The 144,179-nt window shown below is 44.1% G+C and overlaps 2 protein-coding genes across 3 annotated transcripts; both read left to right on the top strand.

Moving 5' to 3' along the window:
- Nucleotides 1-51,396: 51,396 nt before the first annotated feature.
- On the top strand, nucleotides 51,397-82,292 carry ncaph (non-SMC condensin I complex, subunit H). 2 transcript variants are annotated; one of them, XM_084309087.1, is made up of 18 exons: nucleotides 51,397-51,470; nucleotides 52,423-52,643; nucleotides 52,768-52,858; nucleotides 53,036-53,128; nucleotides 53,379-53,496; nucleotides 54,539-54,675; nucleotides 60,841-61,030; nucleotides 61,488-61,570; nucleotides 64,661-64,866; nucleotides 67,292-67,437; nucleotides 72,698-72,804; nucleotides 74,116-74,241; nucleotides 75,740-75,847; nucleotides 76,062-76,199; nucleotides 77,604-77,714; nucleotides 78,215-78,291; nucleotides 79,990-80,065; nucleotides 80,810-82,292. In XM_084309087.1, exons 2-18 carry the CDS (start codon nucleotides 52,429-52,431, stop codon nucleotides 80,867-80,869), a joined length of 2,082 nt encoding a protein of 693 aa, XP_084165213.1. In that variant the 5' UTR covers nucleotides 51,397-51,470; nucleotides 52,423-52,428; the 3' UTR covers nucleotides 80,870-82,292. The 2 variants fall into 2 exon arrangements, with proteins under 2 accessions (XP_084165213.1, XP_084165212.1); XM_084309086.1 differs by having other exon boundaries at nucleotides 51,449-51,582.
- A 5,601-nt stretch (nucleotides 82,293-87,893) lies between these two features.
- Nucleotides 87,894-127,452, top strand: vamp8 (vesicle-associated membrane protein 8 (endobrevin)). Its single transcript, XM_084307455.1, has 3 exons — nucleotides 87,894-88,083; nucleotides 112,363-112,524; nucleotides 125,490-127,452. Exons 1-3 carry the CDS (start codon nucleotides 88,069-88,071, stop codon nucleotides 125,694-125,696), a joined length of 384 nt encoding a protein of 127 aa, XP_084163581.1. The 5' UTR covers nucleotides 87,894-88,068; the 3' UTR covers nucleotides 125,697-127,452.
- The last annotated feature ends 16,727 nt before the right edge of the window (nucleotides 127,453-144,179 follow it).

Genomic DNA, 144,179 nt, shown 5'->3' with positions numbered 1-144,179 from the left:
AAGAAGTGTTCTGGGGATCGGTTCTGGGGACTGAAGGGACAAAGGGGGGGGCTAACGCAGTGGGCAAGATGGGCACCTCCCGTCGAAGATGGGGGGACACATGGTGAGGTCGGGACCAGCGCCTCCCGTCCAGGCATGGGGACATGCTTCTACGGGGACTGGAGGTGTGGCGTGGTGGTTGCTGTATTGGCAAAATGTGACTTTTGGCAATACGGTGAGGAGACTATGGCGTGGGCATGGAAGGGGGGCTGAGCGATGGACACTAGGACTCAATGTTATGGAAGAGACAATGTCATTTTTTTTGGGGGAGGGATGTTCTATGTTTAGTTCTGACGATCAACTTCTCCTTTCCCTGATGAGAGTCGCGGTTTCCGGCCGGAACTGTGGCTCATTTGGTAAGCGGTGGAGGTTGGGGGGATTTGTCTGTCAGGTTAGGATTATAAATTGGGGTGTTTTTTGATGTTTTATTATTACTCTTGTTTTGAGCGGTTTTGTGTTTATTGTGGGAACGGTAGTCAGCCTTTGTTGGTCCGTTAGGGGTCCAGTGAATGAAGTAAGCGTTCTTGTTTAGTTAGACATTTAAAATGTATTAGGTTTCTTGTTTAGATTAGGCATTTAAACTTTTATTATGTAAATATGGTTTCTCGTTTAGTTAGACGTTCACATTTTCTTGGTTATATGATTTGGGTGGGACTAGGGATAGCCCCAAATGGGGGAATGTTGGGGAAAATGTGTATATGAACTGAACTAGTTTAATATGGGTCAACTAAGCAGTACTGAAAGACGGTCTGGCTGATGTTCTTAAAACAACTTTGCAGATAGACATTTCGGTACATCACGTCGTGTGCTTTAATCTGGTACATCATATCTTAATCTTTTCTCTCTTTCACACACATACATATACACACATCTCACTAATCTTTTCTCTTTTTAATCTTTTCTCTCTTTCACACACATACATATACACACATCTCACTAATCTTTTCTCTCTTTAATCTTTTCTCTCTTTCACACACATACATATACACACATCTCACTAATCTTTTCTCTCTTTAATCTTTTCTCTCTTTCACACACATACATATACACACATCTCACTAATCTTTTCTCTCTTTAATCTTTTCTCTCTTTCACACACATACATATACACACATCTCACTAATCTTTTCTCTCTTTAATCTTTTCTCTCTTTCACACACATACATATACACACATCTCACTAATCTTTTCTCTCTTTAATCTTTTCTCTCTTTCACACACATACATATACACACATCTCACTCAATCGCATCTCTCTTCGATGTTAAATCTATGTGTCATTTTAATGTACGTCATGTCATATCTGATATAATGTGTCACGTCATCTTATCTGTCATGGGGGGGGGCAGGGCTGAGAAGGTATTTATGGGACAAGCAGAGGGATTGAGGAGTTAGAGTGTTTTTCTTCAACTGTGGTGACCGTCTGCTGATCCATAGCTTCTGCTGTTAAAACTTTCTTTCATTAAACAAATTGCCTGTTGAAATTGGAAATATCGTCTCCTGCTGTGTTAAACAACCATCAGCCACAACAGTAGCCTAGTAGTAACGTGAGCTCGCGCGCAGTGTATGTAGCCTAGTAGTAACGTGAGCTCGCGCTACAGTGTATGTAGCCTAGTAGTAACGTGAGCTCGCGCTACAGTGTATGTAGCCTAGTAGCTAACGTGAGCTCGCACGCAGTGTATGTAGCCTAGTAGTAACGTGAGCTCGCGCTACAGTGTATGTAGCCTAGTAGCTAACGTGAGCTTGCGCTACACTCACTGAAACACAGACTAAACAGCACTCATTTATATCAGCGGCACGCATTACTTATAAATAATAAAATATATGTGTTGCACAATTACCCAATAGTATGATCTCCAATTACCTGAGGAGAAGATGCAACAGTTGCTCACGGCGTGGTGCAGGCTCTGTCTGTAACGCGCTTCAATTCAAATTTCAAACCGGGATCCCCCACAATGCAACGCATCAGTGTTGCCAGATTGATTGATTGAAAACTTTGTTAACAGATTGTAGAATGGGTACAATACAGTACAGCTCAATACATACAATTGTTAAGGGCATGCAGACCAGAGAAAGACTTTCATCTTGTTTACATCAGGGTCCCCCATTTTCAATTCATCATAACATGACATGTGACATACAGATAGACACTTCTATACATTTATGACATACCAGATTTGCAAATACAGTAGGGCCTACTGTTTGTGATACAAAAAGAGTCTAGAAAAGAGAGTATATATTTGACGTAGAACCGTACATTATAGGTGGGGTGGGGGGGGGGGTGGGTGGGGGACACTGTACAACTGCACAAGCACAACTGTACATTGGAATATTGACAAAACCATGTTTGATACTTTACTGTACATTGGAGGGGGTTGGGTTAGGACATTTACAGGGGCCAGTTTCGAATTGCAGTCTCCCGTAGGTGTTCTTTGAGAGTGGTTTTGAAAGTGGGTAGTGATTCACATTCCTTTACATCTTTGGGTAGGGCGTTCCACATTGATGTGGCATAATTGCGAAACGTGACCTTTGGGAAGTATTTTGACATGTACACATACCTTGGTCGTGTATGTATCTTGTAGACAGGCCCATTGCAAGTTGCTGTACTCTGTCGTCTACTCTAAGCCATCCTAGGTTGTCACGTGGGCAGGGGCGAGGTGGGTTCTAAGAGTAAGGTCAAGCAGTAGTGTTACGAAGGATCAGATTAAACCGAATATATATATTTATTATGGATATATATTGAATAGTATTTGTATGTCGTTTGATATCCCTTGTATATTCCTTGTACATATACACGGAATATCCCTTTAGCCTACTATAGCCCATAATAGTTCATTCTCTTATTGGACAAAAGGACCAGGCGCCAGGGGACCAGCCCCTGGCGTCAAGTTCAAAGGTACCGACGAGACATGTCCGTACTAGCCCCGGCTCCGCTCAGGGATACGGCTACCGAAATGAGAGTGGCACTATTTGTTCACCGTGCATATAAATATGGCGCAAGTAAATGTAGAAATCCCTTAGTCCATTACCCTTCTTCCAACTTAGTAACAGAACGTGAAGCCTCACCCACGATACGACGTGCGGTGAAGTATGGCCTGTTTGGCCTTAGAATAGCATTGAGACCTCGTGCGAATTAATAACTGAATTGTCAGAGTTTGGCACTGTACCGTCGAGTGCGACGTATTTCTATTAAGTAATAATAGTCTATCGTGTATGGTGCATCGTGCGGTTAGAGTTCTAAAGTGACCAGCATCTCCAACGCTTCCTCGTGTTATCTAGAGTTTTATCCAGGCTGGGCCGACCACATGGCGCTTTCATCCGAGGAGATCTAGGCGAGGACCGAGGGACGTGTACACTGGATTACCTACCCGACGACTGCTGAGCCCTATGCGGCTGGAATATATATTTGCTTTGGTACTGTGATTTGTGGAGCGGATAATCGCCGACGCCTGTGAGTGTTGGATTTACCCCCGAGAGGAGTCAAGTTGAGTCGGCGCTCAGAGAGACTGAGGTCGCCTAGCTTCTTCTTCATTGTGGAGCTACAGCCTACAAGAGAACCAAGGTGTATTCATCTGCGGATCAAGAGTCTACTGCACTGTCTTCTGTACTTGAAGTCTCCCTAGATATCGTTGACCAGACGGTCTACTACCGACGGCTCTCCTACCCCCCCTACCGGCTTACAACCGGGAGGACCCCTTCCAGAATATCCCGCTATATCATTAAGTGTACCATAGATCTAATTCCCTAAGAGCCAGGTTGTATACTTGCTTCCTGCGTAACCAGAGATTGGACATTCAGTGTTGATTTGCCTACGAGTACTCATTTGCCTTACAAGTGCATTCAAATGATAAATGTAAGATAAATATTCTATGTACCTTTTGCTCCATTAAATATTTGATTATTACCTTTGACTGGAACCGATTTCATTGTGGAAAGTGTTCATCATATTTAGATATCGTGTACTGTATGGCCAGTAGTTAAAGTACATAAAGCGGTAGTGGTTTAATGATACCATACTTATCAATACAGTCAGGGAATTGTACCCCTCAGTTACAATTGGTCCTTCGAGCCGGAGGGTAATTAGTGTAATATTAATATAGTGGTATTAATATTGAAATGGCCTATGATGAACACTCCACGAAACGGTCCTCCTAAAGTAGAACGCCCGCAGCGTAGACGGCAGCCACCTCAGTACTTAGAGGATTACGCTGCCAGTATACTACCTAGCCTTCTACAAACGGTAAACGCGGTAAAAGTAGAAAGTAAAATTATGTCCGACCCTATCAACCAGGATACCCCGACCACAGAGGCCCTAGTGGGTTCTAATGTAACTGACCAAGCTCACGGTGGGGACCAGGAGGGAACTGACACGACTTTACCCCCCGCCAAGACCGAAGAAGTAGTCCCCGGAGAGCTCCGGGAGGAAGACAACCCTCCAGAGATGGAACTCTGCACGGAACAAGATGAGGAGAGCGCCGAGGAGATAGAGCTCCAGGACTCCCCGCAGGAGAACGCATCCCCAACGAGTACTGCCAGGAGCGGATCACCTCAACCAGCGTCTTCCCCCAGCGAGGCGGACAAGATGCTGGCACAGGCGTTCCTCGCCAGCCTAGCAGCCTCCACAGAGCGCGATCGGCTCCAAGCACAGACGCTTAGTGAGCGCGAACATTCTTCCATGGAAAGAGAACGCATTCAAGCGCAGCAACGGAGCGACGAAGAGCGTATACGTCTGGAGATGAGACGCCTTCAGACGGAAGAGAATATGGCAAGAGACCGGGCCGACACCCAGCGTGCCGCTGCCGGTGCCCAAAGAGAAGCAGATCTCACCAAGCGCGAAGCCGAGTGCGACAGACTACAAGCGCAGCTAATGGAGCAGCTGATCGCCAGGGCAACACCCCCTCCCTCCACAAGGGGTTCCAGGGCCTCGTCAAGACACGGGTCAAGGGCACCCTCCCCTAACCGATCAAGCGACCCTGAACTCGACCACCAGAGAGAGCCTATACCCCCCTCCGAACCCCTTCCCCGACCGGTCCCAGTGAGACCCAGCTACAAGGAAGGAACGGCGTACACCGCGGAGAGGCTAAATAGACGACTACAGGATCTAGATGACCTGACAGAGGAAGAAGAGGGAGAGGAGGAGAGTCAAGCCCGACAGCAGCACAGTACTCCACAGGACCAGGAGGTCCAGTACAGCCCAGGCTATACCCCCGCGGCTCTGCGCTACAGACCCCCGACTCTATTCACGGGTGAGCATGACGCACGACCAGTCCCGAGGAATAGCACCTGGACCAGCGGGCCATGGTACCCTGCCGGTACCAGCCCACCGAGAGGCGTAAGAGGAGACTCGCCTAGGAGGCCTCTCTTCCAACGCTCACCGATGTGCCAGCCATCCACGGCGTCATACATTGGCACACCGACGTTTCCAGACTTCACCCATGAGAACCGAGCACAGTACACGGAGCTACGGATGTGCTTAGAGACAATGATGGTGGATGTAGCTGATGAACGCCACAAGTATGCTATCCTATTGAAGCACCTGAAAGTGCCCAGAGCGCACAACATAGCGCTAGCTTATGCCACCTCTACGACCCCATACACCGCGGCTCTAGCAGCACTAGACCAAAGATATGGACGTATATGGGATTACGTAATACAAGAGATAAGGCATATTGACCGCCTACCCCCAGCAACAGACAATCGCTCACTAGACGACCTGTCTATCAAAGTACAATCCCTGGTAGGGATGCTGGGGGCGCAACGAGAAAAGGGTATGCACGAACTATACGCAAACTCGAATGTCGAGAGGATTTTAGAGAAGCTGCCGCCCGCCCGACAGGAGCGCTTCAGGCGGCAAAGAGACCACCGTGATCCTAACGGTCCCGAGCCATCCCTCCTAGACCTAGCCGACTTCCTGGCGAGAGAAGTCAGCAGCCTACGGTTGGATACGTTCGTGCGGAGCACACCAAGCTCCAGAGAGGGACCTAGGAGAGCAAACGATGGCCGAAGATTGGTGACTGTCATGCACCAATCAGAATCAGTACCGAGCAGCAAGAACCACAGTACCCCCTCGATGAAAGAGAAGTGGAAGATGGTGTGCCCGTACTGCGAAAAGGAACACTGGTTGTCACAATGTGACCTGTTCAAGAAGATGACCGCTGAAGAAGTGAGTCACTGGATAAAGTCCAACAGGCGCTGTTACCGATGTGCGCGCAGTCACATGGCAGCCGAGTGCCGCCTAAAGAAGAGGTGTAGTCGGTGTGACGGAGCCCACCTAGATGTCCTACACGACAGTAACAGAAGAAAGCCTGCACCATCCAGCAGCACAAAGGCAAGTGTTATGTACATTGACCCCGCTAGCAGCGGGGGCGCCCAGGTGCTCTTAAAGGTGGTCCGCGTAACACTGAGTTACCAAGATAAGGTCATGGACACTTACGCTGTCCTTGATGACGGGTCAGAGAAGACCCTTCTCCTCGCGTCCGCTGCGGCCCAGCTGGGGCTGCGGGGGAGCGAAAACCAGATGACGATTCGGACAATAAGAAGAGATCTAAAGACGATAAAGGGCGAGAATGTCTCCTTCACTATCGCAGCAAGCGGGCAGCCAGAGAGACGGTATAGGATTACTAATGCTTTCACCAGCCAAGAAATAGGACTATCGCAGTACACCTACCCCATCGCCAAGCTGATGGATAAATATGTGCACCTGCGTCAACTACCTATCCCGCTCATAGACGGTGCCACCCCGACCCTGCTGATAGGCTCCGACCATGCAGACCTCATAGTCCCGATAGACCGGGTCCATACAGGACCCAGAGGTTGTCCTGCAGCAGTCGAGACCCGCCTAGGATGGACATTACAAGGCCCCCTCGCCAAGTCTCTTAACCGAACAGCAGCCACTAGCTGCCTCCACTCCAGAGTGACAGAAGAAGACACCACTCTCCTGCAGCATGTCGAGAGGCTATGGACACTAGAGACAATGCCCTTTAAGAACGAAAAGAAAGACATTCGTTCTAAGGAAGATATTTACACTATAGCCCTCCTCGAGCAAGGGACAAAGAGAGTCACAGTCAACGGAGTGATGAGATACGCAACTCCACTCCTGAGGCGAGAGGGAATGCCCACCTTTCACGCCACAAAAGAAGCGACGGAGCGGTATCTATTGAACACAGAGCGGCGCCTAGCCAAAGACCCCGCTCAAGAGACTGTGTACCGCGCTGAGATTAACAAGCTAATCACAGCGGGACACATAAAGAAAATTGACATTAAAGAGGCCGATCAGACGACCGAATCATGGTACGTACCGCACCACAAGGTCCACCACAACGGCAAGGATCGTATTGTGTTTAACTGCAGCTACCAGATCGGATCACAAAATCTGAATAAAGAGCTCTTGCCCGGCCCAACACTCGGCCCCTCTCTACTAGGCGTGCTACTACGCTTCCGCCAGGACAAGGTGGCTATCAGCGGCGACATCAAAGGGATGTTCCTGCAGGTGAGACTAGTGGAGGAGGACAAGCCCCTACTGCGGTTCCTATGGAGAGAGAGGATCGGAGATGAGCACCCAGCCATCTATCAATGGGAAGTCCTCCCTTTCGGAACCACATGCAGCCCATGCTGTGCTACGTTTGCACTACAAAAACACGTCGCAGAGGACCCAGCAGCAGATGAAGAGGTCCGACAAAGTGTGACAAATAGTTTCTACGTGGACAACTGTTTACAAAGCGTCTCGACGCCAGAAGAAGCCGAGGCTCTTCTACTCAAGCTCCGCGCCTCCCTGATCAAAGGCGGCTTTGATCTCAGGCAGTGGGCCAGCAGCGACCCGCAAGTATTGCGCAGCCTCTCCCCCGAGGACAAGGCAGCGAGCAGCGAGACCTGGATGGCGACCATCCCAGGAGAAGCCCAAGAAATGACACTAGGACTAGTCTGGTGCTTCAAAACAGACTCGCTCCATTATAGACACAAACCCCTGACCAAGGAGCAGGGAAGGTCGACGGCAATACCGACCACCAGACGGAGTGTATACAGAACACTCGCCAGACAATATGACCCGTTGGGATGTATTCTACCTTACACCACCAGGGCAAAGATGATTGTAAGAGCGCTATGGGACAAGGACCAGGGCTGGGACAATCCCATACCCGAACACCTTGCATCCACATGGAGAGAGTGGGAGACGGAACTCCGCTCACTCCCAGGTGTTAACATACGCCGCAGCTACTTCCCACCCACAGTGAGGCCAGAGACATGCAAGATGGACCTGCACGTATTCAGCGACGCCTCCGAAGTAGCCTACGGTTCGGTGGCCTACTTGCGTGCCCGAGAGGAGGGAGGAGAAATACATACTGCTTTCATCCTGGCTCGCTCAAGAAACCCCCACGAAAGCAACAATCTATCCCGCGTCTAGAGCTCTGCGCAGCCCTAGCAGGAGCGCAGCTCGCCACGTTAATCCAACGTGAACTCACCATCCCGGTGCAAAGAACAATCTTGTGGTCAGACTCCACGACAGTACTCACATGGATCCGGTCTGATTCGTGCAGATACAAGGTCTTCGTGGGAGTCAGAGTCACCGAGATTCAAGAGTTAACAGAAGTAGCGAGCTGGAGGTATGTGGACACCAAACACAACCCAGCTGACGTCATCACCCGGGGAATGTCCCTGGATGACCTCACCCGTCACAACCTCTACAGTGACGGACCAGAGTTTCTCAAGCTCCCCGAAGAAGAGTGGCCTACACCCACCCCACGGGAGGCGAGTAAAGAGGAGGCCGAAAACAAGAAACCTATGTTCTGTGGATTGAACACACTCGTCTCCACAGACCCCGACATAGACGATTGCCTCACCCTACAGAGTGCGCAGCTAAAGACATTTCTGTGGCACCACCCAGAGGTTCAGCCCACGACTGACATTTCAGCAGCTGACTACGAAGAAGCAGAACTTCTTCTACTACAACGAGCCCAGAGAGACTCGTTCCCCGATGAGCTAGACTGTCTACAGGGAGCAAAGCCCGTCCCATCAGACAGCAGACTGCTCCACCTAGCCCCCGAGAGCGACGCCCATAGTCTCATCAGAGTGGGTGGTCGTCTGCGGAGAGCCCCAGACTTACCGGATGACATCAAGTACCCGCACCACAAGGTCCACCACAACGGCAAGGATCGTATTGTGTTTAACTGCAGCTACCAGATCGGATCACAAAATCTGAATAAAGAGCTCTTGCCCGGCCCAACACTCGGCCCCTCTCTACTAGGCGTGCTACTACGCTTCCGCCAGGACAAGGTGGCTATCAGCGGCGACATCAAAGGGATGTTCCTGCAGGTGAGACTAGTGGAGGAGGACAAGCCCCTACTGCGGTTCCTATGGAGAGAGAGGATCGGAGATGAGCACCCAGCCATCTATCAATGGGAAGTCCTCCCTTTCGGAACCACATGCAGCCCATGCTGTGCTACGTTTGCACTACAAAAACACGTCGCAGAGGACCCAGCAGCAGATGAAGAGGTCCGACAAAGTGTGACAAATAGTTTCTACGTGGACAACTGTTTACAAAGCGTCTCGACGCCAGAAGAAGCCGAGGCTCTTCTACTCAAGCTCCGCGCCTCCCTGATCAAAGGCGGCTTTGATCTCAGGCAGTGGGCCAGCAGCGACCCGCAAGTATTGTGCAGCCTCTCCCCCGAGGACAAGGCAGCGAGCAGCGAGACCTGGATGGCGACCATCCCAGGAGAAGCCCAAGAAATGACACTAGGACTAGTCTGGTGCTTCAAAACAGACTCGCTCCATTATAGACACAAACCCCTGACCAAGGAGCAGGGAAGGTCGACGGCAATACCGACCACCAGACGGAGTGTATACAGAACACTCGCCAGACAATATGACCCGTTGGGATGTATTCTACCTTACACCACCAGGGCAAAGATGATTGTAAGAGCGCTATGGGACAAGGACCAGGGCTGGGACGATCCCATACCCGAACACCTTGCATCCACATGGAGAGAGTGGGAGACGGAACTCCGCTCACTCCCAGGTGTTAACATACGCCGCAGCTACTTCCCACCCACAGTGAGGCCAGAGACATGCAAGATGGACCTGCACGTATTCAGCGACGCCTCCGAAGTAGCCTACGGTTCGGTGGCCTACTTGCGTGCCCGAGAGGAGGGAGGAGAAATACATACTGCTTTCATCCTGGCTCGCTCAAGAAACCCCCACGAAAGCAACAATCTATCCCGCGTCTAGAGCTCTGCGCAGCCCTAGCAGGAGCGCAGCTCGCCACGTTAATCCAACGTGAACTCACCATCCCGGTGCAAAGAACAATCTTGTGGTCAGACTCCACGACAGTACTCACATGGATCCGGTCTGATTCGTGCAGATACAAGGTCTTCGTGGGAGTCAGAGTCACCGAGATTCAAGAGTTAACAGAAGTAGCGAGCTGGAGGTATGTGGACACCAAACACAACCCAGCTGACGTCATCACCCGGGGAATGTCCCTGGATGACCTCACCCGTCACAACCTCTACAGTGACGGACCAGAGTTTCTCAAGCTCCCCGAAGAAGAGTGGCCTACACCCACCCCACGGGAGGCGAGTAAAGAGGAGGCCGAAAACAAGAAACCTATGTTCTGTGGATTGAACACACTCGTCTCCACAGACCCCGACATAGACGATTGCCTCACCCTACAGAGTGCGCAGCTAAAGACATTTCTGTGGCACCACCCAGAGGTTCAGCCCACGACTGACATTTCAGCAGCTGACTACGAAGAAGCAGAACTTCTTCTACTACAACGAGCCCAGAGAGACTCGTTCCCCGATGAGCTAGACTGTCTACAGGGAGCAAAGCCCGTCCCATCAGACAGCAGACTGCTCCACCTAGCCCCCGAGAGCGACGCCCATAGTCTCATCAGAGTGGGTGGTCGTCTGCGGAGAGCCCCAGACTTACCGGATGACATCAAGTACCCGATAGTCTTGAACAGCCGACACAAGGTCACAGAGCTGATCATAAAGAAATACGACGAGGATGTGCACCACGCAGGGGCAGAGAGAGTCTTCGCGGAGATCAGACGTCGTTATTGGATACTGCAAGGGAGAGAAGCAGTGCGGCGCTTCCAGCGAACCTGTCTAGACTGTCGTAAGTGGCGAGCCCAGCCCAGTATACCCCGGATGGCTGACCTACCTCCCTGTCGCCTCCGACTCGGCGACAAGCCTTTTCACTCCACCGGTATGGACTGTTTCGGCCCGCTGTATATAAAGAAAGGAAGAGGAACCGAGAAGCGGTGGGGTATTGTATTAAAATGCATGACCACCAGAGCGATACATATCGAACTCCTTCCAACCATGAGCACAGACTCATTCCTTATGGCCTTCCGAAGATTCACATCACGGAAAGGAAAACCGTCTACATTATTGTCTGATCACGGGACAAACTTCAAAGGTGGAGAAAGAGAGCTGAGAGAGAGCTTCCAAGCTATGGGCCCAGAACTTAAGACCCACCTCGCTCCATCCCAGATTGACTTCCAGTTTAATCCCCCGAACGCACCTCACTTCGGTGGAACTTGGGAACGAGAAGTACGTTCTATAAAGACAGCCCTGTACGCCGTGCTTGGGGCCCAGACCGTGGCGGAAGAAGTCTTAATGACAGTCCTCACGGAGATCGAGGGAGTATTGAACTCAAAGCCCCTCGGTTACGTCTCAAGTGATGTAGCAGATGTCGACCCAGTCACCCCCAACACACTCTTGATGGGGCGGCTGGACCCCGCGCTACCCCAGACAATGTACAGGCCTGAAGAAGCGAACGGCCGAAGAATGTGGAGGTACAGTCAAGTATTGGCTGACAAGTTTTGGAACAGCTTCCTACTCCACTACCTACCGTCTCTACAGACCCGCCAGAAATGGGTGAAAGAGAGAGACAATTTGACAGAAGGAACAGTCGTCATGATTATCGACCAGTCACTACCCCGAGCTATGTGGCCGACTGGCCGCGTAAGCAAAGTGATCACCGGTGCCGATGGAAAGGTCCTACACCCGACCCGTGGCGAGGCTAATAGAACTGCCAAGGCTCCCTGATACTATCGATGACGACCATGACCCCATGACTTTGTGAACTGACTGACCCTCACAGCAGACATTGAGTAGTGGACAGTGCGGTTAATCTGTCTCTGCTTAGCTAATTAGGTGGGACTAATTAGGGGGCGGCTGTTACGAAGGATCAGATTAAACCGAATATATATATTTATTATGGATATATATTGAATAGTATTTGTATGTCGTTTGATATCCCTTGTATATTCCTTGTACATATACACGGAATATCCCTTTAGCCTACTATAGCCCATAATAGTTCATTCTCTTATTGGACAAAAGGACCAGGCGCCAGGGGACCAGCCCCTGGCGTCAAGTTCAAAGGTACCGACGAGACATGTCCGTACTAGCCCCGGCTCCGCTCAGGGATACGGCTACCGAAATGAGAGTGGCACTATTTGTTCACCGTGCATATAAATATGGCGCAAGTAAATGTAGAAATCCCTTAGTCCATTACCCTTCTTCCAACTTAGTAACAGAACGTGAAGCCTCACCCACGATACGACGTGCGGTGAAGTATGGCCTGTTTGGCCTTAGAATAGCATTGAGACCTCGTGCGAATTAATAACTGAATTGTCAGAGTTTGGCACTGTACCGTCGAGTGCGACGTATTTCTATTAAGTAATAATAGTCTATCATGTATGGTGCATCGTGCGGTTAGAGTTCTAAAGTGACCAGCATCTCCAACGCTTCCTCGTGTTATCTAGAGTCTTATCCAGGCTGGGCCGACCACATGGCGCTTTCATCCGAGGAGATCTAGGCGAGGACCGAGGGACGTGTACACTGGATTACCTACCCGACGACTGCTGAGCCCTATGCGGCTGGAATATATATTTGCTTTGGTACTGTGATTTGTGGAGCGGATAATCGCCGACGCCTGTGAGTGTTGGATTTACCCCCGAGAGGAGTCAAGTTGAGTCGGCGCTCAGAGAGACTGAGGTCGCCTAGCTTCTTCTTCATTGTGGAGCTACAGCCTACAAGAGAACCAAGGTGTATTCATCTGCGGATCAAGAGTCTACTGCACTGTCTTCTGTACTTGAAGTCTCCCTAGATATCGTTGACCAGACGGTCTACTACCGACGGCTCTCCTACCCCCCCTACCGGCTTACAACCGGGAGGACCCCTTCCAGAATATCCCGCTATATCATTAAGTGTACCATAGATCTAATTCCCTAAGAGCCAGGTTGTATACTTGCTTCCTGCGTAACCAGAGATTGGACATTCAGTGTTGATTTGCCTACGAGTACTCATTTGCCTTACAAGTGCATTCAAATGATAAATGTAAGATAAATATTCTATGTACCTTTTGCTCCATTAAATATTTGATTATTACCTTTGACTGGAACCGATTTCATTGTGGAAAGTGTTCATCATATTTAGATATCGTGTACTGTATGGCCAGTAGTTAAAGTACATAAAGCGGTAGTGGTTTAATGATACCATACTTATCAATACAGTCAGGGAATTGTACCCCTCAGTTACAAGTAGTCTGACCAGTGTGTTTTGTTATGTTTGTGTAGCAGGGTGGATTCCCTACTTTATGAGAGTAGATCGATGTACACACTGTCACCAGCGGTAGGGGGGAACGCAGCAGATCTGAGTCCAACTGAATCCCCGACTTTAGTGCAGGAGTGGAGCTTTAGCAGAGGGTCACAGCCTCTTCACCCTGCTCCCCTCTGGGAGAAGGCTGAGGATCCCAAAGGCTGTGAAAGCTCGACACAGACTGAGCTTCTTCCCCTCAGCCGCCAGGCTGATCAATGCCTCAGGTCCCCCCCCCCCCCCCCCCCCCCTCTGCCCCCAAGTGACACTGGCACAATGACACTGACTGCACTGCACTAGTCCGTACTGGATCCCTGCACTCTTCACTTTATATATATATATATGTATTTATTGATTAATCCCCCACTGCACTGTTTCGTTTCTTGTCTGTGTTGGTGTTGTTTTCTGTGAAAAAAGAAAGGAAATGCATTCACTGTATTGCTGCAACAATTACCAATGTGTTTTACACAAATGGCTAAATAAAGGAATCTGAATCTGAATCTGAATCTGGGGCCTAGAGGGGCCTGAATCTGAGGCTGAATAGTGTTGAAGGCACTAGAAAAGTCAAAGAATGTTACCCTCACTGAGCTGCCCGGCTTCTCCAGATGTAGATAGGCCTTGTGGACCATGTAGATTATGGCATCCTCCACACCGATGTTCTGCTGATATGCAAACTGCAGCTTGTGCTAAGCTATAGGCTAGCTGGTATGCAAACTGCAGCTTGTGCTAAGCTAGGCTAGCTGGTCCCTACTGCTTCCAGTCCTTGTGCTAAGCTAGGTAGGCTAGCTGGTCCCTACTGCTTCCAGCCCTTGTGCTAAGCTAGGCTAGCTGCTCCCTACTGCTTCCAGCCCTTGTGCTAAGCTAGGCTAGCTGCTCCCTACTGCTTCCAGTCCTTGTGCTAAGCTAGGATAGCTGGTCCCTACTGCTTCCAGCCCTTGTGCTAAGCTAGGCTAGCTGCTCCCTACTGCTTCCAGTCCTTGTGCTAAGCTAGGCTAGCTGCTCCCTACTGCTTCCAGTCCTTGTGCTAAGCTAGGTAGGCTAGCTGGTCCCTACTGCTTCCAGCCCTTGTGCTAAGCTAGGTAGGCTAGCTGGTCCCTACTGAATTGAATTGAAAACCTTTATTTATCCCAGAGGGGAGATTAAGATGTCATTTACAGCATAAGCAGCGTAACAGCAATTTAAAAACAGAAATTAAAAAACAGTTTATACATAACATACATGTGTTAAAAACAAGACGGACAAGTACACAGGGATAGAAATAGCTAAAATAGGACTAAAAATAGCTAAAAAGTGGTGAAAAAGAAACAAGTCCAATCATGAATGTGTTGTTAAATAATTAAATTAATTTGTTACAGTCCACAACCCAGCTCGTCCAGTTCACAGCAGTTGGCCCATCCTGGCCCTGCTTGGTTGTGGAGCCTGATTGCCACCGGCACAAAGGACTGCCCAAAGCGCTTTGTGGTATGTCGGGGGGGGGATGAGTCTGTGGCTAAACGTGGACCGCGTTGCGGTCAGCTCATCATAGAGGGGGTGGCAGGGGTTCTCAAGGATAGGCTGCAGCTTCCTCCTCGTCCTCCCCTCTGCCACCACCTGCAGACGGTCCAGGTCCGCTCCCACCACAGAGCTTGCTTTTTTTTTACCAGTTTGTTTATTTTGTCTGTGTTGGTGTTGCCCCCCCAGCATACCACAGCGAAAAAGAGGGCACCCGCCACCACAGACTGGTAGAACATCTGCAGCAGTTTGCTGCAGACATTAAAAGACCTGAGCCCTCTCAGGAAGAACAGTCTGCTCTGTCCCTTCCTGTAGAGGGCCTCTGTGTTGTCCTTCCAGTCCAGTTTGTTGTTCATGAGAACACCCAGGAATTTGTAATTCGCCTCCCTTTCCACCTCCTCCCCCTGGATGATGATGGGAGTTGAGGGCTTCCTCTTGCTCCGCCGATGGTCCACCACCATCTCATTCGTCTTGCTGATGTTGAGCTGTAGGTGGTTTTCCTTGCTCCACTCTGTGAATCTCTCCACCACAGCTCTGTACTCCTCCTCGTTGTCGTTGGTGATGTATCCAACGATGGAGGAGTCATCAGAAAACTTTTGGAGATGGCAGTTCCCGGAGCTGAAGCGGAAGTCTGAGGTGTACAGGGTGAATAAAAAGGGTGCCAATATAGTTCCCTGGGGGGCTCCAGTGTTGCAGATCAGCACGTCGGAGTGGCACCCCTGCAGTTTGACAGACTGTGGTCTGCCAGTGAGGTAGTTGAAGATCCAGGCCACCAAGTCGTCCTCCACCCCCATCACTGACAGCTTCTCAGCCAGTAGTGGAGGCTGAATAGTGTTGAAGGCACTGGAAAAGTCAAAGAATGTTACCCTCACTGACCTGCCCGGCTTGTCCAGATGTAGATAGGCCTTGTGGACCATGTAGATTATGGCATCCTCCACGCCGATGTTCTGCTGATATGCAAACTGCAGCTTGTGCTAAGCTAGGCTAGCTGGTATGCAAACTGCAACTTGTGCTAAGCTAGGCTAGCTGGTCCCTACTGCTTCCAGCCCTTGTGCTAAGCTAGGCTAGCTGGTCCCTACTGCTTCCAGCCCTTGTGCTAAGCTAGGCTAGCTGCTCCCTACTGCTTCCATTCCTTGTGCTAAGCTAGGCTAGCTGCTCCCTACTGCTTCCAGTCCTTGTGCTAAGCTAGGCTAGTTGCTCCCTACTGCTTCCAGTCCTTGTGCTAAGCTAGGTAGGCTAGCTGGTCCCTACTGCTTCCAGCACTTGTGCTAAGCTATAGGCTAGCTGCTCCTTACTTCTAGCATTCCTTGTGCTAAGCTAGGCTAGTTGCTCCCTACTGCTTCCAGTCCTTGTGCTAAGCTAGGCTAGCTGCTCCCTACTGCTTCCAGCCCTTGTGCTAAGCTAGGCTAGCTGCTCCCTACTGCTTCCAGTCCTTGTGCTAAGCTAGGCTAGTTGCTCCCTACTGCTTCCAGTCCTTGTGCTAAGCTAGGCTAGCTGGTCCCTACTGCTTCCAGCCCTCATGCTAAGCTAGGCTAGCTGCTCCCTACTGCTTCCAGCCCTTGTGCTAAGCTAGGCTAGCTGCTCCCTACTGCTTCCAGCCCTTGTGCTAAGCTAGGCTAGCTGGTCCCTACTGCATCCAGCTCTTGTGCTAAGCTAGGCTAGCTGCTTCCTACTGCTTCCAGTCCTTGTGCTAAGCTAGGCTAGTTGCTCCCTACTGCTTCCAGTCCTTGTGCTAAGCTAGGTAGGCTAGCTGGTCCCTACTGCTTCCAGCCCTTGTGCTAAGCTATAGGCTAGCTGCTCCTTACTGCTTCCAGTCCTTGTGCTAAGCTAGGTAGGCTAGCTGGTCCATACTGCTTCCAGCCCTTGTGCTAAGCTATAGGCTAGCTGCTCCTTACTGCTTCCAGTCCTTGTGCTAAGCTAGGTAGGCTAGCTGGTCCCTACTGCTTACAGCCCTTGTGCTAAGCTAGGCTAGCTGCTCCCTACTGCTTCCATTCCTTGTGCTAAGCTAGGCTAGTTGCTCCCTACTGCTTCCAGTCCTTGTGCTAAGCTAGGCTAGCTGGTCCCTACTGCTTCCAGCCCTTGTGCTAAGCTAGGCTAGCTGCTCCCTACTGCTTCCAGTCCTTGTGCTAAGCTAGGCTAGTTGCTCCCTACTGCTTCCAGTCCTTGTGCTAAGCTAGGCTAGCTGGTCCCTACTGCTTCCAGCCCTCATGCTAAGCTAGGCTACCTGCTCCCTACTGCTTCCAGCCCTTGTGCTAAGCTAGGCTAGCTGCTCCCTACTGCTTCCAGCCCTTGTGCTAAGCTAGGCTAGCTGGTCCCTACTGCATCCAGCTCTTGTGCTAAGCTAGGCTAGCTGCTTCCTACTGCTTCCAGTCCTTGTGCTAAGCTAGGCTAGTTGCTCCCTACTGCTTCCAGTCCTTGTGCTAAGCTAGGTAGGCTAGCTGGTCCCTACTGCTTCCAGCCCTTGTGCTAAGCTATAGGCTAGCTGCTCCTTACTGCTTCCAGTCCTTGTGCTAAGCTAGGTAGGCTAGCTGGTCCCTACTGCTTCCAGCCCTTGTGCTAAGCTATATGCTAGCTGCTCCTTACTGCTTCCAGTCCTTGTGCTAAGCTAGGTAGGCTAGCTGGTCCCTACTGCTTCCAGCCCTTGTGCTAAGCTAGGCTAGCTGCTCCCTACTGCTTCCATTCCTTGTGCTAAGCTAGGCTAGTTGCTCCCTACTGCTTCCAGTCCTTGTGCTAAGCTAGGCTAGCTGGTCCCTACTGCTTCCAGCCCTTGTGCTAAGCTAGGCTAGCTGCTCCCTACTGCTTCCAGTCCTTGTGCTAAGCTAGGCTAGTTGCTCCCTACTGCTTCCAGTCCTTGTGCTAAGCTAGGCTAGCTGGTCCCTACTGCATCCAGCTCTTGTGCTAAGCTAGGCTAGCTGCTTCCTACTGCTTCCAGTCCTTGTGCTAAGCTAGGCTAGTTGCTCCCTACTGCTTCCAGTCCTTGTGCTAAGCTAGGTAGGCTAGCTGGTCCCTACTGTTTCCAGCCCTTGTGCTAAGCTATAGGCTAGCTGCTCCTTACTGCTTCCAGTTCTTGTGCTAAGCTTGGTAGGCTAGCTGGTCCCTACTGTTTCCAGCCCTTGTGCTAAGCTAGGCTAGCTGCTCCCTACTGCTTCCATTCCTTGTGCTAAGCTAGGCTAATTGCTCCCTACTGCTTCCAGTCCTTGTGCTAAGCTAGGCTAGCTGGTCCCTACTGCTTCCAGCCCTTGTGCTAAGCTAGGCTAGCTGCTCCCTACTGCTTCCAGTCCTTGTGCTAACCTAGGCTAGTTACTCCCTACTGCTTCCAGTCCTTGTGCTAAGCTAGGCTAGCTGGTCCCTACTGCGTCCAGCCCTTATGCTAAGCTAGGCTAGCTGCTCCCTACTGCTTCCAGCCCTTGTGCTAAGCTAGGCTAGCTGCTCCCTACTGCTTCCAGTCCTTGTGCTAAGCTAGGCTGGCTAGCTGGTCCCTGCTGCTTCCAGTCATTGTGCTAAGCTAGGCTAGCTGCTCCCTACTGCTTCCAATCCTTGTGCTAAGCTAGGCTAGTTACTCCCTACTGCTTCCAGTCCTTATGCTAAGCTAGGCTAGCTGGTCCCTACTGCTTCCAGCCCTTGTGCTAAGCTAGGCTAGCTAATAATTTAGGAAAAACCTGTGAAATAACAGTGTTTCACTGCTGAACTTTGAGTTCTGTCACTTAATTGAAGGGGTTTGATTGTAATAATAATGGGAAAACCTGTAAAATAACAGTGTTTCACTGCTGAACTTTAAGTTCTGTCACTTAATTGAAGGTATTTCATCGTAAATGTAGGAAAAACCTGTGAAATAACAGTGTTTCACTGCTGAACTTTAAGTTCTGTCACTTTATTGAAGGAGTTTGATCGTAATAATTTAGGAAAAAACTGTCAAATAACAGTGTTTCACTGCTGAACTTTAAGTTCTGTCACTTAATTGAAGGTGTTTCATCTTAAATGTAGGAAAAACCTGTGAAATAACAGTGTTTCACTGCTGAACTTTGAGTTCTGTCACTTAATTGAAGGAGTTTGATTGTAATAATTATGGGAAAACCTGTAAAATAACAGTGTTTCACTGCTGAACTTAAGTTATGTCACTTAATTGAAGGTGTTTCATCATAAATGTAGGAAAAACCTGCCAAATAACAGCGTTTCACTGCTGAACGAGGTTCTGTCACTTAATTGAAGGAGTTTGATTGTAATAATTATGGGGAAACCTGTAAAATAACAGTGTTTCACTGCTGAACATAAGTTATGTCACTTAATTGAAGGTGTTTCATCATAAATGTAGGAAAAACCTGTGAAATAACAGTGTTTCACTGCTGAACTTTAAGTTCTGTCACTTAATTGAAGGAGTTTGATCGTAATAATTTAGGAAAATACTGTCAAATGACAGTATTTCACTGCTGAACTTTAAGTTCTGTCACTTAATTGAAGGTGTTTCATCTTAAATGTAGGAAAAACCTGTGAAATAACAGTGTTTCACTGCTGAACTTTGAGTTCTGTCACTTAATTGAAGGGGTTTGATTGTAATAATAATGGGGAAACCTGTGAAGAAACAGTGTTTCACTGCTGAACTTTAAGTTCTGTCACTTTATTGACAGAGTTTGATTGTAATAATTATGGGAAACCTTGTAAGATAACAGTGTTTCACTGATGAACTTTTAGTTATGTCACTTAATTGAAGGTGTTTCATCATAAATGTAGGAAAAACCTGTGAAATAACAGTGTTTCACTGCTGAACTTTAAGTTCTGTCACTTAATTGAAGGAGTTTGATTGTAATCATTTTGGAAAAACCTGTAGAATAACAGTGTTTCACTGCTGAACGAAGTTCTGTCACTTAATTGAATGAGTTTGATTGTAATAATTATGGGGAAACCTGTAAAATAACAGTGTTTCACTGCTGAACTTAAGTTATGTCACTTAATTGAAGGTGTTTCATCGTAAATGTAGGAAAAACCTGTGAAATAACAGTGTTTCACTGCTGAACTTTAAGTTCTGTCACTTAATTGAAGGAGTTTGATTGTAATCATTTTGGAAAAACCTGTAGAATAACAGTGTTTCACTGCTGAACGAAGTTCTGTCACTTAATTGAATGAGTTTGATTGTAATAATTATGGGGAAACCTGTAAAATAACAGTGTTTCACTGCTGAACTTAAGTTATGTCACTTAATTGAAGGTGTTTCATCGTAAATGTAGGAAAAACCTGTGAAATAACAGTGTTTCACTGCTGAACTTTAAGTTCTGTCACTTAATTGAAGGAGTTTGATCGTAATAATTTAGGAAAATACTGTCAAATGACAGTATTTCACTGCTGAACTTTAAGTTCTGTCACTTAATTGAAGGTGTTTCATCATAAATGTAGGAAAAACCTGTCAAATAACAGCGTTTCACTGCTGAACGAAGTTCTGTCACTTAATTGAATGAGTTTGATTGTAATAATTATGGGGAAACCTGTAAAATAACAGTGTTTCACTGCTGAACTTAAGTTATGTCACTTAATTGAAGGTGTTTCATCGTAAATGTAGGAAAAACCTGTGAAATAACAGTGTTTCACTGCTGAACTTTAAGTTCTGTCACTTAATTGAAGGAGTTTGATCGTAATAATTTAGGAAAATACTGTCAAATGACAGTATTTCACTGCTGAACTTTAAGTTCTGTCACTTAATTGAAGGTGTTTCATCATAAATGTAGGAAAAACCTGCCAAATAACAGCGTTTCACTGCTGAATGAAGTTCTGTCACTTAATTGAAGGAGTTTGATTGTAATAATTATGGGGAAACCTGAAAATAACAGTGTTTCACTGCTGAACTTTAAGTTCTGTCACTTAATTGAAGGTGTTTCATCTTAAATGTAGGAAAAACCTGTGAAATAACAGTGTTTCACTGCTGAACTTTGAGTTCTGTCACTTAATTGAAGGGGTTTGATTGTAATAATAATGGGGAAACCTGTGAAGAAACAGTGTTTCACTGCTGAACTTTAAGTTCTGTCACTTTATTGACGGAGTTTGATTGTAATAATTATGGGAAACCTTGTAAGATAACAGTGTTTCACTGATGAACTTTTAGTTATGTCACTTAATTGAAGGTGTTTCATCATAAATGTAGGAAAAACCTGTGAAATAACAGTGTTTCACTGCTGAACTTTAAGTTCTGTCACTTAATTGAACGAGTTTGATTGTAATCATTTTGGAAAAACCTGTAGAATAACAGTGTTTCACTGCTGAACGAAGTTCTGTCACTTAATTGAATGAGTTTGATTGTAATAATTATGGGGAAACCTGTAAAATAACAGTGTTTCACTGCTGAACTTAAGTTATGTCACTTAATTGAAGGTGTTTCATCGTAAATGTAGGAAAAACCTGTGAAATAACAGTGTTTCACTGCTGAACTTTAAGTTCTGTCACTTAATTGAAGGAGTTTGATTGTAATCATTTTGGAAAAACCTGTAGAATAACAGTGTTTCACTGCTGAACGAAGTTCTGTCACTTAATTGAATGAGTTTGATTGTAATAATTATGGGAAAACCTGTGAAATAACAGTGTTTCACTGCTGAACTTTAAGTTCTGTCACTTAATTGAAGGAGTTTGATCGTAATAATTTAGGAAAATACTGTCAAATGACAGTATTTCACTGCTGAACTTTAAGTTCTGTCACTTAATTGAAGGTGTTTCATCATAAATGTAGGAAAAACCTGCCAAATAACAGCGTTTCACTGCTGAACTTTGAGTTCTGTCACTTAATTGAAGGGGTTTGATTGTAATAATAATGGGGAAACCTGTGAAGAAACAGTGTTTCACTGCTGAACTTTAAGTTCTGTCACTTTATTGACGGAGTTTGATTGTAATAATTATGGGAAACCTTGTAAGATAACAGTGTTTCACTGATGAACTTTTAGTTATGTCACTTAATTGAAGGTGTTTCATCATAAATGTAGGAAAAACCTGTGAAATAACAGTGTTTCACTGCTGAACTTTAAGTTCTGTCACTTAATTGAAGGAGTTTGATTGTAATCATTTTGGAAAAACCTGTAGAATAACAGTGTTTCACTGCTGAACGAAGTTCTGTCACTTAATTGAATGAGTTTGATTGTAATAATTATGGGGAAACCTGTAAAATAACAGTGTTTCACTGCTGAACTTAAGTTATGTCACTTAATTGAAGGTGTTTCATCGTAAATGTAGGAAAAACCTGTGAAATAACAGTGTTTCACTGCTGAACTTTAAGTTCTGTCACTTAATTGAAGGAGTTTGATTGTAATCATTTTGGAAAAACCTGTAGAATAACAGTGTTTCACTGCTGAACGAAGTTCTGTCACTTAATTGAATGAGTTTGATTGTAATAATTATGGGGAAACCTGTAAAATAACAGTGTTTCACTGCTGAACTTAAGTTATGTCACTTAATTGAAGGTGTTTCATCGTAAATGTAGGAAAAACCTGTGAAATAACAGTGTTTCACTGCTGAACTTTAAGTTCTGTCACTTAATTGAAGGAGTTTGATCGTAATAATTTAGGAAAATACTGTCAAATGACAGTATTTCACTGCTGAACTTTAAGTTCTGTCACTTAATTGAAGGTGTTTCATCATAAATGTAGGAAAAACCTGCCAAATAACAGCGTTTCACTGCTGAACGAAGTTCTGTCACTTAATTGAATGAGTTTGATTGTAATAATTATGGGGAAACCTGTAAAATAACAGTGTTTCACTGCTGAACTTAAGTTATGTCACTTAATTGAAGGTGTTTCATCGTAAATGTAGGAAAAACCTGTGAAATAACAGTGTTTCACTGCTGAACTTTAAGTTCTGTCACTTAATTGAAGGAGTTTGATCGTAATAATTTAGGAAAATACTGTCAAATGACGGTATTTCACTGCTGAACTTTAAGTTCTGTCACTTAATTGAAGGTGTTTCATCATAAATGTAGGAAAAACCTGCCAAATAACAGCGTTTCACTGCTGAATGAAGTTCTGTCACTTAATTGAAGGAGTTTGATTGTAATAATTATGGGGAAACCTGTAAAATAACAGTGTTTCACTGCTGAACTTAAGTTATGTCACTTAATTGAAGGTGTTTCATCGTAAATGTAGGAAAAACCTGTGAAATAACAGTGTTTCACTGCTGAACTTTAAGTTCTGTCACTTAATTGAAGGAGTTTGATCGTAATAATTTAGGAAAATACTGTCAAATGACAGTATTTCACTGCTGAACTTTTAGTTATGTCACTTAATTGAAGGTGTTGCATCATAAATGTAGGAAAAACCTGCCAAATAACAGCGTTTCACTGCTGAACGAAGTTCTGTCACTTAATTGAAGGAGTTTGATTGTAATAATTATGGGGAAACATGTAAAATAACAGTGTTTCACTGCTGAACTTAAGTTATGTCACTTAATTGAAGGTGTTTCATCGTAAATGTAGGAAAAACCTGTGAAATAACAGTGTTTCACTGCTGAACTTTAAGTTCTGTCACTTAATTGAAGGAGTTTGATCGTAATAATTTAGGAAAATACTGTCAAATGACAGTATTTCACTGCTGAACTTTTAGTTATGTCACTTAATTGAAGGTGTTTCATCATAAATGTAGGAAAAACCTGCCAAATAACAGCGTTTCACTGCTGAACGAAGTTCTGTCACTTAATTGAAGGAGTTTGATTGTAATAATTATGGGGAAACCTGTAAAATAACAGTGTTTCACTGCTGAACTTAAGTTATGTCACTTAATTGAAGGTGTTTCATCGTTAATGTAGGAAAAACCTGTGAAATAACAGTGTTTCACTGCTGAACTTTAAGTTCTGTCACTTAATTGAAGGAGTTTGATCGTAATAATTTAGGAAAATACTGTCAAATGACAGTATTTCACTGCTGAACTTTTAGTTATGTCACTTAATTGAAGGTGTTTCATCATAAATGTAGGAAAAACCTGTGAAATAACAGTGTTTCACTGCTGAACTTTAAGTTATGTCACTTTATTGAAGGAGTTTGATCGTATTTTTTTTAAATACTGAAAGTTGCCTTATTTTCACATTCAGTAAAATGATGAGTATCTTATGTGTTTTTACATACAATTCAATGTAATTTAACATTCAACACAATTAAGCAAATACATGTATTTAAAAATAATTACCTGTAGAATAACTGAAGGTTTTTACTGTTTTTTAATTATATTATTCTCTTTTTTAACATTATTTAACATTACATTTAAAGTTTAACAGCAAAAAAACAGAAAGTTGCCTTATTTTCACATACAGTAAAATGATGTATATTCTAGGTGTTTTACATGTAATTTAACATTCAAGACAATTAAGCAATGGAATAATCCTGTAAAAAAAGATAATTTCTTATTAAATCAATCTACAGATTACAACCTTTATTTAATGGTTAATATTTGTATTAAAGGTTATTTACTGTATTTTTATGGAATTTCCTGTATTTTTATGGGATTTACACTTAAAGTAGAAAAACAAAAGTAATCTGTAAAATAATACATTGAAAGTCCCGTAAAAATAAAAAAAATTTTAAGAGTGTACTGTGTGTACTGTAAACTACTAGCTTGCTAAGCTAGTAGCTAGCTACAAGTTAGCTTGCCTTCACAGTCCAAGATGGCACGTTCACGTCAACTACAACTACACTAGTCTTCAACTGAGATTAAAAAAATATATATATCATCCAAGTAAACGATGCAGTGCACAACAATAAGTGAACAAGTGAATAAATATCTTAAAATATGAATGATTATATTAGGCAAATTAATGTTCTTCAGGCAAATTGCACACATGAGATGATGGAACACAACTTTGACTAGAACACTGAAGCCAGTCCAGCTGCAGTTCCGCAGGTATTTTTGCCAGGCAGACTCTGATTGGATTTCAAAGGCTGCCAATCATTCATCCTCCGTGTATTATTGGATTGTCAAGGCTGTCAATCATTCAATCCTCCATTCAATGGCAAGAGTTTAACTGCACAGACCGTGCTTAGATGAAGTTAATAGCCTATTTTGATTGGCTATTATTTATTATTTATTTAACATTGGGTCAACCTGTGAAGTTATTCTGCACGAATATTACTGCAGTCATTACTGCAGTGCAGGCCTGCTCAGAGCTGTCAATTTTGGCCATTTTTGAAGAAAAAAAAATTCACTTAAATTTTTTTTTACAGAGGAAAACTTTTCTAATAAAAAAAATTAAAATAATAATAATTAAAAAAGAATATATATATATATATATATATATATATATATATATATATATATATGTAAATTAATAATAATTATGAATTATGAGTGAATTTGTGTTTCACGTGTTGTCATAGAGAAACCTCCACTGCTCTGTGCTGAACATTGAACAGCTACTTGAATCTTCCTCCATCCAGAGTCAATCAATTGATTGATTGATTGATTGATTGAAAACTTTATTAACAGATTGCAGGATGGGTACAGTACAGTACAGCTCAATATATACAATTGTTAAGGGGATGCAGACCAGAGAAAGACTTTTGTCTTGTTTACATCAGGGTCCCCCATTTTCAATTCATCATAACATATATGACACACACGACATACAGATAGACAGTACTGCTACATCTATACATTTATGACATACCAGATGTGCTAATACAGTACTGTTTGTGATACAAAAAGAGTCCAGAAAAGAGAGTATATACATTTGACGTAGAAACTGTACATTGGAGGAGGTTGGGTAGGTGGGGTGGGGTTGGGTGGGCTGGGGCGGGGGGGGGGGGGGACTGTACATTGGAGGTGGTTGGGTGGGTGGGGTGGGTGGGGTTGGGTAGGGGGTGGGTGCGGGACAATGTACACTGTACATTGGAATATTGACAAAGCCATACTTGGTAATTTACTGTACATTGGAGGGGGTTGGGTTAGGACATTTGCAGGGGCCAGTTTCTAATTGCAGCCTCCCGTAGGTGTTCTTTGAGAGTGTTTTTGAAAGTGGGTAGTGATTCACATTCCTTTACAGCTTTGGGTAGGGCGTTCCACATTGATGTGGCATAATTGCGAAACGTGTTTAGTCACTTGTTTGAGCCGAATCTGGGTTTAACATGATTTGTGGAGCTCCCTCTGGTGTTGTGATCGTGGTATTCACTGACCTTTGGGAAGTATTTTGACATATACATGGGTACCTCATGGGTACCTCAACACAGTCAGTACTTGTCCATAAAGGCAATTTCTAGAGGGCATACAAGTAACAAGAAGGTTATTGTCTCACTTATTGACACTTTCTCTGTAATACTGATGACCGCAACAATTTCCTCGCGCCGATAATACGATTATTATAATTATATGAATAATTATATTTATTATTTAATCAAAGATAACAAGCGATGATTGACTGTCAGAACCAAAAGACCAGGACCTGTCGTGTTACTTTGCACGGTAACAAATACGTGAGTCCTCTGCTTTGGTTGTAAGTATCTTTATTAGCTTAGCCTCGCTACGTTACACGGGTGTCCATCTTAGGTTCCTCTCGAACTCCCCCTCACCCCCAGTACGGTGGCCCGTACACTCGCGTATAGCGCACCACATTAACATAACACCACATCTCCCTTTCTAGAATCAATGGGTAGACTGCCATTGATTCCCCAGACCTTAGAGGATTATTCTGCCTCTATATCTAAAAGGTCTGTTCCGATCTGAACTGATCTAAACAATTTCTTTAACGCCAATAAACATAGGCTATATTAAACATAGCAATTGCTTTCTTTCGAACATTATATCTAAACGAATATATATATATAAACATGAAAACAATGTCTAGCTTAACCATACTCTCTTTCATTCTATCGCATGAATGTCACTTTTCTTTACTCTCTCTCTACTGTCTCTTACAAGTCCAACCTAGTTGGTTTCACCACACATCTCCCAGACCTGGTTCTGGGAGTAGCTGGTGGTTCCAGGACCTCCTGCTCCGTAGGTTCTGCTGCACTCTGCTCCGGTGAGGGCTCCATGGGGACGAGATGGCGACGGTTTCGCCTTAATGTTCCATGGGGTCCATCTATGATGTACGAACGTGGAGTGGGGTGACTGCTGACCACAACTCCAGTTGCACTTTGATCTGTGACCCACACCTCCTTTCCTGGAGTGAGCCTGTCGAGACTTCGCGTACGATGACGCCGGTTGTAGCTTTGTGCATCTCTCATTCTCCTCTCCTCTTCCTTCTGAACCACCGCCTTACTGTCAGGAAGAGTAGGGACCAGTAGAGCAGGAAGCGTTGGCACCGTTGTGCGGAGTCTCCTCCCCATAAGAAGCTGGGCTGGACTGTATCCGTTATGCAACGGGGTGGCTCTGTATGCCAGCAGAGCACGGTATGGGTCGGCTGCCTTTTTCAGGAGGCCTTTTATCGTCTTGACAGCACGTTCTGCCTCCCCATTACTCTGGGGATATCTCGGGCTGCTTGTGACATGGCGAAACCCATATGATGTCGCAAACGCTGCAAAGGCCATTCCGGAGAATTGCGGCCCGTTATCCGTCACCAGTTCCTCCGGGATACCATGGCGTGCGAAGATTGACTTCAGGTGGTGGATGACGTCTGTTGATTTTGTGGGAGTCAGCAGAGCGATCTCCACGTACCTTGATGCATAATCCACGACCAGCAGGTAAGTCTTGCTCTCCAGCATGAACAGGTCTGCTCCCAACTTCTGCCACGGTTGCCCCGGGTATTGAGATGGCATCAGGGGCTCCCTTTGGTTCTCTCTCTCTTTGCTGCATGTTCGGCAGTTGAGGACCAGCTCATTCAGCTGCTGGCTGAGCCCGGGCCACCATACAGACTGCCGTGCTCGCTCCCTGCACTTTACCACCCCCTGGTGGCCTTCATGCAGCCTGGCAAGCACGTCGTTTCTCATTGTTGAAGGGATTACAAGCCTGCTTCCCCTCAGCAACAGTCCATCCTCTACTGTGAGTGACGCCTGTTCCGCCCAGTACAGCCTGAGAGCCGGTTCACTGTTGTGTGGTGGCCATCCCTCTGCACACCGCTGCTTCACCTGTGCACACACACTGTCCCCCTCCAACTGCTCTCTCAGCTCGTCCAGGTAGGCAGTGCTCGCTGGCAGGTTCTCTATTACCATGTCCACATAGATATTTGTATTCTCAAATAACTCCTCCTCCTCTGGTGTCTCTCTCCTCTTCACAGGAGCACGTGAGAGCGTATCATCAGTCCACAGGCTCTTCCCTGGCACATGTGCAATGGAATAGGAATAGCGCATCAGGCGCATCCGGAAGCGCAGAATCCGTGGAGGGAGATCATCCAACGCCTGAGACCCCAGGAGACTCAGGAGAGGCTTGTGGTCCGTCTCCAGCTGGAAGTGTCTGCCGATGAGAAAATGTCTAAACCTCTCGCAAGCCCAGGTCAAGCCCAGGGCCTCCTTCTCAACCTGTGCGTATCTCTGCTCAGTCTGTGTGAGAGACCGCGACACATAGGCTACTGGTCTCCACACTCCATCCCATTCTTGGAGAAGCACACTCCCCAAGCCGTACGACGACGCATCCGCTGAGACCTTGCACTCCCTGTGGTTATCGTACATGGCCAACACTGGTGGAGATATTTGTGCATCTTTTAAATCTTGAAAGGCTCTGGCATGCTCGATGCCCCACAGCCAGCAGTTCTTCTTTGACAGAAGGTCTCGCAGGGGCTTGTCTCTCTCCGCCAGCCGCGGGATAAACTTCCCCAGCTGGTTTACCATGCCGAGAAAGCTTCTCAGCTCACTGACATTTGTCGGCTCCTCCATCCTCCTCACGGCATCCGTCTTACTCTGGTCGGGGTTAATGCCACTGCTGGAGATCACATGGCCTAGAAAGGTCACCTCTTCTTTTGACAGGTCGTACTTGCCTGTGTTCAGGGTGATTCCTGCTTTCTCGATCCTCCCCAGCACGACATGCAGACGAGCGTCATGCTCCTCCTGTGATCGGCCCCACACCAGCACATCATCCATGTGGCAGACGACACCCTCCAGCCCCTCTGTGACCTCAGTCACCATTCTGTTTTGGAAGTGTTCTGGGGCGGAGGCGATACCGAAGGGTAGGCGATTGAAGTGGTAACGACCAAACGGCGTGATGAAAGTTGTATACTTTGACGACTCCTCAGTCTGGGGTATTTGCCAAAATCCCATGTTCGCGTCTAACTTGCTGAATATCCTGGCTCCGGCCAGCATTCCCAGTGTTTCCTCGACTGTTGGCAGGGTGTATTTCTCCCGGCACACTGACTCATTGAGATTTGTGAGATCGACACATATGCGTACCTCCTCTGTCTTCTTCTTAGGGACTACTACCATGCCAGCGCACCAGTCGGTTGGCTCCTCGATCCGGCTGATCACTCCGAGACCACTGCATATCTTCGGGTAGGTCGTCTTGAGCGTCTCCATCGTGATACTGTCTAGACGTGCCACAAGCTCCATCTTGCTGATAGCAGGTCTCCCCAGCAACGCTGAGTGTAGGTGTCGAGCGACGTACACATCCTCCAACACCTCTCTCTCTCCTCTCCTCAGCAACAGCTTGGCGACGCCCACAACATCTAGTGGACTCCTCCCAGGTCCCATCAGTGGTTTTGTTGCTTTCTGCAGGGTAGGTGGATCCTTGTGTCTGTATATCTCTCTGAATACAGTGTGAGGCATCACAGTAACATCAGCGCCAGTGTCTATTTTGAACGGCACACGTCTGCCATTGATGTCTATGTCGACCATCCATGGCTCCCCATCAGTTGTGATGCTGCCCAAGAACATGTGCTCCTCCTCCCCATCACAGGAGCAGGAATAGTCTTCTTCAACCTCATGTACATTTTTGGAAGATTTACACACACGTTTATAATGGCCCATCTTCCCACATGAATGGCACTTCACCTCGTTAGCAGGGCAATCGCGCTGTGGGTGGAGCTGAGAACTGCCACATTTATGACACTGGACACTTCTCCCCCTCGAGTACTGGGTACTGAGTGGTTTGGCTGGGTAGCTGTTAGCCTGTTGGGGGCTGTTCTTAGCATAATTCTTGCTACTGCTCTTAAACACCCTGTCCACCGATTTAATGTCACTTGCCTCTGTCCTGGCATCCCCTCGCAGAGAGGATTGCTGTCGTTTCACCTCCTAACTCTGCCTCGCCATGTTCAATGCCCTCTCCAAGGTTAAGTCTGGGTCCAGCTGCATGCGTTCTGACAGCCGCTTATCCATCAGACCGACGACAAGCCTGTCACGTATAAGTTCATTATGTAACACTCCGTATGTACAATGCTCCGCCAGCGCATACAATGATGTCACAAAGGAGTCGACTGTTTCACATTCTCCCTGTTTGCGCATGTTAAACTTGGCTCGTTCATATATCACGTTCTTCTTGACCACGAAGAAACCTTGCAATCCATCCCGCACTCCTTGGTACGTACGTCGTAGATCAACAGCCAGATTCAATCCACGTAAAATATCATCCGCCTCATCGCCCATACAATATATTAGCGTGTTGACTTGATTATCTTCAGAGCTAGCATTTAGGTTACTTGCCAGGCGAAATCTTTCGAACCTGCGTATCCACTTGGCCCACTCTTGCGGCTTTGAGAAGTCGAAGGACTCGGGAGGCTGGATGCTAAACGTAGCACTTGAAACCGCTGCCGCTACCGGAGCTACAGCGTTATTAGCCAGCTGATCCACCATCTTTTTTTTCCTCCTTCTGCTTTTCTTCGTCATCAACGAGTCTCAAATGGCACTTTAACGTCCGACCGAACTCATACACAACTCTAGCAGGACTTCTGACACCATGTCGTGTTACTTTGCACGGTAACAAATACGTGAGTCCTCTGCTTTGGTTGTAAGTATCTTTATTAGCTTAGCCTCGCTACGTTACACGGGTGTCCATCTTAGGTTCCTCTCGAACTCCCCCTCACCCCCAGTACGGTGGCCCGTACACTCGCGTATAGCGCACCACATTAACATAACACCACAGGACTCCTGGTCCATTGGAACTAGCTAGGGCAGAGGTGTGTAAAACCTTTAAAAGGGTTAACAACACACACAAGGCTCCTGGCTCCCGGATGTACATGTCAAAATACTTCCCAAATACTTCACAACACCAGAGGAAGCTCAACAAATCATGTTAAACCCAGATTCGGCTCAAACAAGGGACTAAACACGTTTCGCAATTATGCCACATCAATGTGGAACGCCCTACCCAAAGCTGTAAAGGAATGTGAATCCCTATCCACATTCAAAACCGCTCTAAAAGAGCACCTACGGAGGAGGAGGCTGCAATTCGAAACTGGCCACCGTAAATGTCCAAACCCCCCCACCCCCTCCTAATAGACAGTCTCCTCCCCACCGTATGTATATATTCTCTCCCCACCGTATGTATATTTCTCTCCCACCCACCCACCCCCTCCTAATGTACAGTCTCCTCCCCATCATATGTATACTCTCTGTCAGGATCTATGGGTAACAGTACTGTATATTTGCATATCATATATGTCACAAAGGTAAAAGTACTATACCTGTATGTCATGTATGTCCCTATGCCATAAATAATGTCATGATGTCATATATGTTGAGTATGTCATAAATGTCACTATGAAATGAAAATGGGGGACCCTGATGTAAACAAGACAAACGTCTTTCTCTGGTCTGCATCCCCTTATCAATTGTGTGTATTGAGCCGTACTGTATTGTACCCATTCTGCAATGGTCAATAAAGTTTTCATTCATTCATTCATTCATTCATTCATTCATTCATTCATTCATTCAGTACTCAGGGCGTGTGCAGACGAAAAGAGGCGTGGTCAAACAAAAAACAAATAAACGTCATGACGTACCCTTTGTTACGTAAACCGTTCAATAGTATGCAGCTGCAGCACGTCAGACCGCAGCGCTTACAAGCCCCGCGCTTACAAGCCCCGCACATAGCGACCCCTCGCTTCCATTGGCTGATTTTGGTCACGTGATTTGGGTCCCACCCAATGGCTGAGGTCCCCCGCGCTTAGATACCCCTCGCTTCCATTGGCTGATTTGGGTCACGTTGCACTGCGGGATTGATTGATTGATTGATTGAAAACTTTATTAACAGATTGCCGTATGATTTGGGTCACGTTGCACTGCGGGATTGATTGATTGATTCATTCATTCATTGATTGATTGATTGAAAACTTTATTAACAGATTGCCGAATGGGTACACGTGACCACCACAGGCCCTGATTGATTGATTGAAAACTTTATTAACAGATTGTAGAATGGGTACACGTGACCTGACCGATTGATTGATTGATTGATTGATTGATTGAAAACTTTATTAACAGATTGCAGAATGGGTACAGTGACCGATTGATTGATTGATTGATTGATTGATTGAAAACTTTATTAACAGATTGTATAATGGGTACAGTGACCGATTGATTGATTTATTGATTGATTTATTGATTGATTGATTGATTGATTGAAAACGTTATTAACAGATTGCAGAATGCAGTACAGCTCAATACACACAATTGTTAAGGGGATGCAGACCATGCAGTACTGTTACATTTGTGACATACAGTAAATATATACAAGGGGGAGGGAACTGTACATTTATGATGAATTGAAAATGGGGGACCCTGATGTAAACAAGACGGAAGTCTTTCTCTGGTCTGCATCCCCTTAACAATTGTGTGTATTGAGCTGTACTGCAGATATATTTCAATTGCCTTACTTATTTACATAAGTATTATAGGCCTACAGCAGTATTGTACAGACAGTCTGTGTGAAGTCTGTGTGGTTATCCAGCTGCACAAAGGCAGAGCAAGAGGCTCTACAGAGGGTGGTGAAGGCGGCAGGCAGGATTGTCGGGACTCCTCTATCAAACATCACCTCCGTCTTCACCTCCCGCTGCCTCCACCGCTCCAAGTGTATCATCAAGGACCAGTCTCACCCAGCACATCACCTCTTTCAGCTCCTTCCCCCAGGGAGGAGATACCGGTCCATACATGCCAAGAGTTCAAGATTTAAGAACAGCTTTTTCCCCCAAGCAGTCAGACTGTTAAACGCTCATTGACTGTCCCCTCACGTGCACCATGCACTTACCTGGACTTGATAATCACTGTTACCACTCATCATGCACTTTATTTAAAATATTCTGTTATGTACAGTGTTATATGTGTTATGTGTTTCATGTATGTATATATTGTACTACGGTCTGTGGGAGCTCCCCTGAAATTTCACTCACGGTCATATAAGAGTTTTAATGTAGAAGGTTTTATTAATGAAATGTTGGGTATAAACTGGGAGGAGGTATGTTGTGAGGATGACCCAGAGGTTGCACTGGACTTATTTATGTCAGAAACAAATCAGCCCCATGGATAGATAGTAGCTTTTAATGAATTTTAATGAATGAGAGAGACATACTGTAGCCAAAAAAGCATCAGTGTGTTCCAGTTCTGCAGATGACAGACAAAAGTACCGTTCCTTACGTAATCAAGTCACAAAGTTAAATAAGGTGAGAAAAAGGGAATATTTTAAACCATGGTTATATGATGTGAGAAATGATGGTAAAAATCTATGGAATGTTTTAAATCAAATTATGGGTAGAAAATCCAATGTCTGTACACCTTTTGTTGAGTCATATGGAATTGTCCTAACCAAACCATGTGATATTGCCAACCAATCCATTTTAATGATTTTTATGCAAGTAAGATATCTCAGCTCAGGCAGGGAATGCACATCTCAAACAATACAAAATCAAATGACATAATTAAGAATATTATAATGAAAGATAAAGGGTGTACATTTGATTTTCAACAGGTTGAGGTTAGTGATATTGAAAGGTTACTCCAGGCTCTACCTGACAGCAAGTTAGCTGGCACAGACAACTTGGATAGTAAATTATTGAGAATTACTGCTACGATCATAGCAAGTCCAGTGTCATATTATTAATAGATGTATACAAGTGGGACTATGTCCAAAGAGATGGAAGGAGGCTAAGGTTACTCCTTTACCCAAAGACTCCAAATCAGTTTTTAATGAGGGCAACTCCAGACCTAATATAGAAAAGATAGAAAGGCTGACAAAGAGAAGAGTGGAGCAGAAGCTGGAGAAAGAAAAAGATGGAAATATTTGAGCATTCTCAGTTTTTTAGAGCCACACTTGCAAGACAGGGAGACCAGCAGCAATTTCAGGGAGATGGAGAGCCAGCAGACTGTGGACTCCTTGCTTGCCTCCATCATATATGTCAGAGGTAATAATTGACTTTAGGGCCTGATCACTTCAGTGCAAGCAGGGAGTAGGAGATGAAGGTTGTTGTGGAATATTCCAATGAGCCAAACAGTGAAGCTGTAGGAATTCAGATCGAGTCAATTTGTATAAAAATATAGAACATAGTTTATTTCTGTTTCCATGCCCACAGAAAAGTGCTCAGTTCATCATCAGAGACCAGAATGTCATATCTCCTCAACCTTGGCTGTTGTTTATAAGAACGCCGTCAGACTGTAACCTAGTGTCTTTGCCTATAGTATACTAGTTGATCATATATTAACTAGTCAAAAGCTGTACAGAGATTTAACACAGATGGACATAGATAACATTTCCAGTCACAAGGTTTTTATTGTTAAACATTCTCACGGCCGTGTTACTATTGGCTCAAAGGGAAGCGTCTTATACTCTGTGTGGCACTGCCACTCGGGACAATAATACGGTCCGGTCGTGGAGTCACTCCACAAGTCTCCAATACAGCGCTTGCAGAACCGATGGTCGCACTTCAATGTGATCGGGTCGCGATATGTAGACTTACACAAAGGACACGCCGCCGCAGGGGTGTTGAAAGATGCGCCCATTTTGTTTATAAACTTTATATCTGTTAGTGTTCTTCTTCACTTAGTTTCACGTAATGTTTTGGTTGCACAAATCACGTGACCCAAATCAGCCAATGGAAGCGAGCGGCCGGAGGACCTCAGCCATTTGTGAGGTTTCTGTCCTTGCTCACTCACTCGTTCTGTTCCTTTAAACCACCTCGCTCTGTTTTCATTTGTTTCTGTTAATCATTCAATTCCCCCATTCACACGCTTCTTCCCAGTGACGTCGTCAGAGACGTCGTTGATTGGTTCTCTCCCGTCCGCACGCTTTTCAATCACATTCCCCAGCTGTCACTGCTTGTCAATCAATCAATCCCGTATTATTTATACCCCGTTTCTCCACTCTAGTTTTGTTGGATCGTTTTGATATTTCTCTGTTTGCATTCTCCGTTCCTGCTGCTGCTGCTGTTTGCTCTCTGTGCTTTACCTCCAGGATATTCCAAGAAGCCTTCCTCTTGGACACCTTTTCCCCGTGGCAACGCGCTCGCTCCGCTGCTGTTCCAGCACTCATTACGCACTACGTCTGGGTGAGTTTTTTACTGACTGTCTTGATCAGATTCCGTTTTCGTGTGTTTCTATAACACTGAAGATTACCACCTTTTTTATCAGACAGTCACTCACCCAGCGATCGCCTTTTTGTTGTTCTCACTGGGATAATATTTTTGGGACTTTACATCTCCCACTGTGTGTAGTTCACACCGAAGATATTATTTCACATTGGATTGTTTTTTGGACTTCACTCTCAGTGTCTATTTTTGCACCGAAGATATTCACTTGGGATTGTGTTTTGGAACAGTGCTCACTGTGTGTATTTACACGAAGATATTCACTTGGGATTGTGTTTTGGAACTTTGCTCACTGTGTGTATTTACACAAAGATTAGTTCACTTGGATAACTTTTGTATTTGGGTACAAGTCACCTCTCCTGTTCTCCTGCTCGTTCCACCTGCACCCTTGTTGACTCGCTCCCTCTCTCTCTCTCTCGGTCCCGCAACACTTCGGAGATTCTGCCGAGAGAAGTCTGCAGAGCGGCTCAGACGTCAGCATCTGCTACCCCCTACTACCACCACGGGAGAAGCTGCAGAGCAGCAGAACATTTTCCCCCTTGCTTGTGTACCTGTCTTGTTTGACTTGCCTATTCTGTGCTCATTAATTAGTCTCAATAAACAAGCCCTTGTTTTTGGCAACTCTGAATTCCTACTCTCTTGTGTCGTGCGTTTGGGGTCGGTGTCAAACCACAACATTACGATCCAACCAAAATGACGACCCCAGCCGACACAGAGAGGGTCAGAACCGCACTTGCTAATCAAGTCGAGTTGACCAGGGATCACAGTCTCCAATTAGAGCGGGCTGCGGCTGCGGTGCAGAGTCTCAGGGATCAGGTCCTGCCTATGCAAGGGTCAATGGCCGCTATGGCGGGACAACAGTCCGACATTCTCGCTCAGCTTCACTCGCTGGGCGACACCGTTAATGCTTTTCATCTCTCACAACCTTCAGGAGCATTCCCCGCAGCCCCAGCAGATCCCGCACCTCGGGAACCCCGTCTCTCCGTCCCACGGCTGTTCGACGGCAATCCCGAGGAGTGTGCCACATTCATCATGCAATGTGAGTTGGTTTTCCGTCATCAACCAAGCCGGTTTTCTGCTCGTGGGTCCCAAGTGGCTTATATGACGAACTTGCTTTCAGGCCATGCTGCCCAGTGGGTCACTTCCTCCTGGGCAATGGAAGCAGATTTTGTGTTTTCCTATCCAGACTTCGTGGCGGAGCTCCGCAGAGTGTTCCACCATCCAGCCCGAGGTCTGGACCCTGGAGCCCGGTTGGGGACTTTCCGACAGGGGAGCGGCAGGGTGACGGACTATGTCTTGGAATTTCGACTGGCGGCGGTGGAGAGTGGATGGAACGAACCTGCTCTTCGCCTAACCTTCTTGAGGGGGCTCAGTGACGCAGTCCGGGACCAGCTCGCTACCCGGGAGTTGCCCGACTCCCTCCAGGATCTGTTTAGCCTCGTCATCCGTATTGACGGACGCCTCCTGGAGAGAAGGCGCGAGAGGACCCGACTGTTACCTCCTGAAGCACCCCGGATCCCCCGGACGCATGACGTCACTCCTGGACGTCCTGTCCTCAACACTACTGGTGGTAGCAGGCCCCCCCGTTCGGTTCGCGAGGAGGAACCCATGCAGCTGGGACGCTCTCATCTGAGCCAGGCGGAGCGTGAGGCAAGGCTCAGGTCCGGTCTCTGCCTCTACTGCGGAGGTGCGGGACACCGAATCGCCGACTGCCCCACCCGGCCAAAAGATCAGGCTCACCGAGACCCCGGGAGATCCTGGTGAGCCGTTTTTCCCATTCCCAGCGCCGCGCACCACCTGACCATCTGATGAGCGTCACCCTGGCCTGGGGGGACCAACGTGCCACGGTGGAGGCCCTCATCGACTCTGGGGCAGACGAGAATTTCCTCGACTTCGAGTTCGCCACCCGAGCCAACATTCCACTTGAGGACCTTGTGAGGCCCTTGGAGATCTTTTCGTTGGACCAACACCGCCTGGCCGACATCTCTCAACGCACCGGCCCAGTCGTGCTGACCATCGCTGGGAACCACGTCGAGAGAATCCAGTTCCTCATCACCCAATCCCCCCTTGTCCCGGTGGTCCTGGGTAGGCCCTGGCTCGCGCTGCACGAGCCCCACATCGCCTGGTCCTCCGGTACCATCAGGGGCTGGAGCTCCTCCTGTCACGCCCTGTGTCTGCAGGCGGCGTCCTGTCCCCCGCCCCGGAGGCCCGCTGGTGAGTTGCCTCCGGACCTCTCGTCCATACCTCCCGAGTACCACGACCTCTTGGAGGTTTTCAGTAAGACCAGGGCTCAGGCCCTTCCACCTCACCGCCCCTATGACTGCGCCATCGACCTCCGCCAAGGGGCTCCCCTTCCCGGCAGCCGCCTCTACAGTCTGACTGTCCCGGAGAAGAAGGCGATGGATCTCTACATCTCTGAGTCATTGGAAGCAGGACTCATTCGGCCTTCCTCCTCCCCGGTGGCGGCCGGGTTCTTCTTTGTTGGTAAGAAGGATGGGGACCTGCGACCCTGCATCGACTATCGTCAGCTCAACGAGATCACCATCAAGAACAAATACCCTCTACCTCTCATGAGCTCCACCTTCGAGCCACTGACCCAGGCCTCGTTCTTCACCAAGCTGGACCTCCGGAGTGCCTACCATCTTGTCCGTATCCGTGAGGGCGATGAATGGAAGACCGCCTTCAAGACCCCCAGGGGCCACTACGAGTACCTTGTAATGCCGTTCGGCCTCACCAACGCCCCGGCGGTATTCCAGGCACTCATGAACGACGTCCTTCGTGACATGCTGGAGGTGTTCGTGGTGGTGTACCTGGACGACATTCTCATCTTTTCCAGGACCCTCGAGGAACACATCCAGCATGTCCGCCGTGTGCTGGAGCGCCTCCTCCACAATCGGCTCTTCGTCAAGGTGGAGAAGTGCCGTTTCCACTCCAACTCCGTCGACTACCTGGGCTTCATCGTTGAGAAGGGCTTGACCCGAGCGGATCCTCGCAAGATCCAGGCTGTGGAGGATTGGCCAGAACCCACCACTCGGAAGGAGTTACAGAGTTTCCTCGGGTTCGCCAACTTCTACCGAAGGTTCATCCGGAACTACAGTCAAGTGGCGGAGCCACTTACCAAGCTGACCTCCCCCGCTCTGCCGTTCGACTGGTCCCCAGCGGCATGCGCTGCGTTCCGCTCCCTCAAGAGAAGGTTCACTTCCGCCCCTATCCTGCTCCACTCTGACCCCAAGAGACAGTTCATCGTGGAGGTGGACGCCTCGGATTCTGGCCTGGGCGCTGTCCTATCCCAACGTTCTCTTTCAGACCAGAAGGTGCATCCTTGCGCCTTCTACTCGCATCGCTTCCTCCCTGCCGAGAGGAACTACGACACCGGCAATCGGGAGCTGCTGGCGGTCGTGGCTGCGCTGGAGGAGTGGCGTCATTGGCTAGAGGGTGCCGAGGAGCCTTTTACCATCTGGACGGACCACAAGAACCTGACGTTCATCCGCGCTTCCAGGCGCCTCAACGGTCGGCAGGCGAGATGGGCCAGTTTCCTCAGTCGGTTCGACTTCTCGCTGACCTTCCGCCCCGGTTCCCGCAACACGAAGGCCGACTCCCTGTCCCGGATGCACTCCAAGGGGGCTCCACCCTCTGAGGACCCTACTCCCATCCTCCCGGAGGCCCGAGTGGTTGGAGCCATCACCTTGGGCATCGAGGGTGTGGTAAGGCGTGCCCTACGCTTCCAACGTGCTCCTAGCAACGTCCCTAGGAGTCGTCTCTTCGTCCCCGACTCTGTCCGGTCCCAGGTACTGCTGTGGGGCCATACCAGCCGGTTCGCCTGCCACCCTGGCGTCCATCGCACGTTCTCCTTCCTGGCTCGTTGTTTCTGGTGGCCCACCATGCGGAACGACGTCAAGGAGTTCGTATTGGCCTGCACGGTCTGTGCCCGCAGCAAGGCCTCTCACCAGGCACCCTCCGGGCTCTTGCAGCCACTTCCCGTTCCGAGCCGTCCGTGGTCACATGTGGCGCTGGACTTCGTCACTGGTCTGCCCTCCTCCCAGGGGAACACCTGCCTTCTGACCGTGGTGGATCGATTCAGCAAGGGGGTTCACCTCGTGGCCCTCTCCAAGCTTCCCTCGGCGGCCGAGACGGCGGACCTCCTGATGCACCACGTGTTCCGCCTTCATGGGTTTCCCCAGGACATCGTCTCTGACCGGGGGCCCCAGTTCACCTCCCAGGTATGGCGGGCCTTTTGCAAGGGATTGGGGGCAACGGTCAGTCTTTCCTCTGGTTATCATCCCCAGACTAACGGGCAGACGGAGAGGATGAACCAGAGCGTGGAGTCTGCTCTTCGGTGTGTGGCAGCCGAGAGACCAGCATCCTGGAGCCGTTTCCTTCCCTGGGTTGAATACTCCATCAATTCAATGGTCAGTTCCGCCACCGGCCTCTCCCCCTTTGAGGTCTCCCTGGGCTACCAGCCCCCTCTTTTCCCCGCACAGGAGACGGAAGTGGCAGTTCCCTCCGTGCAGGTCCACCTCGACCGCTGCCGACGAGTTTGGGAGATCACCAGGACCGCGCTGCTCCGGACATCTGAGCGCGCCTGTCGTGGTGCCGACCGGCGCCGGGTTCCTGCGCCGACTTACCGCCCTGGGCAGAGGGTGTGGCTCTCCGCAAAGGACCTCCCGCTACGGTCCTCGGCCAAGAAGCTCAACCCCCGTTTCGTCGGACCTTTCGAGGTCCTGAAGGTACTCAGTCCGGCGGCCCTGCGCCTGAAACTTCCTGCATCCATGCACATCCACCCCGTGTTCCATGTCTCCCGGGTTAAGCCCGTCTCCCTCAGTCCCCTTATGCCTCCAGCTCCTGATCCGCCGCCTCCCGTGTTGGTGGATGGTCACCCCCAGTGGCAGGTCCGCCGGTTGATGGGCGTTCGTCGGCGGGGCCGGGGGTTCCAATACCTGGTGGACTGGGAGGGTTACGGCCCTGAGGAGCGTAGCTGGGTCTCCCGGCAGCTCATCGTGGATCCCGGCTTGATCACTAGGGCCAACTTTCTTTAGGCAACTAAACTGGCTTCCGGTCAATAAAAGGGTAATTCACATCAAATTAGGTCTCACACACAAGATAGTTCAAAATACAGGTCCGAAATATCTATCTAATTATTTTAATCGATTCCGTGACAATCATTCATACTCTACTAGAAGGAGCAGAACGGATTTTATTCTGCCAAGATTTAACTCCCTAATGGGCACAAATACATTTTTATATTCTGCAGCACTGGAGTGGAACAAGCTTCCAGTGGCCCTGAAAAACATCGAAGAGGGGGGAAGTTTTAGACGTGCCACAAAGAAATGGCTAGCCAGTGAAGCATAGAATAGCCATAGGAAGGAGAGGGTAGGAAGTGCTTTTTTTTGTATGGGGTTGCTATTATGTTTTATTCTGTTTTTTATTATGATGATCTTTGTTTTATTATGATGCTCTATGTTTTATTATGATGCTCTATGTTTTATTATGATGCTCTATGTTTTTATTATGATGCTCTGTTTTAGTATGTTTTATTATGATGCTCTATGTTTTATGATGTCTGTCCATGTCCAAAATCAGGGACCATGATGGAAATAAGTGCTTGCACTTTCTCATGTTTTTATCCCTTGGATGCTGTCTTTTACTCCACAATAAAAATCAATCAATCAATCAATCACTGACTTCCATCGTGCCCATCCTGACGAGCCGGGTCGGCCTGGTCGCCGGGTGGCTCCCGTGGAGGGGGGGGTACTGTGAGGTTTCTGTCCTTGCTCACTCACTCGTTCTGTTCCTTTAAACCACCTCGCTCTGTTTTCATTTGTTTCTGTTAATCATTCAATTCCCCCATTCACACGCTTCTTCCCAGTGACGTCGTCAGAGACGTTGTTGATTGGTTCTCTCCCGTCCGCACGCTTTTCAATCACATTCCCCAGCTGTCACTGCTTGTCAATCAATCAATCCCGTATTATTTATACCCCGTTTCTCCACTCTAGTTTTGTTGGATCGTTTTGATATTTCTCTGTTTGCATTCTCCGTTCCTGCTGCTGCTGCTGTTTGCTCTCTGTGCTTTACCTCCAGGATATTCCAAGAAGCCTTCCTCTTGGACACCTTTTCCCCGTGGCAACGCGCTCGCTCCGCTGCTGTTCCAGCACTCATTACGCACTACGTCTGGGTGAGTTTTTTACTGACTGTCTTGATCAGATTCCGTTTTCGTGTGTTTCTATAACACTGAAGATTACCACCTTTTTTATCAGACAGTCACTCACCCAGCGATCGCCTTTTTGTTGTTCTCACTGGGATAATATTTTTGGGACTTTACATCTCCCACTGTGTGTAGTTCACACCGAAGATATTATTTCACATTGGATTGTTTTTTGGACTTCACTCTCAGTGTCTATTTTTGCACCGAAGATATTCACTTGGGATTGTGTTTTGGAACAGTGCTCACTGTGTGTATTTACACGAAGATATTCACTTGGGATTGTGTTTTGGAACTTTGCTCACTGTGTGTATTTACACGAAGATTAGTTCACTTGGATAACTTTTGTATTTGGGTACAAGTCACCTCTCCTGTTCTCCTGCTCGTTCCACCTGCACCCTTGTTGACTCGCTCCCTCTCTCTCTCTCTCGGTCCCGCAACACTTCGGAGATTCTGCCGAGAGAAGTCTGCAGAGCGGCTCAGACGTCAGCATCTGCTACCCCCTACTACCACCACGGGAGAAGCTGCAGAGCAGCAGAACATTTTCCCCCTTGCTTGTGTACCTGTCTTGTTTGACTTGCCTATTCTGTGCTCATTAATTAGTCTCAATAAACAAGCCCTTGTTTTTGGCAACTCTGAATTCCTACTCTCTTGTGTCGTGCGTTTGGGGTCGGTGTCAAACCACAACACCATTGGGTCCCCAAATCACGTGACCCAAATCAGCCAATGGAAGCGAGGGGTATCTAAGCGCGGGGGACCTCAGCCATTGGGTGGGACCCAAATCACGTGACCAAAATCAGCCAATGGAAGCGAGGGGTCGCTATGTGCGGGGCTTTTAAGTGCGGGGCTTGTAAGCGCTGCGGTCTGACGGAGATGCATCTAGCTGCAGTACCACGTCTCCCGGCGGGCTGAGGATCCGGCGGGCTGAGGATCCGGCGGGCTGAGGACGCTCGCTTCCATTGGCTGATTTGGGTCACGTGACCGTCCCACCCAATGGCTGAATTGGAGTGTTGCACTGCGGGCATTGGCTGATTTGGGTCACGTTGCACTGCGGGATTGATTGATTGATTGATTGAAAACTTTATTAACAGATTGCAGAATGGGTACACGTATCCATCAAGGGCCAGTGGGATTCACAGTCTGGGAATATTCTATTAACGTTTGAATTAAGAATTACGACGAGGATAGTTTAAATCTGACCTGGATTCTCAAAAAATGAGGGAAATTAAATAGCAGAAAGAGTCAAATGATAAAATCAGACTCCTGGTGGTGGAGGGGGGCGGCTACGACGCGCTGACGAAGAGCGGGCTTCCGGTCACCGCACGTCTCGTCCTCTACAGGGGGGGAGGGGGGTGGATACTGGGGGGGAGGGGGGTGTACGCATTAAACCCATGTCGATTCGCCATATGATTGGCTTATTAAACTGTTCTTAGGCTTTTATGTAGCCTATTAGTAAGATTAAGAATACATCATGTGTTGTGTTTATTTTTACCTTTCCGTTTATAAAATAAAAGTTTTGCCATACGCCCCGTTTTTGTAATCATCAATGTATGTATCAATATCTGGAATGACTCCTATTTCCTATTAGTTGGCTATTTATATATTATATGGTTATTGTAAGGAAGTTATTGTATCTTATTTCTCAGGCTACACACATTGATATTGCAGAACCACGTCTCCGGCGGGCTGAGGATACGGCGGGCTGAGGGAGGACATTGATATTGCAGAACCACGTCTCCGGCGGGCTGAGGATCCGGCGGGCTGAGGATCCGGCGGGCTGAGGATCCGGCGGGCTGAGGACGCTCGCTTCCATTGGTTCCATTGATTGAAAACTTTATTAACAGATTGCAGAATGGGTACACGTGACCGCCACAGGCCCTGATTGATTGATTGAAAACTTTATTAACAGATTGTAGAATGGGTACAGTGTCCGATTGATTGATTGATTGATTGTTTGATTGATTGATTGATTGATTGAAAACTTTATTAACAGATTGCAGAATGGGTACAGTGACGTCACAGGCCTGGATTGATTGATTGATTGATTGATTGATTGATTGATTGATTGATTGATTGATTGATTGAAAACTTTATTAACAGATTGCAGAATGGGTACAGTGACGTCAAGCACATCAAATGCAGCACTGAAATCTAAAAACACAGCTCCCACTATCATGGAGTTATCAATAGCTCTGAGCCAGTCGTCAGTCATCTGAACTAGAGCAGTCGATGTGGAGTGACCAGTTCTGTATGCATGTTGAGACTCTGTAGCCAGACTGTTAAACTGAAAATATTCTTGGATTTGTGCAAAAACACACTTTTCCATGATTTTGCTTAAAACTGGTAAAATGCTTATAGGTCTGGAGTTGCCCTCATTAAAAAATTATTTGGAGTCTTTGGGTAAAGGAGTAACCTTAGCCTCCTTCCATCTCTTTGGACATAGTCCCACTTGTATACATCTATTAATAATATGACACACTGGACTTAAAAGCTGTTCTTAAATCTTGAACTCTTGGCATGTATGGCCGGTATCTCCTCCCTGGGGGAAGGAGCTGAAAGAGGTGATGTGCTGGGTGAGACTGGTCCTTGATGATACACTTGGAGCGGTGGAGGCAGCGGGAGGTGAAGACGGAGGTGATGTTTGGTAGAGGAGTCCCGACGATCCTGCCTGCCGCCTTCACCGCCCTCTGTAGAGCCTCTTGCTCTGCCTTTGTGCAGCTGGAGAACCACACAGACACACCGTAGGTCAGCACACTCTCTATAGTTACTGTCTGTACAATACTGCTGTAGGCCTATAATACTTATGTAAATAAGTAAGGCAATTGAAATATATCTGCAGTACAGCTCAATACACACAATTGTTAAGGGGATGCAGACCAGAGAAAGACTTCCATTTTCAATTCATCATAAATGTACAGTTCCCTCCCCCTTGTATATATTTACTGTATGTCACAAATGTAACAGTACTGCATGGTCTGCATCCCCTTAACAATTGTGTGTATTGCGCTGTACTGCATTCTGCAATCTGTTAATAAAGTTTTCAATCAATCAATCAATCAATCCGGGCCTGTGACGTCACTGTACCCATTCTGCAATCTGTTAATAAAGTTTTCAATCAATCAATCAATCAATCAATCAATCAATCAATCAATCCAGGCCTGTGACGTCACTGTACCCATTCTGCAATCTGTTAATAAAGTTTTCAATCAATCAATCAATCAATCAATCAATCAATCAATCAAACAATCAATCAATCAATCGGTCACTGTACCCATTCTACAATCTGTTAATAAAGTTTTCAATCAATCAATCAGGGCCTGTGGCGGTCACGTGTACCCATTCTGCAATCTGTTAATAAAGTTTTCAATCAATGGAACCAATGGAAGCGAGCGTCCTCAGCCCGCCGGATCCTCAGCCCGCCGGAGACGTGGTTCTGCAATAGTCCTCAGCCCGCCGTATCCTCAGCCCGCCGGATCCTCAGCCCGCCGGATCCTCAGCCCGCCGGAGACGTGGTTCTGCAATATCAATGTCCTCCCTCAGCCCGCCGTATCCTCAGCCCGCTGGAGACGTGGTTCTGCAATATCAATGTGTGTAGCCTGAGAAATAAGATACAATAACTTCCTTACAATAACCATATAATATATAAATAGCCAACTAATAGGAAATAGGAGTCATTCCAGATATTGATACATACATTGATGAATACAAAAACGGGGCGTATGGCAAAACTTTTATTTTATAAACGGAAAGGTAAAAATAAACACAACACATGATGTATTCTTAATCTTACTAATAGGCTACATAAAAGCCTAAGAACAGTTTAATAAGCCAATCATATGGCGAATCGACATGGGTTTAATGCGTACACCCCCCTCCCCCCCAGTATCCACCCCCCTCCCCCCCTGTAGAGGACGAGACGTGCGGTGACCGGAAGCCCGCTCTTCGTCAGCGCGTCGTAAAGGCTTGTTCAAGATGGGATAGGCGGACGCAGATCTGCGCAGTTTTTAACTTTTTACTACGGCCTCGCCAAGCGCGTTGCATGACGGTTAGAATGTTGTCCGATTTGCTCTGAAAATGTGACGAGGCGAGGCGCGGAACTCCCGCGGGAGCGAGCCGCGCGCAGCATTCAGAGCGAGGCTCCACAGTACCTAGCCGGCTGCTCCCGGCTGGGAAGCGACTTGCTACGGTCGCGCAAAGCGCCTATTGGCTCAGAAAAGTTGTCAGTCACCAGCCATGTGACAGCCAGGGAGTTATGAGACGTTAGATTGATTGAAAACTTTATTATGTTATGCGTTATCAACTTATCATCATATCATCATGATAAACTTCAAGCTGTCAGACACACACACACACACATACAGCAGTGTGTTGTGTGTGCGTGCGGCCAGGAGCGCGCAACAAGATGGTATACATTATGGTATATGAATAGTATATTCCACTGTAGCAGTATATGGTGTGCTGTACATTTGAATCTGATCTAATTTTGCACACGGCCATCGCATTATAATGAGCTGGACAGGTGTGTAATGTGTGTGTGGTGACGTGAAAGCGTATCTGCCGCGCGAGACTAGGCGAGGGGCTCTCGTGAAATCGGCAGTGTCCGCCCTCTTAACTCCTCCCCCGGCTTCACTCGGCTACTCTCGTCTACTAGTCGAGGCAAACCGAAATCCATCTTGAACAAGCCGCCCCCCTCCGAGATGCTTCCAGCTGCAGCCGTTCAGACCAGCGCTTACAAGCCCCGCACATACAAGCCCCGCACATAGCAACCCCTCGCTTCCATTGGCTGATTTTGGTGACGTGATTTGGGTCCCACCCAATGGCTGAGGTTCTGCAGACGCCTCTCTGATTGGTTGGGCTCCATTTCTGCAGCCCCCTCTTTGATTGGTTGAGCGAAGCCCCTCTCTGATTGGTTTAGCTCGCCATGCGGTAAAATGCGGATGTAATGTTATCATCTCAAGAAGATACAAATAAATATACTACCAGATTCGCGTTTATAACGTTATTTCGCGTGACTTCGCGGTTTATTCATAACGTTATGCACATTTCACAACACAGCCAGCTGTCAGAAACTGTACATTGTAACGTTATATGTTTATTCACGTAACGTTATTTCACGTGACGCGTTCAACTTGTTTACACTCCCCACTTACTGAAACTGTACCATGACGCACTCCCCACTTAACCCAGTTAATGCCTTAACTAGACAGTTAACAATATAACATTTAGATTAATTAACCCAGTTAATGCCTTAACTAGACAGTTAACAATATAACATTTAGATTAATTAACCCAGTTAATGCCTTAACTAGACAGTTAACAATATAACATTTAGATTAACACAGTTAATGCCTAACTAGACAGTTAACAATATAACATTTAGATAGAGAGGCTGGTGGTCAAGTCAAGAGTTTTATTTGTCACAAGTTGTTTATTTGCATACACGTTTATGGGACAGTTTTCTACACCTGACTGAACGGTCTGGGGACAAATGATTAAGGTGGGGTTACAATGATATCAAGGATGAATATGAAAAAGGGGATCTGATCTGATGGTACTTGTACTTTATAATGTGTTATATATGTATGTACATGGATTTTATGTCCGGATGGTATATCTATGGAATGGTCACTGTCTCTATCACACTCTCATATGCGCATGTTTAGCCGCATACAAGTATCTAGGATACACATATTCGTATGTGTACATAATAGGTTTACACACACTCATATGCACAAGGCTAAGTTATACATGTCAGGGGCACACATACATGCACATACTCACTTATAGGAAATAGGCATACACACACCTACATATACACATAGTTGAGGTATAGGCTCTCACTGACACATATGGGGGATATACATGTACATAGGAGACACACACATACGTAGCTGAGACGCACATATATATGCACACCTGAGATATACACTCACATAGGGGGCGGAGGCACACATGGATACGAGACACACACAAGAGATAGGAGTACAGTCGCATACCTGGAAGATGCACACACACACACATGTGAGGCATGTACACATGCTTACGTGATACACGTACCCACATACATATGTTGGAGACACACATGCATGCATGCTATCATGCACACCTACATGTGTCTGGGACGCTTTCTCTCACATGCAATATGGAGAAGGGTGGCATCCCGATAGAGGATGCAGCACATACCTGCTCGCAGGTAGATCGGTCTACATGCAAAGTATATATATCAGGGATGTATACGCACAATGTATAGTATAGTATTTTTCTTTTTTTCGTAAGTCTTTTTTATTTTCCATGTCAGTTGTTAATGTATTTGTATGAGTCCTTTACATGTTTTGTATGTTCTTACAAAAAAGAAAAAGGCAAATCTTGGAAGTTGCATATGGTGATGTGGAAAGAGATGTTTTGAATATTGGAGAGATTTGTGCAAAAAATATCAAAAAAAAAAAAAAAAAATGAAATGCGGGTGGTCGTGCCCGCAAAGATGTGCATAATACAATAGTAATAACATATAATAGAATCCAATAGAACGACATTGTGCAATAAAACAAGTAAACAGAGTAGGGCATATCGGTATATGTACATAAGTTATTTACAGAGCATGGTAGGACATGCTAGGTCCTGTGGTAGTGCAATATTAGCTACGGATGAGGCACTGGGTCTTTATGTACATGCTATATTGGTGGTCAATGTCACTTCGGATTGCTACGACACATCTCTACTGCTTGTGACAGGCTGTGGTGCGTTCCAGACTTTACTCCTGTTGGGAAACTATAGCGATGGTCTGTGCTCACCACACTTTTCTTCGGCCTCCCCGCAGCGAGCCGTCGTCGACCCCCGAGCTTCATTTTACGACGGGCAACAGAGGTGGGTTGAGCCGCTATACTTGGCCCAGCACGGTTAGCGACTCGCCTGAGTGCGTGTGCACGTTTTGATGCATGGCTGATACCAGAGCGGCCGAAGGTGTGTAGCGCTGACAGCAGCTTGGAGGGATTCCCCTTCAGCTGATTGAAGGTCTTTATCATGGCTTTATCATCACCACCCTCTGTAGAGCCTCTTGCTCTGCCTTTGTGCAGCTGGATAACCACACAGACTTCACACAGACTGTCTGTACAATACTGCTGTAGGCCTATAATACTTATGTAAATAAGTAAGGCAATTGAAATATATCTGCAGTACAGCTCAATACACACAATTGTTAAGGGGATGCAGACCAGAGAAAGACTTCCGTCTTGTTTACATCAGGGTCCCCCATTTTCAATTCATCATAAATGTACAGTTCCCTCCCCCTTGTATATATTTACTGTATGTCACAAATGTAACAGTACTGCATGGTCTGCATCCCCTTAACAATTGTGTGTATTGAGCTGTACTGCATTCTGCAATCTGTTAATAAAGTTTTCAATCAATCAATCAATCAATAAATCAATCAATCAATCAATCATCTGTATTGAGCTGGATGCAATCCTACCTTGAGGGGAGGGAACAGATGGTGGAGGTAAACGGTACTCTATCCCCCCCCCTCACAGTGAGCTGTGGTGTTCCACAAGGAAGCATACTAGGACCGCTACTGTTCCTAATTTATGCAAATGACATGTCGTCAGCTTGTGACTGCAACTTGTTCCTGTTTGCGGACGACTCAGCCCTGCTGGTCTCTGACAAGAACAAGTTACAGGTTGAAAAAACCCTCAGCTCGGAACTAGGCAGAATCTGCATATGGCTCGCTGATAACAAACTATCATTACACATGGGCAAAACAGAGTCCATTCTCTTCGGTTCAAATAACAAACTCAGCAAGACCGACGGCTTCTCAGTTACAGTGGGTGACAATATTGTCACAAGGAAAGATGAAATTACCTACCTGGGTTCCATCCTAGAGGCTAATCTCTCCTGTGACAAAATGGCATCCAATGTAATAAAAAAAGTCAACCAACGAACTCGATTCTTGTACCGGATCTCCTCTCTGGTAAACAAGAACACCCTGAAGACTCTGGCAGGAGCACTCATTCAGGGGTACTACGACTATGCTTGCACCTCATGGTACCAAAGCACCTCAAAGGCGCTAAAAACAAAATTACAAACATCTCAAAACAAACTGGTCAGACTACTGCTTGACCTTACTCCTAGAACCCACCTCACCCCTGCCCACTTTGACAACCTAGGATGGCTTAGAGTAGACGACAGAGTACAACAACTTGCAATGGGCCTGGTCTACAAGATACACTACACGACCAAGGTACCCATGTACATGTCAAAATACTTCCCAAAGGTCAGTGAATACCACGATCACAACACCAGAGGGAGCTCCACAAATCATGTTAAACCCAGATTCGGCTCAAATAAGGGACTAAACACGTTTCGCAATTATGCCACATCAATGTGGAACGCCCTACCCAAAGCTGTAAAGGAATGTGGATCACTACCCACTTTCAAAACCTCTCTCAAGGGACACCTACGGGAGACTGCAATTCAACACTGGCCCCTGTAAATATCCTAACCCAACCCCCTCCAATGTACAGTCATTTACCTAGTATGGTTTTGTCAATAGTTCAATGTACAATTGTGTTTGTTTGTACAGTGTCTCCTCCCCCCCCCCCTCAATGTACAGTGTTACTTGTTTATACAGTGTGCCCCCCGCCCCCCCCCCCCCCCCCCAACCACCTCCAATGTAAATTACCCAGTATGGTTGTCAATATCCCAATGTACCCAACCCCCCCCACCCAACCTCCTCCAATGTACAGTTTCTACGTCAAATGTATATACTCCCTTTTCTTGACTCCTTCTGTATCACAAAAAGTACTGTATTTGCAAATCTGGTATGTCATAAATGTATAGATGTAGCAGTACTGACTATCTGTATGTCATGTATGTCATATATGTCTATATGAATTGAAAATGGGGGACCCTGATGGAAACAAGACAAACGTCTTTCTCAGGTCTGCATCCCCTTAACAATTGTATGTATTGAGCCGTACTGTATTGTACCCATTCTGCAATCTGTTAAATAAAGTTTTCATTCATTCATTCATTCATTCATTCATTCATTCATCAATCAATCAATCGGTCACTGTACCCATTCTGCAATCTGTTAATAAAGTTTTCAATCAATCAATCGGTCAGGTCACGTGTACCCATTCTACAATCTGTTAATAAAGTTTTCAATCAATCAATCAGGGCCTGTGGTCACGTGTACCCATTCGGCAATCTGTTAATAAAGTTTTCAATCAATCAATCAATCTGTTAATAAAGTTTTCAATCAATCAATCAATGAATCAATGAATCAATCAATCAATCAATCAATCAATCAATCCCGCAGTGCAACGTGACCCAAATCATACGGCAATCTGTTAATAAAGTTTTCAATCAATCAATCAATCAATCCCGCAGTGCAACGTGCAACGTGACCCAAAATCACGTGACCAAAATCAGCCAATGGAAGCGAGGGGTTGCTATGTGCGTGCTTGTATGTGCGGGGCTTGTAAGCGCTGGTCTGAACGGCTGCAGCTGGGTACTATTGCCCCCTCCACCACCAGGAGTCTGATTTTATAAATCACGTGAGCCAATGCCCGCAGTGCAACACTCCAATTCAGCCATTGGATGGGACAGTCACGTGACCCAAATCAGCCAATGGAAGCGAGCGTCCTCAGCCCGCCGGATCCTCAGCCCGCCGGGTTCTGACTTGCTGCAGCTGCATACTATTGGTCTGACGTGCTGCAGCTGGAAGCATCTCAAACCGTTCGTTCGGCGCAAATTTTCAAAAGGTGAATGAACAGGAAGTGTGATGATTATCGTAGGTTAGCTTAGCTATCAACAGAGAAACCACAACGAATTATCTGTACTTTGGTTTGACATAGAGTTTTTAGCAAATTGAAGGTAAGGTACTTTACATTAACTGAACAAGCTTATCAACTTGTTTTAAAGTATGCCGTTGCAATGGAAATGCTAACGTTAGTTAACGTGGTTAGGTTAGCTGTCCATGCTACATCAGCTAACAACAATAATTAACGCCGCAGCGAAATGTGTGTCGAACCATCCATTAATGTATTGAATAAATAACGCCAACTACGTTAACTTCAACTAACTTTTAACAGTCGAAATGAACTGGAATCATGTGTTTACATATGGCTAACATAAACGTGTTACAGATTAACCTTTTGTCTGTTGACCTAAATTAGTTGAGATTATAAAATACCACCCAATTCACTGGTTATTAAATTGGCAATCTCTTACCAAAATGTCTGCGATGGTGATTGAATGCGTTGAACTTGTCAAGGTTAAGCAATCTTGCCTCGTTCTAAGAACATCTACCATTGCTATTTGGGGGACCCTGATGTAAACAAGACTAAAGTCTTTCTCTGGTCTGTATTGAGCTGTACTGTACCCCTTCTGCAATCTGTTAATACATTTTTCATTCATTCATTCGTCCCTGGCATCCGCTGTCGACCACCAGTCCTTCCAGTTGTCTCTTGTATATATCATAGTATTTATCTATATAGTAGTTATACTACAGTGACATATCCATTTGAATTACACTGATTTTGGTATAGCACGTCCACAATGACACTTTTGTAACGTTACTACTAAGTTACTTCTTCTGTCAGACTGGTAGGATTTGCTAACGTTAGAGATGACGATAAAAAAAAGACATGCAGTGATGTAGGCTAGGGGAAATGTTTGTATGTCTTTGTTGCTGACATTTTTGTCTGTCTCTAGCTAAAGATGAGCTCGTCCTCCACACCCATGTCGCGGGTGCGTCAGAGTGCCTCTACATCCTTGAAGAACAAGGGTCTGTCCCCTGCGGCCTCCAGCACCCCGCTACTGAAGGCTTTCCCCGGGAACGACGATGAAAAGGAGAGGCGTCAACGGCGCAGGTCCAGGGTGATTGACCTCCAAGCCACCAGTGATTCCTCATTTAACGATTCTGTCTCTCATAGGTAAGGAGGAAGAAGTCGGAGGTGCTAAATCCCTCTTTCAGCAAATAATCTCCTACTTCGAAACCCATACGGCCCTGTATATTGATCTCTAGTGCTAAATGACAATCCTTGTGTTTGAATTCAGTGCCTCTGGGACCCCTGCTGCTGTGCCTAAGCTGTCAAATGCACAGATCTCGGAGCATTATTCCACATGCATCAAGCTTTCCACCGAAAATGTAAGTAGACTAGCATTGTGTGCACACATACAGAGTGTCTATTTAATCTAATCGAATGCTTCCAATGGAAATATGAATACAATGTGGATTATTCCTCTTATTTGTTTTATTACTTATATACTGTGGAAAGGAGTTTGCCTAATCAATTTATCTTTTTTCGGTCTGTGGTTTAAATAGAAAATTACCACAAAAAATGCTTTTGGTCTGCATTTGATCGACTACATGGCTGACATTCTCAAACAGAAGGATTCTGAGCTCACAAACTTCAAGGTATGATTGTCTTTTATTTTCTCGTTTTGATGCAACACACATCTTCAGCTCTGAGCTGTTTGTAGTTGCCTCTCTGTAGTTTGTCATTTTAACTCCCGATATACAGGCTTGTCCTGTTTTTATGCATGCAAGTCAGTCAAATGTATTGTAGCTGTGTCTGTTCAGGACAATGAACCGCTTGACCTCTGCCTACCTTTTATAAATGGCCATGAATCTATCTTTTAACACGCTTCTGTCCCATGTTCTCAAGGTGGCGGCAGGAACCTTGGATGCCAGCACAAAGATTTATGCGGTCAGGGTGGATGCTGTGCACGCGGATGCCTACAAGGTGCTGGGCGGTCTTGGCTCTGAGACCAAGCCTGGAGAAGGTGAGACCCTAAACTATATGATTCATCTAATGCAGGGGTTCTCAAACCTTTTTTATACCACAACCCCATTTTATTTAGGACATTTCTTAATGTATCTCATAATTTCAATGTGGACATGAGGAATATCAAAATAAAAGCACACGTTGTTGAACTTGATCATGCATATTTATTAGAAAATGAAATTACAGCACTGTTATCAATGCAATGAATGAATATTATCAACAAAAGCAACGTAATTGTTTCTATACGCATTCATAAAACAAGGCATATTTAGCCAACATATGTTGCCAGAACATAATAAATCGAATCCAGCTCTCCATTTTAGCTGCGAGTCAAAACCGGTCCGTGTCCTGACCTTGTAGTCCCAGATTCAACGCATTGAGGCGGTCAAAGATGTCGGCTAGATACGCCAGCTGTGCCAGCCATTCATTATCGGCACATTTCTCTGCCAACGGGTTGTTTTTGTCTGCAAGGAAAATCTGCACTTCTTCTCTCTCCGCGCTTCTGACAACAAACCTATCCATTGCGAGTGTCCAGGTTACACACAAAAGACCCGTAGTTTGAGAACCGCTGATCTAATGACCCATGAGTTTATTATGAAGACTCTTGAATTTATCATTGATTTAGATACATTAATTGATTGGTGGATATTTGACTGATAGCTAGAGCCCTCCCACTGTGGGGAAATGGAAGTAATGGGGGGTGAACACAATGGAATGCTGGCATTAGCGGAGAGCAAACACGATTGTCACCCACACCATACTCTCTTCACAGTATGATTCACACAGCTTGTACGCCACATATGAATTATAAAGCCTGCCACAAAAAGAAAATAACTAAAGATGAGTTTTAGTTTTATCACTTTAATTTGAACATGGTGCAATGCTTTTCTTTACAAAGAACAACTGCTACATGTGTGTTGCAGCCTCCCTTCTATTGCTGGGGTAGTGGCGATGCATTTTAATCAGAAGATACTGCAGTCACTCGTTCATTTATTTTCGCTTCATTCGTAAATTAATGTGTTTTTTGTGTGTATGTGCAGAACATGGTCCAGAGGAGGAGGACACGGGGGCAGAAGTGTCCGCCAAGCAGGCAGTGAAGAAGAAGAGGCCTCCTAAGAAGACGGTGGAGCAGAACTTGAGCAACATCAACAGTACTGAGACTGAAAGGAGGTGTGAGGTAAGGCGTCTCCTCTTACCAGACACGGGGTTCGCAGTCGCACAAGGTCCTTGAAGTGCTTGATAAAAATGTTTTTATAATAATCAAGGCCTGGAATTCCTTAAACAGCAAATTTTTTAAGGGTGCTTAAAAAGTTGTTGAAATTCAATCATTCGCATTGAAAGTTTTGTTCATCCATTATGTTTTTTTCTATAAAAAACTACATTTAAAAGTGAATTGTGAATTGTATCCTTTTAAATGCCCTTTTAAAATGAAAAATAGTGCTTAGAAAAGTACTTGAAAGTCCTTGAATTTCATTTTGCAATGTCTGTGGGAACCCTGCAGACATCTTTGATCAGCGATCCGCACCAGTCATGGAGTTCCTGGAATATCATGTCATTTTGAAAGGTGTTATTCCAGGCAGGGAAATACTTCAGGATTTCATATTATATATACTCTGAAGAAGTTGTGGAATATTAGGGTCACTTTACAGGAATCTACCAAAATGCATTTACAGCTTGTTTTACACACGTTCATTGCATGAGAGTCGGCCGACGGCCGATATAATAGTAAATGGACTGCATATTTATATTTTATCCTAAGTGCTTTACAATTTATGCCTCACATTCACACACTGACGGCGGAGGCTACCATGTAAAGTGCCAACCTGCTAATCGGGAGCAGTTAGGGGTTAACTTTCGACATACTGCCAGGAGGAGCTGGAATCTAACCGGGAACCTTCCAATTACCAGGTGATGCAGTGAGGCACAGTGATGCATTGTAAAGTCTGATGGCTGTCGGAATGAAGGACTTCCTGTGCCGTTCAGTGCTACATATTGGGAGTCTTACGGGGCTTTCACACTAGCCATTCAGGGTCGAATCAGAGCGTGATCGCACCAAAAAAGGATGTGATCGTCCCTGATGAGAACGCTCCCCCGCGTCCCCGGGGATGCTGATTTGCTCCAAACCTGGACCGCTGGAATAGGTGGTCTCGGGTGCAAACCAGCGTCCCAGACGACTGAGTGGGGGGCATGGTGTGCAAGCTTGTACCAAAACACGGAAGAGGCTTGCTGTATCAACTTGCTGACACACACAATGTCATTACTGTAATGCTTTCATGCTTGCTTGAATTTTGGGCAGATAAAAACATACAGCAACAACTGGACAATACCCACAAAAACGATATTTATGGGCAATTTGGCGAGTTCAGACCTCAACCAAACAAGCATGTTGAGCCTCACGGCTCAGTGGATGAAAACATGAAGCCACGTTACAAGCCCAAGACTTCCCTGGCTCACATTAGGCCTGGCATTTTTTTGCCATTGCTATGTCTATATACATTCGTTTCTTGTTAACTTCGAATGCATTTATTTCTATAGACCAGTATGTCAAGTTAGACCGCGCTCTCAAAGTCTGACACTGGGTGCTGTAATCTCAAAAAGTTGAATATAAAGAAAGCCGGACCAGCACTCTCAGGTTCATTAATATTTAAAGGCTGCCATTAAATATTAATGAACCTGAGAGTGCTGGTCCGGCTTTCCTGCTTTCTTTATATTTCTATAGACCAGTGACATGCAATATAATTGACGCAAGCAATGGGCTAACGTTAGCTGCTAAGTTATCCCATAAATAGGCTAAGCTAACTAGCGTTAAACCTTGGACCTTGAAGCCCACCCTGCAGAAGTCCTTGGATGGGTGCTACACCAGAATGATGCATGTGGTGCTCAACATCAACGGGGATGAGCATGTCACTAATGCAAACTTGTATGGGGGGGTGCTAAAGGTGAGCGATAAAGTGGCAGTCAGGAGAATGAGGCTGGCAGGTCACTGCCAGAGACACCATGAGATGCCAACCAGCAAACTTGTGCTGTGGGAACCAACACACAGGCATCGATCACGAGGACGTCCCACATTAACCTACGTGGACGTACTCAGGAGAGATGCAGGAACAGAAAGCACCGGCGAGCTAGCCAGATGCATGGAGGATCGGGATGACTGGAAGCACCGATGGAGGGCCCGTCCGAGGACGACCTAGATGGATAGATAACTAGCGTTAGCCGCTAACCCAGGAAACGCTCAAAGCGGACTCCACGACACAAGTTCCATTCGTGAGAAAAGGGGGTGGGTTATATTGACGACGCTTGACAACGGGCTCAAAGATAACTTCATATTTATTAGTTATTCGTTTCTTTATATCGGGCATCCAGTTTCCATCACCGTGTATTCAACTCTTCCTGTGTTGACGTTCGAGAGTGACATCATCGCCTACGGCAGCTTACACGCTCAAAACACAAACCGTAAACAAAAACCGGAGCGAACCAGACTGCAGTGTGTACACAAACCAGGGAGGGGGGGAGGTCGCACTGGAGTTTGCACTCGGGACGGAGCGAGACGGAGCGGAGCACCCGTTCCTAATGAGAAAGCCCCCTTAGTCTAGCACTGAACCTGCTCCTTCGGTCAGCCAAGTCTGTGTATAGTGGGTGGGAGGGGTTGTCCCTAATTGCATCGAGCTTAGCCAGACTCCTCCTCTCCGCCACCACCGCTAGAGAGTCCAGCTCCACCATGTTACTGGCTTTCCTGACCAGCTTATCCAGCCTGTTTGCGTCCCCTGTTCTCAGTCCACTGCCCCAGCAGGTCACAGCGTACAAGAAGGCGCCCACCACCACCGACTCATAAAACATCCTTGTACAGACGTTGAAGGATCTCAGCCTTCTGAGGAAGTAGAGTCGGCACGTGGCTCTGGCCCTTCTTGTAGAGTGCCTCTGCGTGTTTTGACCCGTTCAGTTTGTTGTCGATGTGGACTCCGAGGTATTTGTAGTCCTCAACCATGTCCACATCGACCCCCCCCCGGATGGAAACGGGGGTCACAGGTGTGGACGAGTCGAATAGGTTCCAATATTCCATTCTAACCTAGGGCTGGGCGATAAAACGATAACGATAATTATTGCGATTTTAATAATCAATATCGGTTGATAATATAAAAAAAATGGCGGCTGGGTGGCGTAGCGGAGATTGCGCTCGTCACCAATGCAAGAGACTCCGGTCTCTACTCCCCGAGTCGGCATTGCCTGCGGCTTGGGCCAGTCGTCATACTATCTCAATTGGTAGAGGTAGCGGGTGGAAAGTCGATGGGTGGGGATTGGACGCTGTAGACAGCGACTCCTACAGGTTGGTTGGGGACGCCTGTACAGCAGAGACAGGAAGTATCGGGGGCAGCGTGAGCCTCCCACGCGTTACTCCTCGCCACAGAGTCCGCGCTGTCTGGTGAAAAGATGCGACAGGCTGCCTCCTCGTGTACCTGAGGGGACAGCCATTTACACGTGATGCAAGGCTTCTATCCTCACTACAGCCGACCAGTGGGAGGCATAGTCTAGCAACGTTCAAGACGGGGGAGGGGAGAATTGGCTATATTCGAAATTGGGATGGGAGAAAAAATAAGGAGAAAAAGTAGAGTAAAAAGAAATTATACTTTTTTTTGTGACCTGCAGCATGTCAGTTTTAAAACCAGAGACCGTGGACAGACTTGTCTTTCTTGCCTGCAACTTAAAGTAATGGCTTTGCTTGTCCAAATGACGATACTGACCAAATTGAGATTTATTTTTCTCTTGTCCATTTATTTTGTTTGCTTTCTAATTTAAAATACAGTTTGAAACTGTCTGTACACAGTAGGCTATATGTGCTAGCAGAGCTAGTCTCCAGTCGCGAGTCACGGTGCACATGTGCGGTGGTTTGTCCACCAAAAAAGTGCCAAAAGATAGAAAAGAAACTAGCAGAGCCAGAACTATTCAACTCCCCTGGAGCCACAGCCAGCAGAGAAGCCTGTTTACCTTCGCTTTCAAACCAGCTGCAGCCTGAGAACTGGAGTGTGAGGGGCTGTAACACTAAAGATGGCAACAAAGACTTGCTGCAAAATAAACGTACAACTGTTGTTTAACACATCCAGCGCCAAAAACGCTGTACAGCTTCATTGCCCGCCATGCGTTGAACGCCAACAACCCTGTACAGCGTTTTTTGAGATCAATATTTAATTTTTTCGCCATGGCATTCATAATTCATCCACCCAACCTCCGGTGCTGCAGCGGGACCCTGAATGGGACTGCAACGCCTCAATACCGCCGCCTGGTGGATGGTCGGGCGAGTTACACTCTCAAAACCAGATGGTGTCATCGGTGCGTCGAGGAAATTCCTCCGGCAGTCACATCTCATTACGGGACTCCAGACAAACACTATAGTGCATATGGATCGCTGCCATAACACAATAATCGATATGATTTCGGTGTTTATTGCGCCATACAAACCGGAAATGGATGTAGGAGATCGGCGTCGAATAATTGGGATCTTTCTCCTCCAGTCTCATCGGCGCACGGTAAGAGAACAGTAACGTTATTTTCAACCCGATTGTTTATTAATTTCACTGCAAACCATCTGCTCAACATATCAACCCATAGTAAATAAAGCCGTTACTGACGATCAAGGAATTATAAACGACCCCCCCTTTCCTTCACGCATGATGAAGCATAATGTATACCGATCATATACATTTGAATTGTTTAATATAGCGTGTATGGGAAAGAAACGCCAATCTATAATCTATATATGCTTCAGGGCCTATAACTACTGTTTTTGGAATTACAGCAGAAAAGATTAAAAACATACTTATATTCTCTATGCTAGTAACACAACAATGTATGAATGAAAAAATATAACGTTCCCACATCCTGAACGATAGATAATCGATGTTGAATGGGCCATAGTAATGTCAATATAGCAATACAATTTAAAAAGTTATAGCCCTGCAAAGAAGGTAAACATCTCCATGGGGTTATAGTGCTGGCAGACTGGCTATAGCTATATTGGTGGATATAACCTATGGCGGGGAATGTGTTAAAAAAAACGCTACTTTTTTTTTAATACTTATAACAATATCGATATCGAGTGATATGATAACATTATCATATCGTTATCGTGATATCATTTTTGGCCATATCGAAGAAATATAAAGAGGTTGCTTACCAATAAGGACTTTTGTAATAAACAAATACCCATGTTTGTTGCACCGTTCTGCAAGAAAAGGCCAACCCACCCTATCATGCAGGACACAATGGTGAGTATCATATCTGCCACCAGTAATAAACCAGAGCTGAGTGATATACAGAATCCAGAGGTTTGATGCTACAGCCTGCCTATAAATTACATCACCATATTCCAAAACTGAAGTGTTAAGAAGAAGACTGATTCAACAATAATTTTTCTACTAATCAGAGGAAAGCTGGATCTATTTCTGTACAGGAAACCAGTTTTCCGTCACAGCTTGGAGGCGAGATTATCCACATGAAACTTAAATGTACATTTCTTGTCGAGCCACGTAATAATTAAATTATCCATAGGATTGGTAGATTTTATTTTGATGTGTACATGTGTCATACAAGTAATATTCATACTGGTTTAAATAAACAATTTGATATTTCCCATCTTTGCTGGGTAAGATTTCCGTGCCTGTTTAGAGGCCTGTCCCAAATAAAGGTGGGGTGAGTTCAGTGACTGAAGCTAATAAAAGCCTGGGCTATTAACCCGTTCACTACCACATGGTTAACCCTTTCACTACCACACTACAGATGGTTAACCGTGGTAGTGAAAGGTTAACCTTCTGTAGTGTGGCAATGAAAGGGTTAATTGAAGTTTACGGTGACTGTCGATGTTTGGTCTTGACGGTACTGCTGGGTCACAATGAAGTCTATTTGGGTTTTAAATGAAAAGATCAATAATGTATTGAATTATTCTCATAATGATGAGCAATGATATAACATTCTTAACAAGTTTTGAAACTTGTATTTTTGTGCAACTGAATTTTTCAAATGAAGTTTAGGCTTTCTCGCCGAGACCGTTTATTAAACAAGTATTTAGTTGACTGTAATAGTCAATAGGATTTTGTCTACTGTATTCAATGGACAAATCGGGAAAAAATAGGTTCTTGTGAATGAATTAAATCAAGTCAAACACTTTGTTATGATGCCAGAGCGGTTCAGACAGTTATCCTGGAATAACTTTGTAGTAATGGACCAAAACGTAATCAGCAGTGACTCATTAGCCGACTAGAAAGGGCCACTGTTTTGTGCTCCTAAATATGATATTGAAAGGAAGATGAATACTGGTCCATGCTTATCCATCCACTCCACTCCAACCCAGGTGGACCCCATGTTTCATCGCATGGCCTCGTCCTTCGACGAGAGCAGCACGGCAGGCGTCTTCCTGTCTGTCCTCTTCAGCGAGGACAGCCGCTGTGAGCTCCTCTTCCCCTCCCACATGACCCTACTCCAGTCCATGTCTTCCTACGTCGCTCCTCCTCCGCAGCGCGTCCCTGCATCGCCCTTCACAGGTAAATGCAGGCTTTCTAGCACACAGCTCTGGGAAGTATGGATAAGGACTTTTGACAATTTCCAGGTTCTAAAGACACTTATGACCACATTGGCTTGCTCCTGAGAAACTGGATTCACACAAAGTACAAAAAATATCATTAGCCTATTAGTCAAGGTGAAAAACAATTACTGATCAAATTGAAGACTGGGAAAGTATGGAATTTCAAAATGGAGAAATCTGTTGGAGAATTGTAATATTTTTTTTTATCAAATGCTCAAGCGTTTGCTACATTTGAACACAATTAGGTACTGTGTTCAAAAGAACGAGTCAAAAAGGAATATTTACTAACTCTGTACAGATTAAGGTGGTGTTTGTCTTGCCTTTTTTAAATGTAATGTAACTACGTCCATCACCACTGTCCGAGTGCTGCCCTCTGGTGGACGCTCTTATCCCTGTCTCCCTGTGGTTGTGGCCAGGTGGTGTGCAGCGAGCCCAGGAGAAGGGCTCCATTTGTCCCTCTCTGCAGGACTTCTCCTTCACCAGCTGGAACCCTGAGCAGGTCAGAAGAACCCAAGAACCAGCCACACACAGCAGCTGTCCACTACATTCAGAACCAACCACACACACAGCAACTGTCCACTACATTCAGAACCAACCACACACACAGCAGCTGTCCACTACATTCAGAACCAACCACACACACAGCAGCTGTCCACTACATTCAGAACCAACCACACACAGAGCAGCTGTCCACTACATTCAGAACCAACCACACACAGCAGCTGTCCACTACATTCAGAACCAACCACACACACAGCAGCTGTCCACTACATTCAGAACCAACCACACACAGCAGCTGTCCACTACATTCAGAACCAACCACACACACACAGCAGCTGTCCACTACATTCAGAACCAACCACACACACACAGCAGCTGTCCACTACATTCAGAACCAAACACACACAGAGCAGCTGTCCACTACATTCAGAACCAACCACACACAGAGCAGCTGTCTACTACATTCAGAACCAACCACACGCAGAGCAGCTGTCCACTACATTCAGAACCAACCACACACAGAGCAGCTGTCTACTACATTCAGAACCAACCACACACACAGCAGCTGTCCACTACATTCAGAACCAACCACACAGCAGCTGTCCACTACATTCAGAACCAACCACACACAGCAGCTGTCCACTACATTCAGAACCAACCACACACGGCAGCTGTCCACTACATTCAGAACCAACCACACACAGCAGCTGTCCACTACATTCAGAACCAACCACACACAGCAGCTGTCCACTACATTCAGAACCAACCACACACAGAGCAGCTGTCTACTACATTCAGAACCAACCACACGCAGAGCAGCTGTCCACTACATTCAGAACCAACCACACACACAGCAGCTGTCCACTACATTCAGAACCAACCACACACAGCAGCTGTCCACTACATTCAGAACCAACCACACACCGCAGCTGTCCACTACATTCAGAACCAACCACACACAGCAGCTGTCCACTACATTCAGAACCAGCCACACGCAGCAGCTGTCCACTACATTCAGAACCAACCACACACAGCAGCTGTCCACTACATTCAGAACCAGCCACACGCAGCAGCTGTCCACTACATTCAGATTGTTCATATATACATTTTCTATGAGCATAAAAGAGTGAGATTCCTTTTGTCTCTGTTCCTTGGCCTTGCAGCAGCAACATCAATACAATGGAAGCAATAGAAATAGCATAAAATGGCAGAAACAACAATATATAACTTGAAATTATAATACAATAATCACCAGGGTGTTTCTGTACTTTAGTCTAAAGAAAATGGATCTACCTACCTCAGTTGTATTAAAAAATAAAAAGTCCAAACTTCAAATGATTTATTTATTTAGAACAATTTCTTAATATATATATATAATATTGCAGCGAGCGTTGTCTGCACCTAGCTTTGTAAAGTGAACCATACTTGCGACAGTTTTCAGCTTGCCACTGCTTTGTTGTTGAATCAAGTCAAATCCTAGGTACGCGTGTATTGTGCGCGTGAACGTGCAGCACACTTCATAGGTTTCGTTTTGCGGTAAACGCTGACGTCATCGGACCTAATTATTATTTATATATATAAAATAAAATGTATTGCCGAAATGTGGCACCGGTGAATCGGTAGTCACACCGTGATTCGGTCGATACCCTTAAAAGTACCGGATTCGGTACCCATCCCTTATAATCACAGTACGAGTGTAGTGTGTGCAGGTTATTGAGTGTATGGCTGCTCCAATCAGCAGTGTCTCAAATTAAGTCACCAGTTTCACCTTTTCTCAGTAGAAAAAGAGTAGTGGGGCCAGGCTTGGGCTGGGTGGTAGGTAGGGATGCACTGATGCCAATACTGTGGAGCGTTTTCAAAAACACCTGCGTACTTGACGGGGCCACAATCATTTAGGTCCCATGATACAATACTGCGATAAATCTCTACTGAACGTTTTGTTTAAAGTAAATATCATGAGCCTATCACAAGCCTTCAATCAGACAACCAAGGCCATCTGCTCAGCTTAGCTATAGAAAAGGACAGGTTAGATAATCAATGTCAATCATAATGGACACATGGTAATGGGCAGTAATGATGATGATGCCCTATCATCATATCGTCATTTCAATTGAAATTCAATCAGAAATAATTTTGTGTGAAATCTGACTTTATATCGGGGTTCGCACAAGGTCATTGAAGTGCTTTATTTTTTACACAGTCCCTGGAATTCCATAAACAGCCAATTTTTTTTAACAAGGTGCCTAAAAAGGCCTTACGTTTTGTTCATCCATGATAAAAAATGTCTGCATCGAGAAATAGAATTCTTTAATCTAAGGTGTAACTAATTGTCGGAAATTGGTTTTAAGTAGGGATGTTCGATATTGGCTTTTTTACCGATATACCGATATTGTCCAACTTTTAATTTCCGATATCTATATCAACCGATACCGATATATGCAGGCCCCCCCCCCCCCCCCCCCAAAAACACATTATGCATACTTTTTACAATAAATCAAATAAGAATTTGTTCTTACTTGCTTGCCTAAATAATTGAATACCAATAATTTCCGATATTACATTTGAATGCCAATATCGGCCGATAATATCGGACAGCCATAAATATTGGATCCGATTATTTTTTTCAATAAAGAAACGGCATTTAAAAGTGAATTGGATCCTTTTAAATGCCCTTTTAAAATGAAAAATAGTGCTTGTAAAAGTACTTGAAAGTCATTGGATGGGAACCCAGTTATATTTAAATTTTTTAATAATTAATTTAGATGGTAATCACAATTCACAAGATCAAAGAATAACACCATACGATAAATACAGACATTGCCCAGCTGCTCGGCCTGGTTGTTTGAGAGAGCCCCTTTTGACTAATAGATATTCCTTTATGGATCCCCTTGGGGAAATTCAGGCATCATAGCAGCATGGGGGAGGGGGGGGGAGGTACAGGTAGTAAAAACAAGCAGAGTGAACAATATAACAAATCAATATCATTAACTAACTTACTAACTGAAATATACAGTATTCATCACATAAGGTGCAGTATGCATAAGGTAGTGTTATTGACCTAACTAACTAACCCATGCCTCTCACGCAGACCATGAACCAGATGCTGGACAAGATGAAGCAGGGCGAGGGGGGGCACGTGTTCGACGCCAACGCAGAGCCCGAGCCGGGGTCGGAGGACGACGACTGCCAGGACTTCGGCGGCCAGGACTTTGACGCAGACTTCGAAGAGGGCGGTGGGGAGGGACCCAGGGAGTACAAGGACGGCTGTGAGGCCGCCGGCTCCCGCAAAGGACGGTGAGAAAGCAGAGGATCGCCCTCATGTCACTGTTCTTTTGCGGTGTTAACCCTTTCACTGCCACCCTACCAAAGTGTTAACCCTTTCAGTGAGACGATACAGATTTTTTTTTTTTTTTTCTCTCTATATGATCTTTTCCCGATTTGTTTCTCCCATCCCACTGTTAGTCGTTATGCCAATTCCCAACCCCCTTCCTGGTTGTTGCGCACCCCCCCCTACTGTTGGTCCGGGAGGCCGGAGACTGTCGCATGTTTTCCTCCGACACATGTGCAGCCGGCAGCCAGCCTGGCAGCGCAGATTCTCGCCGGGAGAGTAACGTGTGGAAGGTCACACTACCTTTCTCCAGATCCTACCCTCGCTGTGCAGGCGCCACGACCGAACTGTAGGGGTCGCTGTCCACAACACCCAGGACCCACCAACGGCCACGGCTTCCCTCCCCCTAACTCAGCCAAACGAGTTAGTATAGCGATCAGCCCAAGCCAAGGCAATGCTGACTCTCCGGTAGTCGAGACCGCAGCCTCTTGCATTGGTGACGAGCACAATCTCCGCTACGCCACCTGACCGCGGCAATACAGAAGGTTAACCCTTTCACTGCCACACGAAAAGGGGTTAACCCTTTCACTACCACACTAGGTAGTGAAAGGTTAACCTTCTGTAGTGAAAGGGTTAAACCTGAACTATTATACAAACGCAAATATCTGACGGGCTCTAGTTTGTTCTTTCAAGACCTAACAAATTCAGCTGATTTTATGTTTGATTAGATTAAAATGTATTGTCGTACAGCGCAAGTGCAGTACAACGAAAATAAGTCTGCATCTAACTGCAAGGTAACAGTGAAGTGCCTTAATAATATACAGTGTGATTTTAAAATGGAATAAATATAATGAAGCTACAGAGTAATATGCTAATCTTATGTATGTACACAGTAATACAAGAAGTATAAATACACTATGGTAGTAAGTAAGCCATACTGGCCAGTGGTATAACTAATGGTAGGTATGGGATATATATAGATAATTATATAGTATATACAGTGTGTATTAGGGGTGTAACAATGCATTGATCCTAAGGTGACGATTCAACTGCATCGATTTTAAAATGTTAGAATCGATAATTTTTATTGTCGTTTTTATTTAAATTTTTTACCTATAGTCTATTCATGCTGAGTGAATCAGTTCCCCCAGCCACATTTATGTATTCAACATTTTTGGGGCAATTAACTGATCGAAAAGTAGTCGAATCGTGGTCAAATTAAGAGATTTCATGATGCTTTGAATCGTTGCCTGAAGAATCATGATCGAATCGTTGTGGGGTCAAATATTTACACCCCTGGTGTAAAAGAAATTGTGGTTGCTTGCGAGTGTGTTGTTTGTGTTTACCTTTAAAGTAAGTAGCCATCAATTATTAGTGTGCACTGCACAGTGAAATGTTTTCAACTAGAGTGAATTTTTACGATGACCCTGATATAGATTATTTCTTTGTATTCGAGAATGCTCTGATGGTCCCCTTTCTCGTGGTGTTATGAAAGTCACTGAACCAATTATGAGAACACATTAACATCCAGCTGAGCTTCATCCTGGGATGAAAGGGAAAACCATTGAACCCCACATAACAAGAAAAATGTTTCTCTACCATAATGGCCTGCTTAGGACATGACAACTTTGAAATGTGTTAGTTTTTTATCGAACGGTCGGTGTGTAATTGGATTCCCCATAGTCACAGATGTGTAAGCCATTAATTAGTTAGTTAGTTAGTTTTTTGTGTGACTCAATAATATTCTGTGTGCTATGTTTGAATGTTTTCCTGTATGGTTTAAACATTGTCCTGTGTCATGCTGTTGTCCTGTTCCTGTAGCTTAAATGTGTTTTCCTGTATGCCATGCTATTTTCCTGTAGTTTAAATGTGTTTTCCTGTATGCCATGCTGTTGTCCTGTGGTTTAAATGTGTTTTCCTGTATGCCATGCTCTTCTGTGGTTTAAATGTGTTTCCTATATGGTGTGCTGTTGTCCTGTGGTTTAAATGTTTCCTATATGGTGTGCTGTTCTGTGGTTTTAATGCGTTTCCTATATGGTGTGCTGTTCTGTGGTTTGAATGCGTTTCCTATATGGTGTGCTGTTCTGTGGTTTGAATGCAGTAAATTTAAGAACAAATGCTTATTTACGATGATAGCCTGGCGAGAGGACAAAGGGGCTTCTCGAAGGGTAACTGGGAAATAAAATAGTAGGAGGTAAGGGAAATAATAAAAACACATCAAACAAACAACCAAATAAAATTACACGGTATGTAATACATGAAGCATAACAGACAAATTACAAATTTCAGAAAGGATGGGTGACAGTTGCAGGTGTGTGTAAACAACTCTGCGATAGTTATTAAAAGTAGTGAAGGTGGGTCAATTTGTTAATTTGTGTGACTTCTTTCCAGGGATGTGATTCCAATTGGAGAGGGAGACGTGGCCACCATGTGCCTTCAGCTGTCCTCTCAGCCCAGGGAGTACTCGTACTTCAGCCCCAGGACCATGGCCTCGTGGGCAGGCCCTGGATACTGGCAGTTCAAACCAAAGCACAAGCGTAAGTGACTTTGTTGTTGCAGGAAGATGCTATGCATGTTTAACACCTGTTGAGCTGTAGCCCTATTTTCAGAAATTTCGCCTAAAGGTACATGCCCAAGTAAATGGAAGGTTGCTCCACTTCTACAAGGTCAATTAGCATGTTCTTGTAAACTAGGAACATCTAGGGACCTGGGGGTATGTATTCCGTGTCAGAATTATTGTGTCTGTTACTAGGCTTGAGTAAATTGTGATGAAACAAAGGAGAATATAAATTATAAAACAAAATTGCATCTTTGCCGGTGAATAACACCATGTTATAATTGTGCCGCATCCGACCTCGCTCATTGAGCTCATTCAGCACCTTCTTGCTTCTTGAGATAAAGTGTACAAAAAAATCTAAGCAAATGAATAAAGGGAAGATGATTAAACAGAAGTATTTGTAGATACAGTAATAAATTATAACTCATTTGAATTATACATTCAAAATTGACCATGACCTTATTATGGCCAAATCATACATCCATGGATAGGGAAAAAGCTCCTCTTTCCAATGGCAGTGTTAAATATGGATTTAGTCATTTCCTCTCAGTTTTACGATAAAAGAGAGATAGAATTAGCTTTTTTTTTTTTTATAAATTCTTATTTTCAGTCAATCTTAAACATTGGTACTAGCTGAAAATATACACTGACTGCTGTTTTGTTAGGGTTAAGGTCTTTACTCTTGGCTACATTTGAAAAAGAAACACAACATTAATTAATACGGTCTGTATTGATCGATTTATGATCAAAACAGCCGGGTCCCCCAATAAAGACTCTAACCTAACCCTATCAAAACAGCAGTCAAAGTGTATATTTTCAGCACTAGGTTTGTTTACCAATGATTTTAAACTCGAGCAGTCCGGTACCGGTACGAGATTGATATTGCACCATAAATCGATCAATACAGAACGTATTAATTAATGTTGCGTTTCTTTTTCAAATGTAGCTAAGAGTAAAGACCATAACCATGTCAAAACGGCAGTCAAAGTGTATATTTTCAGCACTATGTTTGTTTACCAATGATTTTAAGTGTTATTAGTGAAATGAGTGTAGTCTTTTGAGAGAAGAGACTCGGGGCTTTCGAATTTCATAAAACTACACTTCCTAGCTCACGCCCCTGTTAATCATCTGACTTTCAGCGTGAAGCTTTTTTTTTTACCTTTTTTATTTTTGGGATCATATCTCACGGGTGGAACAAACCTGAACGTTATTGCCATAAAATAGAACGCAGTTAGTTTCTCTATCTTTCTGTGAACGTCTAACAAAAACCGTGTTGCAATCTGATGAAAAATGGCAGAGCAATTTACATTATGTTCGATTCTGATCAATCAGCCAGTATCACCTCTTCATCTGTTGGCTTGTGTTATCTCTTTATCCGTTGACCCTGCGTTGTGTTTTATCTCTCCCGGCGTCTTCTCATACTGGCTGTGACACTAGGCCGCGTAGTACCTTTTCTTGAAAAACGTTGTTTATTACATAAACAAAAGCCTCAGCTCAGATGTTATCAGATTGTATTGTCCTTGCTATCGTCTCTTCTGCTGTTCAGTCCAATAGTGGCTAAGGCCTTGTCGTTAGCCAGAACCCTTCTGCCGTTAGCCGAAGCTAATGATGATGTGTCATCTCCCCCCCCCCCCCACCGGCGAGGGTGAGAGGGATGAGAGTCTCTGATGGTTCCTCTCTCCTGTGGGTTTCGTTTCTTAGTCTGCCCTTACCCGGAAGAAAACTGCTGTTATATGATCTTCGTCATAGCAATGACAGGCCAGCCCCTCTTTCCTCGTTACTATGTGCCACTGCCATGACCACTGCTTTTAAACCTTTAACACACATTAAAACGTCTGTTTCATTAATGTCAAAACTCTCTCTCTGACCATTGTGCCTGCACTGTTCCCTGTCCTTATCAGTTGTTATGTTTAACAAGCTAAAGGACCTTGAAGCCCTGGGCTCTCTTAGTCTGCTGCTGCAACACACCCCCAACACCCCCAAAATCTCCTGGTTGTCCCACGGACCCGGTTAATAACAAAAGGTGACCGGTCCTTCCAATTTATGGCCCCTACCCTTTGGAACACCCTCCCCCTTTCTATGCGTTCACTTGACTCCCTATCCACTTTTAAGGAACAGTTGGAAACGTTTTTATTCAGACAGGCTTTTAAATAATTCCTGGTTGTATACGTTGTTTATTTATTTATAATTGTTGTTTTGTTTTTAGTTGCACTCATATTTAGTTATTTAATTGTAACTATGCTTACGATGTGTCAGAATTGTTTTATGTGTAGTGCGTTCATCTCTATGTTGCTATGTTTTACTTCTGTGAAGCACTTTGTGATTTTATCTGAGAAAGGTGCTATACAAATAAAGTTTACTTACTTACTTACTCTGACTGCCAGCCACTTTTAAACCGCCTCCACCACCACCATGCACATTTTGACCTCTCTGACCTGGCCCCTTTAGATGCTGTCATCTCCCCCAATATACATTACATACATTGAAAAACACCGTTTTCCTCCAATTATAAAAAAGTAACTGTACTTACAGTAGATTTCATTCATGGTTTTTGCTGCCCTGTCAGGAGCACCTGGTGGTACTAAATCCAGATTGAACTTCCGATCCATAGATGTGACTTAATAAGGTCATTTATAGGCCTGATATTCTATATTCATATTTCAAATTGCATGTGTCCGGATGGCAAAATGCAGTACTGTATCTACAAACCCCCTGTAAATCATCTCCCCTTTATTCATTTGCTTAGATTTTTTGTACACTTGAACGTGCTGAATGAGCTCATTGGCAATATTTCACATATAGTCATGTTAGCATGGTGTTATTCACCGTCAAAGATGAGAAAAAATATATATAATTCTCCTTTGGTTCATTACAATTTACTCAAACATAGTAACTGACACAATATTTCTGACACTGTGAATACATTCCCTGAGGTCCATAGATGTGAAAATGGACACATGCAAATGGACCTTGTAGTAGTGGAGCAATCTTCCATTTACTTGGGTATGTACTTTTAGAAAAGATTTCGGAAAATATGGCTAGGGCCACACAAAAAAAAAAGTTTATGAAAGAAAGAAAAACGGAATGGGTCCACGCCACCACCATCTTCACCTCAACCTATAGTGCATTTCAACTACACTGCCAGACCACTCCACATTGCAACCGTTGCCTCCCTCGCTCCATGCACGCAAGCTGTCCGCAAAATCAACACATTGGGCAAGGGAGGGACATTAATCTCAAACTATTTGGAAAGTTTTGCAGCAACCGACACCCAAACCTGCCACTGGGGGACACTCTCAAAAACCAGCCACTGGGGGACACTCTCAAAAACCTGCCACTGGGGGACACTCTCAAAAACCTGCCACTGGGGGACACTCTCAAAAACCTGCCACTGGGGGACACTCTTCAAAAACCTGCCACTGGGGGACACTCTCAAAAACCAGCCACTGGGGGACACTCCCAAAAACGCATTATTGTTACAGTGTAACATTTTTGGGCTTGAAATTTATTTCATGGAACAACTTCCTTGGTATCAAATAAGTTATGTGTATAAAGTTATAATGAATCTGTTGATGGTCTGGATTTCTAGATGATATGTTTGACCAAACATCTGCCAAGTCTGGATCTAGTTCCGGGATGTCGGTATCCAATGCCAGAGGTTTATAAGCGTGTTGAGCGATGAAGCAATCCAGATCAGTAACCATACGTATCCTCATGATTAACTACAATATTTTGAATAGAATGAGAAGAAAGGGGATTCCGACATGATGCACCACCAGCCTTTAAAACTTAATTGTAAATATAAAAAGTTGAAAGTAGATCAATAAAATTTAGCCTTTAACTCTTGGAAAGAATGTAAACCTCGACACCCCCCGCCCCCAAATATCTCCTAAATAATCTATGAACCCCTCTTTCCAACTAGAAAATGGATCAGTAATTTAAGATCGTTAAATATTGGGGAACAATACCAAATTGAAAGAGTTGCCACAAATTTTCCTCACTGCTCTCCATACTAACATCAACTGACTTATAATGGAACAAAGTTTTTTTTACTAGATTGCTTGGAAGGAATATTAGCAAACAGCAATTCACATAAAGAATGAGGGTGAATTAATCCTTTCACTAACGCACTACAGACGGTTAACCCTTTGTCGTGTGGCAGTGAAAGGGTTAAGCTCTCCTCCAAAGCATGCCACTATGCCATGATTTCAGGGTCAACCCATGTTAACTGTTTAAGTAAACGCCCTCTTTTTTTTGGGAGCAATAGACCACCATCCTTCCTCTCTCTTTGCATCGTGGTGAGTCTTATACAGGGTATTTTACAGCAACTCTCTGCAATCTGCCGGAGGAGGGAGAGGTAAACATTGAACTGAAAAGATTCACCCTCAAAAAACGTTAAATATTGTTTTTTGTATATAGAGACTCTACTACTTAGTACGTAATGAGTTGGGCAATGACGCCCGCCTGTCTAGGTCGGATATCATTTTGGTTAATGTCTTATCATAATTCAATTTAACTGTCTGGTGGACTGAATCAAACACCTATACTCATAAATTATGCCCCTTTTCCACTGCATGGTACCTACTCTACATTTTCGGTTTTCCATTACCAAAGTACCTGGTACCAGGTACCTAAAGCGAGTAGAGTAGGGTAGAGTCGAGTAGGTACCATGCAGTGGAAAAGGGGCATTCGTTAAATTCTAAGCTGAGTTGCTCCCTCGACGGCCATTTTTTCCATTAAATCTTGTTTTGCTCTTCAGCCATCCTCTTGAATTTCCTTGTTTGTTCCTCTTGACATCCTTTTCTGTTCACTGGCCAGTTCAAACACCCCTTCCTGTCTTTCCACCATCCTTGTAACCCAAAGAGGTTCATCCCAAACCAATACCATCTTCTCTGCCAGAGCTGGACCAGCCTCTGCCATCTTCACGCCACACGTCGCATGAGACTACCCTTGGATTCTCACGGTGTTGTCATCTTTCATTCTATAAAAATATTCACTCCCGACTTATCTTCAACTGTTTGAATATAAAAATGGAGATGCACGTTGTAAAAAGCAATAAAATGGGTGAAAAGGTGGGAGCTAAGCGACATTCTCCATTGAATGCTCAGCCACGCCCCAAATGCTCAGCCACACACCCCAATGTGTGTTTTGAGAATAGTCCATCAAAATGTATTTTTTTATTGTTGTTTTTTTACGCTTGTTTTTTTAATTCCTGTGTTTTTGTCTTTCTCTTATTTTAGAGGATAATTTGCCAGACAAGGAACCTCGTAAGAGGAAGCCCAAAAAGACCTTTGAAATAGACTTCAGCGACGACATCAACTTTGACACCTACTTCCGTGCCACAAGGGTAAAGCTCTCGCTGCTTTGGACATCGATTAATCCTGCTAGCTTGTGAAACTTTCTTTTTACTGTAACCTATCAAGGTACGGTACTTTCAGAGGTGTTTTAAAGGCTAAGAACCAGTTTTTAAGTTTAGTTTAAGTAATTTTTTTATTAAAAAAAATTACCCAGGGACAGTGCATATTAATCAACATCTTCAGTTTCCACACAATGTAAATGTGCCAGAATTAGCTAATGACCTAGGTTGCATCTGTAGTCCCTCCCTAACATGCATGTCTTTATGGTGTGGGAGGAAACCAGAGTACCTGGAGGGAACACACGCAAACACGGGGAGAACATGCAAACTCCACACAGAAAGGCCCCCTGCTGGGGTCTGTGAGTGAAATGTCTGCATCAACATGCTTTGTTTATCTTCTTCATGACGACAACTAGGGCTGGGCGATATGGAAAAAAATCATATCGCGATAACGATATGATAATTTTATTTTATTTCTCGATATCGATAATTATCGAATTGTTTACAGTATACATTTTTTATTTTTTTTTTAACAACAGATGTATGTTTATTTTGCAGCAATTCTTTGTCATTGCCGCCATCTTTAGTGTTATATCCCCTCACACTCCAGTTCTCAGGCTGCAGCTGGTTTAAAAGCTAAAGTAAACCGGCTTCTCTGCTGGCTGTGGCTCCAGAGGAGTTGAACAGTTCTGGCTCTGCTAGTTTATTTTCGATCTTTTGGCGCTTTTTTGGTGGACAAACCACCGCACATGTGCACTGTGACTCGTGACTGGAGTCTAGTTCTGCTAGCACACATAGCCTACTGTGTACAGACGGTTTCAAAATGTATTTTAAATTAGAAAGCAAACAAAATAAATGGACAAGAGAAAAATAAATCTGAATTTATTGTCATTTGGACAAGCAAAGCCATTACTTTAAGTTGCAGGCAAGAAAGACAAGTCTGTCCACTGTCTCTGGTTTTAAAACTGCCCTGTTGCAGGTTAAAAAAAAAAAACGATTTTTAGATTTTTTTTTTTATTTCGATATTCGATATCGATTATTAAAATATATCGCGATATTTATCGTTATCGTTATATCGCCCAGCCCTAACGACAACAACACATCTAGGCCACAGTCTGGTTATGGAAGCCCTTTTGTGTATGCCCTACTTAGTCCTATGGGAAATCCTGTCTTGCTTTAGAAAATTACTTCAGTGTATAATATGGCCACAGGACTCATCACAGGTTCAAATGACTTCCAATTCGGGATGAATCTGAATTGACAGGATTTTAAATTGCTATCATCTGTGTTTATCCCCTCCAGGCTGCCACCACTAACAGCAAGTCTGCCCTCAACACCAGCAAGAAGAAGACCACTCTACCAGCAGACTTCCAGTTCCCCCCCGAGACTCTGTCCCAGCTCAGCCTCAAACCCTCCGCTTCCCTCAGGGTACAGCTTCACGCACTGTCTTGGCAAATTAGTTAATTTAACTGTTGGGGGGGGGGGGGGATAGACGGATAATAAAAGAAATTGGATGACATGTTGATGTATAATAGTTGCTGCTAGTGTAGTTGGTGCCATGCCATTAGCCTACTCACAGAGACCCGTGGTCGGGAGTTCTGGCCCAGTTCCGAGCAAACTGGGCAGCTTCAGACGTGAAGCAGAAGGGGTCAAGAGACTGAAATAACACACCATAACCTGCAGGCAGAAGATTTAACCATCCTCCACAAACAAACACAACGCAGTCCTGGTTAGGGATGTCCCATATTATCGGCCGATATTGGCATTCAAATGTGATATCGGAAAGTATCGGTTTTCCAATTTTTTTTTTTCTTTTTTTTTTTTTAAACATTTCTATAACCTTTATTTACCCAGGCAAGCAAGTAAGAACAAATTCTGATTTTATTTATTGTCAAAAGTATGCATAATGTTGTGTTAATTCCACAACAAGACATATGTAATGTTAATTACCTGAAATTATTCCGTTTTTTGGGGAGGGAAACCCTGCATATATCGATATCGGTTGATATCGGTATCGGAAATTAAGAGTTGGACAATATCGGTATATTGGTAAAAAAGCCAATATCGAGCATCCCTAGTCCTGGTGCATTTCCTATGTTCTATTCAAGTTGGAACAAGACCCAAGTGTCACCACTGGGGCTAGTTCCAACACGTAGCGTCACTCTGAAGCATAGGAAATATCCATGGACTGCGGTTTTCTTTTGTGGACGGTTACAAATGTTTTCCTGCATGTTATGCTGTGGAGTAACAACTTTTTAGTCTCATGGCCCTGTTTGTGGCCTGCTGTCTGAAGCCAGAAGTCCAACCATGGGACCCTGAGTAAGCTAATGGCATTGAATCGACTACACTACTACCAGCAAGTATTTCATACCACATAATGTAAAGGAAAGAGCTGAACTGTCCCTTTTTTAACCCTTTGACTGCCACACTACAGAAGGTTAACCCCTTCACTACCACACTACAGACGGTTAACCGTCTGTAGTGTAGTAGTGGAAGGGTTAACCTTCTGTAGTGTGGTAGTGACAGGGTTAACCGTCTGTAGTGTGGTAGTGACGGGGTTAACCGTCTGTTGTGTAGTAGTGGAAGGGTTAACCTTCTGTAGTGTGGTAGTGACAGGGTTAACCGTCTGTAGTGTAGTAGTGGAAGGGTTAACCTTCTGTAGTGTGGTAGTGACAGGGTTAACCGTCTGTAGTGTGGTAGTGACGGGGTTAACCGTCTGTTGTGTGGCAGTGCAAGGGTTAAGATGCCTGTATCAGGACAGCGTGATTCAGACTACCAAGTACGAGGACATAGGAGCCGGGTTGGTGTGCCGGTAAATAACAGCAGCCTGGATGCTTTTGGGAAAGTCGTGATCCCGTTAAATTGATGTAGTGCTAATGGAATTGGGATTTCATGAGGTAAATTTTTTGTTTTCCGTCAACTCTAGTTATGTCAAGAAGGCAAGAAGCGGTTGTCTGGGGAACTGGGTGAAGGCATCGGAGACTACGACTACGCTAACGCCAACGACACGGCCAACTTCTGCCCCGGTCTAGAGGTCTGAAACGTCTACTTTCTTTCATTATATATATACGATTTTGAGTTATTTGATAATAATTTCAAAGATCTGAATCTAAAACTTAAATTCAAATACAATTCTCATTGTGTTTTATTTTATTTTTAAATGCACCACTAGGTCTCTATACTATGTGAACCAGAACCACCGTGATCACATTGTCTTCTAGACTTTGATCCCTCCTTTCTCTCTCCAGGGTGAGGACAGTGATGACGACCACGTCCAAGGGTTCGGCGGTGCAGATGACACTCGGCCCGGGGCGCCCCTCTCCTCGCAGGACCCTGGCAGCGTCTCCACCTACGGGGAAGACAACCTGGTGCCTGAGCCACACCGGGTAGGAAGATACCGCCCCAGTCGTCAGAATATGCTACTAGCGATTGTTTAAGTAATAGATTCATCCATCCATGATTTAAACGATTAATTTCCATCGAAAAAAGACTATTGGACAATGGACATAACATTTTACATTTATGTTTACTTGCGTATTTATTTAAATTAGTGCTGTCAGGTGATTAAAAAATTTATCTAATTAATTACAGGATTTGTAATTAATTAATCGCATTTTAATCGCATAACTATTTTATGCCTGATATTCTATAATCATATTTCAAATTGCATGTGTCCGGATGGCAGAATTCAGTACTCTATCTACAAAACCTTCTGTTTAATCATCTTCCATCTATTAATTTGCTTAGATTTTTCAGGTCTGGTCAATTTTAGCATGGTGTTATTCAGTCAAAGATAAAAAAAAAAAAAATTATTGATATTCTCATTTGGTTCATTACAATTTACTCAAGCCTAGTAACAGACACAGTATTTCTGACACTGGGAATACATTCCCTGAGATCCATAGATGTCCCTAGAATCAGATACCAAGAACATGCAAATGGACCATATAAAAAAAAAAGTCTGTAAATGTGTATTCTACATTCTTATGGAATTAATGAAAAAAAAGTAAAAAAAAAAAAATATGTAATTAATTGAGTTAATTTTCATAACGCGATAATTTGCTGTGTAATTAATTAATCTAATTAACGCGATAAACTGACAGCCCTAATTTAATTTTTTTTTTTTTACCACACTGAAGATGAGCTAAAGCATGTAATTTAACAGGGTCTTTTTTAGATCCTTTTTTAACTGTCTTAGTGCTTCTGAATTAAATCAAGTGTGTATTTCCGTCAGACTACATCAGGGTTCGCACAAGTGCTTGATTTTCTACCCAAAAAAGACGAGGGCTGGAATTCCTTAACGCCCCATTTTTTTTAACAAGGTGCTTAAAAAGTCCTTGAAATTCAAATCAACCATTCACATTGAATTTTTGTTCATCCATGATCAAATTGTTCTTTATCAAGAAATGTATTTTTTTGTTGTGTTTTAATCAAATCTGACGCTGTCTCGCACGCTCCAACTGCTTTTCCTCATTTATTGGCGTGTGATGCTCTAGCTGGCAAGCAGGCCAAGAAGATGCTTAAAAACCGGCATTTAAAAGTCAATTGTATTCTTCGAGTGACATCCTTGAAAATGAAAAATAGTGCTTTGAAAAGTACTTAAGTCATTGAATTTTATTTTGCAATGTCTGGGAACCCTGCTAGATGCTTTGGAACATTTAACTACCACCAATGAAATCTTTCAAAGCATCGACGCAGTACCTTTTTATTGTTATTCTTTTGTATTTATTAAATTCAGTCAATATGGAATTTAATGTATAGCATTTAACATTTGCTCAATGTCCCTATAGGTTAACAAGATTGAGATCAACTATGCTAAGACGGCCAAGAAAATGGACATGAAGAGACTCAAGAACACCATGTGGAATCTTCTGACTGAAAGTCCAGAAAAGCCTACAACGGTAAGGTTTTAAATCGGACAGACTTAATTGTTTGTAGTATATATCAAATCGGAACCGCTTCATTCACCAAATACAATGAATGTACAGTAATTGATCTTGGTGACAACAGATGCAAAACCATTCAACAGTTTACTTACACGTTGCACTGTAAAGTATGGCAATAGACACCCACTATACAGTGGCAGTGTGGCGACTCACATCCTGCGCAAAGGGCACGACGGCAATAGACTGCATACTATACGTTATGTATCACTCCCCACACATTTAATACCGCAAGGATTCTCTACACATTCTCATACAGATTAACCAGATTACTGTTATGTTCACTACCATGTACCTCAGTTTTTATCGGTGGCATATAGTAGTTTGTGGCTGTGGAGGGAGGTGATTGAATTGTCCAGTCATGCATAGACCAGATTACCATCCGATGAGACTGTTAGCTGTGTGCGTTTATATTAGTTTGTGAGCTTATTATCTTCACCCGTGTCCGTTCCCCGCAGGAGACGGAGAATGTGGCGACTTCAGAGGTGGCCGGTGACAAGGCCTTCAGTCAGACAGCAAAGGCGTTGCTTCAAAGGTACCAGCAGGCCTCCTCCTTATCACTGAACCAAGCCTGCCAGCCGTGGCTTGGTGATAGCAAGAAAGTTGTATGTATTTTCCCAGTGGCTGGTTGGCAGGCTGTGGTATATGAACCAGAACTGAAGTGTGGGTGGATGTTCCCTGTGTGTCTGCCAGTCATTAGCCTGGCAGACACGCATCATTTAAACCCTGCATGCAAACCCAGTAAGCGAGAACATTGACTTCCTTAAAGAGGCTGTTCACCCAAAATAAAAACATATATTCCCCATTACCCAGAGTGCTATCTATCTATCCAGATCGTTTTGGTGTGGTTCGCCTTGTTTGAGATATCTGCCATAGAACTGTTCGACATATTTCACTCCAATACAATGGAGCTGAATGGCACTTGGTTTGTTTGTGGCTCTCAAAGCACCAAAGAAAATGTATTTGATTAACTCAAAAGCAATGTCTCTTTCCAGAAATCATGACCCGGTTACTCAAGATAAGCCACGGAACTATTTCCTACCAACTACACCCCCATAGTAATGAATCTGGGTCTATTTAGGTCGAAAATAGTTCCTACATGAAACTGCTCACAACAAGGTCTCTGGACTGTCTTGAGTAATTATGATGATCTGGGTTATGATTTCAGGAAAATGATATTGCTTTTGGTTTTTACAAATGTATTTTTTGGTGCTTTGAGCCATTCAGCTCCATTGTATTGTCGAATCACGCCGGAACGATCTGGATGGATTCATGGGAAAATATGTTTTATTTTGGGTGAACTGCCCCTTTTCTAAAGGCATAATGAATAATGGAACCTAAGTCATGTCCCGGCTCCTCCTGGCAGCGTGTGGCAGTGTTAAGTGTTCTTGAGCAAGGCACTCAATCCTAACTGCTCCTGATGAGCAGGTTGGCACCATGTCATGTCAAGCCATTTATTTATAAAGCACGTTTAAAAACTCAAAGAGCCAACCAAAGTGCTGTACAGTCAAAAGCATAATATTCAGATTACAAAAAGGCACAGCAGGACAAGACTGTACAGTTAGAGAAGAGGACAACAGTAGGCCAACACACGGATAGAGTAGCACAAAGTACAATATAGCACACAGGGGATAGAAGAACACAAGAACAGATACAGGGGGGAAGGGGCAAGATAAAATTGCATGAGAGAGTGAGTTAGGGTGTGGGAAAATCAGGGTTTATTGAAGGCTAGAGAGTAAAAGTACGTTTTTAGTCAGGACTTAAATGTCTCCAGCGAGGGCAGAGGGGCAGTTCTGATCTCCAGGGGTAGCTGGTTCCATAGCTTGAGGGCCACGGCCTTAAGTTAAAAGAGCGATCGACTCTTTTTGAGTCTGGTGCGGGGGGGGTGGGGGCAGCCGAGCCTGGTTGGAGGATCTTAGTGACCTGGGTGCTGAGTAGGGGGTTATCTGTGATGTACAGGGGTGCTGCACCCGATAGTGCCTTAAAGGCCACAAGGAGGATTTTAAATTCTATTCTAAATGGGACTGGGAGCCAGTGTAGGGAGGCTAGCACTGGTGTAATGTGTTCTCTCTTTCTGGTGCCAGTGAGGAACCTAGCTGCAGAGTGCTGTACCATTTGAAGGCGGGACATGGCTGCTTGACTAATGCCGGTGTAGAGGGCATTGCCGTAGTCAATGTGAAAGTCTTTGAATTCAATTTTGCAATGTCTGTGGGAACCCTGCCTGTGATTTCAGACTGCCTTCCAGCATGGCTCAGAACATGTCCGTGCCCCTGGCGTTCGTCGCTCTGCTGCACCTGGCCAATGAAAAGGTGAATGGTGTTCCTGCCAATAGGAATAGACTCTAGGCTGGTCATTTTGTGTTGTTGGTGGTATTCTGAACTGTTTTTTTTTTTTAAGAAGGATTGTGAAAGATGACTATCCTACTTTTGTCTAAATGGCCCTTTTCTTATATTCATCACATTAATTGAACCCTTTTTTTGGACAGCTCGTACATTTGCAGTTTTAAAATCAATCAAATCACTTGGAGTGTGAATGTGATTTATCACCAGAAAGTACTCCGCCTCTACTGTCTAACTATGAATGAACACAATATTCTAAACCTACCATAATTTTTAGATAATAAAGTTTAAAAACATTTTTCCTCTGGAAATGTCAAACAGACTTGTATGGTTCTTTGTATAAGAACCTTCGCTGCAGCTGCCCCCACCCTCTGGAACACCCTGCCCAACCATATCTGTCATGCAGACACCCTCATCGTTTAAAAAAAGCCCTAAAACCCACCTTTTTACCCTTGCCTTTAACTCCTTCCCCTCTCACCTTTTTATATACTTTTTTTTATAAAAAAATAATCTACTAAAACTGTATTGTTTATTTTGCTCTGTAAAGTGTCTTTGAGCATTCGGAAAAGCGCTATACAAAATTGATGTATTATTATTATTATTATCAGAGGTACTCATTTAGTCTAAACACAATCATCCTGCAATTGAATGTGAATTCAGAATCTTAATATTTGTTCATTATAATGACTTGGATCTTTCAATTTTCTCTTGCAGAATTTGGTGCTGGTGAAGGTTGAGGACATGTCGGATATTATAATAAGGCAAGGGAGCTGAATGGATGTATGGTGTGATGGTGGAGATTGACTTCCTGTCTTTGTCTAACTGTTTTTTAACTTAAGATTTTATTAATAATAAAATAAAAATTAATAAATAGGGCCCAAGGACACACGTTCACTCTCTCATATCCGGGGCGAGGAGACAGACCGGTAAGCGGAAAAGCCGCCCGACAGACAGTCTAAGTTGAAGTCAGAGAGAGTGAGGAGAACCGTGAAATGTTTTGTTTGATTAGAAAATAAAGAGAAAGTATTTTTTTGGGAAACACAACTAATCTGTCTGTTTTATTCTGCCACCCCTACACCTATAGAATTGCCACAGTACATGCAGGTTTTATTCTATACTTGTGTATGTTGATACATACAGGTTTTATTGTCTTTGTTCTGTGTCTCTCAGTGTGGTGCTTTGAGCTCTCCAAGCCATTGATCATAATAAATCCACTGGTGAAGATAATTTGGATCCTTTTTTCCTTCAACTCGGCTCCATTAATTGTAGAGCAAATAACTTATTATTAATCTGTCTATTTCATCTGGTGTATTTCCTAGGCTTTGGAAATCGGTGCAAGTCCTTCCATTGCATAAGAGTGATCCTAATAATTATAGACTAATATCTAGGTTGTCTTGGGCAAAAATGATTAAAAACAATAAGAATCTATTGTAAACTGTCAATTTAAAGATTTTCTCTCCAGGCATTCTATTTTATCTTTGCACCAATCTGGATTTAGAGCTAACCACAGCACTATCTCAGCCATCACTTTGGTTACAGATAATACCGTTTTTGCTATAGATCTAGATTTATAGATCTGTCTAATGCTTTTGATACAGTTGATAATTATAGTATTGGCCTAGATGGAAATGCTTGTAACTGGTTTCAAAATTATTTATCTGATCGATTTCAATGTGTGAAATCGGGGTGTTTCCAATCTGAATTTTTTCATATTAATGCTGATGATACCATGTTTTATTGTGTTGCTGAGTCTGGAATTAGCTATTGGAAAAATTGCAACTTTCTTTTAATGCCATCCAAGATGCACCTGTTAACCCTAATGAGAAAGCTGAATTCATGTTCTGGAGAACCAGAGACCATAATACTCTCGGCATATAACTGCTGCGGATGGATCCATTATTGAGAGAACTGGAGAATAAATATCTCAGCATCTGGCTTGATGAGAAATTTACATTTAGATATATTGACAATCTTTTGAGTAAACCGTCAGAAAATTGGCTTCTTGTATAGGAATAAAACCAGCTTTCCAATGTTTAGTAGAAAGAGGATTGTTGAAGCAGTTTTCGACTATATAGTCCAGTCAGAATACAACCATTTGGTGGTAATTGTTTTTGGTACAGCTGTTAATTAACACTGGGACATCAACATGAAACATCAATCCCCACAATAAATGCATACAGGACAGTCCCATATAACAGTGTTAGTCAGTGTTGGATGCTTGCCCGTCTGTGCAAGGGTGGGGGGGCGGGCCAGGGCGTTTAGTGTTTGGACTGCTGTGGGGAAGTGTGTGTGTTTGGTTAAAATTGACCTGAGGGCATGTGCTTGAATATGTGGTGTCACATAGGTTCAAACCTTTTGAATATCTATTATTGCACATTATGTTAGAAAAAAAATAACCTTTAAGATCAACATACTGTAAAGATATCTATAAAACAGTGTCTACGATGTACTATTATCTACTGTCGAGGTTCCATGATAACCAACCTTGTGGGGCCATGAACTCCTACACTATATGACACTCACTGGACAAACGGGAGCTTTTTTAGGCAAACTGCTTTACTGCACGGAACTTAGAATAACTCATTGACATTAATTATTGACTCGAGAGTATACTCTGCTGTCTATTGTCAACTGCTCTGTTTATTCTTATACTTTTGCATAATTAAACTAAAAGAAATCCACATCTGAATGGAACTAAATTATTTGTCGCAACGCATCCCACTCTTTTCAAGAGGATCTGAGCACGGTCAGATTCCCAGACAATCCTACACCAGCATTTATATAGAATAATGTATTCTCTCTCTCTCACTATATGTGAGGAGGAATTGGTGCTAGATTCAGAAGGGACTCTGTCAGAGCGAGATCAAATTAATTAAAGTTTATGGTATATAAAACGGACATTCATACACAGCAACGCGCCTCCGAGCAAGATGTGATAAACATGGAACAATATATTTCCCTTGACATGCAATGGGAAATAGTAATCAAACCATTGGGGACCTGCATGAATAGCTTTAGCACACAAAAAAAGAAGGTAGGCCAGCTGTAGTTTACATAGCTTGCATACAACTTTGTCTCGAGGTTCCACAAGTTGATCAAATTACAAAGTATTGCAAATGGTATTTTTTAGGTAGCTTGGAGTGCAAATCGCTCTCCACAGCAGAGTTTTTTTTTTTTTAACTCTGCCATCACGCCATGCAGTTGCTGTCCGTCAAGCAGTGCATTCAGCCCCAGGCGAGAAGTAGAGAGGAAGACAGCTGGGGCTAATATTAATTTTCACAATTGAATGTTTATACTTGTCTATTATTAATTCGACTACATATATATATATATGATTCGTTGATAGCCCTAGTCTATAGACATGCTGCTGCGTCTACTCTTAAATCTTGAGACACAGTCTCATTCTGCTCTCGGATTTATTAAATGGCTGCATTTATATAGTGCTTTTATCCAAAGCGCTTTACCATTTGTTTCTCACATTTTAACCCATTCACTCACATTCACACACCGACGGCGGAGGCAACCATGCAAAAGTCCAACCTGCTCATCAGGAGCAATTAGGGGTTAAGTGTCCATTTTGACAAACTATGATGTAGACGACAGAGTACAGCAACTTGCAATGAGCCTGGTCTACAAGATACACTACACCACTAAGGTACCCATGTACATGTCAAAATACTTCCCAAAGGTCAGTGAATACCACAACCACAACAGAGGGAGTTCCACAAATCATGTTCAACCCAGATTCAGCTCAAACAAGGGACTAAACACGTTTTGCAATTATGCCACATCAATGTGGAACGCCCTACCCACAGCCGTAAAATAATGTGAATCCCTACCCACCTTCAAAACCGCTCTCAAAGAGCACCTACGGGCCGCAATTTGAAACTGGCCCCTGTAAATGTCCAACCCCCCCCCCCCCTCCCTATGCTTGCACCCCCCACCCTCCCAATGTACAGTCTCCTCCCCCTCGTATGTATATATTTTCTGTTAGGATCTCTGTATATGTCCGAACACCCACCCCCTCCTAATGTACATTTCCCTCCCCCTCGTATGTATATATTTACTGTTGGGATCTGTTTAACAGTACTGTATATTTGCATATCTTGTATGTCACAAATGTAACAGTACTGTATATCTGTATGTCATAAATGTCATGATTAGATTAGATCAGTGGTTCTCAACCTTTTTCCACCAAGTACCACCTGAGAACGTAGCTGGCTCTCCAAGTACCACCATATGACCGACGTTAAAATAGTCATTCAGCTATGCACAGTTCACGCAGGAGGCAAATGTATTCCTAATAGCATTATTTATTGTTAACTTTTGTCAGACACAGCCACAATGTACGAAGGGGTAGCACTAGAACTAGAAAACTCTTCCACACAACTCATACAATGCAAGGGGCATTGAGAACATAATAATTAACATTCTCACATAGCAAGTGAGAAAATTAAGAACAACTGTATTTCAGCAAATGTACTTAATTCTCTCTCTCGCTCTCACACAGCAAGCAATTGTCCTTCATTCTCTCTCTCTCTCACACACACACACACAGCATGTTGTTGTCCATTGACAACTCACATAAGCAGGGCCGAACTGGGGAAATAATTCAGGCTTGGAAATATAGTGTGAAATATAGCCCCAGTCAGGCCACTTTCTAAGTGGGGGTCCCCCACCAGGAATTATTTTGTTACAAAGACTTAATTTCCTGCATTCTGGTGCAGGATTTTTTTTAAATGTACCCTTTAAATGCCAGTGTTTGTGATGGGCATCACAAATGATTGTAAAATAAAAAAAGAAAACACATATTCAATACATTTTTGAATTTAAATTATTGTTAAAAAAACACACAAAGTAAAATATTTTCAATATATCAAATGCAAAGTAAATTTTTCTGGGGGGGGGGTTATTACAGGCTAGGCATGTGTCAATGATTAGCAACAACACATATTTTTATGGATTTTTAGTTTTTTGTAATGTCAGATTTAACAACAACTCTTTTCAGAATTTTTCAGTATTTCATTTTTTATCTGACATTACAAAAAAATCTAAAAATAAAAATGGTTATGATCAGGGCTGAAGTTGAATAAAAGATTTATGACTGTTTAGTGCAATACTCTGTCACAGTGATCTCCTGGTTGTTCCCCACCTAGGTTATCTAACTATCGCGCCGCCGCAACTAGAAACACTGGCCTGGCCTGCTTCTAAATTCAGTGGCCTGACTGCAATTTTTTTTTTTATAAATCTTTTCAAGTACCACCACAGGTTGAGAACCACTGGATTAGATGATTAGATTATATTCTTATATCTGTATGTTGTGTATGTCATGTCATTATGAATTGAAAATGGGGGATCCTATGATGTAAACAAGACGAAAGTCTTTCTCTGGTCTGCATCCCCTTAACAATTGTGTGTATTGAGCTGTACTGTACTGTACCCATTCTGCAATCTGATCATTCAAATTCAATCAATCGATTCTAATTTTGGAAAACGGCTTTGTCTTTTAGTGCTCCATACTCTTTACTTTAAAGTTTGATACTCTTCCAACTTTTGGACAATGTATATCTTTAATTAATAACCATTGTATGTCATTTTGTAATTGCTTTTAGCCTGTTTCTTGTTTCCTGTTTTTATCTTATTTTAACTTGATTTTATCGTACTGATTACTTGTTTTTGTTTGTGTTATTCTATCTCTTTTAATTGTATAATCAATGCCACTGTAAATGAGGGAAACCTCAGTGTCCCTCGAGTTTAAATAAAGGTTAAATGAATGTATTCTTGTGTGTGTACTTACATACAGGGCTTTTTTTGCACTAGTGTAACATCACATGACAGAGACTTCTCTGCCTACAGAGGGTTAAAACCGGTTGGTCAGGTTATTTACAGTCCTGGCGGGGCAAGACTGCGTCAGCATGACTTTAAGACTGCTTCAGTAGCTGCCTGGCAGGCAGGGAGGAGTCGCCCATTCAGCTGTGAGAGAAAGGAACGCCAGGCATTCTTTATAGTGTCACCATAATGGATGTTAAATGAGATCAGATGCTTCCAGGCTTAATGGTTTGCGTCCATCCATCCATTTTTGTATGGATGATGTGGTGGAACTGACCAAGTTTTAAAGGGATATTTCACTTTAGTATAACTTGTCAAGTTTCAGCTGGCTTATCTCTATGTAAGGTCAACCTGTAAGGTGGTTCTCAACCTTTTTTGTGTCAAGGACCCCCAATTATAACCATTTGACATGATTGTATCAGGAACCCTCTCACAAGATGTTCTGTTGTTGGAGATTTGAGTCCAGAATTCGATAGCTGTCTACTGTAGTTGAGAACTCGAGAAAATGTCATGATCAGAATAGTAACAATTTCTGGGGATGCCCTGGAACTCCCTCAAGGGTCCCGTTGAGATTATTGAGAACCACTGAGCCAGTAGTTATCAAACTTACCATTGAACCACTGAGCCAGTAGTTATCAAACTTACCATTGAACCACTGAGCCAGTAGTTATCAAACTTACTGTTGAACCACTGAGTCAGTAGTTATCAAACTTGCCATTGAACCACTGAGCTAGTAGATCAAACTTACCATTGAACCACTGAGCCAGTAGTTATCAAACTTACTGTTGAACCACTAGGACAGTTATCAAACTTACCATTGAACCACTGAGCCAGTAGTTATCAAACTTACCATTGAACCACTGAGCCAGTAGTTATCAAACTTACCATTGAACCACTGAGCCAGTAGTTATCAAACTTACCATTGAACCACTGAGCCAGTAGTTATCAAACTTACCATTGAACCACTGAGCCAGTAGTTATCAAACTTACCATTGAACCACTAAGACAGTAGTTATGTCATGATTAGAATCTTATATCTGTATGTTGTGTGTCATAAATGTCATGAATTGAAAATGGGGGATCCTTATGTAAACAAGACAAAAGTCTTTCTCTGTGTATTGAGCTGTACTGTACTGTACCCATTCTGCAATCTGTTAATTAAAACGTTCAATCAATCAATCAAACTTACCATTGAACCACTAGGACAGTAGTTATCAAACTTACCATTGAACCACGACAGTAGTTATCAAACTTTTTCTCACAAGACAAACCACATTTTCATAATGAATAATCTTGTGACCCAAGACTGATTCAGTAGATTGTTGTGTTGTGTTGCTTGTATGATGAAATGTATCCCGTTTTTAGACTGATAAACTACTAGTCCAGCAGTGTCTTATTCAACACGTCTATTTTTCAATGGACTTGAGGGGGCTTTGACTTCATATACTTCCAGAGAATAATTTGGGGACCCAGTTTAATCTTCCCAAGAGATGTGTGGGTCCGGCCAGGTGACCAAGACCATGCACTTTGAAAAACTCCAAACCAATGGTTCCTAAAAACCTTTTCAGTGATTGATTGAAAACTTTATTAACAGATTGCAGAATGGGTACAGACAGTAGGCCTACAGCTCAATACACACAATTGTTAAGGGGATGCAGACCAGAGAAAGACTTTCGTCTTGTTTACATCAGGGTCCCAGTCCAGGATGATCCATTTAGTATAGTCATGCTTTCCAGGGACCCAGGCTCACTAAAACACACTATAATAAAAACCTACTGGTTTCCGACCCAAAGCAAACGGGCAGAAAACTCGTTTTTGCCACAGACCGAAAGTCAAGAAAACTAACTTAGGGGACAAGTGGAAAATACTGACGCCCTCCTGAGGACAGAAGTGGAGGAGAGGAGGGCCACAGCAGCGGAGGAGGGGAGGGCCACAGCAGTGGAGGAGGGCCACAGCAGTGGAATCCGAGGAGGAAAACACTAACCAGGAAGTTAACAAGAGGAGGTCGATCGGCTGGCAGAACTACCGTCAAAGTTTCACTCCCTATTAAATAGGTTATACAGATTTAATATATCATTGTCACCGGCCTACGACAACGTTTATCCAGCCGTCTAGTAACCAAGGACCCTCTCGTTCCAGATAAAATGGAGCCTGATCTGGTAGGTGATAATAATAATCGGGGAGCGCTCTTGTTGTGTTTTGGTTCAGATGATGTTTTTAGAAACCCACACCGCGGCATCCATGTTACCACATCAACAGGTGCCTTGTACGTTTGTGCGTCTTTTGTTTGTTGTGATGATGGGTCTGTATTTGACTTTAAAACTAGGCCTGGTTATTGCATAATTTAGCTGAAACGTTTTTTTTTAGTTTTTTTTTAAATAAATATATATATATAAATGTCGCACAGATTAGAACGTTGAGAGGAAGTTGGATTGATACAAAGTAGCCAAATTAAATGGTCTACTAACCTTTTCTTGTGTGCCCTATTGACACACGTCCGAATGTCACTGTAAATATTGAGTAAAAGCCTTGGCCTCACACGAAACACTTTAGCATAGCATTCATATAGGCCTGCCTGGTCGTGCACCAAGTTCACTGTTCTATAAACGGTTTCAACTTGTCAACGTAAACATTTTTAAATGGACCCAAGTTTATTTCCTGTTGGCAATGTTTGCTAATCACTGACATCATGAACTACACTAGAGACCTGACATCATGAACTACACTAGAGACCTCAAAACTTACTCTAGAGAGGCCTTTAACCTAGAACTGGGGAGCTTGGACTGGTCAGATGAGCTCAGTGGTACACAGGTTGAAGAAACATGGCTTGGATTCAAAACCAAATTCACAGCAATACTCAACAACATGGCACCGATAAGAACCACCAGGGTTAAAAATCGCGCTGAGGCATGGATGCACACTGAAATACTGGCCGCTATGAAAACCAGAGACAAAAAATGCTCTGAACTTCATAAAAGTCAGACAAAGCTTTCCAAAAGCTCAAACAGTGAACTCCAAGCCCACGTGGTTGAACTAAAAATCCAAAGAAACAGACTAAGAAATGACGTAAACACCATGATCAGAACCGCAAAAAGAAATTTCATCAACGACAAAACTGAGGAAAACAAAAACAAACCCCGCGAACTTTGGAAATTACTCAATAATCAACTAGGCTGCAGTAAAAAACTTAAAACCAGATTCTCAAACATAAACATAAAGACGGACAACACGCTCATCACAGACAAGCTGGATGTAGCCAATTACTTAAACATCTTCTTCACAAACATAGCCACAACACTGGTAAACAAACTACCCTCCCACTCAGGGCATTATGGGGTAGAACACATAGTAGCATACTACAAAAACCTAGGGGTCCACAAAGACGACTTCAAACTTGAAATGGTAACAACCGATGAGGTACTCAAAAAATTGAGCGCCCTCCAACCTAACAAGGCCACTGGCCATGACAACATCCCCTCCAAATTCCTCAGAGACGCAGCAGCCGCCATCACCCCAGTCATCACACACATAATAAACCTCTCTATAAAACAGGGGCACGTCCCCAAGGACTTCAAAATTGCGAGAGTGACCCCTCTACACAAAAAGGGCAGCAAATTAGACCCAGGCAACTACCGCCCTGTTTCTATTCTTACCTCCATCTCGAAAGTCATGGAGAAAATAGTCTACGAACAGGTCGAAAAGTACCTGGCGGAAAAAAACCTAATCTACGAATTCCAATCTGGCTTCAGAACGTCCCACTCCACTGACACATGCCTCCTCTATTTGAACGACCACATCAAACAAGAGGTGGACGCTGGCAAATACTGCGGCATGGTCATGCTGGACCTACAAAAGGCCTTCGACACTGTCAATCACTCCATTCTAATGGACAAGCTAAAAGCAATTGGTTTTGATAGCCTATCAGTGAGCTGGATGCAATCCTACCTGGAGGGGAGAGAACAGATGGTAGAGGTAAACGGTACTCTATCCCCCCCCCTCACAGTGAGCTGTGGTGTTCCACAAGGAAGCATACTAGGACCGCTACTCTTCCTAATTTATGCAAATGACATGTCGTCAGCCTGTGACTGCAACTTGTTCCTGTTTGCGGACGACTCAGCCCTGCTGGTCTCTGACAAGAACAAATTGCAGGTTGAAAAAACCCTCAGCACGGAACTAGGCAAAATCTGCATATGGCTCGCTGATAACAAACTATCATTACACATGGGCAAAACAGAGTCCATTCTCTTCGGTTCAAATAACAAACTCAGCAAGACCGACGGCTTCTCAGTTACAGTGGGTGACAATATTGTCACAAGGAAAGACGAAATTACCTACCTGGGTTCCATCCTAGAGGCAAATCTTTCCTGTGACAAAATGGCATCCAATGTAATAAAAAAAGTCAACCAACGAACTAGATTCTTGTACCGGATCTCCTCTCTGGTAAACAAGAATACCCTGAGGACTCTGGCAGGAGCACTCATTCAAGGGTACTATGACTATGCGTGCACCTCATGGTACCAAAGCACCTCAAAGGCGCTTAAAACAAAATTACAAACATCACAAAACAAACTGGTCAGACTACTACTTGACCTGAACCCCAGAACCCACCTCACCCCTGCCCACTTTGCCAACCTAGGATGGCTTAGAGTAGACTACAGAGTACAGCAACTTGCAATGGGCCTGGTCTACAAGATACACTATACGACCGGGGTGCCCATGTACATGTCAAAATACTTCCCAAAGGTCAGTGAATACCACAACCACTACACCAGAGGAAGCTCAACAAATCATGTTAAACCCAGATTCGGCTCAAACAAGGGACTAAACACGTTTCGCAATTATGCCACAACAATGTGGAACGCCCTACCCAAAGCTGTAAAGGAATGTGAATCCCTGCCCACATTCAAAACCGCCCTTAAAGAGCACCTACGGGAGGCTGCAATTCGAAACTGGCCACCGTAAATGCCCAAAACCCCCACCACCTCCTAATAGACAGTCTCCTCCCCACCGCATGTATATATTCCCTCCCCGCCGTATGTATATTCCCCTCCCACCCACCCACCCCCTCCTAATGTACAGTCCCCTCCCCATCATATGTATATACTCTGTCAGGATCTAGGGGTAACAGTACTGTATATTTGAATACCGCCTATGTCACAAATGTATCGGTACTAAATACCTATATGTCCCTATGCCATAAATGTCATGTATGTTATGTATGTCATAAATGTCTATATGAATTGAAAATGGGGGACCCTGATGGAAACAAGACAAACGTCTTTCTCAGGTCTGCATCCCCTTAACAATTGTATGTATTGAGCCGTACTGTATTGTACCCATTCTGCAATCTGTTAAATAAAGTTTTCATTCATTCATTCATCCAAACTGTCCCCCCTTATAGCAACATAATTCCAGTGAAACCGTCTATAGAGCACATTTAATTATTTTCTAATTCAGTCCTCCACTGATTAAATGACCAGTGTTCCACAGCTTTTATAAAGCAGAATTCATGTGGCGTTGGTGACTCAACTGAACTGATGAACGCTTGACCTTTATGCATCAGCAGCATTATCCTCCTTCTCTCCACTTCTATTCTATTCAACTTTGATGCATCATGCCACTGTTGAACTCTCTCAACTCTGCTAATGTTGGAATGGCTAAATAAACAAAATTATGTTTTCCTATTGCCCATCGCCATTAGGTTAGCCTGTTTTTGAATGGTTTTCACGAAAATGTGACTGAACTTCACACACTAATATCTCATGGCCTTATGCAATTGTTTCTGTATTGATTCAGCATCCATGGGCCATCGGTAAAAACATTAGGCCTAGAGAAAGTGTGATTTATTAAAACCATTGTAATTTAACCACATTTTCACCCAAAACAAAAACCAAGTATAATCATAACGTTTGGAATTGCCACCTTTATCGTGATATAGTAGCACTAGCAGATAAGAAGGGTTTAAGCTGCAACCTGTACAAGACGAGACTGGGTCTAACCACACTAGAATGGGGGTAACCGTAACCTTGTTATTATGCGCTATCTCATAACATTTAAAGCTTGTGGTGGACAGATAATGGTCATTACATATTTGACTAATTTGATTTGATTTGATTTTATTAGGGATCCCCATTAGCTGGTGCGATAGCAACCAGCTAGTCTTCCTGGGGTCCACACACAAAAAAACACACAAAAACAATCACTATTGCAAAAAAACAAAATTATTAAAAGTCAGTACACACAATGCATAATGAACCTACTGTAACAATTAATATAGCTAAAATTACATTAGTGTAAAACAAAAACAAAAAATTACTTTACAGTGTTAAAAACAATTTAAAAACAATTTAAGATTCTACTGTAAATGCAGCAGAGGTTCCGAGGCAGGCCATTCCACAGAGTTAATGCTCTAAAAATAAAAGATCTCCCCAGACTAGATTATGGCGCAAGCATTATGGGCTTGATGTGGCCTTGTACCAAGACAAATTAAATATTTATTTTGTAATCACAGTAGGTCTTAACTTTTGCCCATCGCTGTCGAGGTTCTGAATGAGGCGCCACCCGATTCATCTTTAATTTTGATTGCGAGGCCATTTCCTTATATGTGAAACTACCCCTATGGTGCATCTCTGTATGCTCCATCAGAGAGCTGTTGTACTCTTTCTCCCTTTGTTTATGGGAGTTGTCATTTGATAGCCGTCTGCCATGCAGTTGGCCTCATGCCGGGAGGGAGGGAGAGAAGGAGGGAGAGGAGAAGCTGGGTGGTGGTGACGCAGTAGCGCTGTCTGTTTCCTGGAGACTGGTTTGTTTATGGTCCTCTGGGGCCCCGTGGGATATGGAAGTGACACACAGACGGGGACACATATAATGTCTAGCTGGAAAAGGCTTCAGGCTATGTTCTGAACTCGGAGTATATGTGTAAGCCCACACACACACATGACGGACGTCCATTATCTTTCCGGTGATATTAGTGCAAACGCAAGAAATAGACTGCAACTGAGCACATTTCATGTTCATGCAAAATACGAGCTAAGCTGTTGCATGCAGAAGCTCTCTGTAACCGACCCCCCCCCCCCCCCCCCCCGGCTTGGTTTAGCAATAATGATGCGGTTTAGTTTCATACAGATGCTTTTTATTTTTCTTCTTTTGCATAAGATCAATGTCGGCCTTGAGCATTTACCCTGTAGCACCTTAGTACGTTTGTGGCACCGACCGTGAAAACTATAATAATCAAAACATCAAAATAACATAAGGCATTAATTATATAGTTCACAAAAATACAATAAAGCTCATATGAATTATTCTAACAAACATTTTTAACTTAGCAATATCAAACATGAATTCATCTTTTGGAACAAAAAGGCATTTTACAGAATAGAGAAACAACGTTACATGTTCAGCAACCAGCGTTAGCATTGGAAACAAATCAGTCAGTGCATTACCTTACTTCTGCAACACAAACGAAATATATGGGCATATTAAGCAATAATAATATATACACATTTAGTGTTCGACATACCTTATCCGCTTTACCAAGGGGTGTTCATTTCTTTAGGTGGTGATAGTACTCTCTCAAAAGTTCACTGTGTGTTTGCTCTGTTGTTCTTTAGTGACTTCCTGCATTGGTCTATGCTGGGGTGAAGGACACTTAGGCCTCCAGAAGACTATGTCGATTGTCGTCAGAAAACATGCTCGTCCTCATAATGCGTCATTTGATTTCCCATGCAGATATGGGTAGCATTTAGACTTGTACTCATCATAACAGATGTATTAATATAACATTTGCTCTTAAAACCTTTAGCTTTTGCAGCGCTCCACATTTGCTTTCAGTTTAGCTGGTCGTCCGTACTAATACACATTGGCCGTATTAGGGGGTGGGAAACTGATGGGTGGGGATCGGGCGTTGTGGACAGCGACTCCTACAGGTCGGTTGGTGCGCCTGCGCAGTAGAATCAGGAAGTGTCGGGGGCAGCGTGAGCCTCCCACGCATTACTCCTCGCCACTGAGAGATCGAGCTGCGCAGGTGAAAAGATGTGACTGCTGTTACCTCAAGTACCGGAGGGGACTTGTGCTATGTATGACTTAGTCCACATTGCAGCCGGCTTGTGGGAGGCAAGAAACAGCGTTCGTGACAGGGGAGGGTTGAATTGGATGATACGAAATTGGGATGGGAGAAAATATAGAAAAAAAATGGGAGAAAAAGTGGATACAAAAAAAAACTTTAGCTTTTGATGATTAAAAACAGGTGAAAACATTTGCTAAAGGGTTGCAGTCCACTCCACTTAGAAGGTGGAACGGGAGACACAGGAGAGAAGGTTATTTATTGAGACGGTAGGAATGCCGAGAGGGAGACGGAGGAGAGAAGGTTCTTTATTGAGACGGTAGGAATGCCGAGAGGGAGACACAGGAGAGAAGGTTCTTTATTGAGACGGTAGGAATGCCGAGAGGGAGACACAGGAGAGAAGGTTCTTTATTGAGACGGTAGGAATGCTGAGAGGGAGACACAGGACAGAAGGTTCTTTATTGAGACGGTAGGAATGCTGAGAGGGAGACACAGGACAGAAGGTTCTTTATTGAGACGGTAGGAATGCTGAGAGGGAGACAAGAGGAGAGAAGGTTCTTTATTGAGACGGTAGGAATGCAGAGAAGGAGACAGAGTAGAGAAGGTTCTTTATTGAGACAGTAAATGCTGAGAAGGAGACGGAGTAGAGAAGGTAGAGTAGAGCAGTGGTTCGCCAGATGATTTCCAAAAAAAATTAAAAATATATCCAAAATTATTATTATTATTTTTATGCTGTCTGGCTATAGAACGTGAGTTATAGCCATTTATGCATATATTACATCATCAAATGCAGTTTGCTAGCGATTGACGTCAGATTAAAAATGTCAATTGTACAAGGTCCTAAACGTCATGACTCATCATCTGCTGGTGACCGGAGGTGGGGGTCGTTTATAATGCAATGACCGACGTTAAATGAATCATGTAGTATGGGTGATATATTGATCATAGCAGTTTGTATGGATAATAATAATCAAAAACGCTGAAACTCACCGCAGCTTCCTCTTACCGTTGGGTGATCAGCGTGGAGCAAAAAGATCGCTATTATGGGATGTTGATCTAGATCAGGGGTAGGCAACCCTAGGCACGCGTGCCTGTATAGGCACGCGGGGGCATTTTCATAGGCACAGGGGGCAGCATTAAAAAAAAAAAAAAAATTGCTTTGAAATATTTTGCACTGTTGTCGCATTTATCTTGTTGAAATCCTCCCACAGGTTCTTTTTACTACCACATATTTAATCGAGACCCTTTATTTGTTTATTATTTCAATTTAGCTGGAAATACATTGCTACATCATTCAGTAACATTTGCAGAGACTTATAACAAAAACATTATTACGGTCACCATTGTGACCAGTGGGATTAATCAACACATTTTATTATTTATTTTTCTATTTCATTGAACATTGCACATGTTAAAAGTATATAAATATTGATCTCGATGACGGCGTAATCCGTCATTGGCAGATTAAGCATGGCGAGGAATGACGTCTTAATCCGTCAATGGCGGAGAATGGGTTAAAGGGTACAAATAAAAAAAATAAAAAATCCTGCACCAGAATGCAGGAAATGAAGTCTTTGTAACAAAACATTTCCTGGTGGGGGACCCCCAGACCCCCGCTTAAAAAGTGTCCTGACTGGGGCTATATTTTGCACTATATTTCCTGGCCTGAATGATTTCCCCAGTCCGGCCCTGGTTAAAAGCCTCCAATGCTTATTAGTGTGTATGCGTTTGAACGTTTGCATGTTTCAACCATACATTTCCATGTAAAAAAAATTAATTATTATAGATTCTTTTTTAATTTAATTTAATTCTCTGACACCGTTATTTCGGGGGTCGTGGACTGAAAACTTTGGGAACCCCTGGAGTAGAGAAGGTTCTTTTTTGAGACGGTAGGAATGCTGAGAAGGAGACAGAGTAGAGAAGGTTCTTTATTGCTGAGAGGGAGACACAGGAGAGAAGGTTCTTTATTGACCCCCCCCCCCTACTTTATTTTGGGCAACTCCATGTGGGAACAAGGTTCAAGAGATTTATTTGTCACATACACATCCAGACAGACATGTAGTGAAATGAAGGTGGCCAACTGGCCATGCCCGCCTTGATTGTGCAAAAATACAATAATAAGATAGAATAGATAATAAAATAGACATGATAAAGTAATAAGAATACAATACAGTGCTAAGATAAGAAGCATTGTAACACACTATGTAGTAGTATGTACAATAATATACAGTTATATATTTTTAAAGTGACCTTTTGTGTGTGTGTGCGTGTAGATCGGTGTTCTGATGGCCTGGGGGAAGAAGCTGAGTTCTTGCAGCATGTATGTGGATGCGCTTGCCTGACCGCAGCAGCTTGAACAGGCTGTTGTTGGGGTGGTGAGGGTCCTTCATTATTCTGCAGGCTTTGGATTTGCACCTCCTGTTGTACAAGTCCTGCAGGGGTGGTGGTCAGGGGAGGAAACTAACTTTTTGGCTTACCAGCCAACTGGCGAGTATCTGATTTTTTTTACCAGACAAACTGATTTTTTACCAGCCAAAAAAAATCGCTAATTGTGATAATTACTTCTTTGTATGTCTTCGTCTAAATTGATTTTCAATCATAGTAATAATCACACCGTGTCTCTACTCTTTAAAATATTTATTAGCATAAAACATTAATAACAGTCTCTACTCTTCACAATATTAGCATAACACATATTAACATGAAAGAGGGATCTATTCTGGACTGGGTTGGGCTGAACTGGGCAGTGAAAGATGCTGGGTTGGACTGGGTTGGGCAGTGAAAGAAAAAAACCGAAGTATGTTGTGAAGTGTATAGATAGATAGATGTGAAATGTATAGATGTAGCAGTACTGTCTATCTGTCTGTCGTGTATGTCATATGTTATGATGAATTGAAAATGGGGGACCCTGATGTAAACAAGACGAAAGTCTTTCTCTGGTCTGCATCCCCTTAACAATTGTGTGTATTGAGCCGTACTGTATTGTACCCATTCTGCAATCTGTTAATAAAGTTTTCAATCAGTCAATCAAGTTAACTTTGAACCTCGGTTGTCAAGCCACATCAATGTTGTGTATGCATCCGAGTGTTCACTGTGCCTTTAAGACGGCACGGTGGCCTTACGACAGTGCTGTGAAGTTCCGTCAAGTGTTGTGGTAACGTCAGTTGGGTTGGTCTGCTGTTGTGCACTGGTTGAGCTAGCCCCTTTCGTGACTGCGATGTGCAAGCCAGGGGCTTTTGAGCATGAAATAAAATGTCTAACCTTACGTCGTAGTCCGGTGCGCAATAGACTAACATACACCTCTGTAATTTAAATGTGTCCTTGCCTTGGACTCGAGAGTTGTACTAGGGTTGGATGCAGTTCCCCGTTGCTCAGTCTGTCTGTTTTCCATCTTCTGTGTTTAACATTATCGGTTTGCGAGTGCTTCCTTGACTGATGGCCAGTACCACGGGACTTTTATTCAACATTCTATATTTCCGCGGGTTGGCCAGTACTGCAGGAACTTTTATTAAACATTATATATGTCCGCGGGTTGGCCAGTACTGCAGGAACTTTTATTAAACATTATATATGTCCGCGGGTTGGCCAGTACTGCGGGAACTTTTATTAAACATTATATATGTCCGCGGGTTGGCCAGTACTGCGGGAACTTTTATTAAACATTATATATGTCCGCGGGTTGGCCAGTACTGCGGAAACTTTTATTAAACATTATATATGTCCGCGGGTTGGCCAGTACTGCGGAAACTTTTATTAAACATTATATATGTCCGCGGGTTGGCCAGTACTGCGGGAACTTTTATTAAACATTATATATGTCCGCGGGTCTTGTGCAGTGCTCTCGTGGCACTGTCAACTCGCCAGACTGGCGAGTGGTCTTCATGAATCACTCGCCAAACGTAAAAAATACTCGCATTTGGCGAGTAAAGTGGCCTAATTTCCTGGTGGTGCAATACCCGTAGTATGCTCTGCTGAGCGCACTACTCTCCTGGGCAGTGCAGTTGCCAAACCAGGCAGTGATGTTCTCTCCCCCCAGTCAGGGTGCTCTCCACAGCCCCAGTTAGGGTGCTCTCCACAGCCCCAGTCAGGGTGCTCTCCACAGCCCCAGTCAGGGTGCTCTCCACAGCCCCAGAGTAGAAGGACTGGAGTATCTACCCTGATACTTAGAGGCGCTGCTTCGTCTTTTTTAACAGTGTCTGTGTGTGTTGTCCATGTCGGGTCGTCTGTGATGTGGACTCCCAGGTACTTAAAACTGCTCACCCTGTCCACGATATTCCCATTTATCCTCAGTGACGCGTGTCCCCCCTTCTGTATTCTCCTAAAATCCACGATCAGCTCCTTGGTCTTACCAATGTTCAGGAGCAGGCTGTTATCCCTGCACCAGAGTGCCAGGACATCAACCTCCTCCCGGTAGGCCTTCTCGTCGTTGTCAGAGATCAGGCCCACCACCACGTGTCGTCCGCAAACTTCACTATGGAGTTGGAGCTGAACCTGGCCACACAGTCATGTGTGTACAGCGAATACAGCAGGGGGCTGAGGACACAGCCCTGGGGGGACCCGATGCTCAGGGTGATGGTGTTGGAGGTATGTCCACCCACCCTGACCACCTGGGGACTGTCGGTCAGAAAGTCCAGGATCCAGGCACTCGGGGTGGAGTTCAGACCCAGATCAATCAACTTGTCAGCCAGTCTGGTGGTGACTATGGTATTGAAAGCTGAACTATAGTCAATGAACAGCAATCTCACATAGCCCCCCTTCTGACTGTCAATGTGAGAGGGTGTTGTGCAGTACCTGGGAGACCGTGTCGTCAGTAGGGCTGACCTTCGATTTTTTTTGGCAATCGAAGCTTCGGGGCCGAGCTTCGATTTTAATTCGAAGCTTCGAATTAAAAAAAATTTAATTTTCTTTTTTTTTTAATATAATTTTTTTTTTTTTATCTTATGTTGTGGGACTTGTACAGCACTTTGGTAAACTTTGTTGTTTTTAAATGTGCTCTATAAATAAAGTGGATTGGATTAATGAATTAAGTAGCCCCTTTCGTGACTGTGACGCAGCCAACACGGCTGTGTGATTTAATTCAAGGTGGATCGCTGTTGTCATTTGAACAACTTCAGATTTCATGGGAACTACCAATCCCCCAAATCAAGAATGTTTAAGATGAATGAAGTAAGATTTTGATTATTTGAAATATGGCCTGTGTAGACTAAACTATGCACAGAATTATGTCAGTCTACAAGGTCCGGATTCTACATGGTCCGGCAATGTAGACCTTGTAGACTCCACTACAGACCAATTATCAGTGAATGTTCATGCATTTTTAAGAAGGGCTACTTCCACAAAAAAACAAAGAACTCACCAAAACATCTCAGTAGCACCTTATCTAAATGTTCTATTTCATATATGGAGATTCATATTTATTTATGTATTGCATGCATTTCTACATTTTATTTCCTATTTTGTTTATTCATCCCAGTATCTTTCTTTCTTATGTGTGGAATTCTACAAGGCATTTACATTCACATTTACATTTAGTCATTTAGCTGACACTTTTATCCAAAGCGACTTACAAGTTCTGTACGACAGGTCATCAGGAAGGATACAACTCTATCAGCTGAGTAACAATATTCATCAAAGTGTTGCGTGTTACAGTGTAGGTTCGTTTTTTTATTTATTTATTTATTTCAGATAATGGTTGAAGAAGTGCGTCTTTAGTCGACGGCGAAAGATTGGATGGGATTCGGCTGTCCTAACTGGGGTGGGTAGTTCATTCCACCACTGTGGGGCAAGGACTGAGAATAGGCGTGTAGGTGGTGTATGTGTTTGAGGATGATATCCTTCAAACAGGCAATAGTGATGATATAATTTGGGCAGTGCTGAGCTGGGTTCCTTTCCTCCAGTGTATTTGTCCCCCGGCCCCACCCAATGGCCCCATGCACACACACACACACACACACACACACACGCACACAAAGTAAAAATAAAAATAAAATAAAAAAATTTGAAAAAAAAAATTGATTTTTTTTCTTTTTTTTTTACTTCGATTTTTTTTTATGTTCGAAGCTTGTGCCATCGAACGAAGCTTCGAAGTATTTAAGACAGCCCTAGTCGTCAGTGGACCCGTTTGTCCTGTATGCAAACTGCAGAGGGTCCATGGTACTAGGGAGTAGGGCTGCACGATTCTTGCTAAAATGTGAATCACGATTTTTCTCTAAGAATTAAGATCACGATTCTCTCACACGATTAGTCATTATTTTAAAAAGTTAAGTAAAAAAAAAAAAAAAAAAAAGTATTTGCTCTGTTATACCATCTGGGCCTGCAGCTTTCCCAGTGTTCACCCCTATAAACGCTCTCCTCACGCTGTGCTCCGTCACTGAGAGTGTGTGCTCTTCCCCAGTGGAGGAACCCGCCCCCGTGGCGGTAACCGGCGAGTCGGTGACGTCGCTAGCCGTTGAGCTAGCGTCGCCACCGCCCGACCCAAACCGGAGTAAAAGGAGTTGAGCTCGTTCGCTAGGGAGGCGTCAGCACTCACGACAACAACACAACACAACTACCCTCACATTCAAAAGAAGGGGAAACCTTTTCCCCACATTGTTTGATTAGATCTGAATGAGCCCTAAGGGAGACACAGGAGAGAAGGTTCTTCATTCAGACAGTAGGAATTCTGAGGTAGCTATAATGTAACATCTCCAGTCTCTTTCTTTTCTGTTCTCCCAGCTGTTAACAGACTGTTATGCTACCTGGCTGGCTAGCTGTACCCAGCATGCTGTTCAGCAGTGTAACAGTTAATAGAGTCCCCTCTCAATTCGCTACACAGTGTAGGTGCCAGTAAAAACAAAGGGAAATATTTTCCTCCCATCCCAATTCCCTTCCTGGTCATTGCACGCATTGCCCCGCTGTTAGTCTGGGCAGGGTGTAGAACTACCACATGCCTCCTCCGATACATGTGGAGTCGCCAGCCGCTTCTTTTCACCTGACCGTGAGGGGTTTCACTAGGAGAAGGTAATGTGTGCAGAGGTTCACGCTATTTCCCCCAGATCCCCTCCCTGCTCAACAGGCCAGTAGGAGTCGCTGTTTACAACGACCAGGATACACACCCCACGGCTTCCCACTCGTGAACACTGCCAATAGTGTTCGTAGGGATGACTGACCAAGCCGGAGGTACCGCGCTGACAGCTGGATTCGAACCAAGAGTCTATGTGGTGGCAGGTGGGTGCTTCGACCTACACTACCCAGCCGCCCGGAAAATATATTTTGAGACGAAACGATATTTGCATAAACTATTCAATTATTTTAATAATTTAACGACTATTAGAATATTCTAATATCGATGCTCATCCCTAGTAGACTCTCTACCTGTGTGATTTACATAATTAATCACCCTTATTGATCCTCAACACTACTCTGAGAATGGCAATAAAAAGAGTGCACGCATACCATTTTCCCCAAAACAGCCATGGATAATTTTTTTCCATTTCACCAGTTTTCCACACTGTTTACAGTAGGCTACTTCACGTGCGTTCAATTAATCTTCCCCATTGAGAGATTAATACACAGGCACTCACTGTTAGAGCTCAACAAGTAGGCGCCTACTTGAAAGCTGAGGCATGCGCCTGTTATGTTGTACATACGTAGTATTTTGTATGTAGGTAGAGGTGTAGTAATAAGACTCCGGATACAGGATTACTCTTTATCCTTTTAGTTAAGCAGAGCAAGGTACAAGCATGGTCTATCTCATACAGCGTAGGGCTGGGCGATATGGAAAAAAATCATATCGCGATAACGATATGATAATTTTATTTTATTTCTCGATATCGATAATTATCGAATTGTTATTAGTATTAAAAAAAAACTTTTTTTTTTTTTTTTTTTTAACAGATGTATGTTTATTTTGCAGCAATTCTTTGTCGTTGCCGCCATCTTTAGTGTTACATCCCCTCACACTCCAGTTCTCAGGCTGCAGCTGGTTTAAAAGCTAAAGTAAACCGGCTTCTCTGCTGGCTGTGGCTCCAGAGGAGTTGAACAGTTCTGGCTCTGTTAGTTTATTTTCGATCTTTTGGCGCTTTTTTGGTGGACAAACCACGTGACTGGAGTCTAGTTCTGCTAGCACACATAGCCTACTGTGTACAGACGGTTTCAAAATGTATTTTAAATTAGAAAGCAAACAAAATAAATGGACAAGAGAAAAATAAATCTCAATTTGGTCAGTATTGTCATTTGGACAAGCAAAGCCATTACTTTAAGTTGCAGGCAAGAAAGACAAGTCTGTCCACTGCCCTGTTGCAGGTCACAAAAAAAAAAAAAAAAAAAACGATTTTTCGATTTTTTTTTATTTCGATATTCGATATCGATTATTAAAATATATCGCGATATTTATCGTTATCGTTATATCGCCCAGCCCTAATACAGCGTGGTATAGCAAGGAAGGACTCTTCTTCTTCTCTCCTTCTGTATGCATAACATGGCATTGTATCAACTACGCCCCATAGTGGAGACTCTTAGGAAGTACATCTTCCACATGCATTACAGAACACAACAGCGCCCAGTGTAGTGAAAGGTCTTGAGATGAGTTTTCAGGATAGATGGAAATCTTTTCTGGGGTGGCGATAAAAAGACTAGTTTAGATGGAAATCATTTACTCTGCTCTAAATCAAAGAAGTATAAGTCTAAACGTTGAAACGTTCTGTCTCATCATGTGTTCACTTTATTTAACATTATACACATTCACCCTATAAAATGAAGACAAAATAGTATCTAAAAAATGTGAATGAACCATTAAGAATATTAAAAGTAGTAATTTAAAATGACTGGTTAACCTGCTAACTAGATATCCTTTCACATCCATAGTCTTTGACAGCATTCTTGAAAACTAGTTGAACTGCTTTGAAACATGATAGTTTATCCCAATCCATTGGTACATCTTCCTCAATCCTCACATAAACAAAAAAGCAGAAAAACAAGCTGTGAAGGTTGAACACGTGACTGAAATGCTTCTCATCCGATTGGCTTCACGCTTGGCGTGTGCATCGCTGTGGTCCCAGGGGAGTGCCGTGTGGAATTTGGTGCCATTTGGCCAGATGGTGGCGCTATTTAATAACAAACCTCTGGAACATATTTGGCAGGTGTATTCCTGAGGACCGAAGGTGCGAAGTAGATCAGATGAGCCGTTCTCGAGAACACTGCCAGCAGACATACCGTGGGTCTCCACAAGGCTGCAAGTAGCGATTACCGTGGGTCTTCACAATGCTGCAAGTAGCGATTACCGTGGGTCTCCACAAGGCTGCAAGTAGCGATTACCGTGGGTCTCCACAAGGCTGCAAGTAGCGATTACCGTGGGTCTTCACAATCCCGCAAGTAGCGATTACCGTGGGTCTCCACAAGGCTGCAAGTAGCGATTACCGTGGGTCTTCACAATGCTGCAAGTAGCGATTACCGTGGGTCTTCACAATGCTGCAAGTAGCGATTACCGTGGGTCTTCACAACGCTGCAAGCAGACGTACCGTGGGTCTCCACAGCGCTGCAAGTAGCGATACCATGGGTCTCCACAATGCTGCAAGCAGCGATACCGCCTAAAATGGGCACTGCAGAATGCCTTAGTTTTATCCATTTAGACCAGCTTCTATGCATGAGCCATGTGGTGGAATTTCTCCTGTTACTTTTGAGTAAAGAAATTATTTTACACAAAGGTAGAGGGTAAAGAAATGTAAAGGTTTATTTTGGTACCGGGATAATAATCTAATCGCAGAGAGCAGACGGCAATCTCATCATAGTACATTCATTATTGATAGAATTTATAGCAGTAACAGGCGTGGAAATTCCTTAACACATTGGATGCCACGGACGCTTTTTGTCGTTAGTTCATGCCGACCTTTGAGTGCAGTTTTTTTTTTTAGATTAGACACATAGCCATAATTTAGGAGAGAGATTATGCGTTCACAACGCTATCATTGAAGTGGGTGCTGGCATTCAACAGGGTTTCCAATGTTAAATGGCTGGCACTCAAACAGTTAAGGCACTATCATTAGTAATAGTGAATGTATCCTAATTTGGTCATACTAGACACATGCTCTGTGGTTTGACAGTTTAAACAGATATAGCCTGACATTAGATAAGAAATGCCGGAATAACTTGTGTTCTCGTTAACGGAAGTACAGAAACGCTTTGCAATCACTCACTGTGTGATTCCAAGCCTTTTGGCAGAGACCTTTAAAACTCACATTTCGCCCCCAAGAAGAAGCAGTACAATTGTAATTTTACTAAATGTGAAATCTGTTTATTTTGCAGTATGTTCAGTAGTTTTGTCATTGCTGCCATCTTTCCTAATTAAAATCGACCACAGTGATCTGTCTGCTCAGTATATAGCCGGTCTGGATGCTGGCAGTTACCTGTACATGTGATGGAGGATGTGCATGTGATGGAGGAGTGCACGGTGTATTGAATACACAATTCAGAGTTACAATTCAACAGAATTTCCAACAGTAGCAAATGCTGCAGTCACAAAATGGTTAGGAAAAGTTAGACGTACGTATGTACTACTATGTACTAGTATTTACTTACTGGTCACAGGAAGCGTTAACGTTTGAACGGTAATCCATTTTGTGAATCCATTTGTTTAAACAACATCTTTGTTGGCAGACGGCTCCTGCCCCTGCTATCTTAACACTATCGGTGCCGGCCTTGTTTTCCTTTTTACCCCCTTGAATGCCACCATCCACTTCAATGTTAGTGTTAAAAACGCATAATCTATGTTTTAAATTATGTGTCTAATCTGCCCGTCGCTTATCAATGACTTGTTTGCAGTCAACATTGTCGAAACGGATTGTTTTTTAATCTGTTCATATCCTTTTTATAGCATTTCGAAAAGCTATCGTTCTCTCGAAAATTTCCGGAAAATTGAAAGATTCCCCCATAAACGGCATTTATTGGAATATTCTCGAATACACTAGACACGTTGTCATTTGTCGGCCTATTTATGAATCATTTTCAAATAAACGCTAGATTATCGATAGTATATGTCAGGGTTAGAAATAAAATAAAAAATTCAAGGGCTTTTTTTGCCCCCCCCTTAATTGATTTTCGGGGGCTTTTTTGTATTTCGGGTGCACTGAATTTTTATGATAAATGGTAGGGGTGGGACGGTTCACAAAATGGACGGTTCGGTTCGTATCACGGTTTTGGGGTCACGGTTTTCGGTTCAGTTCGATATACGTAAATCTTTATTAAAATCTAAACATGCTTCTCATTTATAAAATAAAAATAAAAAGGTTTACAGTGTTACAGTGTTTACAGCCTTAAATAATGTTTGGCACAAAAAGACCGAACTGACTACATTTGTCAAAGTATTAACTTAGTGCAAACAAACAATATGCTCAGCCAGCACTAGACTTTCCTTTCTTTAATATAAACACAAAAAAACTGTCAACCATGTTTAAATTCCCTGATTGTCAGTTCTTAATGGAAAGATTCGTTTTCTGCTTGAAATTATTATGTATCTGTCTACATTTATTTAGACTAACATTATTTAAATATTGAGTGCAACTGTGGTGGATTACGTAATTCGGTGAGTTGGAACTATCTATGGGTTGGCGCCGGGTCCCCACGGACATTTTAGCGTGTGGCACCTTCAGCTCCGGTAACGTTAGGAGGAGTTCATAACATCAACAAGCAGCACGAAAGCGGCAATAGTCCCGGTTGGAGTTAGTAAAACACAGTTGTATGTTAGCCTTCTTGGATGTTGAATAAACGCCTATCATTGTCTTTAAACACCCCGCCTCTCAGACTCCCATTTCCTCCTCTGCTACAGTAGCTAGTAGCTACGGTGTTAGCTGTTGTTGTGAAGGGCTAGCTAGCTAACAGCTACAAACATTGTACAAACTGCTAACGCTATGGCAAGATGTGTGTATGCCTATGTAATGTTAATGGCTATGTTTTTAAAGTCGTAATGAAGATTGATTTATATTGTGCTTGCCATTTTTACACAAGTGCTGCTGCTGCAGCCAGCGCTCACCTCTCCCGGCTCTGCCAAATGATTTTTTTTATTTGCGCGTCATCTGAACCGTACGATACACAGACGCTCCATTACCGGATAAATATATATATATAATTAGTAAACTGTCGGGGGCATTTTGTGCCCCCCTTAACTGATTTTCGAGGGCATTTTGTCCATTTTCAAGGGCATTATGCCCCAAGCCCCCGTTAATTTCGAACCCTGGTATATGTGTACTTATGCACGCTATAGAAGCGGGCTGAAAAATCTATTCTCTCATTTCCTCAACATCACACACACACATACACACACACGGCACATGCTGATATCTCAGTGAATACAGCTCTGATTATCCTAAAACTGGTAACATAGACTCCTTACCTTAGATCAGATCTCCAAAAAGATTATTCCAATTCCTGATCGCCATTCCAAATATCGATCGCGTTTATTGATTGATTATTGGCTGCTGTAAATATATATTCCATGCTGCTTTCCAACTCGCGATCACTTCCCTCATCAGATCCATCGCCAGCATAATGGAGCCAGTAGGCTCCCCCCACAGGGATCTCCCAGTATAATCGAATGGCCTGCAGTTACACAGGGATAGACGATAGGGGGCGGTATTTTCCCATCTGAGCTCCTAGGAGGGTCTGCTGTACCAACGGGAGACTCGGTTGATGAAATATGAATTCAGATCGCTAATAAAAAAATCAAACGACAATACACGTCGTCGGCACTCAACGGGGGGCATGATAAGACGACAATACACGTCGTCGGCATTCAAAGTGTTAACATTGGCCAGCTAAACGTGCATAGTCTGACCTGTGTTAACGTTAAGTAACTTGTGTTCCGCTGGGAAAGACTGTGCATCACTGCATTATAGGGCTGCACGATTAATCGCAAAAAATCGCAATCTCGATTCATAGACCTATGCGATCTCATTTCTAAATTATGATGATTAAAAAAAGTTAATAATAATTTAACTTACTTTAAAAAAAAACATAATGATGACGAAAAATAATAATCTTTTTTTTTAAGATAAATTTTTTTAGCATTTATTGCTTTTTCATGGTCAGACATGACCGACAGAGGAGGAGAGGATGAACGGGAGAGGAGGCGGGGAAGACATGCGACAAATGTCACCGGGAGCAGGAGGCGAACCCGGGACGGCCGCGTAGGTGTGCGAGGCACTATGCGGTGCGCCACAAGGGGGCGCCCCGTGATCTCAATTCTTAGAGAAAAATCGTGATTCACATTTTTGCAAGAATCGTGCAGCCCTACTGCATTATACAACTTGTTTAATCCAAACGTCCATTCAGAAACTTTGTATTATGAAATAAGACATTTGGGGGATGTCTGACTATTTCCCTATGCTCAGTCGACACTATTGACATGCTCTTTCTCTCTCTCTCTCTCTCTCTCTCTCTCTCTCTCTCTCTCTCTCTCTCTCTCTCTCTCTCTCTCTCTCTCTCTCTCTCTCTCTCTCTCTCTCTCTCTCTCTCTCTCTCTCTCTCTCACTGTTCTGTCACGCATCCACTCAACTCATAGAAAATACACAATCAGGCTATTATTCTAATCGATACTAGTATTGAACCGTTTTTAACAGCTGAGTATCGCAATACTTTTCTAGTATCGTGCAACACTAGTCCCAACACACACATACTCCCCATCACCCCTTCAAGGTCCTCTACCTGGTATATCGTGCAGCAAAGGGAACAGCTCCCACCCACCTACCTCCGGTCAATGGTGTCACTGTCTAAAGTAGACCCCTCCGCTCTACCTCTTCTGGCCGCCTCAGACCCACTCCTATCCGAGCTCCGGGAGGGTCGTCAAAGCCGCCTATTCTCGGTCCTTGCTCCACAATGGTGGAACGAAGTGCCCACCACACAGTTAGGACAGCCGAAACCCAACCAATCTTTTGCTGTCGACTAAAAACACACTTCGTCCTCTACTATCATGCTCTCTTCCACTAAATAATCTTCCTTGCCTACCTACTATACTAATATCTATTATACTATGCACTCCACACTGCAGCACCCAAGTTTCAGCACTGTTTGTTACTCAGCTGAAAGAGTTGTGCCCTTCCTGCTGACTCGTCGTTAGGGATGGGTACCTTTCACATTTGAACCGATACCGGTACCTGTGAATCGATACCGGTACCCAACGGTACCTTTTTTCGGTACTTTAGTCTCAAGAAATTTAATTTACCTACCTCAGTCGTGAAGAAAAAAAATCCAAACGTCAAATAACTACAATTTTGACAGTTTTCGGCTTGCCATTGCTCCGACTGCTTTGTTGTTGAATCAAGTCAAATCCTAGGTAAGCATATATTGTGCATGTGAACGTTGACATGAAAAGAAAAAAGTTAAAAAAAATATATATATATATATATATATATATATATATATATATATATATAAAAAAATATCTCACATGATTCGATACTCGGTAGTACCGACGTGTTTCGGTTCGGTACCTCAAAAGTACCGAATTCGGTACCCATCCCTACTCGTCGTACACAACTTGTAAGTTGCTTTGGATAAAGTGTCAGCTAAATAGGGCTGTACCGAATGCTTTGAAGCTTCGATCATAATGTTGACATTCAAATTCTAAATCAACATTTGAATTTTTTATTTTTAATAAAATTATTTTATTTTAATTTAATTTTTTAATCTTTTTTTCTTCTGTCTATTCAACCTGTTTAAACCAATGGGGGTTTTCTTCACAGTTTCAGTTAAAGATTAGGCTACACTAATATTATACTATAAGACGTCACCATCACTTTCATACCAACCGTGCCCTTATTGGATTATTTATGTTGACGAAACTGATAAAGAAAGTTGATTTAATAAAAGAAAAAGACTAATTTAATCAGATTAATCACTTTATTCAAATTGAGGATTTAGTTTAAAAAAGTATATATATATATTATAATATATATATATATATATATATTTTTATGAATATTTATTTTTTTAGACATTCGAAGCTTCGTTCGAATACTTCAATAGAAGCTTTGAATGTTAAAAAATGACATTGGGTCCAGCCCTGCAGCTAAATGACTAAATGTAAATACACAGTACACCGACTCCACCATTACTTGTACCGGTGTAAGAATAGCGGTGTATTCTTAGTTTTTTCATATAGAAATAAAAACCCATTTAGTTCATTTTCGCATATCATTGCCCACATTCATCAAATAAAAAAACTAAGCGTGTTATCAATACTTTGTCAAACAACATTATAACGTGAAAATGTGCACGAACAGCGGAGCCTATTCATTCTGCAACATTATTTTCCTATTCAATGTAATTATATGGATTTTTATTCCTTCATATGGATTTAGGACAGACTCACTAAATACTAGACCACAAAATTGCGTTGGTAGCCATTTATGGAAAGGAAACGTTTATGTAGCATCTGTATAATATGTTCAACTTTGACAATTTCATTATGTACTCATCTGTCCAATTGTTTTTTAAGATAATTCAACAATGCTGCCCCTCCACCCCTTTTGAGGGCTTTGCTCTGAGCAGCAGGGCTACAAGGTCAACCTCCTCTAGAGGGCAGTGTAGCATTACAAAACGAGCTACTGCCTTTGCACAATCTGCTTTTTCGTTTAAAGCCATAAAGGAGTGGAACATGCTCCCTACAGATTCTGCACAAGTTTTCAAACGTTTTGAAGTGTGTGTGTGTGTGTGTGTAATGTATATAGAAGGAGGCTGGCGAGAGGGGGTTAGGTTGAGATTAGGGAATGTGGCTATGATGTTGTTATGCGACTTTATTATCTCTTGATCATATTTTGTATTGCTCAATTGTATAATGTATTTGTGTATTTCTTGTATGTCTACTTGCCTAGGGACTGCAGACAAAAAGCTGATCTGGTGCAATGCATCTCCGCTCAATAACCGAGATTAATGTATGTTGTACAGTACATTGTCCCTGACAAACTAAACAGTCATCTAAACTGAACATCGCATCCATAGCACAAATATCCGCTCTTATAAACGGAGCATGGCCATTCATTGATCACACAGGACCTTCATGAAAGTTGGGGATACAGTCATGCGTTAAATGCTTGTTCTATAAAAAACGTTCCTCCATAACGTAACGGATGTGATATTTGATCTGCTGCGTAGTACACAGCCTTTGCAAAGCTTCAGAATTCTAAACGCCAAAATGCAAAAAACATGCTAGGACAACTCTGCCCCTGTCGGAATCTATGTAATGTTGCCATTTTGAAAACAAATACAAATATATTTTGTGTTTCCTCATCCCTTGCAATAGCTGTATAAAGGTCGGGCAAATGAACAACACCAAAATATACACCAAAATATAACTTCGCCTTTTCACGCTGAGGTTGACGTTTGTGTGGAAATGCCCTTAAATCCCTGTGATTATAAATCACAAAAGCTAAAAGGATATTGTGGGTTTGAGTCCGTGTGACCGTAAACAAAGAGGCCTATTGAGATGTTGGATCTTAATATGAAAATGTGATTTGATGTTCTCTGCCTTGCCTTGACTTAAGTTTGTCTCTTTTGCTGCTATCTATTTTCTACTTATTTTATGTCTGCACTTTTCTGCCAACTATGTGCTAATTTTACTCCTGTGAAGCACTTGGAGCTGCAATTATTGTATGAAAGGTGCTATACAAATAAAAATTATTATTATTATATTATTATAAAAAAAAACAAGCTGTGAAGGTTGAACACAAGACGGACATTCTTGTTAAGATGCACATTTTAAGCATCATTTTTATATGACAAAGATAAAGCTGCTTTTAGCTCATCTGTGAAACCCTCTGGTTATAGCATAACACAATGAATGTAAAAAAAAATAATTACTCATTAGCACAGCCTGCTCATATCATTTACCAAGTGACGTTAGAGGTGACAACAATGTGACAGAGCAGATTATGTCCCACAAAGCCACTACTATCTCTCATTAAACATTGTGCCAAGTTAGCTTGGTGTATTGAAACACACACACACACATGGAGAGAGAAAAGCAAGCACACAAATGCAAGATGTTTGTATCACCCTCTTTGATAAATGGATGGATACCATAGATGGATACTTTATTAATCCCCGTAGGAAAATCAGTGTTGTTTCCGGTAACGGATGTAATATGTAAAGAGATTATACATATCCAGGGGCAAGTATATGAAAGGAGAATAAGGATAAGGAGAAGCCTCTTTGCAGAATTGGATATAGAAAAAAGATATAAACCGAGAGCAGCCATGTACTGGGGTTCAGACGGGCCAGTGTAAATGGACGTATTATCTGCACCGGTGCTGTATGTGCAGAGTATACCGATACGGAATGATGAGAATGTGCAGATATTTGCGTAGGTGGTAATATATATAACAAACAATATATTTTATATATATATATATATATATATATATATATATATATTACACACAAACCTATAGTAAGTACAATATATGCAAGTGCAACTTTGCCAGAATATACAGGTTCCTAGAGTATCCAGTTAGCTAAAACCCTCTGGAGTCCTGGGCTATTTTCAATGTTTTAGCTACTTTTGTATAATTCACATTTAAAAATGGTTTACCATGGTATGTTTGGTATCATTCTTTTCAGCACAGTCTCACCTATATGACCTGACTGTTTGTTTTCATACTGTATAGACCGTATACTGCATACTGTACACAACACAAAAACGATTTTAGAAGATTTGTTTTTCTACCATGAACAAAATGTAAACATGCTCCTCCATAGCGGCTGGGTGGCGTAGCGGAGATTGCGCTTGTCACCAATGCAAGAGACTCCGGTCTCGAATCCCGGTGTCAGCATTGCCTGCGGCTTGGGCCAGTCGTCATACTATCTTAATTGGCAGAGTCAGCGGGTGGAAGTCGATGGGTGGGGATTGGACGTTGTGGACAGCGCCTCCTACAGGTCGGTTGGGTGACGCCTGCACAGCAGAGACAGGAAGTATCGGGGGCAGCGTGAGCCTCCCACGCGTTACTCCTCGCCACTGAGAGTCCGCGCTGTTCAGGTGAAAAGATGCGACAGCTGCCTCCTCGTGTACCGGAGGGGACACGTGATGCAAGGCTTTTATCCTCACTACAGCCGACCAGTGGGAGGCATAGTCTAGCAACGTTCAAGACAGGGGAGGGGAGAAATGGCTATACGAAATTGGGATGGGAGAAAAAATAGACTAATAAGGAGAAAAAGTGGATAAAAAAAAAGAAACATGCTCCTCCATGAATCATTAGAAATACCCAGTTAAAAGAAGGCAGTGCAAATGTCTGGAATTACAGAGTTGCATCCCTTCCTCTTCATTACTCATCTCTCTCTCTCTCTCTCGTTCTCGTTCCTTCTCCTCTCTTCCCGTTGTGCTCGGTCTATCTCCTTCTTCTCCTCCTCCCAGGAGCAGGGTGGAGATGAGGTGGTGCCGAAGGACAAGATGCAGTCCCTGAGGTCCCAGGTGGACGGGGTGAAGGACATCATGACCCAGAACGTGGACCGCATCCTGGCCCGCGGGGAGAGGCTGGACGATCTGATGGACAAATCGGAGGATCTGCAGCAGGGGGTCAGTCTCACTGTGGGCGGCTTTTTTTTTTTGGATTTTCTTCTTCCTTGAATATAATTATGAAGGGTTTCAGTATAAGTACAGATGAATGCAGCCCCTACATTGTAACTGTTTTCCTAAGTTAATATAGGCTTTTGATCAAGGTTGTTTTAACCCTTTCACTACCACGCTACAGAAGGTTAACCTTTCACTAGCACACTACAGACAGTTAACCGTCTGTAGTGTGGTAGTGAAAGGGTTAACCTGCTGTAGTGTGGTAGTGTGAAAGGGTTAACCATTTGGTAGTGAAAGGGTTAAAGGAGACACTGTCAACATTTGAATAACTTTGTGGAGCTAGATTTATAGTTATCACATGTTCTGATTGTTTTTACTTGCAGGTTATGATTATCTCTTGTGAATGCATTCCAACTGTGCTTGGTATTGATTAGCGCTCCTCAACTGTTGAAATTCTTCCAGTCAGTTTGCAGAGTTGACGCACCCTTTTGAAATGATTCTAATCAGTAGGTTTGGCATAAATGGATTGCGTTAGTGAATATCAGGAAGTGGACCCAGGAACAGTCTCGGTTGCATGGGATTTAAAAAAAATTTAGCTTGAAATGCAAACCATTTGAATCCCAAGGTGGCTGTACTGTACACACCTAGCAGGTTGTCAGTTAAAATGATTAGTGTTGTGTTTTTTGCGATTTTGAAAGTTGATGGGTGTCAGATTACATGGTTGCAGAGCCATGCAATTTCTCCCTCACCCGCAATGGTGCCCCCAAGTCAAATATGAACACTCACTTCCCCCAAAAAGGGTTGCATATGCGACCATTGTACTCTCAGTCTAAAGCCCTGAATTAGGTCCTGGATAGTCTAGCCCTGCTCAATATGCAGTCAATCATAGACCTGGCGAGTGAGGTTCCACCTGTAATTTTGCCCCATTGAAGAACTAGTAAGTATTATATCCAAACTGTATTGTGTAGGTTCATAATCTTTAATTGAGGTATATATTATTTTAATTTAGTCACCATGGAAACAAGTCGAGATTCAATTGCATTAGGTACACAGTCTTGTACCCATGACTTTTTTCCAAGTTTTTGTCAAATGTAAAAGGTAGATCTCATTTAATTAGGCTCAACTCTGCTCCTGTCAAATGTCGGACCAATTGAATAAGCAGAACCATATTAAGCTGCTACCTTGAAAAACCTTTGTGGTAAAAGACCATATAAAAGAAAAATGTCTGGAACCGGGCAGGTCCTAAAACAACCACGTGGACTCATCATAAAATCATATCACATGGGGGCTGTCTCACCAAAAGAAAGTGTCATTCTCCTTTTTATTTCAATTACATTTTATTTTCATTATTTCTAAAAGGCTTATTTAAATTATTTCAGTATTACTTTATATTACTTTGACATTGCTTGATACAGACGAACACACCCTGCTGTCTGTTCCTAAGCTCTCTGTACCTCTCGGACCAAAGGAGGCTCGCACGCCCCAATTCATAACTGTCTGTTTGCACATCAAACGCACGCACACCTGGTAGAATGTCACATTGTGATCACGCGTTTGCCACTTAGCCCTTCTGTTTATCCTGTGGCATTATTTATTTATGATGATGTTAATAATGATAGTGTAGCTATGTCCGCATGTCACCCTGTTCAGTCATGATAATGTGATCAAATAAAATGCATAGCATAGATGGATATTGGTGTACTCTCTTAACCCTTTCACTGCCACACTACAGACGGTTAACCCTTTCACTACCACACTACCGACGGTTACCCTTTGCTGTGTGGCAGTGAAAGGGTTAACCTTCTGTATTGTCACAGTGGGGGTTAACAATTTGGTAGTGTGGTAGTGAAAGGGTTAACATGAGAGATAATGTTAATTTAGGTTATAGCAACGTTAGCCAGCTATCTTAACGTTAACATACACTATAGGCTACTAATCCGTAATGTTAGCATTATTAACGTTAACCAGCTACCTAACATTCATGTTTACTAGGTAACATCAAAACAACATAATGTGACAGGTTTACATCCCTGTAAGGCAGTAGCTCCAAAATTTTTTTTTTGTCAGGCCCCCCTTTGGTGAACCAATATCTTTTGGGCTCGCCCCAACAAAATAGTCATGAAATGGGCCAAGTTTAAATGTATTTAAATAACATCAATATCATGAGCTTTCAAATTGTGAAACCACCTAACAATAACATTCTCAGTAACTGTTACATTCAAGCCTACAATATGGCTCGTCAAGGCCTTGAATGCGACGTGGTGGACACAGGACACTGGACAAAAGTTTATCAAAAATAACTATTTATTTACAACTAACTAAATGGACAGAAATAGTGGGAGCTGGGTGTTCCAGACTCCAAAGTTAAATAACAAAACTAGGAAAAAGGAAGAACAAGCCGAATGTACAACAAAACAATGAGAGCAGGTGAGACGCTGGAGAGCTGAGACATCTCCTGTGAAGTGGGGGAGACTTGACAACTGCTCCCTGCACTGCATTTGTAGGGCGTGGTGCCTCATCACCACACCTGTGATGAATTAGAAGGGCGGCCATTTTAATAACAAAAACAGGAAGAAACAGTGTGTCAATTAAACCACCAATTAGTGACAGCACACTTAACCACAATGTGAATATGCACCACAGACAGTAAGTATCCCTCCACCATGTGAAAGTAATACGTAACACCCCCACACCGAAGATTTATGTTCTTCTCCCAACTATAGCCCAAAGAAACCATCACCAAGAGAATGAACATAAATAAATAAATAAGAAGATACTTACCAACCTTACCAAAAAAAATGCAACCACACACTCCAACATGTGTAGTGCCTGTACTGTGTTGAGTGAGCCCCGGTCAAGAGTCACACTCAACTGTACACCAGTGCATGTGAGCGGATCGGAGCGTGACCGGCGCGGGGCGCGGAGCGGCCGGTTTTGACGTGAGCGAGGAGTGGGTTTTAAAATGAGTCGTAATATATATGCAGTACAATGCCAAAGCAACAGATGGCGATGTACAAACATGAAGGCCATTTTCAACCAATGAGAAGGGTGAACCTGTGATATCCTGTTCAGGCTTCACTCCTCCTCCTTCACTCACTCCTGTTAGAAAAAGTATCGACGCCATTGTTGTTGACGTTAGCTTACATGCTAACGTTAATGGCAGCGACCATAGCATTGTGGCTCGGCTAGCCTATCATCGCTTAATAGAGCTAGTGAATGGATAAACAACGTTATTTAACATTGCAGAATGGGTACAATTACAATGCGGCTCAATACAAACAATTGTTAAGGGGCCCAGGGGGTGTAGACTGTTGTAGTTTGAGCCAATTTACACCATGCTCCAAAAAAAATAAAAATGCAGAGCGATCTGGAGCGGGGAGCGCTCGATTCAAGGTGAGCGGGGAGCGAGCGGAGAGCGACTTGGGGGCGGGGTCAACATGAACGATTAGCGGAGCGGACCAAGCTTTAAAGAGCGAAGAGCGGATTTCTCGGCCGCGCCGATCCGCTCACGTGGCCTGCTGTACACCAAAAAAACTGTGACCCACAAAGCGAGCCACTACCACAGAGTGACAATGGGTCGGCCCCTGTCGAACACAACCCTTAACTCCGTCGAATGCGCTCTACTGAGGAACATTCGACACTGTCGTTTAGCAACCCCGTCCTGATACCCGCCCAAGCGAGACCCCACCAAAATGTATCCAGCCGGGCCTGGATGGAGCGGAGCTAGTGGAAACATCTGGGCAACTAAACCCCACTCAGCCCCTACTGAGGCGCAAGGCCTAGAAGCCAATCCACCCACCAACACATCACCACCAAACAAAAAACTCACGACAACAGGTCCCTCCGCCGATACAGACCTGACAAACGGAGACAACAAACTGGAGTCAGCACGAGACAGCAGCTCACTGCGCTCAGGACAGAAAACAGCAAAACAAAATACAGGCTCCACATCAACAGGCCGCTCCACCGACACCGACCTGTCAAAAGGAGACAGCAAACTGGAATCACACACTTGAGAAAAAACAAACTCATCGCGCTCCGGACAACCAACAGGAAAACTATCAGCACACTCCCCTGGTACCAACACAGTGCCCATCTCCTCCCCACCTGGCACTGTCAGTACATGAGACTGTACTGAGGGCTGTACCCCCGATAGCTGTACAGGAGACTGTGAGTCACGAACATCCAGAGCAGGATGTACCGCCTCAGGCACGTCCTCACCATCCCTGGAACAGAGCAACATCACTTCAGGCACAAAAATATCTGGAGTACCACCCAAAATGGCGTCACAAAAAACGGCATGGTCAGGAACCAAAATGGTGGCACACTCATCAACACTGTGACTCAAAATGGCGCCACAAAAATTAGCACTGTCACGAGCAAAAATGACAGAAGAAACTGCACCGTCATGAGCCAAAACAGTGTCACAAAAAATAGGACTGTCATGAGCAACAATGGTGTCACAGACAGCAACAGTGTCATGAGACAAAAAGGTGCCACTGTCATGAGCCAAAATGGTGGCACACACAGCAACATTGTCATGACACAAAATGGTGGCACACATATCAACTTCGTCACGATCAAAATGGTTGCCACCCATTAGACAAGGTTGTGAAGACTGCCCCTGCTGTACAGGACACAGGTAACTAGGTTGACAAGCATACCTAGCATACCCAGCGCCTGGCAGAGAGTCAGTGTGGTCACGTGAAGCAATATCAGAACCAATAACTGACATACTGGGATCATCACCGCTGACAACTGTCTGAGACATCAGCTATAGGAAGGCTGGCAGCCTAATTCTGGCCTTGTAGCCTCTTTAACCAGAACGGTGCCACATGAAACATCAGAAACACCAGCAGAAATGGTGCCACATGAATCAGTAACATCCTCCTCACTCACATCCCCCTCATTCTCCTCCTCCAATTCGTCTGTGGCCTCAGCCACCGTACAGGCTGGGAAGCCCACGAGATACTGCTCCGCCACTGGAGTATCTGGCACGCATGTCACCTCCGGTTTCACCAGTACTCTACCTCCAGCCAAGTCATTGCCCAAGAGCAACGTTACCCCCTGCATAGGGAGTTTGCCAGCCGTCACTCCGATCACCACTGGTCCTGATACAAGGGCACAATCAAGAAAGACATTATGCAGCGGCACATGAATGAATGAATGAATGACTTTATTTGACAATAAGAGCAGAAGAGCACAGTCGGGATATACTGCCAAGGATGTAACACAAAAAAGCTCAGAGCTTATTTCCATTGTGGTCCTTGTAGGGGGGTGGGGGAATGTGATGCTTAACACATGCATCATACAAAACGTGACATCACAACACATCACATATACCATTTAACATTTATATACATACAGACTCATACAACATGCAAGGGTGCCTTAAGCTAAGTGTCTAGGTATAGTCCCTTTTGAGCCATGTCTTCAGGCTGGACTTGAATCTAACGGCACTGTCTATGGTTTTCAGTTCACTGGGCAGACTATTCCAATAGACAGCTGCTGAATATAAAAATGACTCCTTCCCCATACAGCTCCTGAATCTGACTGGCACAAAGTCAGTTGAGCTGCGCCTTGTTTGGTAAGCATGGGTGTCTCTGATTCGGTTGAAGTAATTGTTAAAGTACACTGGCACTACCCCATGCACTATTCTGTGAACTAGGCACATCCCTATCTGGTTTACTCTGTCTTCCACCTTAAGCCATCTCATGACCTCAAAGTGAGATGGGTCAAGGTGGGTTCGAGCAGGTAGCCTTAGTATTACCCTGATTAGCTTGTTTTGTGATGTCTGTAGTTTTATTTTCTGACTTTTGGGGGCACTGTTGTACCAGGAGCCACACGCATAGTCATAGTGACACTGTATGAGAGCTCCGGCAAGAATCTTCATCATCGTGTGCATTCCAAAAGCCTCAATAACAACCCCTGCACCCAACTCAGAGTGGTGCGTAAAGGGCAGGACACTACTTTGAACAAAAGATTGGGATGCGCCAGTATCACGGAGAATTGTCACCGGCACTTTAGGACCCCCCTCTGTCAATGAAACAAACCCTTTACTCCTGAAAGGTGTGTAAAGGTCATCCACTCCTTTGCCATCAAGTGGAGACAGAACAACAGGGTTACGTACAGGTGCATTTATCAACATCACCGGCCTGGGTGGGTTAGCCGGGCGCTTTTCTGGGTGCAAACGATAACAATTTCCCATCACATGTCCTGCACTCCCACAATGCTGGCACTTCCGGGCATCATCGCTTCCCCATGCCCCATTAAACTTACCACTACCCCCAGCACTGGACCCCGTAGGCCTATTAGGAGTCCATTTCGGCCTCCCCTCATCATGCACAGGATAATGCTGTCTCTCAAAAGACGTCCTGTGGGTCAAAACATACTCATCAGCCAGGACCGCTGCTGCTGAACAGGTCCTGACTTTCCTCTCATTTAAGTACATGGCAATATCCTCAGAAACGCCATATACCTTGAATTCCTCCAACAAGATTAGGTCCCTAATCTCCTCCACTGTGGTGACCTTTTTCCGCTGCACACCACCGGTCAAAAAGCAACCGCTTTTCCCTCACAAACTCCACAAAAGACTGAGAGTTCTGTTTCCTCAAATTGCGAAATTTCTGGCGGTAAGCCTCAGGGTCCAATTCATAGGCTTTAAGGACAGCCTGTTTCACCACAGCATAATTCTTATTATCAGGATACATCGACGCATACACGATCTGTGCCTTAGAGCGCAAAGCACTCTGCATGAGGATAGTCCATTTATCTGCTGGCCAGCCGCAACTGCCAGCTATGTCCTCAAATAATAAAAAAAAACTATCGACGTCCCTTTCCAAAAAAAACGGAACCATGCTTTTTTGCCTAGCCATATCAAAACCCGGCTCCCGATGCACATGTATAGCACCAGCACCACCCGCATTACGCATCGCCATCTCCCGGTCATATGCTGCCTGGGCGCGTACCTCCTGTGCCACCTCAATAGCTTCCTGGGCCTCACGTTCAGCTGCTCTGCCCTCACGCTCTGCCCTGGCTGCAGCTGCTGCTGTAGCTGCTGTAGCTGCTCTCCTCACCTCACTAGCTTCAATAGCCTCCCGTTCAGCTGCTTTGTCCTCACGGTCTGCCTTGTTAATAGCTGCAAGCTCACGCGCTGTCCTAAGCTCCACATCTCGCCCACGCGGTAGCTCAAAGCCTTCTCCCTCCTCCTCCAGAGGTCTACCTGCAGCCACACCAAAAACCTTCAGTGTACTCAGTTCCTCAATTAATTGACCTAACAAGTTCTCCTTTTTCTGGCCTGCATCGAGGTCTATTGAAAACCTTGTTGCTACCTGTAGTAACTCATCCTTTGAACATTTTCTTACCTTAGCCAGTGTTGGCTCTGCAACAAAGTCATCAATGTCCAACGTCATTTTCTATTATCCTCAGTAAACGACAACAAATGAATACAACAATATTAATTACTAATTAAGTCATTAATCAACCAATTAATTAATTACCAGTACAAGGCAATACTACAATTAATCCACAACAAGGGACATAGTTCAGTATCCAAAACACAAGCAACTCACCCACCGTTCCTACGACCTGGGGTTCAAACTCCAATTTCCCTGTATCCACAAAAAGGTGTAGCACGTAATTAAATGACAGTGATTGAAGATACACGGCATAACACAGCACGCAATTAAACTCACAAGCAGTAGTTCAAAACACTGCATTTTATGTTAGCACGCAAAACAAATCACACTGTATCTAAGACACACGGCATAACACATACTGGACCAAAAAGGTCAAGCTCAATAATGCACACAGATCCTATACTAGAGAATCACAGCAGACACTGCTACTGGACACTAGCTACAGGCCTCTGCTGAGACGAACCACCCACAAGACTAACCCTGTGGTAGGCATTTATCCCAAAATACTGGAACAAACGCTCTTCAGTAACAAACCAAGTGAGGCAAAACCCCTTGTGTTACACTCAAACAAATTCAACAAACAAATTCTAATAATACAAACAGGTGCTCCATACAATCTGATTTGACTCACAAATAGCTTCTAAAACCTATACTGCAGTCAAAAGAAGGACTGCTAGGCCCACCACATGTCTAATCTAACAAAACACTTACATCAGGTCCTAACACACTAATTACATTTCCCGGCCCCCTAACCTACCTATACTGAAAGCTAATGCACTGTAGACCTAGCTTTCTTCAACCACACCTGCTACCAGCCAAAGATCATATACCAATCACTTCTTTGACCGCCCCAGGAGTACGTGGTACACAGGAGGCTAACAACAGCCAGAAAACAATGAAATTACCTACCTGTGGTGTCCACTAAACTAAATATTTTAAAGCATACCAGTAGTCAAATCAAATTATAAATTAAGAGCATACTTACCTGTTTGAAGACCGGCTAGAGCCCCCATGTTACATTCAAGCCTACAATATGGCTCGTCAAGGCCTTGAATGCGACGTGGTGGACACAGGACACTGGACAAAAGTTTATCAAAAATAACTATTTATTTACAACTAACTAAATGGACAGAAATAGTGGGAGCTGGGTGTTCCAGACTCCAAAGTTAAATAACAAAACTAGGAAAAAGGAAGAACAAGCCGAATGTACAACAAAACAATGAGAGCAGGTGAGACGCTGGAGAGCTGAGACATCTCCTGTGAAGTGGGGGAGACTTGACAACTGCTCCCTGCACTGCATTTGTAGGGCGTGGTGCCTCATCACCACACCTGTGATGAATTAGAAGGGCGGCCATTTTAATAACAAAAACAGGAAGAAACAGTGTGTCAATTAAACCACCAATTAGTGACAGCACACTTAACCACAATGTGAATATGCACCACAGACAGTAAGTATCCCTCCACCATGTGAAAGTAATACGTAACAGTAACAATAACCAAAAACTGAGGAAAAACAAATCGGCTATTCGTTTTTTGGTTTATTGATGTTACCATCACACTTGTTTGTTTACGAAGCCTCCCGGTTAACAATTAACACATTGGGCGCCGGACCCGACTAAAGTCGTGTTAACTCGCCGAACGTTGAGTGCCAGGACCCCCGAAAACCCGAGTATATGCGGGTTTTCATCGTTATTTCTTTTATTCGATATTTCCATTCATAAAACATGCAGGCAGCTGTGTGTTATCACTGGGGATGGGTCTGAGATCGCAAAAGTCCAATACTGCCGCTATTGCACTCCATTTGAATCGATGTGGCTTGGTGTCTGGGCCGCCTATAGCTTATTAACAGCGGAAGAGTGCTGCCGAGTGCTTCCGCGTTTTCCCTGATTGGCTGCGACACGCCCCGCGGCAGAGCGGAGCGGCAGAGCTTGCGGCATAGCGGCAGAGCTTGCGGCATTATGTAGCCGTAATCCCTGATGTTTTTCATTCGACGCTTAGCTCAACTGGCAGCGCTGCCGTGCTGTGGATCCTGCGGTCCGTTGGTGACAAGTTCGATTCCCTTCAATTTTTTTTTTTTTTTTTTTTTTACATGCATTCTTTCGCCGGTTAAGTTTAGGCATGTTAACTTTAAGCATTGTTTCGGAGTTGGTTATGGTTAAGGTTAGGCATTGTTTCGGAGTTGGTTAAGGTTAGAAGGGTTAAGTTTAGGCGCTGTTAAGGAGCTGGTTAAGGTTAGAGTTTGTCTTAGAGAATGGCAATATTCTTTCGGAGTTGGTTATGGTTAAGGTTAGGCATGGTTAAGGTTAAGGTTAGGCATTGTTTCGGAGTTGGTTAAGGTTAGAAGGGTTAAGTTTAGGCGCTGTTAAGGAGCTGGTTAAGGTTAGAGTTTGTCTTAGAGAATGGCAATAGACAGCCTATTTCCGCGCTGCAGCTCTCTCGCGCTGCCGCGGTCACATGGGCGTCATGGCCAATCAGAGAAAACGCGGAAGCACGCGACGCACTCTTCCGCTGTTAATAAGCTACACGCGTCTGGGCCGATCTGCGGGCGGAGTCTAACTACTCGGGCAAGCCAAACGCTTATAACGCATGCATCGACGAGGGTCGGCCCCCCCGGTTCGTGTTCATTGCTGGATTATGTTGGCAACACGGTCGACATCAGTACTTGGAATGGCGATCAGATAATTGGAATATTCTTTTCGGGACAGATCCTGGTCAAGGTAAGGACTATATGGTATCAATATTCCGCTGATCCAAAAATGCCTTCATGCGATCGGGGCGTGTGTGGCGTGTTCCGTTGGTAGCGATCAAAGCACGGAGATGATCATAATACCGATCATCTAAATTTGATTTGAGAACAGTAGCTAGTCCAGGGAAGAAACGATAACGCTTTTACTAGAAAGCCGGCCATTACCCAGCATTTTGGAAATTACACCAGAACGCCCTGAAACTACACTCATATTCACAACGGTATAAAACGGGAATGTATGGATGGGAAAATTATCTGTTTCTTGCATCTTGACCGGAAGAAACTCAATGACAATCGACTATATTATTAGATCCATAGCTATAATATATAATATAGCTTTAGGCCTGCAAACGCATGGCATTTCAACGGTAAGGTAAACGGCGACTCCTGGCGCTGAATGAGTTAAATTACCAGAAAAAACAACAACAATTGATTCGATTGGTAATTGAACATTTAACACCCACCAGTTACTATGACATTGTTTATCATTACATACAATTTACTAATCCATAAATTTACACACGCACACAAGAGAGAGGGAGAATAGCTTATAGCAGACTTAATCATTTTAGAATATTTTCTGCTAATGAAGTTAAATAATAACTAGTTAGTTTTTATAGTTATCAGATACGATAACCGCTGGTTTAAGAAGATATTTTGAACGTGATTAATTCATTGCGCACTAGTTAGATGACATGTTGCGCATGTTATGACTTTGTACGTTGGCACATTAAGTAACAATACGATGCGTCGGTTATGAATATTAAAATTGACAATTTCATGGTCAACATCATCGACGATGATGTGGACTTGACTGATCACTTCCAAGTTAGGCCATGTCCCAGGGGGTAGAGTTGGTGATGGTGCTGGAAGGCTACATGATTGGGGAGCCTGTAAACTGCATGATATACAGGCCAGTGTTGCCTGTGACACTGATTGCTAGCCTCTTGTTGTAAAGACCTTTACTGTGTCATAATACTTCTGTCCTGCTCCATGCTCTTCCGGCACGTCTGCTCTTGCCGTAAACACTTCTATGTCACTGCCTGATCATTTGGATTAGCGCTTTTCACTCTGAAACTAAAACAATACATTCAGATTAACTAATTGTTCATACAAAATTTGCTATATCTTAATATTTAGAATTGTGGCACAAAATACAACTACAAATGTACTTTTTAAGTGACCTGCTAGATAAGTACAACCACCTTGGGATTCAAATGGTTCAATTTATTAATGAACATGAAAGTACATCTATGGCAAAATCCTTTGAACTGAAATGGCTCTGGGTCCTGTCTATTTGAATCGGGAGGGGTGTTACTGTCTGCCAATTTGGGACTGCTCTGGACGGGGGGGGGTTATTCTTCAAAATAATCCAAGAGAGGGCGGCTGAGTGGCGCAGTGGGCAAGTCGCTCGCCACTAACGCAGGAGATGCTGGTATCGAGCCCAGCTCTCGCCGTTGCTGCTGGCTTGGCCAGTCGTCATACTAACACAATTGGCAGTGTTAGGGGTGGGAAAGCCGGTGGTTGGGGATTGGACGTTGTGGACAGCGACTCCTACAGGTCGATTGGTGCGCCTGTACAGCAGAATCGGGAAGTATCGGGGGCAGCGTGAGCCTCCCACGCGTTACTCCTCGCCACTGAGAGATCGCGCTGTTCAGGTGAAAAGATGCGACAGCTGCCTCCTCGTGTACCGGAGGCGACACGTGATGCAAGGCTTGGTCCTCACTGCAGCCGACCAGTGGGAGGCATAGTCTAGCAACGTTCGAGACAGGGGAGGGGAGAATTGAAGGGAGTATTGGCGAGGCGAAATTGGGATGGGAGAAAAAAAAATAAAAAATAAGGATAAAAAGTGGATTAAAAAAAAAAAATATCCGGGGAGCTCCAGTAGCTCACCGTGTATCTCGGCGCTATTTCGGCGTCGGGGACAACCGTGCGCGTCACGGATCTGGGGTACATGAGTTCGACTCCCGGACTCGCCGTATTTTCTCAGAGTGTCTTCCCCTGATCTATATCCCATTCAACCTGTTTCTGTCGGTCATGCTTGACCAGAAAAAAAGCGATAAACGCTAAAAAGAACCAGCTGTCTGGTCAAAGTTTAAAAAAAAATATATCCAAGAGATGTCTTATTAACAAAACTATATTTGGTTGAAAACAACACAGAAGCACATTTTTCATATGAAAAGATGTTAATAGTGAGTTTTATCTTCGTACCAGCAGTCATTTTGTAAGAGACAGTGTCATATTTTAGGCGCATTCCATAGCATGACTGCACTCACTCACTCACTCCCCTCACTCACTCACTCACTCTCTCACTCACTCACTCACTCACTCACTCACTCACTCACTCACTCACTCACTCACTCACTCACTCACTCACTCACTCACTCACTCACTCACTCACTCACTCACTCCCCTCTCTCACTCCCCTCTCTCACTCCCCTCTCTCACTCACTCACTCTCTCACTCGCTCACTCGCTCACTCTCTCACTCACTCACTCACTCTTTCCCTCTCTCACTCACTCTCTCTCTCTCTCACTCACTCCCCTCTCTCACTCACTCACTCACTCACTCACTCACTCACTCCCCTCTCTCTCACTCACTCTCTCACTCACTCACTCACTCACTCACTCACTCACTCACTCACTCACTCACTCACTCACTCACTCACTCACTCACTCACTCACTCCCATCTCTCACTCTCTCACTCGCTCACTCTCTCACTCACTCACTCACTCACTCACTCTTTCCCTCTCTCACTCACTCTCTCTCTCTCTCTCTCCCTCCCTCCCTCCCTCCCTCTCTCCCAGGCTCAGCACTTCAAGCAGACGGCCCAGAAGGTGTCTCGTGCTTACTGGTGGAAGAACGTCAAGCTGATAGTGGTCATGGTGGTCGTCGTCCTCATCATCATCCTCATCATCATCCTGCTGGCCACAGGGGTCATCCCCACCAGCGCCCCCATACCCCCCCTGGTCAATCCCACCGCAATCCCACCCTCAAATCCCTCAAATCCCTAAAAAGACACGTTTAAGACCTTTTTTCAGTGGAATTGCGTTGCTAGGGGGAACAGCTTGGACTGCACTTGATTTCCTGCGGGCGGGAGTTTGACAATGTCAACGACCGAGTGGGAAATCAGCTGTAGTCCACCTGGAACGTTCATGTTCAACCATCTCTATGCATTTGCACTTAACGTAATCGTATATATATAATTGGGGAAAAAATAAATACACGCAAAGAAACCAACAACGATGTACATGCTATTGCGTTTGTATGTACAGTTAACACTCACATAAGTAGTTTCTACATTTTTATTTACCCAGGGTACAGTAGGTTAGCTTTTTCAGCAACGCCCCTGCGTCTCACTTACACACACATTCAACACCTGGGAGCCGCCCAGTCTGACACTTTTGGCCACCGGAGCGGTTGGATTTTAAGTGCCTTGCTCAAGGGCACTTCAGCGGTTAGTTTTGAGGGAGAGCGTTAACGCATTTGCTTTTCCCCACCGAGATTTTCCCCGCCGGTCCAGGGGATCAAACCGGCAACCTTTCCCGGTCACAAGCCCCACTTCTCTCAAGTCGGCGAATCAACTTGGCAGTTTGGGCACAGCTGTCGCGGGGCTCGATGTGTGTTTTTATATAAACTATGTAGTGTTTGAAATTATGAATGTGGGTTCCTCCAATCTCTCTTTTAGATATTCTGGGATTTCCTAAATCACTTATTTGCACATTTCCGTCGTAGCCTATGTGTAACATGTAAACGTGTACATTAGAAGATGCAGTGTTGGTAACATCTAAAGATGGTGGGGTTTGGAGTCCTGTTGTTGTTGTTGTTGTTATCTTGTCAATCTGTGAAAAACCCTTGTCACACCACATCCTCCTATCTTTTGTTATGCCATCAATTCATTAAATGAAAGGCTTATGTATTGGGCATACGTTTGCCATTTTGAGGGCCTCTTCCTTTAGAAATGCTTGTACATTTTCATATTGTTTTGCCGTCTTAACTATTGTTGAGCAGCATGCCATTTTGAAATGTCCTCTGCCCACGTTGGCTATTGAATGTATTCACTTATGACTACCATAGTTCTATCTAGCTAGTGAAATCGCTGTTGATGTTTTAAGGGGTTGTATTTGATGAGAGAGGTATTTACTTTTCATACACAGCCAAAGCCTAGGCCTGGTATGATATGCGCGTTCCGAACAATCAGTCGCCATTCCTTTAATTGATCTCTTTTGTTATTTTACCCCCACTGTTTTTAAGTGTGTTTTAACCAAGATGGTTGCTTTCTGTAGAGATATGTTACTGTACCCATACTAGAGAGAGAGAGAGAGAGAGAGAGAGACCCATTTCCTCTTGTGTTTGTGAACAAGCTGTACCCGTGTTGTCACCATGGAGAGTAGGTATTGGTGGGTGGCTATGTGGCTGATTTTTTTTTTAATATAAAAGACCTCACCACGTAACCATGATTCAATATATATAGCCTATGCATTAGCCCTTGTATGGCCCTCTTTTTTCCCCTCAAAACTCCCAAGACCCCCATTAATGGGGAAACATGAGCTCTTTCAGTAAGCCAGCTGAGAGTTCATTTTACAGCCTGCCAATGGCTCCCCCTGCTGGTCAACATGTAATAAGCACAGAGCTATTTGTTTATAGCTCCTGTGTTCTCTTCATATTCCATTCATTATGTTCTTATCTCTTTAACTGTTAAACCTTATCCCTTAGGCAATGTGTATATCCAGGCATAGCTTGAGAGGTGAATAAATTAACTTTATGGCTTGTACTGTACATACTCCCTATATTCATTCTCACATGTTTGTGTATTTGTAATGCCCCTTTAAACCATTGTCTTAAGGTCTTAATAGCAGAACTATAGATGGATACAGGTTATACTTTAGAGGCTATTTATTTAAAGGTCTTTAGTTTTTCACGTTAATCTTTAGTTTTTTAATCAAAAAAAAGAAAATGGTCAAATAAATGAGTGTGATTTATGTAGAGAGAGAAAAAAGATTATTCAAATGGATTAATCCTTGAATTGGTACAATTCACCAAGGTGCCTTAAGTTTTCTTTCTTGCTTTGCTTCTGTAGTTCTGCAGCCTTAACTAATACCAGTAGAGCCCCTTTTCTTCGCACCCCCATGCTGGCCCGGTCCACGCTGTGTCGGCCGGGCTCGTGTTCTGTTCACACAGTGTCCCGCTGGGCTCAGAGCAGCTGTGCTGGATGTGTCCCCCCCCAGGCAGTTTTTATAAAGGGGCATTTGAAAGCCAGCACACTCGTCATTATAAGAACCCACCCACGGTTACTGAACCACACACCCAAATCCTCTAGCTGTGTAAGTAAACTGGTACGATTGGGGGGGGGGGGGGGGGGGGTAGCAGGCTACCAGAGACGTAGACCAGTGTTTAGGACACAAGAGGGTGCACTGCTTAGTGTAATTATGGTGTTTAAAGTGCTTTCTTTCTTTATACAATAAATAGTATTTACTTAACACTGTGGTTTTGGTGTTTCTTGTGTGGCATCTCACTCGACTCACAAGAGGGAGACGGAGCGAAACGATGACCTGGACTTTGAGGAAGCGGGTCCGAGGGGATTACCCCTCCCTGTTGGCCAGTTTAATGATGAAATCAAGTGGGTCACACCACTGAGCCCGATGTTTGGTTGTTGGGACAATGTGTTGTGGAATATTTAAATGAGCCATGACAGTAAGCTGTAGGAATTTCAGATCGAGTCAGTTTGTATAAAAAATATAGAACATAGTTTAATATCTGCTTCCAACCGAGAATGGAAAAAGATCACGCAGCCCAGACACTAGGCTACAGTCTGTCAGTGTCTCTTTAACAACGACCAAGGTTAGGAGATATGGCATTTGGCCTTTACTCTTGTTCTAGTTGTGAAGACATAACATAAGCCATATAGGCCGTGAGCCAGTAGGGTTGGTCGTTACCATCTTGGGGGACAAACTTTCATAGTGATTTTTGGGAAGGTATACACCCCTACTGCTAGAAAATATGTGATAGCAATGCAGCAGTTGCCTCCAAATGTGTGCTATCACATCTTTTATAACACTACCAAGCATATTTTTCAGGCCTCCTGTCCGAAATTACATGCCCAAAATGAATCATGATAGCTCCTGAACCATAAGGCCTATATGCATGTTTCTGGTCTCCTTTGATAGGTAACAAGCTAGGACATAGGAATCCAGTGGAAGTAAACCCACATATATTACCATTCCAGAGTAAATGGAGATACAATGAAGGAAAACATCATATTTTTACCCTCGCCTGGTACATAATCTTAATTTACTAGGCTACAGTCTGACAGACAGTGTCTCTTTAACAACGACCAAGGTTAGGAGATATGGCATTTGGCCTTTACTCTTGTTCTAGTTGTGAAGACATAACATAAGCCATAATAGACCCGTCTTTTGTTATTCATTCTCTCACTAGGGCATATTTTGTTGACCTTTTCTGTCATATCTGGTATCTCATGTACGTCATTTCAATTATGTATTTAATCTAAGTTCTGACCCAGAGTTCTTTGTCACTTTCTGGTCAGACGCTTTGTGTGTACCTACGGGAGGCTGCAATTCTAAACTGGCCACCGTAAATGTCCAAACCCCCCCCACCCCCTCCTAATGTACAGTCTCCTCCCCACCGTATGTATATATTCTCTCCCCACCGTATGTATATTTCTCTCCCACCCACCCACCCCCTCCTAATGTACAGTCTCCTCCCCATCATACGTATATACTCTGTCAGGATCTATGGGTAACAGTACTGTATATTTGAATATCGTATATGTCACAAATGTACTGTATGTCATGTATGTCCCTATGTCATAAATGTCATGATGTCATGTATGTTGAGTATGTCATAAATGTCACTATGAATTGAAAATGGGGGACCCTGATGTAAACAAGACGAAAGTCTTTCTCTGGTCTGCATCCCCTTAACAATTGTGTGTATTGAGCCGTACTGTATTGTACCCACTCTGCAATCTGTTAAATAAAGTTTTCATTCATTCAGAGAATATATATGTACAAGGCGGACATTTCTATCCCAGAGCCCTTCGGAGCTAAACCAATCAGAGGGTATTCGCTGTACGCGGGCTAGCCAATCAGAGAGCGTCTTCACAAACTGCGGCTACGGATTGATTGATTGAAAACTTTATTTAACAGATTGCAGAATGGGTACAGTACAGTACAGCTCGATACACACAATTGTTAAGGGGATGCAGACCAGAGAAATACTTTCGTCTTGTTTACATCAGGGTCCCCCGTTTTCAATTCATCACATCCCCCATATCATATTCATCACGGAAAAAAATCACGCGTCTGCTAGTTTACTAGTTGATCATATTAACTAGTCAAGGCAATCGGAGATAGAATATGTATTTCAACACAGATCTATAATGACGTGATAATATTTCTATCACAGTGTCATCATGTCAATATTCTCAACCGGTGAGTATCTGAAAGTGGGACATCTTTCTGTTCTCCTTATTCAGCTGTTTGATATCACCATCGTTTCTCTTTTGATGTCACAAACCGGCTCAAAGTGAGTGACCAAAGAAACGAGGTTTGAATATGTTGAAAAGTGAAACTGTACAAAGTCATGTTGAGTGTTCGGTGAGTGTCATGAGCGAGTGACGTGCTGTGGTGTGTTGAAGGGTGTGACCTGGAGTTAAAGACTAGCAACTCTAAAAGGTGCCGGAGGTCCCCTTGAGGAAGAGAGAGAGGGAGTATTGATGTGGCTAAGCTACGTAGGTAGCAAGGCCCAGGTGTGCCACATCAGCTGATGACCCTCCCAGCTCCCCTGAGAAGAATTGATTGATTGATTGTATTGTACCCAGATTGCAGAATGGGTACAATACAGTACAGCTCAATACACACAATTGTTAAGGGGATGCAGACCAGAGAAAGACTTTCGTCTTGTTTACATCAGGGTGCCCCATTTACAATTCATCTTAACATATGACACATGGCATACAGATAGACAGTACTGCTACATCTATACATTTATGACATACCAGACAGATTTACAAATACAGTACTGTTGGTGATACAAGAAGAGTCTAAAAAAGAGAGTATATACATTTGACGAAGAAACTGTACATTGGAGGAGGTTGGGGGGGGGGGGCAACTGTACATTGGAGGGGGTTGGGTTAGGAAATTTACTGTACATTGGAGGGGACAGAACAGGAGCTGTACGGGCAGTGAGTCTGATCAAGAAACATTTGCAGATGACGTTAGAGTCTGATGTCACTCACTGATCTGTCGTCACGGTGACAAGCTGGGAGTCCCATGACCAGACCCACCCCTCTGTAATGTTGACTCTCACACTTTATCCCTGTGTCCCGTCAGCGCGATTATGTGCCGTTTTTCTCAACAAAGCGCAACATTAGTCTATTATTCAAATTGCATTCGTATGACACATCCTGGGACAAGAGCTTCTTACACACAAAACACACAAGAGCCCATTTATTACGAACGGGAAATCAGCCTAGATTCAGTCAGGCATGCGGATGTAGTGTGAGTATACACCATCCCGTCTCTCGCGTGTTGCACAATGATGGAGAGGGGCGGGTGCCAGGGGGGGCAACATGGTGAATATGGTCTTTGTCCTTTTCTGCTGCGCGGCCCAGAAGAAGCCCATTGTTGGTCGGGCCTTTGAAAAGTTGGGCCTTTTGAGAGTTTGTACGATCTGACGCAGGCTCACATGGTGTCTGTTATCTGAAAGTGGACGCAGAGAGTATAGCACAAAAGTACCCTGCTGTTCTGATAAAGACAGGTAATCACTGTGTGTCTTTAAATCGTGTTTATCATTAAGTCAATGTTGACAGATGGTGGCTGCCATCACTTCCACTCATTGTACTTTCGTTTGAGTCATTTTGAGGGTTATTTTTCTATTTTGAGATAACTAGAGAACTGGTGTAGTTCAAACTGATCAGATATATTAGGCTTACCTCTCCTACTTACATTAAGTTGTCACATAACATTATGTAATAAGTAGAATCAGCTCATGTCATCACTCCTATTTTTTTTATTAAACTGAAAAGAAAAAAAGAAGGCCTACAATAGCAAATATCCCTGACTGACTGACGGGCTGGATGGCTCCCCCTTGTTGAAACACAACATGTCGTGGCTGGGTCAAGGACCCCCAAATAGACACATAATAGGTCAGGGACCCCCATTTGATTATATTTTGTTCCTGGGACCCCCATCTGAGGTCATATTTGTTGTTGGATATGCATTATTCTAGAATTCAATAACTGTAGGTGGAGAGATTTCATTATTATTATTTTTTTCATTTCATTTTATGTATTATTTCGTACATGGAATTGTTACAGTCCAACAGTGTCTTCAGTACATATAGTTCACTTAATATGATCCACTAAATGTCATGGCCGAAAGGAACAGGAAGAAGAAAACTCTTATAGTACCTGCCCCTCCACACATACAGTACACTGATAGACTGTTCATAGCGCAATGTTTACCAAACAAAATGTACATACTTATTTTTCAGAAATCAACACAATTAAATTAACATAAATAAATACATTTTGTGTATCTTATCAGTTAAATTGCATATTTACTGAGGTTCATTCATTTATGTATATAACCGAGGAGAGAGTGAAATCTATGAGTAGTTATTCTGAATGAATGAATGAATGAACTTTATTTAACAGATTGCAGAATGGGTACAATACAGTACGGCTCAATACACACAATTGTTAAGGGGATGCAGACCAGAGAAAGACATTTGTCTTGTTTACATCAGGGTCCCCCATTTTCAATTAATATCGACATTTATGACATACACAACATACATGACATTTATGGCATAGGGACATACAGGTATTTAGTACTGATACATTTGTGACATAAACGGTATTCAAATATACAGTACTGTTACCCATAGATCCTGACAGAGTATATTCATATGATGGGGAGCGGACTGTACATTAGGAGGGGGTGGGTGGGTGGGAGAGAAATATACATACGGTGGGGAGGAGACTGTACATTTGGAGGGGGTGGGTGGGTGGGAGAGAAATATACATACGGCGGGGAGAGAATATATACATGCAGTGGGGAGGAGACTGTCTATTTGGAGGTGGTGGGGGGTTTGGGCATTTACGGTGGCCAGTTTCGAATAGCAGCCTCCCGTAGGTGCTCTTTAAGAGTGGTTTTGAATGTGGGTAGGGATTCACATTCCTTTACAGCTTTGGGTAGGGCGTTCCACATTGATGTGGCATAATTGCGAAACGTGTTTAGTCCCTTGTTTGAGCCGAATCTGAGTTTAACATGATTTGTGGAGCTTCCTCTGGTGTTGTGGTCGTGGTATTCACTTTGGGAAGTATTTTGACATGTACATGGGTACCTTAGTCGTATAGTGTATCTTGTAGACCAGGCCCATTCTCTCGTGGACTAACTTATTGTGAATAACATTTTAATGAAATTAAAACTATTGCCAATTTTTCTGGGGACCCCCCGGAACCCCCTCAAGGATCCCACTTTGAGAACCACTTCCGTAAAGACTATCTACTTGAACACAAAGCATGTCATGCTAAATCTAAAAGGCTGAGTGGTGTGAGATTATGTAACTTGTGTGGTCTCCGTTCCCACCTGTGATTCTGTGCTGTTTTGGTGTTTGGTGTTTCGAGTTACGAAGCTAAATTAAGGGTGAACTCTGACCCTCAACTGCCTTCATAATTCGACCAACTGTATGGAGTGTTTTTATTTATTTTTTACTGTAGGTTCTACAAGTCACATACAAAGCAGTCAAGAGAGAGGTGGTGTGAATTATCACTTTCTCAGTGATATTTCTTAACTCCGTTTTTTATCATTTATCAGTCTCAGCTATTTTGGGTGGGCTGTATATCCAGTTCCTTTATGTGCTTGTTTTTATAATGTTTGACATAAAAGACATGAAAGTGCAATGATGTTTTGTGTAACAGGAATGCAGTGATTGAAAACATAAAATACAATGTTAGCAATATAGTAGTATACAGTAAGAAAAAAGAAAATCATTATCAATATAATTTTTGCATATTTAATAAAACAACTAAATGTGCCTAACGCCATGTCCATGTTTTCAATATGTACAATTATTGTTTTCCTTTTCTATTAGCGGAGAGGTGGACTCGCTCTCTCTGTCTGAGTGTTTGTGTCTAGTAAATCCCTGCAACCCGGAATACAAATTTGAAGTCAGTTAAAAATAATTGTTGAAGTTGTGTCAATAGGTAACGTAGGTCCTCTGACCAAGGCTTGCTGGTTGTCCCTCACTCTCAACTCAAAACAAAAGGTGATAGTGCCTTTGAAGTGTGGCTCCGACACTGTGGTGACAGCTCTTCCTATGGGCATACGATCTGCAGGCTCTGTTGACGCCTTTAACCCTTCCACTGCCACACTACAGTACAGCCCTACTGTATTGTACCCATTCTGCAATCTGTTAATAAAGTTTTCAATCAATCAATCAACTTCCAAACGGTTAACCCTTTCACTGACACAATACAGAGTGTTAACCCTTTCACTGCCACATGACAAAGGGTTAACCCTTTCACAACCACAGTACAGAAGGTTAACCCTTTCACTACAGCACTACAGGTAGTGAAAGGATTAACCGTCTGTAGTGTGGTAGTGAAAGGTTAACCGTCTGTAGTGTGGTAGTGAAAGGATTAACCGTCTGTAGTGTGGTAGTGAAAGGTTAACCGTCTGTAGTGTGGTAGTGAAAGGATTAACCGTCTGTAGTGTGGTAGTGAAAGGATTAACCGTCTGTAGTGTGGTAGTGAAAGGATTAAAAAGCAGCTGAAGACTTTGTTTTGTACTTCTGTTTAAGGCCTTTGTTGCATATTTGTTTGTATGTTTGTTTTCTACTATTTTATGGACTTTTATTTTTTTAATGTTTTATTCTTTGTGAAGAACTTTGTGACTCTGCTCTGTGAAAGGTGCTATACTAAATACACTTTACTTGCTTACCTACTTGTCAAAATAGTATTTGTATATAACCCTTTATTCATTTCCAAGTATAGCTTATAGCTCTCGGGCTACCAACAAGATGCTGTGAGTGTATAAATGTAAATGTATTTCACTACCACACTATTATGTTTAGGCCAGACTTTCTAAGACTTTACCGGGAGGGGGGGGGGGGGGGGGGGGGGTACGAGCTGGAGCATATGTGTGTAGGTTTTTAGATAACAGGTATTAAGGGTATATCCTATATAAGACAATTAACTAAAATGTGATTTCATTGGATGTGCACTGTCAACTAATGCTTGTATATCTTATCGTGTGTTGTCATGTTTGTTTATGTGTTTGTTTAAAAAAATTATACAGAAATAAAATACAAAAAAAAAGACTTTACAGAAGGCGAGGGCTACTCCAAAACAATGGTGCCTTTGTCTAGCAGTGGAGTGATAGGAGAGAGCCTATAGGTCCTACTTGGCTCAGAAACAAGGTGTAGTTTAACCCTTTCACTGCGACAATACAGATGGTTAACCCTTTCACTGCCACACTACGGAAGGTTAACCCTTTCACTACCACACTACAGACAGTTCAATCTACGAATCTACAAATTCCAATCTGGCTTCAGAACATCCCACTCCACTGACACATGCCTTCTCTATTTAAACGACCACATCAAACAAGAGGTGGACGCGGGCAAATACTGCGGCATGGTTATGCTGGACCTACAAAAGGCCTTCGACACTGTCAATCACACCATTCTGATTGACAAACTAAAAGCAATTGGTTTTGATAGTCTTATCAGTGAGCTGGATGCAATCCTACCTGGAGGGGAGAGAGCAGATGGTGGAGGTAAACGGTACTCTACCCCCCCCCCCCCCCTCACAGTGAGCTGTGGTGTTCCACAAGGAAGCATACTAGGTCCACTACTGTTCCTAATTTATGCAAATGACATGTCGTCAGCTTGTGACTGCAACTTGTTCCTGTTTGCGGACGACTCAGCCCTGCTGGTCTCTGTGTTATGGTTTGACACCGACCCCAAACGCACGACACAAGAGAGTAGGAATTCAGAGTTGCCAAATACAAGGGCTTGTTTATTTGAATACTAAATATGAAGAGTACAGGATAGGCAAGTCAACAAGACAGGTACATAGGCCAGGGGGCAAAAGTTCTGCTGCTCTGCAGCTTCTCCCGTGGTGGTAGTTTGGGAATAGCAGATGTTGACGTCAGAACCGCTCTGCAGAATTCTCTCGGCAGAATCTCCGATGTGTTGCGAGACCGAGAGAGGGAGAGAGGGAACGAGTCAACAACAGTGCAGGTTGAACGAGCAGGAGAACAGGGTGAACTAATCTTCGTGTAATTAAACACTGTGAGCACAATTCCAAAACAAATCCCAAGTGAATCTCTTCGTGTAATACACACAGTGAGCAAAATTCCAAACACAGTCCCAAGTGAATATCTTCGTGTAATATACACACAGTTGTGAAGTCCAAAAACAATCCAAAAGTGAAATAATATCTTCGGTGTGAGCAAAACAAAGAGGGAGAAGAAAAGTCCCAAAAATATTATCCCAGAGGGAACAAACAAAAGGGAACGCTGGGTGAGTGACTGTCTGACAAAAAGGTGGTAATCTTCAGTGTAATAGTAACACACGAAAAACGGAATAGATCAAGACAGTCAATAAAAACTCACCCAGACGTAATGCGTAATGGTGCTGGAACAACAGCGGAGCGAGCGCGCGCCACGGGAACAGGTGTCCAAGAGGAAGGCTTCTTGGAAAAATCCTGGAGATAGCACAGAGAGCAAAAGCAGCAGCAGCAGCAAAACGGAGAATGCAACCAGAGAAAAATCAAGACGATCCAACAAACTTAGAGTGGAGAAACGGGGTATAAATAATAAGAGATTGATTGATTGACAAGCAGTGACAGCTGGGGAATGTGATTGAAAAGCGTGCGGACCTGAGAGAACCAATCAGCGACGTCTCTGATGACGTCACTGGGGAGAAGCGTGTGAATGAGGGAATTGAAATACTTAACAGAAAAAACAAATGAAAACAGAGCGAGGTGGTTAAAGGAACAGAACAAGTGAGAGAGCAAGGACAGAAACCTCACACTCTGACAAGAACAAGTTACAGGTTGAAAAAACCCTCAGCTCAGAACTAGGCAAAATCTGCATATGGCTCACTGATAACAAACTATCATTACACATGGGCAAAACAGAGTCCATTCTCTTCGTTTCAAATAACAAACTCAGCAAGACCGACGGCTTCTCAGTTACAGTGGGTGACAATATGGTCACAAGGAAAGAAGATATTACCTACCTGGGTTCCATCCTAGAGGCAAATCTTTCCTGTGACAAAATGGCATCCAATGTAATAAAAAAAAGTCAACCAACGAACACGATTCTTGTACCGGATCTCCTCACTGGTAAACAAGAATACCCCGAAGACTCTGGCAGGAGCACTCATTCAAGGGTACTACGACTATGCATGCACCTGATGGTACCAAAGCACCTCAAAGGCACTAAAAACAAAATTACAAACATCTCAAAACAAACTGGTCAGACTACTTCCCAAAGGTCAGTGAATACCACGATCACAACACCAGAGGGAGCTCCACAAATCATGTTAAACCCAGATTCGGCTCAAACAAGGGACTAAACACGTTTCGCAATTATGCCACATCAATGTGGAACGCCCTACCCAAAGCTGTAAAGGAATGTGAATCACTACCCACTTTCAAAAACACTCTCAAAAAACACCTACAGGAGACTGCTATTCTAAACTGGCCCCTGTAAATGTCCTAACACAACCCCCCCCCCAATGTACAGTAAATGACCAAGTATGGTCTTGTCAATATTCCAATGTACAGTTTTGCTTGTTCAGTTGTACAGTGTCCCCCACCCACTCCTCCTATCCAACCCCCCCCCCCCCCCCCCCCAACCTCCTCCAATGTACAGTTTCTATGTCAAATGTATATACTCTCTTTTCTGGACTCTTTTCGTATCACAAACAGTACTGTATTTGCAAATCTGGTATGTCATAAATGTATAGATGTAGCATAACTGTCTATATGTCATGTATGTCATATATGTTATGATGAATTGAAAATGGGGGACCCTGATGTAAACAAGACGAAAGTCTTTCTCTGGTCTGCATCCCCTTAACAATTCTATGTATTGAGCTGTACTGTACTGTACCCATTGTGCAATCTGTTAATAAAATCTTCAATCAATCAATCAATCAATCAATCAATCAATCAATCAATCAATCAATCAATCAATCAATCAATCAATCAATCAATAGTGTGGTAGTGAAAGGGTTAACCATCTGTATTGTCGCAGTGAAAGGGTTAAACTACACCATGTTTCTGAGCCAAGTAGGACCTATAGGCTCTCCTATCACTCCACTGCTAGACAAAGGCACCATTGTTTTGGAGTAGCCCTCACCTTCTGTAAAGTCTTAGGAAGTCTGGCCTAAACATAATAGTCTATACAGAGGGCAATGATATACTGTAGTGGTCTATACATGCTGGGCGGCATATTGTCTTTGAAACGTTGTAGTGCAATCGGACACTGTTAAGGCATACCACTGCATTCGTTTTGAAAGAGAGGTTTGAAACACAGATAAGTGTGTGTGTGGGGGGGGGGATCCTTGGTATATATTTTCATGACTGAATTCTGAATAAATAAACTATCCTCAGAGGAAAATTGGGTTCCTGGAACACTGAAGCTAGAAAGCTATCTAGACTACTATCGTTGTTGTTGTTGTTGTTGTTGTTGTTGTTGTTGTTGTTGTTGTTGTTGTTGTTGTTGTTGTTGTTGCTGATGTTATTGTTGATGGCAGGGCCCACACTACTTAAATATGTATTTTCTAGGCTTGTTTGGTCAAAATGATTGAATAGTTGATGAATGATTGATTCACGAGGACATAGAATAGAATAATTATATGAATTACATACACGCTATACTGAAATAGAATGAATGAATGATTTTTTTTATTTTCGAACAAGTATAAAAACAAAAATATATGTTCATTTGACATATACAAAATATAATTTTAAAAAATACAACAAAAAGAGAAACATATAAACAAATCATAGTGTACCCTGTTCGAAAAAGGAGTAGGAAGAGGTATACACTTTTTTTTAAATGTTTATTCCTACCCCTTTTCATCACAAATTGATTGTTAATTAAATGTATAAACTCTGTATCTCTATATAATCGAATACATGTATATATAAATACATTTATATAAAAATACATATAAATATATAATACTAAATAAATACCATATAATATACAACATTTCTTAAATTTTGTATATTACATCTTACACATACTCCCAATCAACACACTTCCTCTTCCAGATACCTATTTAAGAAAGATGTTTACTCTGAGCTCTAACTCCAGACTGTTCAACAAGTCCACCCCACAGATTGATATGCACATGCTTTTAATTTTGGTTCTGACACTGAGTTATTTTTTTTTTTTTTTTTTTTTTTTAGCTCTTCCTTCTCTTTCCCTGGACATTGTTTGTATATTTTGGTGTGTATGTGTTCTGTATACCCTATACTTGTTTATAGTCCTTGTTGCTCTTTTCTGTAATGCATATTGGCTGTAGGGTGCATTTGTAGTTATTTCCCCAGACCTCCACACAGTAAGACAGATACGGTAAAAACTGTGAACAGTATACAGTGTGTAATGATTTATGATCCAATATGTGTTTCGTTTTCCCTCGAATTCCATTGCATTTAGCCAGTTTAGCTCTGACATGGCTTACATGGGGTTTCCATCTTACTGTAACTGTGAGGTTTTGTCCGCTGCTCACCAACTTTCTCTGTCTTCTTTAAGCCTACTGTTAGGAATTCCCTACTCACTCTCTCTAGCCCCCACCCTCTCGTTCTTTACTCTCAGTGGCCACACCTGTTCGATTATCAATTACCTCTCGCACCTGTGGTGGCAGGCTAATTAGTTCCCCTGTGGGCTTTAAATACCAGGGCGCTTCCCCTCGTTTCGGCGTGGGGTCGTGTTGTATTCATGCTGAGTCATATTCTCTAACATCTAGACTCTTTTCGGGAGATCCTCTGGTCTACCAATGCTGTATATGGATTTCTCCAGCCTTGAGATGTTTTGCTCCAGCCTTCGTCTGCTGTCGCCGTAGCCTGTGGAGGAGACTGTTCTGCGCTCCCTGTACTTCCACGGGAGGCACCCCAGCGCTCCACTGCAGACCCCAGCGCAGCTGTTCGTCCTGACGCACATCTAGACCAACGCGCATCTCCCGGACCTTCGGGCTTGGCACGCTCTCCAGTCACCAGCGCGCAACGCGCATCTGCAAGGGCTTCGCACGCTCTCCAGTCACCAGCGCGCAACGCGCATCTTCAAGGGCTTGGCACGCTCTCCAGTCTCCAGCGCGCAACGCGCATCTTCCAAGGATCCTCGAGCTTGGCACGCTCTCCCGACCAGCGCGCAGACGCGCATCTCCTAGACCTTCGAGCTTGGCACGCTCTCCCGACCAGCGCGCAGACGCGCATCTCCTAGACCTTCGAGCTTGGCACGCTCTCCCGACCAGCGCGCAGACGCGCATCTCCTAGACCTTCGAGCTTGGCACGCTCTCCCGACCAGCGCGCAGACGCGCATCTCCTAGACCTTCGAGCTTGGCACGCTCTCCCGACCAGCGCGCAGACGCGCATCTCCTAGACCTTCGAGCTTGGCACGCTCTCCCGACCAGCGCGCAGACGCGCATCTCCTAGACCTTCGAGCTTGGCACGCTCTCCCGACCAGCGCGCAGACGCGCATCTCCTAGACCTTCGAGCTTGGCACGCTCTCCAGACCAGCGCGCAGGAGCGCATCTTCCAGACCTTCGTGCTTGGCACACTGCTCCACGCAGACGCACCCCGATGCGTCTCTCGGTTCCGACGTGCACACCAAGGTGTGGCGCGCCACTCTGTTCCTCGGCTCCGACAGCGGCTACCCGGTTGACGACACCCTCGCCACCGCCGCTGTTCCAGCACTCTGTCCTCGGCTCGGACAGCCGGCTACCCGGTGGCGACACCCTCGCCACCGCCGCCTGTTCCAGCACCACTCTGTTCTCGGCTCGGACAGCCAGCTACCCGGTGGCGACACCCTCGCCGCCGCTGCTGTTCCTGCACCATTACGCATACGTCTGGGTGAGTTTTGACTGTCTAGATCATCTCCGTTTTCGTGTGTTTCTAACACTGAAGAATTACCACCTTTTTAATCTGACAGTCACTCACCCAGCGTTGTGCCTCTGTTTGTTTCACTTGGATGTTATTTTGGACGTTACATCTCCCACTGTGTGTTTGTTCACACCAAAGATAGTATTCTCTTTGTATTTGTTTTGGTACTTTGCTCTTTGTGTATTTTTCACGAAGATACCCTCGCCGCCGCTGCTGTTTCCTGTACCATTACGCATACGCCTGGGTGAGTTTTGATTGTGATGTCACTCACCCAGCGTAATGCCTCTTGCCCTCGTCCCGCTGCGTTTCCTGTACCATTACGCATACGCCTGGGTGAGTTTTGATTGTGATGTCACTCACCCAGCGTAATGCCTCTTGCCCTCGTCCCGCTGCGTTTCCTGTACCATTACGCATACGCCTGGGTGAGTTTTGATTGTGATGTCACTCACCCAGCGTAATGCCTCTTGCCCTCGTCCCGCTGCTGTTCCTGTACCATTACGCATACGCTTGGGTGAGTTTTGATTGTTAAGTCACTCACCCAGCGTAATGCCTCCTTTTTGTTCTCACTTAGTTAGTAGTTTGGACATTTCATCTCCCACTCTGTTTTTGTTCTCACTTAAGATAGTATTTTTGGACATTACATCTCCCCCTGTGTGTTTGTCACACGAAGATATTATTACTTTGTTACTTTGTTTATTTGGACTGTTCTGCATCTGCTCTGTTTGTTCCCTTTTGAATATTAACCCTCTCCTCTGTTCTGCAGAGCGGCCCAGATGTTTTCCCACCAGTCCCCAGTTCCTCCCTGTCCCCAGCCCGCCTCCGCGGGCCTCAGTCCCCTCTGTCCCTAGTTCTCCCCTTTCTAGTTCCACCTAGTTCCTGGTCCCAAGTTCTCCCCTTCTAGTTTCCACCTAGTTCCTTGTCCCTAGTTCTCCTAGTCCCCTGATCTCCTGTTCCCTAGCTCTCCTTGTCCCGACTTCTCCTAGTCTCTAGTTCCTCTGTTCCTTTAACCTTCCCCTAGCGTTCCTTTAATGTTTCCCCTAGCGTTCATTAACCTTCCCTTAGTGTTCCCTTTTCCTGCCCGCCTCTTAAAGGCACCTAGTTTTCCCCCTCTTGTTATATTCCTGTATTTGTGTTCTCCCTTAAAGGGACAGTGCCCTTTTTTCCCTGTCTCTCAATAAATATCTGTTTCTTGGCAAACCATCATACCTGTCTTGTGTTGTGCGATTGGGGTCGGTTACAAACCATAACAGTACGACCCCACCAGATCGACGACCCCAGCCAGCACAGACGGTGTATGTTGAGTTTGCCTTTTTTTTTCTTTCTCTCTTGTCCCCTCTAGCTTCCCTGTTAGCCCTGTTTAGCTCCCTTGTTAGCCTGTTAGTCTCCCCGGTTAGCTCCCCTGTTTGCTTCCCGTTTAGCCCTGTTTGACCCCCCTGTAGCTATCAGTGCCTTGGCAGCTACCCTTTCCCTCTGCTAGCCTAGCTCCGGCAGCTTGCGCAGCCTCTATGTTGATGTAACAGTACAGCTAGCATAGGCCCTGTAGCTCGGTGCCCTGGCGGCTACCCTTTCCCTCTGCTAGCCCTTTCCCGGTGCTACCATGGTTACCCCTTAGCTACCCTGCTTGCCCCTCAGTTCTCTAGACCTGTTCTCTAAACCAGTTCTCTAGACCGGTTCTCTAGGCCAGTTCTCTTGGCCAGTTCTCTAGGCCAGTTCTCTAGACCAGTTTTCTAGACTAGTTCTCTGGACCCAGTTCCTCCTGACCCGGTTCCTCTAGGCCCGGTTTCCTCTAGGCCAGTTCCTCCTGTTGCCCCTCTGCTACCCTAGTTACCCCTCGGCGACCCTGTTTCTTTTGCTAGCCCCACTCTTGTGGTGGCTTCCCCTGCTGGCTTGGCCAGTACCTTTTTGTTTTTGTCTTGTTTTGCCCCCTGCCACTCTGTCTGTATTTGTTTTGGGTCGCCAGGTGGCTCCCGTTGAGGGGGGGGTACTGTGAGGTTTTGTCCGCTGCTCACCAACTTTCTCTGTCTTCTTTAAGCCTACTGTTAGGAATTCCCTACTCACTCTCTCTAGCCCCCACCCTCTCGTTCTTTACTCTCAGTGGCCACACCTGTTCGATTATCAATTACCTCTCGCACCTGTGGTGGCAGGCTAATTAGTTCCCCTGTGGGCTTTAAATACCAGGGCGCTTCCCCTCGTTTCGGCGTGGGGTCGTGTTGTATTCATGCTGAGTCATATTCTCTAACATCTAGACTCTTTTCGGGAGATCCTCTGGTCTACCAATGCTGTATATGGATTTTTGAGATGTTTTGCTCCAGCCTTCGTCTGCTGTCGCCGTAGCCTGTGGAGGAGACTGTTCTGCGCTCCCTGTACTTCCACGGGAGGCACCCCAGCGCTCCACTGCAGACCCCAGCGCAGCTGTTCGTCCTGACGCACATCTAGACCAACGCGCATCTCCCGGACCTTCGGGCTTGGCACGCTCTCCAGTCACCAGCGCGCAACGCGCATCTGCAAGGGCTTGGCACGCTCTCCAGTCACCAGCGCGCAACGCGCATCTTCAAGGGCTTGGCACGCTCTCCAGTCTCCAGCGCGCAACACGCATCTTCCAAGGATCCTCGAGCTTGGCACGCTCTCCCGACCAGCGCGCAGACGCGCATCTCCTAGACCTTCGAGCTTGGCACGCTCTCCCGACCAGCGCGCAGACGCGCATCTCCTAGACCTTCGAGCTTGGCACGCTCTCCCGACCAGCGCGCAGATGCGCATCTCCTAGACCTTCGAGCTTGGCACGCTCTCCCGACCAGCGCGCAGACGCGCATCTCCTAGACCTTCGAGCTTGGCACGCTCTCCCGACCAGCGCGCAGACGCGCATCTCCTAGACCTTCGAGCTTGGCACGCTCTCCCGACCAGCGCGCAGACGCGCATCTCCTAGACCTTCGAGCTTGGCACGCTCTCCCGACCAGCGCGCAGACGCGCATCTCCTAGACCTTCGAGCTTGGCACGCTCTCCCGACCAGCCCGCAGACGCGCATCTCCTAGACCTTCGAGCTTGGCACGCTCTCCAGACCAGCGCGCAGGAGCGCATCTTCCAGACCTTCGTGCTTGGCACACTGCTCCACGCAGACGCACCCCGATGCGTCTCTCGGTTCCGACGTGCACACCAAGGTGTGGCGCGCCACTCTGTTCCTCGGCTCCGACAGCGGCTACCTGGTTGACGACACCCTCGCCACCGCCGCTGTTCCAGCACTCTGTTCCTCGGCTCCGACAGTCGGCTACCGGTGACGACACCCTCGCCACCGCCGCTGTTCCAGCACTCTGTCCTCGGCTCGGACAGCCGGCTACCCGGTGGCGACACC

Source organism: Notolepis coatsorum (assembly GCF_963971535.1).
Source record: "Notolepis coatsorum genome assembly, chromosome: 2".
NCBI classification, from domain to species: domain Eukaryota; kingdom Metazoa; phylum Chordata; class Actinopteri; order Aulopiformes; family Paralepididae; genus Notolepis; species Notolepis coatsorum.
This window is presented reverse-complemented; position numbering and strand designations above follow the sequence as displayed.

Bases quoted from the DNA above. Each gene is read 5' to 3' on its own strand.
- ncaph (XM_084309087.1), top strand. From the start codon at position 52,429: ATGAGCTCGTCCTCCACACCCATGTCGCGGGTGCGTCAGAGTGCCTCT. The intron at 54,676-60,840 runs GTAAGGCGTCTC...ACTCCAACCCAG, and splicing joins AGACTGAAAGGAGGTGTGAG to GTGGACCCCATGTTTCATCG. The intron at 61,031-61,487 runs GTAAATGCAGGC...GGTTGTGGCCAG, and splicing joins CCCTGCATCGCCCTTCACAG to GTGGTGTGCAGCGAGCCCAG.
- vamp8 (XM_084307455.1), top strand. The intron at 112,525-125,489 runs GTCAGTCTCACT...CCTCTCTCCCAG, and splicing joins CGGAGGATCTGCAGCAGGGG to GCTCAGCACTTCAAGCAGAC.